Source organism: Pristiophorus japonicus, chromosome 18 (assembly GCF_044704955.1).
Source record: "Pristiophorus japonicus isolate sPriJap1 chromosome 18, sPriJap1.hap1, whole genome shotgun sequence".
NCBI classification, from domain to species: domain Eukaryota; kingdom Metazoa; phylum Chordata; class Chondrichthyes; family Pristiophoridae; genus Pristiophorus; species Pristiophorus japonicus.
In genome coordinates this window covers 78,755,542-78,877,482 of record NC_091994.1, presented here as the reverse complement: position 1 = coordinate 78,877,482, position 121,941 = coordinate 78,755,542, and the positions used below count along the sequence as shown (strand labels likewise).

The 121,941-nt window shown below is 44.9% G+C and overlaps 2 protein-coding genes across 2 annotated transcripts in view; both read left to right on the top strand.

Moving 5' to 3' along the window:
* Positions 1 to 13,461: 13,461 nt before the first annotated feature.
* exosc10 (exosome component 10) lies at positions 13,462 to 92,191 on the top strand. Its single transcript, XM_070860156.1, has 25 exons — positions 13,462 to 13,593; positions 15,544 to 15,680; positions 18,118 to 18,241; positions 18,778 to 18,882; positions 21,437 to 21,599; positions 25,711 to 25,819; positions 28,950 to 29,025; positions 29,638 to 29,748; positions 31,771 to 31,914; positions 35,427 to 35,617; positions 52,129 to 52,285; positions 54,229 to 54,377; positions 55,331 to 55,381; positions 56,435 to 56,546; positions 59,210 to 59,260; positions 60,821 to 60,896; positions 65,308 to 65,405; positions 66,997 to 67,092; positions 75,913 to 75,987; positions 79,067 to 79,169; positions 81,471 to 81,544; positions 86,876 to 87,044; positions 88,372 to 88,439; positions 90,673 to 90,743; positions 92,002 to 92,191. Exons 1-25 carry the CDS (start codon positions 13,486 to 13,488, stop codon positions 92,030 to 92,032), a joined length of 2,649 nt encoding a protein of 882 aa, XP_070716257.1. The 5' UTR covers positions 13,462 to 13,485; the 3' UTR covers positions 92,033 to 92,191.
* Positions 92,192 to 115,105: 22,914 nt separating this feature from the next.
* Positions 115,106 to 121,941, top strand: part of srm (spermidine synthase) — a 22,952-nt gene continuing 16,116 nt past the window's right edge. Inside the window, 1 exon segment of the mRNA XM_070860155.1 lies at positions 115,106 to 115,350. Coding sequence (XP_070716256.1) covers positions 115,220 to 115,350 — 131 coding nt within the window. The 5' untranslated portion in view covers positions 115,106 to 115,219.

Here is a 121,941-nt window from a genome sequence, read left to right as displayed (position 1 = left end):
GTTTATGCAGCACTTTATCCCATTGAAATGCCTCAAAGTGCTTCACATAAAATTAATTACTGTGAAGCAATTACTGTTATTTTGGTCAATATGTCAGTCATTTTGCACACAGCAATATCCTATGAACAGTAATGAGATGAATAAGTAGTCAGACTGTGTTTTGGTGATACAGGGTACTGGTTAAAAGAGCGATTTTGGGCCATGACATCAGGATCATTAACTTCCTGCTCCTCTTCGAATAGGGAAATGGGGATCTTCATCGGTTAACCTTGACAACACCACTTTCCTTAGCATAACTTGCAGCACCTGTGAATGTTTCACTTAGTTCATTTTCCATAGTGCGCTTGCCCTCTGAGCAACTAGCAACATGAACATTCTCTGTTTTAATCATTTTTTTAAGTCATACATGGAATAAAATGATGTGTTACATGGTCCTGAAAAGCAGTAACAAATGAGTATATTGTAGTCATCAGAAGCCCGATCTATTGGTCTATAACCCATTTCCCACATCATTTTTATTAATATCGGGCATTTCTTGTTGGTTTCTTTTTTCCTCTTATCTCCCAAGCCACTGACAGACTGGGCTGTGGACACCTGATAGTTCACTCAAGTGCCGATTCTTTGTGTGCACCCAAACAGTGTGTTGATCAATTTGGCCTCCCTCCACATCCTCACCGATCCCACTTTTCACCATTAGATTTTCCTGACATTCTAAGTGTACAAATGCTGATACATCTGACCACTTTGTTCTCGTTTAGCGAGCTTTATTGCTTAAAGTAATCAATGCCATACTCTGCACAGTGGAATTGAATTACACAGAAGGTTAACACGGATTTAAAAGTTACTTAAAGCTAAGCTTGATTGTAGAGTAACTGTTTCACCAGTAATTTGACACAAGAAAAATCTCTGGCTGCATTTTTCACGTCTGCACCAAACTTTAAAAATAGAGAGGCAGAATTCCCTTAATCGCTCTGTTGGGCACCGCTGCTGATAGAACTGCTCAAGAAAATGTCCCAGATCACCAGGTCTCTACCTTAGTTGGGAAATCTCAGTCCATCTGCCCTTTGCACAGAATATCCAGCACAGAAACAAGCCATTCAGCCCAACTGCTCCATACCGGTGTTTATGCTCCACACTATTAGATGAATGTAAGGAAAAATGGGAAGGCTTCTCCTCCCACGAGCGGGCCCCCTGATATAGAGGGTCGACGCTCACCCCAATCCGCGTAACAGCCCCCGGAGTTAGCAGACAGAGACGAATGGCAAGGTATAACGATCTTTTATTACGAACGTCCGGGAACACTCCTCATCACAGCCGACTGTGAGTGGAGATGCTCCCGGAACAGCACAATCATACAACTTATATACATTTCAAAAACCCCTCCGCTCCCTGGTAAGACCTCCCTAGATCTATAATTGGACTACCTGATCAGTGCTACTTCTCTAATTGGACTACCTTATTAGTGCTACTTTGGATTGACAGGCCAAGACTCTCGTGACCACCTTAGGCCGTGACTAGAATGACTTCACGAGGTCAGAATTTGTTGATTCTTCTTGGTGCTCGTGAGTCTGCCTCGAGCCTCTTCGCAAGGTCTTATCAATGTCTGTTTAGGTTCTCACATCGTATCCTGTCGGAATATTATTGAATTAATAACTTCTGGAGCCTTGGTACTGGAATGTACAAGGCCGAAGAGAGGCCTTTTACCTCCTTATGGGTCGGTGCAGGAACCAGCACTTTAACCCTTGTCCCGCTGGTACCCCTAATGCCAAATTTTTCTCTTACATTTCCCCCCTTGTGGCCCTTGGCTATACGCCAAGCTGGCCATATTTCCCGATAACTATCTCCCTGCAGGCAAGTTCCAGATAGGTCCGTTCACCTGGGTGGCCATCTCGGGACCTCCTGAGACCTTTCCCACAGAGTTATATAAAGTAAGTCCTTCCTGTAGGACTGCTTAAATTTTCATCCCTTATGGCCTTAATCATAGTGTGTGCCCTGATTTATCGTTTGGCCTGTTTAATTTGTGCACAGGTTAGCCCTACCAGTAACATCAGGACCAGGCCTTGTATTACTACAAGTGCATGTGATAATATTCAGATCCACCCATGGATAAGAATTATAAGTCCAATGTTCCACAGTTTTGAGTACCAAGGCTGGTTGGCCAGCATCGCGTTAGTGTCTCTTTGTAGGTTTGTCTATTTCTTCCATCAGCTGGATATTGCACCAATCGTTCCTCACTTAATTCGGGTATCTGTTTTTCTTGCAGTTCCCATACTGCCTCCTTGTACCCTTCTCGGAGGGTATCCGTGACCGTTCCGTGGATGATTTCTGTTGTCTCGGGATGTATGTGGTATCCATTTATGTCTTATTTTTCCCATGGGCCTGAAACAGAAGTTAGGGTTGGTGATGACACAGGGGGTGACTCCTCCCCTGGACTTAATCGTCTTCATTCCCTTGTGGAGCAGCTATTGTTTCGGAATCATGTTCGAGAGGAGTGATACTCAGCATGCATCCATTTGTTTGGTGGAATCTGCAATCATCATTCGTCATTTGTGGCATACCTCGACATAAAATCACCTCAAAACTATGCCCCCTCATTAGAGACCCCTCCACCAATGGAAATAGGCCCTTACTATCGACTATGTCCAGGCCCCTCAATATTTTGTACACCTCAATGAGGTCTCCTCTCAACCTCCTCTGTTCCAATGAGAACAAACCCAGCCTATCCAATCTGTCCTCATAACTAAGATTCTCCATTCCAGGCAGCATCCTCGTAAATCTCCTCTGCACCCTCTCCAGTGCAATCACATCCAACCTATAATACGGCGACCAGAACTGCACACAGTACTCCAGCTGTGGCCTAATCAAAGTATTATACAATTTAATCATAACCTCCCTGCTCTTATATTCTATGCCTCGGCCAATAAAGGCAAGCATTCCGTATGCCTTCTTAACCACCTTAGCCACATGGCCTGCTACTTTCAAGGATCTGTGGACAAAGGTCCCTTTGTTCATCTACACTATTAAGTGGCCTACCACTTAATGTGTATATCCTTTCCTTATTAGCCCTCCCAAAATGCATCACCTCACGCTTCTCAAATAAATTCCATTTACCACTGCTCTGCCCACCTGGTGAGTAGATTGATATCCTCCTGCAGCCCATGACTTTCCTCTTCACTATCAATCACACAGCCAATTTTAGTGTCGTCTGCAAACTTCTTAATCATATTCCCTATATTCAAATCTAAATTATTGATATATACCACAAAAAGCAAGGAACCCAGTACTGAGCCCTGCGGAACCCCACTGGAAACATCCTTCCAGTCACAAAAACATCCATCAATCATTACCCTTTGCTTCCTACCTCCAAGCCAATTTTGGATTCAACTTGCCACTTTGCCCTGTATCCCATGGGCTTTAACCTTCATGACCAGATTACCATGTGGAACCTTATCAAAAGCCTTGCTAAAGTCCATATACACTACATCGTACGCACTACCCTCATCGACCCTCTTGGTTACCTCCTCAAAAAATTCAATCAGGTTAGTCAAACATGATTTTCCCTTAACAAATCTGTGCTGACTGTTCCTAATTAATCCTTGCCTTTCCAAATGCAGTACTATCCTGTCTTTCTGGATTTTTTCCAATAATTTTTCCACCACTGAGGTTAGGCTGACAGGTCTGTAATTAATCGGCCTATCCCTTTCTCCCTTCTTAAACAAGGGTACCACATTAGCAGTCCTCCAGTCCTCCGGCACCATGCCCAGATCCAAGAGGACTGGAAAATGATGGTCAAGGCCTCTGCTATGATAGAGAATTCAAACAGGCTGCATTTAGACAGGCTGTGAAAATTCACAGACAACAAGTCAGAGATGCTACGTGAGTGGTAGCATGTTGCATTAAGCCATCAATCAACTTGACATTTTCGGACCTTGGGTAGTGAGCCAATAATGTCAAAGAAGGCGAGTTCTTTTCTGTAAATTGATCCAGGTATAAATACAGCCATTTTGCCCATGTGGTTTCAGTAAGACAATGGAACTGGCAATCAGCCAGCAGCTTGTTACTCTCTGCCAAGATTAAAAAGTTAAAACTACCATCGGAGTTCGTATTTCATTGGAAATTAAGAGATCTAACAGCTATTTCCTCTTTTACTTCACTCAACAGCCTGGGATGCATTTCATCCGGTCCTGGGGACTTATCTATTTTCAAAGCTGCTAAACCCCTTAATAGTTGCTTTTTCACTATATTTACTTCATCCAGAATATCACACTCCTCCTTGATAGCAGTATCTGCATTGCCCCTTTCCTTTGTGAAAACAGATGCAAAGTATTCGTTAAGAACCTTAAAAACATCTTCCGCCGCCACACAAAGATTATCCCCATGGTCTCTATTAGGCCCTACCCTTTGTTTAATTATCTTCTTAGTCTTAACATATTTATAGAACATCTTAGGGTTTTCCGTAGTTTTACTGGCCAAGAATTTCTCGTGCTCTCTCTTAGCATTCCTAATATCCTTTTTAATTTTGCCTCTTAACTTTCTATATTCCTCTAAAGATTCTATAATATTTAGCCATTGGTATATGACATAAGCGCCCCTGTTTTTCTTAATCCTCCCTTGTAAGTCCCTAGACATCCAAGCGGCTCTAGAATTATTTTCCCCAGCCTTTTTCTTTAAGGGCACATGTTTGGCCTGAGCCTTCCAGATCTCCTGCTTGAATGCCTCCTACTGTTCCAACACTGATTTACCCACAAGTAGCTGTTTCCAGTTCACTATGGTCAAATTACTCCTTAACTTAGCAAAATTAGCTTTATCCCAATTCGGAACTTTTATTCCAGGCCTATTCTTGTTCTTATACATAACTAACTTGAATATGACTGAATTATGGTCACTGGCACCCAAGTGCTCTCCTTCAACCTGCCCAGCTTCATTCCCCAAAACTAAATCCAAGACCGCCCCCTCTCATGTTGGGCTTGCTGCATACCAACTAAAAAAGTTCTCTTGAATGCATTTCAAGAATTCCATACCCTCTATATCCTTCACACTAAATTTGTCCCAATCAATATTTGGATAGTTAAAATCCCGTACTATTACTACCCTATGGTTATTGGACTTCACAGCAATTTGCCTACATATTTGCTCCTCTATCTCCTTCCCACTGTTTGGGGGTCTATAATACACGCCCAGCAGTGTGATTGCCCTTTTTTATTTTTCAATTCGACCCATATGGCCTCATTTGATGATCCCTCTAACATATCATCCCTCCTCACTGCTGTAACAGTTTCTTTAATCAGTACCGCAACACCCCCCCACCCACCTTTTTACCCCCCTCTCTATCTTGTCTAAAAATCCTGTAGCCAGGAATATTGATCTGCCAAACCTGCCCCTCTTTCAGCCATGTTTCTGTAATGGCTATAATGTCATACTCCCACCTGTGCTCTTTGCTCATCCATCTTATTCGCTATACTCCTTGCATTAAAGTATATACCATTCAGCATAGGAAGACCTCCTTGCTTACTATATACTAAGCCCTGTTTCCTCTGTCTTACAGATTCGCTTTCTAGATTCTTACTATCCAATTTCTGCTTTACTTCCTTCCCTATTGAATTAATTCTCAGGTTCCCATCCCCCTGCCAAGCTAGTTTAAATTCTCCCCAACAGCACTAGTTAAACTCCCCGCAAGGATATTGGTCCCGGCGCTATTGAGGTGCAACCAGTCTGGTTTATACAGGTCCCATCTCCCACAGAAGTGGTCCCAATGCCTCAAGAATTTAAAGCCTTCCCTCCTACACCAATTTTCCAGCCACGTGTTCATCTTCTCTATCCTTCTATTCTTATACTCATTAGCACGTGGCACCGGTAGTAACACGGAGATTACTACCTTTGAGGTCCTACCCTTTAATTTTCTTCCTAACTCACTGAATTCTTCCTGTAGGACCTCATCCCTCATTTTACCTATGTCGTTGGTCCTGATGTGGACCAGGACCTCTAGCTGTTTACCCTCCCGCCCCCCCTCTGCTCTGTGACATCCTTGACCCTGGCACCAGAGAGGCACAAAACCATTCGGGAGTCACGTCTACGGCCGCAGAAACGCCTGTCTATAGAATCCCCTATCACTAGGGCTCTTTTGTTCTATGTCCCTCCCCCCTGTGCAGCTGAGCCACCTGTGGTACCTTGGAATTGGCTCTGTCTGCACTCCCCAGAGGCACCATCGTCCTTACCGATACTCAGAAAGTGAGATGGACTCACAGGGGGGGCCCTGCGCTACCTGCCTAGCACATTTACTACATCTGGTGGTCACCCATTTCCCCTCTACCTGCACGCCTTTAAGCTGCGGGGTGACCACCCCCTGAAACATGCTATCCACGTAGCTCTTAGCCTTGCGGATGCACCGTATTGACTCCACCCGCTGCTCCAGCTCCGAAACGTGGAGCTCGAGCAGTTGAAGCTGGAGACACCACCTGCACACATGGTTGTCTAGGCTGCGCGAAGCGTCCAGGACTTCCCACATGTCGCAGGATGTGCACTCCACGGGACTGAGCTGCACTGCCATCCCTCTAGTTAGCCTATCTAGTTTAAAGTCTACTTAAAAAGAAATAGAGTCAAGAGAGCTACTTACCAACTCACCTCAGCGACCTCTGTGGCCTCCCAACCTCTCGGCCTCCAAACTCACGACCGACTTAAAAAGAAATAGAGAAAAGAGAGCTACTTACCAACTCACCTCACTGACCTCCGAGGCCTCTGAACTCCGGGCCTCCGAACTCCCGACTCGCCGATCTCACAGAGTCTACCAACTCGCCGACCTCACAGGGCCTACTCACTCGCCGACCTCCCGACTCACCGACCTCCTAACTCACCGAATCGGCCAGCAGGACATCCGACTCGCCCGCTCTGGGTCCCGACCTCCGACTCTCCCGCTCTGTGCAGACTCCTCGCTGCTCCCTCCAATGGCCCCGGCCTGCTGATGGTCTTGCAGGCCGGGACCTCGCCGCCGCTCGAGGGGCCAAATTACCTACTCCTGATCCTAATTCTTACGTTCTTATGAAACGAAGTGTGTGTTTGCATACAAGATATCTGGTATTGTAACATTGCCCAGGAGTCGAATAGAAATTTTTAATGTCATATTTATACCCAGTTTACTGGATATGTCACAAGCCTTATTATGATCTCTGGACTATAGAAAGTGATAGAATAGTCTGTGAAACTGCGGTTTAGATTATAAATTAGTGAAATTGTTTATTAGAAGTAACAGATAAGTAGTGGCTATAGATACTATGGTTGATTACAATAGTTTATAGAACCTTCTGACTCCTCCTTGCTGCAAAAATAAAAACACAAGTCTTTACAAGGATGAACAGCCTGGGTGTCTTTTTTCTTGAAAAGAAAAGGCTGAGGGGTGACCGAATAGAGGTCTTTAAAATTCTGAAAGGTTTCGATAAAGTGGGCACAGAGTGTTTCCATTTGTGGGGAAGAGACCATCAATATAAAATAGTCACCAAGAAATCAAATAGGGAATTCAGAAGAAACTTCTTTACCTGAAAGTGGTGAGAATATGAAACTCACTACTACAGGGAGTGGTTGAGGTGAATAGGATAGATGCATTTAAGGGGAAGCTAGATAAGTATATGAGGGAAAAGGGAATTGAGGGTTGTGCTGATGGAGTTGGATGAGGGAGGATGGTAGGAGGCTCAAGTGGAGCATAAATGTCGGTATGGACTAGTTGGGCCGAATAGCGTGTTTCTGTGCTGTATATCCTATGTAATTCTAATAGTAGCCTGGCTCAGTGTCTGTTATGTAACATATAAATGGGGTTTTGTTGGGGCTGCTGGAGAGCGAGTCTCGGTGGATCCCAAGGCAGAAGATTTTTTGCCAATCAGAGGCATCCACAAGCTGGAAGCCTCCAACGGCAAATTCAGGCCCATTGTCTTCACAAAGCTGAATTGGGAGTTCGTGAGTTTGGCGAGAGGCCTATAAAAGGCCGCGAGGTCGGGAGGTGCGCCGCTGAGTCGGGAGTCCGTGAGTTCGGCGAGAGGCCTATAAAAGGCCGCGAGGTCGGGAGGTGCGTCGCTGAGTCGGGAGTCCGTGAGTTCGGCGAGAGGCCTATAAAAGGCCGCGAGGTCGGGAGGTGCGCCGCTGAGTCGGGAGTCCGTGAGTTCGGCGAGAGGCCTATAAAAGGCCGCGAGGTCGGGAGGTGCGCCGCTGAGTCGGGAGTCCGTGAGTTCGGAGAGGCCTATAAAAGGTCGGGAGGTGCGTCGCTGAGTCGGGAGTCCGTGAGTTCGGCGAGAGGCCTATAAAAGGTCGGGAGGTGCGTCGCTGAGTCGGGAGTCCGTGAGTTCGGCGAGAGGCCTATAAAAGGCCGCGAGGTCGGGAGGTGCGTCGCTGAGTCGGGAGTCCGTGAGTTCGGCGAGAGGCCTATAAAAGGCCGCGAGGTCGGGAGGTGCGTCGCTGAGTCGGGAGTCCATGAGTTCGGCGAGAGGTGTGAGGCTTGTGCAGCTACAGGGAGAAGGCAAAAAAGAAGTAGAAAGAAATAGAAAGGTGATGTCACAGCCAAGGGGGTAAGTGATTGGCTGGTGATTGGTCAGTAGTTTTTCTTTTTTCTTTTCTATAACAGTGAGTAACTTGTATCACTGTTGTTGCCAATTTAAGTGTACCTAAGGGTGAAGTCATGGCAGGAGAGCTCAGACACGTGTTATGCTCCTCCTGTACTATGTGGAAAATCAGGGACGCCTCCTGACGAACCACATTGTGGAATTGGAGCTGCGGGTGGATTCACTCTGGAGCATGCACGCTGCTGAGAATGACGCAAATAGCATGTTTAGTGAGTTGGTCTTACCGCAGGTAAAGGGTACACAGTCAGATGGGTGACCAACAGGATGAGTAGTGCAAGGAAGTAGTGCAGGGGTCCCCTGCGGTCATCCCCCTGCAAAACAGATACACCGCTTTGAGTACAGTTGAGGGGGATGACTCATCAGGGGAGGGCAGCAGCAGCCAAGTTCATGGCACCGTGGCCGGCTCTGCTGCACAGGAGGGCAGGAAAAAGAGTGGGAGAGCGATAGTGATAGGGGATTCAATTGTAAGGGGAATAGCTAGGCGTTTCTGTGGCCGCAACCGAGACTCCAGGATGGTATGTTGCCTCCCTGGTGCAAGGGTCAAGGATGTCTTGGAGCGGGTGCAGGACATTCTGAAAAGGGAGGGTGAACAGCCAGTTGTCGTGGTGCATATAGGTACCAATGACATAGGTAAAAGATGGGATGAGGTCCTACGAGGCGAATTTAGGGAGATAGGAGCCAAATTAAAAAGTAGGACCTCAAAGGTAGTAATCTCAGGATTGCTACCAGTGCCACGTGCTAGTCAGAGTAGGAATCGCAGGATAGCTCAGATGAATACGTGGCTTGAGGAGTGGTGCAGAAGGGAAGGATTCAAATTCCTGGGACATTGGAACCGGTTCTGGGGGAGGTGGGAGCAATACAAACCGGACGGTCTGCACCTGGGCAGGACCAGAACCAATATCCTCGGGGGAGTGTTTGCTAGTGCTGTTGGGGAGGAGTTAAACTAATATGGCAGGGGGATGGGAACCTATGCAGGGAGACAGAGGGAAAGAAAAAGGAGGCAGAACCAAAATATAGAAAGGAGAATAGTAAAAGTGGAGGGCAGAGAAACCCAAGGCAAAAAACAAAAAGGGCCACATTATAGCAAAATTCTAAAGGGGCAAAGTATGTTAAAAAAAAAACCTGAAGGCTCTGTGCCTCAATACGAGGAATATTCGGAATAAGGTGGATGAATTAACTGCGCAGATAGCAATTGGCATCACGGAGACATGGCTCCAGGGTGACCAAAGCTGGGAACTCAACATCCAAGGGTATTCAGCATTAAGGAAGGATAGACAGAAAGGAAAAGGAGGCGGGGTGGCGTTGCTGGTTAAAAATGAAATCAGTGCAATTGTAAGGAAGGACATTAGCCTGGATGATGTGGAATCAGTATGGGTGGAGCTGCGGAATTCCAAAGGGCAGAAAACGCTAGTCGGTGTTGTGTATAGACCACCAAATAGTAGTAGTGAGGTTGGGGACAGCATCAAACAAGAAATAAAGGATGTGTGCAATAAAGGTACAGCTGTAATCATGGGTGACTTTAATCTACACATTGATTGGGCTAACCTAACTGGTAGCAATGCGTTGGGGGAGGATTTCCTGGAGTGTATTAGGGATGGTTTTCGAGACCAATATGTCAAGGAACCAACCAGGGAGCTGGCCATCCTCGACTGGGTATTGTGTAATGAGAAGGGACTAATTAGCAATCTTGTTGTGCGAGGCCCCTGGAGGAAAAGTGACCATAATATGGTAGAATTCCTTATTAAGATGGAGAGTGACAAAGTTAATTCGGAAACTAGGGTCCTGAACTTAAGGAAAGATAAATTCGACGGTATGAGGCATGAATTGGTTAGAATAGACTGGCAAACGATACTAAAAGGTTTGACGGTAGATAAGCAATGGCAAACATTTAAAGATCACATGGATGAACCTCAGCAAATGTACATCCCTGTCTGAAGTAAAGATAAAACTGGGAAGGTGGCTCAACCATGGCTAACAAAGGAAATTAAGGATAGTGTTAAAGCCAAGGAAGAAGCATATAAATTGGCTAGAAAAAGCAACAAACCTGAGGACTGGGAGCAATTTAGAATTCAACAGAGGAGGACTCAGGGTTTAATTAAGACGGGGAAAATAGAGTACGAGAGGAAGCTTGCGGGGAATATAAAAACTGACTACAAAAGCTTCTATAAATATGTGAAGAGAAAAAGATTAGTAAAGACAAACGTAGGTTCCTTGCAGTCGGATTCAGGTGAAATTATAATGGGGAACAAAGAAATGGCAGACCAATTGAACCAATACTTTGGTTCTGTCTTCACGAAAGAAGATACAAATAATCTTCCGAAGGTACCAGGGGACAGTGGGTCTCGTGAGAAGGAGGAACTGAAGGATATCCTTATTAGGCGGGAAATTGTGTCAGGGAAATTGATGGGATTGAAGGCCGATAAATCCCCGGGGCCTGATAGTCTGCATCCTAGAGTGCTCAAGGAAGTGGCCCTAGAAATAGTGGATGCATTGGTGATCATTTTCCAACAGTCTATCGACTCTGGATCAGTTCCCATGGACTGGAGGGCAGCTAATGTAACACCACTTTTTAAAAAAGGAGGGAGAGAGAAAACGGGTAATTATTGACCGGTTAGCTTGACATCAGTAGTGGGGAAAATGTTGGAATCGATCATGAAGGATGAAATAGCAGCGCATTTGGAAAGCGGTGACAGGATCGGACCAAGTCAGCATGGATTTATGAAAGGGAAATCATGCTTGACGAATCTTCTGGAATTTTTTGAGGATGTAACTAGCAGAGTGGACAAGGGAGAACCAGTGGATGTGGTGTATTTGGACTTCTAGAAGGCTTTTGACAAGGTCCCGCACAAGAGATTGATGTGCAAAATCAAAGCACATGGTATTGGGGGTAATATACTGACGTGGATAGGGAACTGGTTGGCAGACAGGAAGCAGAGAGTCGGGTCCTTTTCAGAATGGCAGGCAGTGACTAGTGAAGTGCTGCAGGGCTCAGTGCTGGGACCCCAGCTCTTTACAATATACATTAACGATTTGGATGAAGGAATAGAGTGTAATATCTCCAAGTTTGCAGATGATACTAAACTGGGTGGTGGTGTGAGCTGTGAGGAGGACGCTAAGAGGCTGCAGAGTGACTTGGACGGGTTAGGTGATTGGGCAAATGCATGGCAGATGCAGTATAATGTGGATAAATGTGAGGTTATCCATTTTGGGGGCAAAAACACGAAGGCAGAATATTATCTGAATGGCGGCAGACTAGGAAAAGGAGAGCTGCAACGAGACCTGGGTGTCATGTTTCATCAGTCATTGAAAGTGGGCACGCAGGTACAGCAGGCGGTAAAGAAGGCAAATGGTATGTTGGCCTTCATAGCTAGGGGATTTGAATATAGAAGCAGGAAGGTCTTACTGCAGCTATACAGGGCCTTGGTGAGGCCTCACCTGGAGTATTGTGTTCAGTTTTGGTCTCCTAGTCTGAGGAAGGACGTTCTTGCTATTGAGGGAGTGCAGCGAAGGTTCACCAGACTGATTCCAGGGATAGCTGGGCTGTCATGAGGAGAGACTGGATCAAGTGGGCCTTTATTCACTGGAGTTTAGAAGAATGAGAGGGGATCTCATAGAAACATATAAGATTCTGACGGGACTGGACAGGTTAGATGCGGGAAGAATGTTCCCGATGTTGGGGAAGTCCAGAACCAGGGGACAGAGTCTTAGGATAAGGGGTAGGCCATTTAGGACTGAGATGAGGAGAAACTTCTTCACTCAGAGAGTTGTTAACCTGTGGAATTCCCTGCCGCAGAGAGTTGTTGATGCCAGTTCACTGGATATATTCAAGAGGGAGTTAGATATGGCCCTTACAGTTAAGGGGATCAAGGGGTATGGAGAGAAATCAGGAAAGGGGTACTAAGGGAATAATCAGCCATGATCTTCTTGAATGGCGGTGCAGGCTCGAAGGGCCGAATGGCCTACTCCTGCACCTATTTTTCTATGTTTCTATATCTATGTTTCAAAGGCTATAAAACAAAAAAGCAGTCTTGCTGACAGTTTTGTTTTTCTCATCCCTCCATGAGATTGCTTTGAGCTTCCACCAACCTGCAGCACAGCAATGTGCTAATGATGTGGAGAAATATCACTGCACCACGCTACTCCATGGCACCCATATGTGCAAGACCATCAGCAGGCCGGGGCCATTGGAGGGAGCAGCGCGTGCTGCTGCAGAAGGGTGACGGCTGCGAAGCCAGGTCGCTGATTGTAGTGCGGGCATGCACAGCAGGAGGGGTGAGGAGTGGCATGAGTTTGTCGATGGAAGTGACTGGGGGCCCAGGAGAGGCGAGGGCCCAGGGGCAGCACGGGCCAGCCCACACTGCGATATGTGTGCGCACCAGGCCCATGCAGCAGAGCTAGTCTCCAGTCGTCTTGGTTAACCCTTGCCACTGGACCAAGACCTAGCTGTCAAGCCTGTGCGGTGGCTGGTGTGCAACGGCCACCACACGTTGAAAAAACCACGCACAGGCCTCTTCCACCTTTCAACATGTAGTTCGGGATCTGGAATATTTGGTCCTTGAACTCATCCCTTTTTGGCGTGGAAGTAAGTCATCCTCGCTTCAAGGGACCGCCTATGATGATGATGATGATGATGGTGATGAGTCTCCCAGCTTGATGGCCTCTGAAAAACTGCAATAAATCTATACAAGATATCTTTTCTGTCATCTGGTAAGTTTGACCACGAACAGAGCTAATCGGATAAAGCTGCCAATTACAGAGATTTGTGCACCTGACTGCGCATGACCAGCCTGCTGCGGGGGCGGAGCTCCCCAACTCTCGCGAGAGCTCCGCAGCTGCCAGCATCCCGCCCCCAAACTCTCGCGAGAGTCTGGCAGCGCGCAAGATGGCGGCCCCGAGCAGCTGTGTGGACGGTGGGGGACCGGGGGAGCGGGCGGCCAGCGGCGCCCCCGGCCCCATTCCCGGCTTCAGCGACGCTGATAGCTTTGTGAAGGTTGGCGGTTTATTGGGCGGGAGGGAAGGGGATGGGAGCGGCTGAGGGCTCAGGCTCAGCGCAGGGCCGCCACCTCCCCCGGGCTGTGGGCCAGAGGGGGAGGATGTGTGAGCGGCAGCGGGCCCGGGGGGCACTGGATGATCGAGCCCCGGCTCGCCCCCTGACCCACAGCACAATGTTTGCCCTTGCTGCTCTCTGGCCTTCCTTCAACATGGCTGCGGGAGGTGCTGCCGGTTAAATCATCTGGAGCCGGCCATTCGGCCCTCCAGCCTGCTCAGACATTCAATAAGATCCTGGCTGATCATTAACCTCAACTCCACTTTCCTGCACTATCCACCTAGTCCTTGATTCCCCGAGAGTCCAAAAATCTACCTATCTCAGCCTTGAATGTATTCAACGATTCGGTGTCTACACCCCTCTGGGGTAGAGAAGTACAAAGATTCACAACCCTTTGAGTGAAGAAATTCCTCCTCATCTCAGCCCTAAATATTCGGCCCCTTATCCTGACACTATGCCCCCTTGTTCTAAATGTTTGAGGCAGCTACCCCTCAGAATCTTATGTTTCAATGAGATCACCTCTCATTCTTCTCAACTCCAGAGATTGAAGGCCCATTCTACACAATGTCTCCTCATAGGACAGCTCTCTCATCCCAGGAATCAGTCTAGTGAACCTTTGTTGTACCGCATCTAAGGCTAGTATATCCTTTAAATAAGGAGACCAAAACTGTGTACAGTTGTAATCAGCAGGAAGTTTCCTTGCCCATGTTTGCCCTGAAGCCATGAGTCAATGTTGAGGACTTCCAGGGCCTCTCCTCCCTGACTGTATCCCACCATGGCCGCCCATTTAAAACAGAGATGAGGAGAAATTTCTTCTCTGAGGGTTGTAAATCTGTGGAACTCGCTGCCTCAGAGAGCTGTGAAAGCTGGGACATTGAATACATTTAAGACAAAAATAGACATTTTCTTAAACAATAAGGGGTTATGGGGAGCGGGTGGGGAAGTGGAGTTGAGTCCATGATCAGATCAGCCCCATTGTGGGATTTGAGCATATAATCTTGCTGACACTCGAGTGCAGTACTGAAGGAGTTCTGCATTGTTGGAGGTGCTGACCTTCAGATGAGATGTTAAACCGACGACCCGTCAGCTGGTTTCTGTATTTGAAATGGACATTAATAATCCAGAGGCACTATTTCATAATGGTAGAGAGTTCTCCCCAATGTCCTAGCCAACATGCCTTCCTTCCTCAACTATTTTAGTTGTGCACTTTAAACAAATGCCCCCTGCAAGGGGGAAGGCAAACGTGTAACAAATTCGCGTGTCATCCTTGTGCAGGAGCCATCAAGCAAACTCTACTCTGTAACACTCATTGGTTTATGAGTAAACGGATTAACAGGTGATTGCTATTTGTGGGGCCTTACTGCATTCAGAATGCCATATTTGTCTATAAAGTTAATCATTGCATTTGAATTTCTTTGGGACATTTCTGCAAGGCGTGATAAGATACTATATGAATGCAAGTTCTTTATTCCTGTGACCATAATAGCCAGAATTTTTTTTTAATATACATTGGCATGAGTATAAAAACAGTTGGTTCTCAAATGATATCACGAGTATTTTAGCCCGCACTAACCTATCCCGTTAAAGTACTTAACAGTTAAAAATTGGTTACAGTTTATAAATATGCGGAACAGTACTATGTGATAGTTTCTAACACTAATTCATTTCCCACTTGATGAGTAAGGCCATTGATTTCTATTGAGTTTACAATCAACTCCTTTGTTACCAGATCATAGTTTAATTGCTAGCTTCTGGCTGAAACCACATTGAATCTATTCCCCTTTATTTTCAACACGCATCATCTTGTTCTTCTCGGGGCAGCCAGACAACAATGTGGCTGAGGAACAAAAATTCTAATCAGGCATTGTATTTTTTCTTTCCTGTTTTGTGCAGCATGTTCTGGGAACAGTGGTTTCAGCCACAAAAGCCTCCAATGGTCTTCCTCAATCAGGTGATGAGTTTGATTTCTACCGGAGTTTCCCTGGATTTCAGGCATTTTGTGACTCACAAGGCGATCAACTCCTGAGCTGGTGAGAAATTATACAACAGCTGTTTTCTTTAACCAGGTGGACATGTAAAAATGTGTACTTGTTGTAAGACATATCTTAATAAATCAAGTTTTAGCCCGTAAGATTTATGTTTTTTTCTCTACACTTTAGAGTGCTGGACTTGAGACAAAAACAACACACACTCAGGGTGTTTCTTTTCTCAGCCCTATCTCTGGGGTTATCTTTACTTGAATAATCGAAAGAAATACAAGCAATCACGATAGCATCAAATGTACAATAATTTCTCATTATTAGCCTGCACCAACCTATCCCGTTAAAGTACTTCTTAACAGTTAAAAATTGCCTCTTCCCTAACTGATTAAAAAGGAAAGACACTCACACGAGAGTTCACTCCAGCCGTGGTCAGTGATTGGAAATTAACCCCCTGATTCTCTTGGTAACTGACCAGGTCACCACTCACTTTGACTGCAGTGCTGACCTCGTGTGTTACAGTCATTATATAGCGTTTTTCTGGATGGTTGCCCACCGTGTACATAATTGTCTGGGTTTAAAACAAAGAGAGAGTCTTTAACGATGAATAGATCTTTCATTTCTTATCTCCTTGTTCACAGTTTCCGTCAATGCCTGTGAGAACTGTCTCTTTGCAGCTGTGAGTCGTTAAAACTCATGAGAAAGTCTTTTGAATTCGCAAAATATTTTGGGTCACTAAAAGTTGGTCAACCCTCGTTTTAGCCATCTTGGAGCAGTTTGCATTAATAGCTATTAGCAGAAAATGAGACGGGAAAAAGTGCTGTAGTCTTGCATTGTATCACCCTAGCTGACTTTGCGGATAATGGCACTGCTTAGCGCGGTAACCAGTATGCAAGGTTCTAAATTTAAGCTCCAGTCTATGTTGAGTTTGCTGAAATCACATAAGATAGCTGTTTGGGTGCTACAATTGGTTTTAGCTCCCTGGACTTGGAAGGAGAAAAATCAGTCAAATGCCACTCCTGATCAATGTTCCCTTTAAGCTGCGTAGTTGCGCAGTGCTCTGGAGCTCCTGCGCATCCGACTCACTGGGAAAAACCACAGATGCGCAGTATTGTGAATGGGCCACCCTTAAAGGGGCCACCCACCCAAAAATAATAAAAGGGAACATTGTTTCTGATGTCTTCCAGTTACCCTCTGCTGGAAAGTTATGTCCGTGGGTACCAGATGAGGACAGGGCTGGGCCTCCCTCTGATGCCTATTGCAGTCCAATAGTCTGCTAATGCTCTTTGTCTCGGCTTGTGCATGAAGAATGACCTTTTGCTGCGATACTGGATGGTTGCTGTTGAGTTCAGCCATGAACTCATTGAATGGTGGTGCAGGCTCGAAGGGCCGAATGTCCTACTCCTGCATCTATTTTCTATGTTTCAATGCTGGGACAATGGGGAAAACGGTATGGGGACAATTTCCCTCTCTTCCCACCCCCCCCCCGGACCACACTTCCACACTTATTTTCGTGCTCTTTTAAGAGCTTACTGCTCCTCACCCTTGGGTGTGCTTACTGTGTGGGTTGTTATAGGCAACATCCAAGATGGGTAAGCCTGCTTACAAACTACTTCTGGGTTGAAGTGAGGTGAGGGATCAATGGAGGCACCTCATTGTTACATAGCTGAGAATACCCTGTGTTTGTAAGCATGTCACAGGACAGCAGCTTACAACCCCAAAGGTGCACTTTGTAGAGTGAGCTACATCTCCCATTACATTTATGAAGCTATTTTGGAGCTGAAAGAGGACCTTAATATAAGCTCCCCCACTCAGCTAATCCTGGATGGGCTACTTTACAGTTGTGTAAAGGTTATAAAAATCACAGTTGTCCATTCAAACTATTATAAGGTGGGTAAAGTAAACACAAGTCGAGAGAATTGGCCAGCATGAAGACACTACTGACATCAATATTACTGTGAATGAATATATTTCATGCCTCGCCCCAATCGTCTCATCTTATAGTTAATGTTTTACAGTGTAACTGTGCTATACTCTTGATACCATTGAGCCCATTCCTTGACCTAATTCCTATGCATTGTTCAAATTAGTTGGTATGTTCTGAAATGTCACTCGGACTTCAGTAAAGTGAGATGGTGTACATGTAAAATGTTCCTACTATGTTAGTCTGAACTGTGCAAAATGCCCAGTCATACAGTTACAGATTTTATCCTTCCAAACTTTCAGGAGAGAATAGAGCTGTGTTATGCTGAGGTAAAGTCTGCTGGTTTAACGTCTCTGACTGGTCGTGGGCTAGTTGGATACAATTCTAGGTGATACATTGTGTATCACACATGAAATATGTTGTCACAATATTAAAGCAGTCTTTTTCCAATGGGGTTTTGGCATCAATACCCTGAATAAGCCTAGTGATTACAATGCTCTGGATGAACTCATTATACAGAATTAACACAACAGCATATTAATTTTCAGAAATTTAATTTTACAGCATGAGTCAGCTTATGCAGTACCACAGCTGTCGGAGTCACATCAAAGGCCGCAGCAAGGTGACAGAACTGGAGGACAAATTTGACTTGCTGGTGGATGCAAACGATGTCATTCTGGAACGAGTAGTACGTATGATAAAGCTGTTATTGTACCTCATATTTATGTTACATTCTCACTGTCACAGACCCGTCAAATGGGAGAAATGTGCAGGACAGACATGGGTTATAATTTAGGAGTGACCGACAAAATGTAGTTGGCTTATACACTACAATTGCTTTCGTTTGATAGGTTTGATTGAGAGTAGAGAATTGATACTGTACGAATTGGCAATCGACACAATGTAATCTTGTAATTTACTCACTAGCTTTTTAATGGTGTGGTTTTCAAAGTGTACCTGTCGAAGCACTTTTATGCGAGTGCAATTTATTATTTCTAATACTGAATTGCAAGATTCTCTGAGTTCAGTATGTATTATACACAGAAAGGAAGAAGAGATCAGAGAAAACAAGACCTGGGATATGGAATAAATTTTGTAAAAGATTTACTTTTTAAGCAAGTCTTAAGGTTTATTTATGATTGCCATGTAGCAGAAGATTTTTATCTTATTGATTTGCACATCACTTGAATATTCCTGACTGCTTGCTGCATTAATTTTTTTTAGGGTATTTTACTGGATGAAGCTTCGGGTGTGAACAAGAATCAGCGGCCAGTTCTCCCAGCAGGACTTCAGGCTCCAAAAACGATAATTTCTAGCTGGAACCGCAGGGTAAGCTCTGATTGATTTCTGAATGGTCTGTGTTGTGCATGGGTCAAAACTCTATAGGCATTAAGTGTATGGTGAATGGATTTGAATTAGCGCAGAGACTCAGTCAGGGACCTGGGCATAATCAAATACGTCGCTTTCATTATTAAATCGTCGCTAACAACCAATTGGGTTGTGCTGTTCAATGGCACTTGCATTCAGTTCTACGTCGAGCACTGTCTGCTCTGGCTGTTGTCACAATATAAACGGACACTTTTTTTTGTGCCTACAAATTCTTTGCATGCAGCTTCAATTTTATAAGCTCGGGGTTAAGTCAATTTGGGTAAAGATCTGTGACAGTAAGGGAAGGTAACCCTGCGGGGGATTTCAACCTCTCTTCCTACCCGGCAGAACCGACCCGGATACAGACAAAATGCCTTGTGCGACTTACCTCCCCTGATCCCACTGCCTTCTCACGAGGCCCAATATTAACAGGCAAATTTAGCAGGCAAGCAGGACACCTGCTGGAAGGCATCAGGTCCCTGCTTTTAAATGTTACGCAGCGATAATTAAAATGGCCTACAGTTTATTTTGGCTCTTAGTGGAATGAACCTTAAATCTCATTAATTAAATTCTATGGGGAGGGCATTGGTGGGTGATTTCTCCTTTATAAAGGTTAAATATTTGAAAATAATTAAAGTATTTGAAAATAATTACCCGAGATAACTCTTTATAAAACCAACACTGGTTCAATTCTTGAAATTTATTCTCAATGGCTGAGCCTGCCTCCTCACAAAGGCCCACAGCTGTCACTCACTTTGCAACGTGCGCTTCCTGGCGTCTCGCCCCTGTGCCATCCTCCTGACACGTGACCAGAGTACTTGCGGGGCACTTGAAACTTGTGCCTGAATGTATTCATGCTAACACGTACAATCCCACAGTGCTGCAACTGTTACAGTGGGACATTGTGGCGGTGAGTCATACTTCCAGTGGCATCCTGGCCAATGTTCCCGTTAGGCTGCGCAGCGGTCTGAAGGTCTCGCACAGCCGGCTCACCGGCTTTTAAATGGAAAAAAACGCGCAGGTGCGGAAATTTGAATAGGCCGCACACCCAAAAAAATGAGGGAACATTGATCCCAGCTTGTGCATGGATGCTTGTGCCCTCACTCACCTTGGCCAATCTGCTGACAGTTTAAGAATCGTCCAGCACTAAGTGGCTAATAGTGATCATCAGTTGCTGCAGAGTACCCAGAATTGGTGTGGGAAGCAGGCACACTGATATCTGTAAGTGAATACCTGTTTTATTAAAAACATTATTAAAACTCTCTTTACATGCAGCACTTTCATATTATGTGTATTATATATTATAGTTTAGATGAGGGTCCGTGATTCATTCAAAACAGGGTCCTTCAACCAAAGAATTTTGAGAACCACTGCATTAAAACAGCAGCAAGTGGAATTTCAGATGAATGTGGGAAGCAAATTCGAGTATACCTCTGTGTAATTTTGTTGTCCTGTGTTTCTGACTGTGTAATACACTCCAGCTATATCATATTCCTACAGATGGAGGACGCTACATTCGAGGAAAATTCACTTTCAAAATCCCAGAACAAACAACCAGCCAGCAAAATTTAGTCAGATTCAGTTGCCATAATAGTACGGGCTGGATTAGTTTCTGATTTGCGTTGTTGGACAATATATCTTTAAAAAAAAAAAAAAAAAATTGTTCACAGGATGTGGGTGTTGCTGGCAAGGCTGGCATTTATTGCCCGTCCCTAATTACCCATGCGAAGGTGGTGGGGAGGCACCCCCTGAACCACAGCAGTCATATGGTGAAGGTACTCCCACAGTGCTGACTCTAGCGGTTTGGTCCAACTTGATAGGCCATTTCAGAGGGCAGTTAAGAGTCAACCACATTGCTGTGGGTTTAGAGTCACACGTAGGCCAGACTGGGTACGGATGGCAGGTTACAGTGACCCAGTTGGGTTTTTAACGACAATCCAGTAGTTTCATGGTCACTATTACAGATGCTAGCTTTTTAATTCCAGGTTTATTTAATTAACTGAATTTAAATTCCTCCCAGCTGCCGTGGTGGGATTTGAACTCATGTCTCTGGATTATCAGTCCAGGCCTCTGGATTACTAGTCCAATAACATGACCACTATGCTGTCGTACCCCTGTGTAATTTTGTTGGCCTGGGATGTGGAATCTGGAGTTGGATTCAATGTAACTACATTAGGCACAATTGGATCCTTTCTGGTCTCTGGACAGTAGAAGCCTGCTATAACCGAGTAGTAGTGTAGTACATTTAACTGCTTCTTTTGGATCAATATATATTTTAACAAATCCTTCAACTGTTGTGCGAGAGCACCCTGTGTTATTTTATGGTTCTCCATTAAGTTGTCTGAGATATGCCAGGTGGGGAGTAGAAAGTGTAGATTGATGCTTAGTCTACACCAAGCTTTACATATTACTCTATTTGTTTTCAACTCTAGTTAAATAAAATACTGGGCCATGTAAAGGTGCATGTCACAAGTGGAAAGCGGTTCCTGATGTTTTGACTGGGTTTCTTTTTCAGAATACCGAAACAAAAAGAACAAAGTCTGAAACGTTCCGCCTGTTTCATGCTAAAAACATCCCGCGTCCCCAGATGAAGTTTAAGGAGAAAATCGACAACTCCAATACTCCTTTTGTACCAAAACTCTTCACCAAACCCAATGCCCTGAAACCACTCCCAGAAGGTATGACCTAGAAAGCTACTAACCTTTGAAGGAACTAGGTGCTGTAAATGAGGCCTAAGACCTGAGGCCTGTTTGACAAAAACCAGGGTAATAGATTGGAGAAAAACTGATTTTGAGAGGCTGAGAACAGAACTTGGGAAAATAAAATGGGCAACAATATTGTCAAACAATGATGTAGAACAGCACTGGGGAACATTTAAAATGGTGTTCAACAGAGAGCAGGAACAATATATTCCGCTAAAAGGAAAGAACAAACTAAACACTAATGAGACTCCAGGGGTGAATAAAACCATAAGGGAACAATTGAGGGCAAGGAGAGAATTCAAAAAAACAATTAGGAAGGCAAAGAGGAACTATGAAATTAAATTATCAAGGAACATAAAACAAAATAGTAAAGTATTTTACAGGCACATCAATAAAGGAAGGTTGGGTTGGGTTGGAAATAGGGCCATTAAGGGATAAGTAAGATAATACCACAGGTATTGATAGATGGCAGAAATATTAAATCATTATTTTGCTTCAGTATTTACCAGGGAGATAGAACAGGTGGACATGACATTGGATGATGAGATTAGTAATGAGATAAGTGCATTTAAAATAAAGAGGGGATATATTAAATAAACCAATCAACCTCAAAGAGGATAAAACCCCGGGTCCGGATGGATTACATCCACGCTTTTTAAAGTAATCTAGAGAAGAAATAGCAGAGGGTATTACTTCACATATTTAATAATTTGTTAGAAAAAGGTGTAGTGACAGAGGACTGGCGGATAACTAACATAATACAAGTACGACGTCTGAAATCTGGCGACCTCTGGACCGAATCCGTGCTGGTTTTTGGATTTTGTCGGATTTCGGTCAAGAAAATCAATAGTCTGAAATCCGGCAACCTCTGGACCGAATCCGTGCTGGTTTTTGGATTTTGCCGGATTTCGGGCCTCGCTGATCCTCCGCTCCTCGCCGCCCGCTGATCCCCTCCACTCCTCGCTGATTCTCGCCGCCCACGCCCCCCCACCCCAGCGCTGCTTTTTTTTTACCAGTTTCCTAGTCCCTCCCTGCTCGACGTCGCCATCTTGGCCACCTCAAAAATGTCTAGTTTTCGGACAATTCTAGTTTTTGGAATTCCGGATTCGGGACGTTGTACCTGTACCTATATTTAAGAAATGGGGGTAGAACATGTCAAGGGTATTATAGACCAGTCAGCTTAACATCGGTGATTGGAAAAATAATGGAATTCCTACTAAAGGGGACAATAGAAGAACATCTAGAAACCAAAAATATAGTAATGAATAGTCAGCATGGATTTCAAAAGGGAAAGTCTTGCTTGACCAACCTAATTGAGTTTTTTGAAGAGATAACACAGAGTGGACAATGGTGATGCAGTAGATATAATTTATTTAGATTTTCAAAAGGCCTTCGATAAGGTACCCCATAATAGACTGATGGACAAGGTCAGAGAGTAACGGAGTTCGGGGACAAGTAGCAGAATGAATAGTTAGCTGGCTTCAAGACAGAAAGCAGAGAGTAGGAGTAAAAGGTAGCTATTCACAGTGGCAGAAGGTGGGTAGTGATGTTCCCCAAGGATCAGTGCTGGGACCACTGTTGATAATTATTATTATTAACGATTTGGACTTTGGAATCAAAAACACAATTTCTAAATTTGCGGATGACACCAAATTGGGGGCTATAGTCAATACCGAGGAGGACTGCAACACATTACAGGAGGACATCAATAAACTTACAGAATGGGCATATAATTGGCAAATAAAAGTTCAACACAGATAAACAGGTATTACATTTTGGTAGGAAGAATAGCGAGGTCACTTATTACGCGAGTCTAGGTGGGAAAGGGATCTCTTGAGTACAAATACACATCACAACGTTGCAACACAGTTTAGCAAGGTCATAAAAAAGAAAACCAAGCACTAGGGGTTATTTCTAGAGGTGTATAGATTTGAAAAGTAGGGAAATTATGCTAAACCTGTATCGAACCTTGGTTAGACCGCACTTTGTGTACTGTGTACCGTTCTGGTTGTCATATTATAAAAAGGATATAGAGGCACTGGAGAGGGTGTGAGAAGGTTTACAAGGATGATACCAAAAATGTGAGGATATACATATCAGGAAAGGATGAACAGGCTGGGTTTCTTTTCTCTTGAAAAATGAAAGCTGAGGGGGGACCTAACAGAGGTCTTTAAAATTATGAAAGGTTTTAATAGAGTGGATACAGAGAGAATGTTTCCACTTGTGGGGAAGAGCATTACAAGAGGCCATCAATATAAGAGAGTCAACCAAGAAATCCAATAGGGAATTCAGAAGAAAAATCTTTACCCAAAGAGTGGTGAGAATGTGGAACTCACTACTACAGGGAGAGGTTGAAGCGAATAGTATAGATGCATTTAAGGGGAGGCTAGACAAGCATATGAGGGAGAAGGGATTAGAGGGTCATGCTGATAGATTTAGATGAGGAAAAACTGGAAGAAGGCTCAAGTGAAGCATAAACGCCAACAAGGTCTGGCTGGGCTGAATGGCCTGTTTCTGTGCTATATATAACCTATGTAATCCTATGAATGCATTTTTCAGTTGCAATTTTTTAAAGTTAATTTATAAGTCATGGCTTATTTGGTGTGGTTAAATTAGTACATACACACTGAGATAGCAGCTGTTTAGAGTTCTAATTCCAGAAGTTATTGAAGCTAAACTTCAGAAGAGAACATAAGAACTAGGAGCAGGCCATATGGCCCTTGAGACTGCCCTGCCATTCAATAAGATCATGCCTGAACTTCGAAATCAGCTCCACTTTCCAGCCCTATTCCCATGTCCCTTGATTCTCTTAGTGTCCAAAACTCTTAAAGATCTCAGCCTTGAATATACTCAATGATGAGCATCTACAGCCCTCTGGGTAGAGAATTCCAAAGATTCCCAACCCTCTGAGTGAAGAAATTTCTCCTCATCTCAGTCCTAAATGGCCTGCTCCTTATCCTGAGACTATGACCCCTCGTTCTAAACTCTACAGCCAGGGGAAACAGCCTCTCAGCAGACACCTTGTCAAGCCCTCTAAGAATTATGCTTCAAGACAAGAATTAGTTTAAAATTTCCTTGAAAGACGCACGAAAAAGGAAAGATTCTTCAAAGTGTAGACATCGTATCAGTATTTTAGTGATTTTACAACCTGTGAAAGACCTACTGAATAAGTTATAGTGTGTTGTATATAGCATCCTGTCTATGATATAATTGTCCCCATTTGCAATTGTTATGTATTGTCAGCTCATTGGTTTGAGGCAGTCTGATTCTGTTTTAATCTTGCTAACTTGTAGGTCCTTGTACCCCCAGCAGTATTAATTAGAGGTAACATATTTCAGATATTTTGTGTTGTTAAGAGTTTGAACTCGGTAACGATGTGGTTGCTCGTATAAGCCCGGTTTTTGAGAGCTAAATCTGGCCAGCAGGCTCCCTTGTTGTGATGAGATCTGCAGGTTTATAACTGATTGATTTGTTGGTCACAGTTAGAGGGCTGTAGTGGCAGACAGTATTGTCTCGCAAAACTCAGCTGTGTTGTCGATCAATAAAGGAGTCATAGTATCAACCCCAGTTTTGAAAATTGGCCAAAAAGTTATAAATGAGAGAACTTGGCTTCCATCTCTCACTAGCAGCCCCTGGGAACTAAGCATAGGTCATATCTGCAAGTGATCTATTCGCTTTAGGTTTTATTTATCAAGCCCCAGGTGCACGCTATTCCTGCATCGTGTTACTGAACTGCTTCCCCTGCCAGCTTCACTTTTGGCAGCACGGCATTGTAAATGAGGTGCTGCTAGAATCTGTTTTCAGCATGATAAGTCACCTCAAGTGGCGATTTCTCCCCATATCACTAGCAACAAGCCAGCAGTCCTGTTCCTTACATTGGTGGCTCACCTGATACATTTGAACATTTGCAGGCAGGAAATCAAGATCACTCGTGCAGTTGCTTCAGTGGGCCCAATGATGCTCCGAATTCTGCCCTGCAGTGTGAAGGGGGTGAATTCAAAGCACCACATCCTAATGCGTCATATACATATATTTGCTGTATGCTGTCAATGAGACCATGTGATCACTCTTGTTTCTGGGTTGATAGTGTTTGTAAACAGGCGGAGTCGAATGGAGCGCCCGGAGGATCTCGATGTGCCGGCTGCATTGGCTGACTTCATTCATCAGCAAAGGACACAGCAAAATGAGCAGAACATGTGAGTGTTGATGCAGAGTGCACTCTTGTGACTCAAGAGTTGAGACAGTGACACCCAGATTAGTATTGGGAAGAAAGATTCTGGAAGTGAATGCGTCTCAGACTTGAAGAATTTCACTCTCTTTCTCCCCCACCAGTGCCTGTCAAGCCATTCCTCGCCTCGATGGCTTGGTGAAATGATTAAAGGCAATGATGGGTGGGAAAACAAATTGTGAGAAGGACACAAGACATCTGCAAAGGGGTATAGACAGGCTAAGTGAGTGGGCAAAAATTTGGCAGATGGCGTACAATGTTGGAAAATGTGAGGTTATCCACTTTGGTAGAAGAAAATAGAAAAGCAAATGATAATTTAAGTGGAGAAAAATTGCAAAGTGCTGCACTACAGAGGGACCTGGTGCATGAAACATAAGAAGTTAGTATGCAGATTCAGCAAGTGATCAGGAAGGCAAATGGAACGTTGGCCTTTATTGCAAGGGGATGGAGTATAAAAGCAGAGAAGTCCTGCTACAACTGTACAGGATATTGGTGAGGCCACAGCTGGAGTACTGCGTAAGTTTTGGCCTCCGTATTTAAGGAAGGATATACTTGCATTGGAGGCTGTTCAGAGAAGGTTCACTAGGTTGATTCCGGAGATGAGGGGGTTGACTTATGAAGGTAGGTTGGGCCTATACTCAATGGTATTCAGAAGAATGAGAGGTGATCGTATTGAAACATAAGATAATGAGGGGGCTCGACAAGGTGGATGCAGAGAGGACATTTCCCCTTGTGGGAGAATCTAGAACTAGGAGGCTTAGTTTCAGAATAAGGGGTCGTCCATTTAAAACTGAGATGAGGAGGAATTTCTTCTCTCAGAGGGTTGTAAATCTGTGGAATTCTCTGTCCCAGAGAGCTGTGGAGGCTGGGTCATTGAATATATTTAAGACGGAGATAGACAGATTTTTGAGCGATAAGAGAATAAAGGGTTATGGGAAGCGGTCAGGGAAGCGGAGCTGAGTCCATGATCAGATCAGCCATGATCTTATTGAATGGCGGAGCAGGCTCGAGGGGCCAAATGAACTACTTATTTCTTATATTCTTATGATCAACCAATAGAAAGCTCTAAACTATATATGTGTCCCCAGAAATAAGGATAAGGATGGCCATGTGTAAGAAAAATGGACCAAATGCAGAAAAGTGGTCAGGAAAAAAAAATTCTGCCCCCCACACACTGGGACTAAGTGAAGTTTCTGCTTTTCTCACGTTTTTTAAAATTTGTTCATGGCATGTCGGTGTTGCTGTCAAGGCCAGCATTTATTGCCTATCCATAATTGCCCTTGGGAAGGTGGTGGTGAGCCACCTTTAACCACTGCAGTCCACATGGTAAATGTACTCCCTATTAGTGGGGGAGTTCCAGGATTTTGAGCCAGCGACGATGAAGGAACGGCGATCTATTTCCAAGTCAGGATGGTCTGTGACTTGGAGATGGTGGTGTTTGCATGCACCTGTTGCCCTTGTCCTTCTAGGTGGTAGGGGTCACAGGTTTGGGAGCTGCTGTTGCAGCTATAGATATGTGAAGAGAAAAAGATTAGTGAAGACAAGGTCCCTTGCAGTCGGATTCAGGTGAATTTATAATGGGGAACAAAGAAATGGCAGACCAATTGAACAAATACTTTGGTTCTGTCTTCACGAAGGAAGACACAAATAACCTTCCGGAAGTACTAGGGGACCCAGAGTCTAGTGAGAGGGAGGAACTGAAGGATATCCTTATTAGGCGGGAAATTGTGTTAGGGAAATTGATGGGATTGAAGGCCGATAAATCCCCGGGGCCTGATAGTCTGCATCCCAGAGTACTTAAGAAAGTGGCCCTAGAAATAGTGGATGCATTGGTGATAAACTGGTCCTTTTCAGAGTTGCGGGCAGTGACTAGTGGAGTGCCGCAGGGCTCAGTGCTGGGACCCCAGCTCTTCACAATATACATCAATGATTTGAATGAAGGAATTGAGTGTAATATCTCCAAGTTTGCAGATGATACTAAACTGGGTGGCGATGTGAGCTGTGAGGGCGATGCTATGAGGCTGCAGGGTGACTTGGACAGGTTAGGTGAATGGGCAAATGCATGGCAGATGCAGTATAATGTGGATAAATGTGAGGTTATCCACTGGGGGCAAAAACGCGAAGACAGAATATTATCTGAATGGCGGCAGATTAGAAAAAGGGGAGGTGCAACGAGACCTGGATGTCATGGTTCATCAGTCACTGAAAGTGGGCACGCAGGTACAGCAGGCGGTAAAGAAGGCAAATGGTATGTTGGCTTTCATAGCTGGGGGATTTGAGTATAGAAGCAGAGAGGTCTGACTGCAGTTGTACAGGGCCTTGGTGAGGCCTCAACTGGAATATTGTGTTCAGTTTTGGTCTCCTAATCTGAGGAAGGACGTTCTTGCCATTGAGGGAGTGCAGCGAAGGTTCACCAGACAGATTCCCGGGATGATAGGACTGACATATGAGGAGAGACTGGATCAACTGGGCCTTTATACTTTGGAGTTTAGAAGGATGAGAGGGGATCTCATAGAAACATATAAGATTCTGACGGGACGGGACAGGTTAGATGCGGGTAGAATGTTCCCAATGTTGGGGAAGTCCAGAACCAGGGGACACAGTCTTAGGATAAGGGGTAGGCCATTTAGGACTGAGATGAGGAGAAACTTGAAGTTGTGGAATTCCCTGCTGCAGAGAGTTGTTGATGCCAGTTCATTGGATATATTCAAGAGGGAGTTAGATATGGCCCTTACGGCTCAGGGGATCAAGGGGTATGGAGAGAAAGCAGGAAAGGGGTACTGAGAGAATGATCAGCCATGATCTTATTGAATGGTGGTGCAGGCTCGAAGGGCCGAATGGCCTACTCCTGCACCTATTTTCTATGTTTCTATGTCTAAGAAGCCTTGGCGAGTTGCTGCAGTGCATCTTGTAGATCGTACACACAGCAGCTGCGGTGCGCCAGTGGTCGAGGGAGTGAATGTTGAAGATGGGAGATGGAGTGCTGATCAAACAGGCTGCTTTGTCCTGGATGGTGTCGAGCTTCTTGAGTGTTGTTGGAGCTCATCCAGAACATCAGGTCTCTGAGTTAATCAGTTTGTGTTCATCCTCTTTTGCAGGTTTGTACATCCCTATCAGTATGAGCTGAATCACTTCGAGCCACCAGAGACTGTACTTGCCAAACCGGAGCCACAGGTCAGTGATGGAAGTGTGGGGGAATCACAATTTGTGGCGAAGCTGAGCGCTGAATGCCTGCTGCATCTTACACTCTAGGGTAGTTTAAGGGGGTTGATGCAAGTGGGGCTTGCTTTCAGAAGTGGCAAGTGCATGGAGGGTCCTTTCCTACAGAGATAGGAAAGTTGACAGACAAAGCCACCCAGGATATTCTTGTCAACCTGAAGCAACTGGTACAGGGAGACCGAGGCAGGGGTCTCGAAGCAGCTCACCAGATTGCTCTCTTAATTGTGCAATGGTGAGATAATAGAGGAGAAAACTTGAGAAGCAGTGGATGTAAAACACAAGTTTAAACAGCATGCCATTATCATTTATATAGTTCTCATAACTCTTGATGCTTGACTAGGGATGGAGCTCTAAGAAGGTCATCATGCTGATCTCTAAGCCACAAAAGGTGCATGGCCTGTTGATACTGGGAAGAACATAGAGGAATATTATACTCTTGTAAATATTTCCTGAATAAATAGTAAATACAAAAATCAGTGGAAACGGCAAACAATTTGTAGTGCAGTGTCCTAGAGCTTCAACATGGTCTGAATGCTGAACTCGAGTTTGCTCTTTTATCCTCTGTAGATGTATAAGCCCCTGTCCGAGACTAACTTTCAGCTAATCACAACCTTTGATGAACTGGTGGAACTGAATGAAAAGCTCTCGAAGTGTAAAGAATTTGCTGTGGATTTGGAGGTAAGCCCATTTACTGAATAAACAATGAGCCGATGAACATTTATTGCAATTGTCAAAACCTGTAGCATTATCTCCAGGACTTTGATGCTCTTATTATTTACCGACTTTAAATTCTGAATGAGAGTTTGGACAACACAGTGAAAATATAATCATGATTTCAAATTTCAGTTTAAGTAAATAATTATTTCTTCAGAGTTGTCCATGTTTCTAATTGAACTTTGTGTCATTGTCACAAAAATGAAACATTTCTATCTACTTATAGCTTGGCAGTGCTCAGAATATATAAGTTTAAAACCAGCTGCATTCAGAATTCTGTCCCCAGCCTAGCTCGGTAAAATATCACAAGGACTGCTGTTTGATTTTGCCCCTGAGATGGCAGCTTTAGAGAAGAGTCAGGCTACACAATTCAAACAAAAATATAATGTGATTTGATCAGTTGTGTCATCATCTTAGGCAGTCCCTCGGAATCGAGGAAGACTTGCTTCCACTCTAAAAATGAGTTCTTAGGTGGCTGAACAGTCGTTGAGGGAAAGGGTGGGTGGAGCAGGTTTGCCGCACGCTCTTTCCGCTGCCTGCATTTGATTTCTGCATGCTCTCGGCGATGAGACTCGAGGTGCTCGGCACCCTCCCAGATGCACTTCCTCCACTTGGGGAGGTCTTTGGCCAGGGACTCCCAGGTGTCGGTGGGAATGTTGCACTTTGTCAGGGAGGCTTCGAGGGTGTCCTTACACCCTCAGTTGTGTGCATGACTGGCAGCTCCTTTTGAATTTCGCTGATAATTATTCAGAGTCATGAAGGCCCAGCTTTGGAGTTGTTAAAATTGGCGAGCCAGGCTGGAACTTCCGAGATCCATTAGAAAATGCAAGCACCTCCCTTAGTGGGTAAGATTATATACACCTACATAAAAGTTAATTATCAATTTAGCAAACCATTTACTATTCTCCTTGTTAGTATAGTCTTAACATCTACTGTAAATATGTACATTATATTACTGTGATTTATTTTTTCATCTAGTGTTGATTATATTCATTTGGGCAGTTAAAGCCTGTCATGAGGTCTGGTGTTGTGATTATCTGATGCTGTCAGAAGACGCTTGCAGATTCCTGTGGAGGCAAATGGTAGATTTTGTAGCTAAGGAAAGATTTTGAGTTCATTATTCTGGGCACACTGTCAAAACTTAGCTAGCTATCAGAGCCAGCGAAGATGCTCTCGAGGCTGTAGCAAGCCAAGACGCCCCTAGGAGAGTAGTCTAAAATATGTAAGTCGAAACATCTGGTTAAGAAGGGGATTGAAGAGTCACAAACATGCAGCCATTTTGCTTTAGAAACTTCCAAAATGTATTTGCTGCAATGTTACACAGAAACTCTCTGCTGTTGGGCAATAGGAAGCATTTTTTAAGCTAAGGAATGGTCTGCTCGTGCTCCATTGATGTGGTACTGAGCTTCACAGACAGGCAGGTTAGATCTGCAATGTTAACTTAATCTGAGTTAACTTAATATCAGCTAGATGGCAGTAAAAGTGGTACTATTGGTTTAAGTGGCCCTGGACTGAGGCAGAAAAAAATCTGGCAGGTTGCCAAGTTGAATAATTATTCAGTGACCATCCCCTTCTGCTTATACAGTGCATAGATATTGATGCTGAGTGAGGTTAGAATTGTTTTCCACTGGGATGCCCCCTCAGCAGAATAACCCGTCAACCCTCCCTGTCTAGGATCTCCCACGAGATTTAAAGCTCTATGTAATTCCTTATATCTATTACTTTTATGCCTCCAAAGATATGGGCACAGGTCTTAATGTCACATATGTTATCCTTATGTGCATTTGAAATATTTGCAATTTAAAACACTTGTCCAAGACAGTAATAATGAAGGACCACGAGCGCGTGAGTTTAATTGGATCATTCCAACTGATAGTATTATATATCCAAACTGTTCTACTTTAATTTAGCTTTGGTATATGTAGGAGGTAAAGCCAGTTACTATGTCGTATTATAGTTTGCAATGTATGGTTGATTTTCTTCCAGCACCATTCGTATCGGAGTTTCCTGGGATTAACCTGTTTAATGCAGCTATCAACAAGGGAAGAGGATTTTGTCATCGATGCACTCGAACTGCGCAGTGAAATGTACATTCTCAATGAAGTCTTCACTGATCCTTCCATTGTTAAGGTCAGCTCAGTAAATTCAGTTCTGGTTGGACATATGCATCTTCCGTCCAGTTACACTCCCTCATTCAGCCACCATGCCCCTGCACACTGAAAATGTTGCCTTAAACCTCTGACTTTACTCGTTCATTACTTCTCCAAAAGCTCGTTGACCGTGCTTTTGGTCATCTCCCCTCACTTTTCTCTGCTGCTTCCTGTGTGGTGTCCACTGCGCCCTCTGTAAGGACCGTGGAAGATTCGGCTGCAGTTTCTCAAAAAACTGACTGTAAGATTGCTGTCATTCCTCCATTTCTGAAGACTAGCAGGAATCTGGTAGCGTAAAACAGAAATCGTGTTCTCAAAGTGGGGAGACACAAAAGGGGAAGAAACAACAGGGGCATGCTTGCTTTAGTGGCGTTCTGTTCAGGTCAATAGCTATAATGAACCAGCAACAGGTTCAGAACACTCATTGCTTGAACTCAAATCCTCCCAAAGGCTGTCATGACAGTCATGAATAGTTTGATTTTGTCAACCCTTTGCATTGTCCATGTTTGAAGGAATCTCCGTTGCTCTTACACCTCTGAAGTCTCTTGGGATGTTTTTCTCTGATAAAGACAGACAGGCTTACATTTATATAGCATCTTTCATGACCACAGGGTGACCCAAAAGGCGATAAGTAAATGCAAGTTCTCCTTGTTGTACATTATATATCTAAATTGAACTGCATTCCAAAAAAGTAGAATCCAGACAGGTTGCAGCGGCAGCACTAGAACTGTTCCCATAAGGACTGATAATATGTTGCAGATCCTGCTTGAATCACCAAACATCACACATTGTCCAGTGGGAAGAAATGCTTTTAATAAGATTATTTAATTAAAGATTCTATTACACACAAACTGTGGCTTGCCCCTGTGTGTTTTCAGTGGATTTTTTCAAATGCCTGACTGAGGTGACTGTTTTGTAGAATACAACACTTTATCTCTTTAGAGCATTTTGTAATCTATTAGTGAGATATTAAACTCACTTGCTCTTGTTTTATTGCAAAAGTAGATAGCACATTTTGAACTCTTGGCCCCCATTTGTTCTGCCCTTTTGTTTCGGCCAGCTCTTTCAAGGGACAGTTCCTGGCAGTGCCATCTCAGATGCTGGTAACATACCGTCCTTTGCTCCCTGGCCAGGCAGCTCCATATTTCCACCATTTTCCATTTTAAATCATAGAGCAGGCACATTTTTAAACCCACTCTTCATTTTGGCCACTCAGCTGGAAAATGTTAGGTTTTTTTTTGTTGAACACTGAGTGACAATAGTTTTCCTCGGCAGGTTTAGAAATCATAGGTTAGGTATTCAGGCGATCCTTCAAAATGTCTGTTGAATGTTTGTAAAAACAGTGACAGCATTGTAAGGCTTCCAATTTACAATCAAAGCGACTACAGTCAACCGCTCCCCCTGCAGTCGTTACTCTGCACAAAGCTTTGTACAGTCTGGCACGGGGACTCTGTATATTTTGTCATGATTATTAACAGATGCATATGGTATATGATAGTCATAAGACACTGATAGTCATAAGACAATTAACTGGTTGCTTGGTACAACAGCTCCAGGCAGCAATTAGCCTGTTAATAGAGGCATGTTTGTTGTAAACGTCAGTATTAGTGATTTACGAACAATAACAAATCTCTTTTATAAACCAGACTATTTTATAGAGGATACAAGGGAGTATGAGGTTATTCACTTCCGTAGGAAAAATAGAAAAATAGAATATTAAAAAAAATGGTGAGAAACTATTAAGTTAGTGTTCAGAGAGATTTAGGTGTCCTCGTACAGGAAACACTGAAAGTTAGCATGCAGGTACAGCAAGCAATTAGGAAGGCAAATGAAATGTTAGCTTTTATTACAAGCGGGTTGGAGTACAAGAGTAAGGGAGTCTTGCTAAAATTGTATAGGGCTTTGGTGAGACGACACCTGGAATACTGTGCAGAGGTCTACTTATCTAAGAAAGGATATACTTGTCTTAGAAGTGGTGCAACGAAGTTTCACTAGATTGATTCCTGGGATGAGAGGGTTGTCCTATGAGGAGAGAATGGGTAGAATGGGACTATACTCTCTGGAGTTTAGAAGAATAAGAGGTGATCTCATTGAAACATACAAGATTCTGAGGGGGATTGACAGGGTAGATGTTGAGAGGTTGTTTACCATGGCTGGAGAGTCTAGAACTCAGGATAAGGGATAGGCCATTTAAGACTGAGGTGAGAAATTTCTTCACTCAGAGGGTAGTGAATCTTTGGAATTCTCTACCCCAGATGGCTGTAGATGCCGAGTCTTTGAACACATTCAAGGCTGAGATAGATAGATTTTTGTACTCCATGGGAATCGAGGGATATGGGGATCGGGCAGGAAAGTGGAGTCGAAGTCGAGATCAGCCATGATCGCATTGAATGGCGGAGCAGGCTCGAGGGACCGTATGGCCTGTTGTGTTCTTGCATGTCAGAAATGGGTGGTCTGTACATCATAAACCACCCAGTGGTATGGGACTTGACATAGTCATGCATAGTGGTTTATTTTGCACATATGGTTTCTGGCCTGTATATTATTTGCACATGGTGTGGTTAATACATTTTAACCGCATTGAATTTAGTCGCTCTTTAGTAGATTTCAGGCCAAATTATCAATGAGATTGAGCGAGAGACAATGGAGTGAGGTTACTGCTGATGTCATGCCCAGCAGCCTGCAGTGAGTGGGGAAAGAGAGTTTAAAAGGAGTATTCAAGGGAAAGCATGATAATGAACAGATGGGAGTGTATGGTGTCCAAAAGAAACAAAATCACTCTTGTTCTGACAGCTTGTGGGTGCAGATATTTTACTGATGGTTCTGTGTAGTCGTCTACTCTTAATTTAAGGTCGCTTCATTCAAAATTTCCGGTAATTCATTATTTGTAAGAAATTCCCACTTGCTGTGTCATTTAGTTTGCTTAATTCAGTTTTTTTGATGCAGCAATGACTGGATTATCAGGAGTAGATTGTAAATGCTGAAACCACTTTGATGTCTGTCCTGTCGATTTGCTAATGATCTTATTAGTGGACTGGGCTACTGAGATGTATCATATTAGGGAACTGAATTAATACGCACTGTCGATAAAACTGTGACTGCTGAAGCACCAAGGTAACGATGATATCTACTTAGTTATCAGGCTCCAGATACTGCTTCTAACCACATTCCCCCCCCCCCCCCGTTTAGGTCATCATAGCTTAATCTTTAATGGAACATTTTAAAAACTGGACAGAAAGGTTAATAGTTATTCCTTGCATTGCTTGATTGTCAAAGATGCGTTGATGGTAAAGCTGCCAGGCAAAATTACTTGTGATGGTAATGTCACTGGAAACATCAATGTAAAATCATCTTGCACTCTTACCACTTTCTTGTCAGCCAGAAATTCCCTCCCAAAGTATTTTGTAGGCAAACTGCAGATAGGTCAGGAGGCACTCCGCTGTATGACTGATTAGGCTACTTGTTTAAGTGTTTACCCCTTTATTTGTGTAGGTTTTCCATGGTGCAGACTCTGATATCGAATGGTTACAGAGAGATCTTGGACTGTATGTCGTCAACATGTTTGACACACATCAAGCCGCACGCACTCTCAACCTGGGCCGACATTCTCTGGATTACCTGTTGAGACATTACTGTGATGTGCAGGCTGATAAACGATACCAGCTGGCTGACTGGAGGCTACGGTAAGAGATTTCATACACACACTCTTCCGAAAATCTGCAAGTCAAGTCGCGATAAAGTGAAATCATCTTTTTAGCGTGAGTTTAGATTTAAAGATTTAGATTTACACATGTGGAATTGACTTTGGAGCACTAATAGTTGTGCTTCACGCTAAAATATCTGTGATTGTGTATGTACATCTTAAGCTATGCCAAACATTGCAATTGTTAGATCTCTTAATTTCCAATGAAATACGAACTCCGATTGTAGTTTTAATGTCACTTTATTTTGGCAGACAGCAACAAGCTCTTGGCTTAAAGCCAAGTCTTTGTCCTTCTGAGACTACATGGTCAAAATGGCTGCACTTATACCTGGATCAATTTACAGAAAAGAACTCGCCTTCTTTGACCTTATTGGCTCAATTAATAGTCTTTTAACCTTTTAATTGGCTCGCTACCCAAAGGTCCTAAAATGTCAAGTTGATTGATGACTTAATGCAACATGCACCCACTCACGTAGCATCTCTGACTTGGTGTCTGTGAATTGTCACAGCCTGTCTAAATGCAGCCTGTTTGAATTCTCTATCAATCCCCCCTTTGATTCTTTCACAAACTGAATCATAAAACATCAGGTATCACTGGTTAAACATTCTACAAAATAATTTCATACATGTTAATAGAGTTTCCTTCGAAAATTTGTTGATGTGTTTCGCCACACGTCCGGACTAGTAGCTTCCACACAAATTTACACCAACCCGAGTTCCATCGTGGCCACAATGGAAGTCTGGTTTTAGTAGGTTAATTAACCTTATTCCAATTTAATCCAAATCAATATCTTAATTCATAGAAACATAGAAAATAGGTGCAGGAGTAGGCCATTCGGCCCTTCTAGCCTGCACCGCCATTCAATGAGTTCATGGCTGAACATGCAACTTCAGTAGCCCATTCCTGCTTTCTCGCCATACCCCTTGATCCCCCTAGTAGTAAGGACTTCATCTAACTCCTTTTTGAATATATTTAGTGAATTGGCCTCAACAACTTTCTGTGGTAGAGAATTCCACAGGTTCACCACTCTCTGGGTGAAGAAGTTTCTCCTCATCTCGGTCCTAAATAGCTTACCCCTTATCCTTAGACTGTGACCCCTGGTTCTGGACTTCCCCAACATTGGGAACATTCTTCCTGCATCTAACCTGTCTGAACCCATCAGAATTTTAAACGTTTCTATGAGGTCCCCTCTCATTCTTCTGAACTCCAGTGAATACAAGCCCAGTTGATCCAGTCTTTCTTGATAGGTCAGTCCCGCCATCCCGGGAATCAGTCTGGTGAACCTTCGCTGCACTCCCTCAATAGCAAGAATGTCCTTCCTCAGGTTAGGAGACCAAAACTGTACACAATACTCCAGATGTGGCCTCACTAAGGCCCTGTACAACTGTAGCAACACCTCCCTGCCCCTGTACTCAAATCCCCTCGCTATGAAGGCCAACATGCCATTTGCTTTCTTAACAGCCTGCTGTACCTGCATGCCAACCTTCAATGACTGATGTACCATGACACCCAGGTCTCGTTGCACCTCCCCTTTTCCTAATCTGTCACCATTCAGATAATAGTCTGTCTCTCTGTTTTTACCACCAAAGTGAATAACCTCACATTTATCCACATCATACTTCATCTGCCATGCATTTGCCCACTCACCTAACCTATCCAAGTCGCTCTGCAGCCTCATAGCATCCTCCTCGCAGCTCACACTGCCACCTAACTTAGTGTCATCCGCAAATTTGGAGATACTACATTTAATCCCCTCGTCTAAATCATTAATGTACAGTGTAAACAGCTGGGGCCCCAGCACAGAACCTTGCGGTACCCCACTAGTCACTGCCTGCCATTCTGAAAAGTACCCATTTACTCCTACTCTTTGCTTCCTGTCTGACAACCAGTTCTCAGTCCATGTCACCACACTACCCCCAATCCCATGTGCTTTAACTTTGCACATTAATCTCTTGTGTGGGACCTTGTTGAAAGCCTTCTGAAAGTCCAAATATACCACATCAACTGGTTCTCCCTTGTCCACTCTACTGGAAACATCCTCAAAAAATTCCAGAAGATTTGTCAAGCATGATTTCCCTTTCACAAATCCATGCTGACTTGGACCCATCATGTCACCTCTTTCCAAATGCGCTGCTATGACATCCTTAATAATTGATTCCATCATTTTACCCACTACTGAGGTCAGGCTGACCGGTCTATAATTCCCTGTTTTCTCTCTCCCTCCTTTTTTAAAAAGTGGGGTTACATTGGCTACCCTCCATTCCATAGGAACTGATCCAGAGTCAATGGAATGTTGGAAAATGACTGTCAATGCATCCGCTATTTCCAAGGCCACTTCCTTAAGTACTCTGGGATGCAGTCCATCAGGCCCTGGGGATTTATCGGCCTTCAATCCCATCAATTTCCCCAACACAATTTCCCGACTAATAAGGATTTCCCTCAGTTCCTCCTCCTTACTAGACCCTCCGACCCCTTTTATATCTGGAAGGTTGTTTGTGTCCTCCTCAGTGAATACCGAACCAAAGTACTTGTTCAATTGGTCCGCCATTTCTTTGTTCCCCGTTATGACTTCCCATTTCTTTGTTCCCCGTTATGACTTCAACCAGTTATGAATTCAACCAGTAAACAATCTTCCCTTAAGCATAACATACCCCTGTGCCATGTACAGACGGTCTGCTGGGACCTGCAAGGTGTCTCGCATGTGGGACAGCAGGTACAGCCGCCTGGTCACAACAACATTTAATCAACATAAACAAACAATATAAAAGTAAAACAATTACAACAAATAGAATTAAACCTTCCACCAATGAAGTTCCTATTGAACCTAGCCATTCAGTGTGGCTCCACTTCACAAAGTGAATGATGGAGGTTGCTTAAGTTTTTCTACCTCCTTTTGGATATGCTCCGCTAAGTGGGTAATTTCTTTGGAGCTATCTGGGATATATGTGCAACACTCAGTTCTGAGTAGGGTGCAAGTACCTCCCTTTTCAGCCAGGATGTAATCAAGGGCCAATTTATTCTGTAGGGCTACTGTGTGAATTGCTACCATTTCTGCATTGATTTTAACTGGGGCCTCTGAGGTATCATTGGCTACCCGTTCCACAACGGATGCCATGTTAATGGATTCCCTTGCCAGTCTGGCGGTCCCATACCTGGGGAACAGAATGACAAAGAACCTTTCTGTTTCTGTGATAGCTCTCTTAGGACGATGTAAATGTTCCGACAGTGACTTTATATGATACATTTTAGGCACAATGTAGGCTAAATAGCAGGATCCTGTCCAATTCTGGGGCAGCCAAGGGTAGGCCTTGTGGCCACACACCCAATAGGTGCCATTATAGGCAATGAATGTTAGCTGTTTCTTTGTCAGCAACACTCCGGGGCCTGTCCAGGCTTTTCCATCTGTTTTATTCAGAACCCCCGTTACGTTAAGAATTCCCACATCGGCCCAGTTTAGACGGTTCCGTGGGGGCCGTTTGGAATTATTTTAGCACGGTTGGTATCCCCCTTCAAAGGTAGTCAGATTGTAACCTGCTGACTTCCATTTACGTGCCCAGTTTTCCGTATCCTGAAATGCATTGCCTGTTTTGTTTTGATTAATTATCCGCTCAGCCATTTCCGAGACATTTAAGGGAACTGGCCTCAAGGGAATCCCTCCCTTTGAGTGAATCGGAATATGCGCACACACCCAACAACTAGAAATGTTACCTTATTTGGCATAAATGTATGACATAGATAAAAAGGTATTTACATGTAATTCCCTTGCTACCCTACTATTTCCCTTTGGTGCAGAGGGTCGGCTAGTAAGAAGTAGGCCTATGCCTAGAATACCTACAGTCAGTAATACAGGCAAAAGCAAAAGACAGAAAGGAGATGAGGAAAAGTGGAGGGCAGAGAAACCCAAGGCAAAGAACAAAAAAGGCCACTGTACAGCAAAATTCTAAAAGGACAAAGGGTGTTAAAAAAAACAAGCCTGAAGGCTTTGTGTCTTAATGCAAGGAGTATCCGCAATAAGGTGGATGAATTAACTGCAAATAGATGTTAACAAATATGATGTGATTGGGATTACGGAGACGTGGCTCCAGGATGATCAGGGCTGGGAACTCAACATCCAGGGGTATTCAACATTCAGGAAAGATAGAATAAAAGGAAAAGGAGGTGGGGTAGAATAAAAGGAAAAGGAGGTGGGGTAGCATTGCTGGTTAAGGAGGAAATTATGGCAATAGTTCAGAAGGACATTAGCTTGGACGATGTGGAATCTATATGGGTAGAGCTGCAGAATACCAAAGGGCAAAAAACGTTAGTGGGAGTTGTGTACAGACCTCCAAACAGTAGTAGTGATGTTGGGGAGGGCATCAAACATGAAATTAGGGGTGCGTGCAATAAAGGTGCAGCAGTTATAATGGGTGACTTTAATATGCACATCGATTGGGTTAACCAAACTGGAAGCAATACGGTGGAGGAGGATTTCCTGGAGTGCATAAGGAATAGTTTTTTAGACCAATATGTCGAGGAACCAACTAGGGGGGAGGCCATCTTAGACTGGGTGTTGTGTAATGAGAGAGGATTAATTGGCAATCTCGTTGTGCGAGGCCCCTTGGGGAAGAGTGACCATAATATGGTGGAATTCTGCATTAGGATGGAGAATGAAACAGTTAATTCAGAGACCATGGTCCAGAACTTAAAGAAGGGTAACTTTGAAGGTATGAGGTGTGAATTGGCTAGGATAGATTGGCGAATGATACTTAAGGGGTTGACTGTGGATGGGCAATGGCAGACATTTAGAGACCGCATGGATGAACTACAACAATTGTACATTCCTGTCTGGCGTAAAAATAAAAAAGGGAAGGTGGCTCAACCGTGGCTATCAAGGGAAATCAGGGATAGTATTAAAGCCAAGGAAGTGGCATACAAATTGGCCAGAAATAGCAGCGAACCTGGGGACTGGGAGAAATTTAGAACTCAGCAGAGGAGGACAAAGGGTTTGATTAGGGCAGGGAAAATGGAGTACGAGAAGAAGCTTGCAGGGAACATTAAGACGGATTGCAAAAGTTTCTATAGATATGTAAAGAGAAAAAGGTTAGTAAAGACAATTGTAGGTCCCCTGCAGTCAGAATCAGGGGAAGTCATAACGGGGAACAAAGAAATGGCGGACCAATTGAACAAGTACTTTGGTTCGGTATTCACTGAGGAGGACACAAACAACCTTCCGGATATAAAAGGGGTCGGAGGGTCTAGTAAGGAGGAGGAACTGAGGGAAATCCTTATTAGTCGAGAAATTGTGTTGGGGAAACTGATGGAATTGAAGGCCGATTAAACCCCCAGGGCCTGATGGACTGCATCCCAGAGTACTTAAGGAAGTGGCCTTGGAAATAGTGGATGCATTGACAGTCATTTTCCAACATTCCATTGACTGGATCAGTTCCTATGGAGTGGAGGGTAGCCAATGTAACCCCACTTTTTAAAAAAGGAGGGAGAGAGAAAACAGGGAATTATAGACCGGTCAGCCTGACATCGGTAGTGGGTAAAATGATGGAATCAATTATTAAGGATGTCATAGCAGTGCATTTGGAAAGAGGTGATATGATAGGTCCAAGTCAGCATGGATTTGTGAAAGGGAAATCATGCTTGACAAATCTTCTGGAATTTTCTGAGGATGTTTCCAGTAGAGTGGACAAGGGAGAACCAGTTGATGTGGTATATTTGGACTTTCAGAAGGCTATCGACAAGGTCCCACACAAGAGATTAATGTGCAAAGTTAAAGCACATGGGATTGGGGGTAGTGTGCTGACATGGATTGAGAACTGGTTGTCAGACAGGAAGCAAAGAGTAGGAGTAAATGGGTACTTTTCAGAATGGCAGGCAGTGACTAGTGGGGTACCGCAAGGTTCTGTGCTGGGGCCCCAGCTGTTTACACTGTACATTAATGATTTAGACGAGGGGATTAAATGTAGTATCTCCAAATTTGCGGATGACACTAAGTTGGGTGGCAGTGTGAGCTGCGAGGAGGATGCTATGAGGCTGCAGAGCGACTTGGATAGGTTAGGTGAGTGGGCAAATGCGTGGCAGATGAAGTATAATGTGGATAAATGTGAGGTTATCCACTTTGGTGGTAAAAACAGAGAAACAGACTATTATCTGAATGGTGACAGATTAGGAAAAGGGGAGGTGCAAAGAGACCTGGGTGTCATGGTACATCAGTCATTGAAGGTTGGCATGCAGGTACAGCAGGCGGTTAAGAAAGCAAATGGCATGTTGGCCTTCATAGCGAGGGGATTTGAGTACAGGGGCAGGGAGGTGTTGCTACAGTTGTACAGGGCCTTGGTGAGGCCACACCTGGAGTATTGTGTACAGTTTTGGTCTCCTAACCTGAGGAAGGACATTCTTGCTATTGAGGGAGTGCAGCGAAGGTTCACCAGACTGATTCCCGGGATGGCGGGACTGACCTATCAAGAAAGACTGGATCAACTGGGCTTGTATTCACTGGAGTTCAGAAGAATGAGAGGGGACCTCATAGAAACGTTTAAAATTCTATGGGGTTAGACAGGTTAGATGCAGGAAGAATGTTCCCAATGTTGGGGAAGTCCAGAACCAGGGGACACAGTCTAAGGATAAGGGGTAAGCCATTTAGGACCGAGATGAGGAGGAATTTCTTCACCCAGAGAGTGGTGAACCTGTGGAATTCTCTACCACAGAAAGTTGTTGAGGCCAGTTCACTGAATATATTCAAAAAGGAGTTAGATGAAGTCCTTACTACTAGGGGAATCAAGGGGTATGGTGAGAAAACAGGAATGGGGTACTGAAGTTGCATGTTCAGCCATGAACTCATTGAATGGCGGTGCAGGCTAGAAGGGCCAAATGGCCTACTCCCGCACCTATTTTCTATGTTTCTATACATTTTGGCAAAAAGTAATTGTCCTTATTAGATTTCAGCTTCAGTTACGGGTGCTCGTTTAACGTGTGAAGCGTGGATCCAGGCTTTCTTTCCTTAGACTTTAACAGCTGCCTGGGTGGTCAATAACACTTGATGAGGTCCCTCCCACTTGGCACCCAAAGCTTCTTTATGCAACTTTTTCATATACACCCAGACTCCCGGGATGATGTCGTGTCCTCCTTTGGGTGGATTACCCCAAGCTGCCCATACCTGTCGGGAAACAGAACTAATAGCATTGGTTAAGTTCTGACAGTATGATAACAAAGTGTCACTCATTAAGTGAACATCAGCTTTCCGTAAATCGATAGTTCCTGGCAGCGACATGGGTCTTCCTGTTATAATTTCAAATGGGCTTAGACCTGTAGTTCTGTTCGGGGTTGCCCTAATGCTACATAGCACTATTGGTAGTGCCTGGGGCTATGGTGTTCCTTCTTGGTGATATTTGGCAAGCCATTGTTTCAGAGTTCGATTCATTCGTTCTACTTATCCTGATGATTGTGGATGATAAGGATAGTGTAAATCCCACGTAATGTTCAGTAACCTACAGACTTCTTGGCAGACAGCACCTGTGAAGTGTGTTCCCTGATCTGAGTCAATGCTACTCGGGACTCCCCATCGGGGAATGTAATCCTTACACAAGACCTTTGCAGTGTGATTGGCTGTGGCTCTTTTAGTTGGGACAGCTTCTACCCATCTAGAGAATCTGTCGACCATGACAAGAATGTTAGTGTATCCTTGTCATGAAGGAAGAGATATATAATCAACCTGCAGATGCTGGAATGGTCCGACAGGGGCAGAGGGCCTCAGTTGGGGCATTACCGTGATGGGTCCAGAATTATGTTACCAGCTGGGCATGTTTTTTAAATCCCCGACCCCACCAGCTTTTCTGGAACCGTGCCGTCATCTGTTGTGAGGCCAAGTGTCCCCACGAGTGGATCTGTTAGGCTAAAAAAGGCATAAGCGCTTGTGGCGCGACTGGCTTGTCGGTAACTCTTTGTCTCCAGACACCATCTTCGCATAGCTTAATTCCTGCCTCAATCCATGTCCATTTTTCCTCTCTGGAGCACTCGCCTTGCATTGTTTGAAGGTCTCGTGTCAGAGTCCTGAGTGCTTTCAATCTGCACATCTGTGTTGGTTCTTCTGGAGGAACGCCCTGTGAGGCGGCATCTTTAGCTGCCTGGTCGGCTGGGGCATTTCCCTGTGCATCTGTGGTATTTTCCTTGGTATGGGCCTTACACTTCAGGATGGACACTTCCTGAGGTAATTGTATGGCCTCTCGTAAGTCTTGGACTTCTTTTCCATTTCGGATAGGTATACCAGCAGCAGTGAGGAATCCTCTTTTCCACCATAACAGACCAAAGTCGTGAGCGACTCCAAAAGCATATCGCGAATCTATGTAGACATTAGCTGTCTGTCTTTCTGCTATTTGACGTGCTTCTGACACGGCCCGTAACTCGGCCTGTTGTGCTGACGTTCCTGAGGGTAAACATCCTTTTGCCACTACCTCATATAAGGTTGTAACTGCCCATCCTGCTTTTCTGGTACCATTGTCAACAAAGGAGGAACCATCTGTAAACGGGATGAGGTCTGGGTTGTGCAGAGGCTCCTCTGGTGCTAAGGCTGCTTCTTCTGTTTCTTTTAAAATCTCCACACAGTCATGCTCTTCACATTCTCCCCCCTCTTGCTCCCTCGATTCTGACATCGGGAGCATAGTTGTGGGATTAACCGGGCTGGCCCGGACGATATGGAGATTAGGAGCTTCCAAAACTGTTGTCCAGTGGGTCCATCTAGCTGCCGTCACCTGAGCCATTCTATTCATAGACAGCAAAGTATGTACGGTGTGGGGACACTTGACAATCAGCTTTTGGTCGAGGACTAGACCCGCAGTGGTCATTACCGCTCGACATGTATCTTCCATGGCCCTTAGGCAACTTCCCCATCCAAGGGCTACCGCATCCAGTTTTGCCGAATAATAGCCAATAGGTCTTTGCCGATCCCCATGTTCTTGTGTCAGTATAGCTGTCATATATCCTTCTTTCTCATGGACAAACAGGGTAAATGGCTTACCACTGTCGGGGATTCCCAGAGCCGGTGCCGAACACAAAGACTTTTTCAAACTCAGGAAAGCCTCTTGCTGTTCTTTAGTGAGGGTGATGGCTTCTTTAGAGGCACGTTTCCCCTATAAAATATCATTCAATGGCTGAGCAAGCTGTGTGAAGGAGTCAATCCAATTTCTGTTAAAGTTACACAATCCCAAAAAAGACCTTAGTTCCTGAATAGTGGTGGGGTTTTTAGCAGCCCGAATGGCTGCAGTTCTATCCTGGGTAAGTTCTCTCTTTCCTTGTGAAATCTTTTGTCCCAGGTATACAACCTCTTCTTGGGATATTTGTGCTTTGTCGATGCTGGCTTTATGTCCTTTCAGCTGAAGGTGGTCCAGCAAAGCTCGTAAATCTTGTTCATGCTGGTCATCCGTGTTTGAAGCTAGCAGGATATCGTCTACATATTGGATGACTGTGGATGACAGGGGAGGTAATTCTCGCAAATGGCTTTGTAAAGCCATGTGGAATACCGTAGGGCTGTTGTGGAAACCCTGCGGTAACCGGGTCCAAGTATACTGTTGTCCTTGGACCGTGAAAGCAAACCACTGTCGAACCTCCGGTGCCAGAGGCACCGACCAAAATCCGTTGGCCATATCTATAACCGAGAAATATTTATGTTACGGTTTGAGGGCATTAAAAATAGTGGAGGGATCTGCGACCAAAGGAGCTTTTTGATCAATACACTGGTTAGCTTTCCTATAATCGACAGTCAAACGCCAAATCTCATTAGATTTCTGTACCGGCCACGTGGGGCTATTGGAGGAGCTATGCGTTTTAATAAGCACCCCTTGTTTCTCCAATTGCTGAATAACCGGTAAGATTCCAGCGATGGCTAGTTGGACTGATGGGATACTGTTTAGTGCATGGAGGCTTGGTCCCTGTAAATGACGCAGACTCCATCTGGGGTAGGCCACAATCGTTCTTATCTTTAGCCCATATCGGGTCTTCCTTCAATTCTTCTTTCTTCAAAGTTCTAATTGACCATGTCACCCGACCATCCTCGAAATGCAACGATGAATCTATTTGGATTAGAACGTCCATTCCCAAAAGGGGTTGATCTACTGGGCCTATCCAGACCAGCGTGGTTAGTTCATGTGGACCCAGCCCTATAAGTACCGGTGTTGTCCTTTTAATTTCCATTTTATGGCCCCCACTCCATGGGCCCAAGTTTCCACACGATAAAAAACGGGCGCCCCTCCGAGCTGGGCGCCCGTTTTTCGCGCCTAAAATGGCGCCGGAAAAAAAACTCGCGATTCTGGAGAGCCCTGCAGCTCCTTGTCTGTTTGGCGCGGCGCCCAGGGGGGCGGAGCCTACACTCGCACCAATTTTGTAAGTGGGAGGGGGCGGGTACTATTTAAATTATTTTTTTTCCTGCCGGTAACGCTGCGCGTGCGCGTTGGAGCATTCGCGCACGCGCAGTGTGATGGAAACATTGGCACTCGGCCATTTTTGTAGTTCTTTGTCGCTGTTTAGTTTTTGAACATTTTTTAATAAAAGCACATTGCCATCAGCACATCAGCACTGAGAAGGCTGCAGGAAGCCTCAGAAAGTTGAGGCAGCCGTTTCCCGACGACCTCCCCCTTTTGCCGTCGGGAAATAGCTCCTCAATTTCTGAGGCTTCCTGCAACCTTCTGTCTCCTTCCCTCCCGCCGTCTGGAATGGCTTTCTTCCTCCCCCAACCCCCCCCCCGGTGCATTCGGTCAGTCGGTCAGGCCCGCACTTCCCCTGTCCCACCGCTCGCCCACCCAGAACGGCCCCCTCCCCTGCGTTCGGTCGCTCGCCTGCTGTCTGGAACGGCTCCCCCCCCCCCCACCCCCCCGCGTTTGGTCGGTCGATTGGGTCCCTCCCCGCCGTCTTGAACGGCTCCTTCCTCCCACCCCCCCGCGTTTGATCGGTCGGTTCCCTCCCCACCGGCCGTCTGGAGCGGCTCCCCCCCCGCGCGGTCAGTTCCCTCCCTCCCACCGTCTGGAATGGCTTCCTTCCTCCCTCCCTCCCCCCCCCCACCCCAGCGTTCGGTCGGTCGGTACCCTCCCGCCCGCCGTCTGGAACCGCTCCCCCCCCTCTGGTGCGGTCGGTTCCCTCCCTCCCACCGTCTGGAACGGCTTCCTTCCTCCATCTCTTCCCCCCCCCACCCCCGCGTTCGGGAACGGCTGCCTCGTTTTGTGAGGCTTGCTGCAGCATTCTTCCTGGCTGAAGCACTTTCACACAGGTAGGAAGATGGTTTATTTAATCTTTTCTTTGCTTATAAATGTTTATTCAGGTTGGATTTATTTGTACAATATTTGTATAAGTATAAATAAGGATTTATTGTAGAATTTAATGACTTCCCTTCCCCCCCCCCCCCCCCACCCCGTTCTGGGCGCCTAATTTGTAACCTGCGCCTGATTTTTTAATGTGTAGAACAGGTTTTTTCAGTTCTACAAAAATCTTCACTTGCTCCATTCTAAGTTAGTTTGGAGTACGTTTTCACTCTGGAAACTTTGAAATCAGGCGTCAGTGGCCAGACACGCCCCCTTTTGAAGAAAAAATTCTGTTCCAAAGTGGAACTGTTCTACCCGACTAGAACTGCAGAAAAAAAAAATGTGGAGAATTGCGATTTCTAAGATAGTCCGTTCTCCACCAGTTGCTACTAAAAATCAGGCGCAAATCATGTGGAAACTTGGGCCCCATAGGCTGTACGTGCCTTACCATCCAACGACAAAAAGTCTCCATATTGTAGGGGTAAGCATGTTAATTCCGCCCCTGTGTCTAAAAGACAGTCCACATCCTTATCGCCCACCCTCACAGTTATATATAGCCCATCTCCCCTCTGTTGTATTAGTACGAGAAGGGGGGCCAGGGTGGGCTCTAATCGTTTTTTGCTATCCCAAATAACTCCTTCTGTTATTGTATTGTCAGTCGCTTAAATGTTTCTATGAGGTCGTTATCTTGTGACAAGCCTGGTTTGTTGGCTGAATTGTATCCCTGGCTGCGTCCTCTTCCCCAGCCACGATCTTTCTGTTTTGCCCTGCACATCTTGGCTGAGTGACCTTCTTTCCCACAATAATGACTTTTTCCGGGTAATTTTCCGAATGACTGTTTATCGGAATCCTGGGATTTCCATCCCATAGCCTGTACAGCTCGGACTTTAGCTCCCATATCCCGATCTAATTGGTTACATCGATCCACCAATGCTGCATAGGTAGTTCCTCTACCTTCCCAGTCCGGTAACACTACCTTAAGCATTTTGGACAGTTCTGGCTTTAGACCTGCCACGAAAGCTGCTTTCAAGGGTCCAAACACTTGTTCATCCATTTCCTCATCCGTATTATTCATACCCGAATGTTCTAGCCACGTGCATCTAAACCGCTCGTCATACTCCAGGACCTCCTCTGTTCCTTTCTGTTGGCAGGCTGCAATTTTTCCCCAGTCTGTCTTAGTTGGACTGAAGGCTTGCAGCCAGTGTTTAATCGCCTCCCATCCTGCGTCTAATTCTTGCTCATCCTGCCCCAAAGCTTCTTCTACCTTGTCGTGCAATTTTCTTCCCTGTGTTTTTGGCACCATTATGGTCAAAATTTGCACTCCGTCCCAGGGATGAAGTTGATATATATTTCTTAAGCGGTCCAATTGGTCCCACGTTTTCACTCCCCCTTTCTTTGGATTGGGCAATTCCTTGGACCATTTATCAATTTTCTCTGGGTCTGCCGGATCATGAACTAAGTATTTTTCGTACACCCTTTTCCTCGTTTTTTTGGTTCCGCCCTCATCCGCAGTCTCTTCTGATTTGACTACAACTCGTCTTTTTTTAATCGTCAGATGGATTCAGAATTCGTATCTATTCCTCGGTCGTGTCTTCGGGTTTGCGCTTTTAATTAATCCAAACATGGGTACCCTGGGAATTGACCGATACATTTTCCTTTTCCTATTACTGTCTCTTGACCTAATGATTTTTTCCATTCTTTAATTTCACCGTTAAGATCTTTAACTTCCGCTTCCAGCTTTTCAAGTTCAAGCTTTTTCTGTTGCAGCTGCGCACAAACAGCTTGCAATTGATCCTTTGTACTGGTCAGTTCTCAATCATGTTGGGAACGCATTATAATTTCATTCCGGTTTCGGATCTTTCCCATAACAAAATTTATTTTTCATACGGATCGTTTTTCCCCAGACCCTTTTAATCTCGTCCAAGGACCATTGTCCTTTGGAGGTTCCGTACTTTTGTTCGATCTCAATACAGGTTTTAGATAAATTGAATTGTTGCTCTATGTATTCTTTCAACTGTTCGAGAATCTCATCTAGCGAAACTTCAGGTGGTGCTTGCCCACCTTTAACAATGGTAGGCAATTTTTTGCTCTTATCTCCTGCTGCCATAATACTGATTTCTTTACTGAGGTCTCGAGTCGTAGGCTTTCTAGCCGATCAATAGGTCGGTGATTAATTAACTAACACACCGCCGAACTTAGACGTCTATGGGACCTCGAGCCGACTACCAACCGGAGGGTTCGCAAACCGGAGGCTTTCGGAATCGCGTAGAAGGAGAGGCGAATTTAGACTTTTGACCGAGGACTTTTATAAAGAGGAGTCCTTACCTCAGTATGTAGGTCCGATGTCCAAAATTCAGTTTCTTTCCTCAGCGATCGTGTTCGTGACGCCAAAATTGTTAGATCTCTTAATTTCCAATGAAATACGAACTCCGATTGTAGTTTTAATGTCACTAGACAGCAACAAGCTCTTGGCTTTAAGCCAGGTCTTTGTCTTTCTGAGACCACATGGTCAAAATGGCTGTACTTATACCTGGATCAATTTACAGAAAAGAACTCACCTTCTTTGACCTTATTGGCTCAATTAATAGTCTTTTAACCTTTTAATTGGCTCGCTACCCAAAGGTCCTAAAATGTCAAGTTGATTGATGACTTAATGCAACATGCTCCCACTCACGTAGCGTCTCTGACTTAGTGTCTGTGAATTTTCACAGCCTGTCTAAATGCAGCCTGTTTGAATTCTCTATCAAATGTATAAAATGTTTTGTGGTCATCAGTAATTTCCAGCACAATTTATTCCAGTGATTTATTTATGTAAACTCTACGTGCATTGCTGATCAGAATAACACAGTAAAAAACCAAGAGGCATTGTAAGAGTGTTTAATTGGGAATAAGGTGTTCTTCATTAGTTCTGTTGCTGTTAGTATGCCCCCTCAGGGCTCTAAGTTTATGTGCACCTTAGGCTCAATTTTCCCCAGTGATTTGCGGCGTTTGTTTGGTGCAGGCCGCTTTTTTTGACCTATGTTTAAAATAAACCCAGTTTCCCCGATCAGTTTGCACCAGCATAGCTCAGTTAGTTACGATTTTTTTAGGTAAGTTTTTTTCAGCCAAAGGGGGCGTAACCTGCCACCCGTGCCAATTCTGGCAGTTCTTCTTAGGCCAGCATATGTGGCCTCTGTCGAAAAACCTTCTGGTGAATTAAGGAAATCGGTGCAGGTAAGGAAATCGGCACAGGTAAGTGCAGCAGATGCCCGGACAGCAGCAGGAGAGCTGGAGAGGGAGGGGGGGGGGGGTGTGAAGCCTATCGGGTATAGTTAGGTGCGGGGACTGGGGTGGGGGGAGGCCATTCGGCCTGGGATAGGTGCGGGGGAGCAGACCGGGAAGCCACTCTGTCAGGGTTAGGTGCGGGGGAGCGTACCGGGAGGCCACCCGGCCAGGGCTAGGTGTGGGACCGGGAGGGAGGAGGACACTCAGCCAGGATTAGGTGCAGGGGAGCGGACTGGGAGGCCATTCGGCCTGGGATAAATGCGGGGGAGCAGACCGGGAGGCCACTCTGCCAGGGTTAGGTGCGGGGGAGCAGACCGGGAGGCCACCCGGCCAGGGCTAGGTGTGGGACCGGGAGGGAGGAGGACACTCGGCCAGGATTAGGTGCAGGGGAGCGGACCGGGAGGCCCTTCGGCCTGGGATAGGAGAGGGGATTGGCAGTGGGGGGGCCTTTAATAATTGGAGGTAAATTGCTATGATGTATTTGTGCTTGTGAAGTTGCTGCACTGTATTGTGCAGGTTGGGAACTGGCTGTATGTTTCACTTTCCAGCTTCAGCCCGCATTGTGTCCCTGGTTACCGTGGCAACCCAATCTTTTATGCGCAGATCAAGGCTCCACCCCCAAAACTAAAGGACAGGCTCGGCTGCGGCAAAATGAAGAAATCAAATGGGGAAACTTGGAACATTTTTTTTTGGCGTACTTGGGCCCCCAAAAAACGGGCGTAACAAGTACGCCAAAAAAAAGCTTTGGGGAAAATTGAGCCCATAGACATCAGAAGCAGGAATAAAACAATACTTTAGGTGGAAGAGATTGAGCTGGTACTTAAAGAGGAATGATCCTGAAAAGAACATGGGATATGTGGGAGTGAAGAAACAGTGAACAAAAAGAACTGATGGAAGAATAATGTAGGAATTGGAAAGAAGCCTCATCAAAGGCTCAGAATTGAGCAAAATCAATTCAACTTGTTTCTTCCCAATCATGTGTCTCTTGGTCAGAGGAGGTGTGGATCCAGTTATCTCGCCGCTATCACTCCAATCCCTTTGCAGTGCAGTAAATAGCACTACAGCATTGAGCTTCCAGTATTAATTATATTATTTCCCCCCCTCCTAATTTTCTCCCTCTCCTGACGACACTCATTGTGTTTCAATATCAGGGACACCGCATTCCCGTCAGTGCAGCTGACTATGTTTGAGCCTAGGCAGTGAGCGTTGCCACACTATTTGATCATTTTGTGAGCATCACATCTGGAACCCATTCCTGTTCACATCTGACGTCATATGCTTACACTTTCCAGGAAGAGACCCTGGCAGATTTCTGCTTGTGCTACTCCAAGGACACGGTGGTGGTGGGTTCCGGTGACCCTACTGCTGTACTAGCTAACATCATTAACTGAATGCATAGAAAAACTCCGGTATTCATCGAACAAAAGCTAGGATTTTTTGTAGTTGCATGCATGTATTTTTCCAGGTTTTCCCTGTAGCTATGTATTTTAATGGAATTCACTAAACATTTTCCTTCAACTAATTTCTGCAGTCTGAATATAGTAATATATTAATTTAGTTTGGCATCAGTTTGGAGTACTTATCTTTTGCTTGAATATGTCTAGTTGCTGTTGAAGGGTTGTACGAGATCTCACCTGGTGCTCACACATGAACTCTTCCAATTGAGATTCCTGGATTGGCATCGGGAGTGGAAACCCAGGCCACTTATTTTATTTTTCCATCTCTTTCCTCCTCCCAATCCCAGCTTGAGCACGCTCAGATCTGTAGTACCCCCTCATTTGCCCCATTGCTATTCTTGGTGAGGTTTGCTGACTCAGCCCAGAGCAGCGATCGAGCACGATGGGATCTTCCTGATCTGTGTGGCCCAGTAAAAAGCACATCGGCCCACTTAGCCATCAGGGTGCTTAGAGATGTTTGTTTTTGTTTTACAGCTTTGTACTTCTCCATTTACAGACCGCTGCCTGATGAGATGCTGCGATACGCCCAGGAAGACACTCACTACTTGCTGTACGTTTATGACAAGATGAGGTATCAATTATGGGAGCAGGGGAATGAGCAGGCGAATCTCGTTCAACTGGTGTGGCAGAAGAGCAAGGATATCTGTCTCAAGGTAGACTCCAACTTGTGGCCGAATAACGGGGGTGTTCCTTGTTGCAATTTAAAAAAACTCAGCGAGTGAAGAAAATCTGAAATAAAAATAAAAAATACTGGGAGTATAAATTGCTGTTTGCAAAATAGCTACATCATATTCCTACAGTGCAACAGTCACTGTACTTCAAAGTGAATCATTATAAATGAAGTATTTTGGAACATTCCTGAGAGTTTTTATGTAAATCTTTCAGTGCATTTCACAAGTAGAACAAATAGGCAGTATATACATCTGAGAGTTCATTCTCCAGTTTAATTTCTTTAGTTAAAATTATGCAGAGTTGAAATATATAATGAGTTGATTGGTGAGATAATTGTTTGGTTGGATTAACCTGAAATTTTATGGCACACGGCCCTTTTTACAAAAATATGAATAACTAATTCAAATTACAGTGTCGGACATTTAAGACTGAGATGAAGAGGAATTTCTTCACTCGGAGGGTTGTGAATCTTTAGAATTCTCTATCCCAGAGGGCTGTGAATGCTGAGTTGCTGAGTATATTCAAGGCTGAGATAGATAGATTTTTGGACTCATGGGGAATCAAGGGATATTTGGATCGGGCGGGAAAGTGAAGTTGAGGTCGGAGATCAGCCATGATCTTATTGAATGGCAGAGCAGGCTCGAGGGACCGTAGGGCCTACTCCTACTCCTAATTCTTATGTTCTTAACATAAATACCCTATTTCATGGAGTAAATGTCATCGTATCCCAGATTGGGGACAGGATCACTCACTTCCAACTTGCTCCAGTATGAATTTGCGCCAAGCTAATGTAAACATTCTGAATTCATGTTGGAGCCATTTGTATCCCATTAAGCTTTGCACATGTTGCTATCCAGCCCAGTAATACATTAGGAGATTTCACGTGTAATTTTCAAGACTGCAATTGACCTGTCAGCCTGTGAGTAATTTTTGAATAGAACCAGTCCCATATAATTTAGGTTCATTTTGTTCTGAATTCACTCTGTCGAAGCCATGCAAAGGGTTTAAATGGTGGACTGATGCCACTGCTCATGGGCTGCTACGCTTGTAATCCTAGGAGGGACTGACATTTCCACACACTTGCTCAACATATCTTTTGTTTTAGGTTAGTGGTGATTTGTTCGTATTTCACCATTGTGAAGTCCTCTGCTCCGTTCTCCCTGTATGCTGATGGGAGGCATTTATAATGGGGTGCAGTCATTGTAACGGTAATCCTCTGATGAATATCTCATGTGGCTATTCCTTGTGTGCGCTGCTGTAGTGAGTGTCGGCAGGTTGTTTGTCCTTTTAGGGGCAGCGCAGGCAAACACAGTCCTGTCCAAGTCCAAGGCCCACACACATCTTCTCAGCAGTGATTAGCTTTCCCTCCCTTCCTGTAAGAAGTATTGGCCTTTGCTCAGCAGTTGCCATGATGGACATAAAAACAGAAAAAGCTGGAAATACTCAGCAGGTCTGGCTGCATCCGTGGAGATGGACATGGTTGATATCAGTGCCTCAGTTTGAGAATTGGTGTGTGCAAACCCTAGCCCACCTCTCCATGTTATAACACACTGTTGCTCCAGTGCACAGAATTCACCACCCCTGGTCCTGCAGGACTAAGGGTGTTGTAGGGGAAAACTTGGATTTTGATCATTTGAATTTATCCTGGACTGAGGATAGGAGCAGTGAATTAAACTAAGCAAATATTTTGTTGCGCCTGAAGCATTTACATTATATAAAACTACAACTTCCTTAAAATTAAAGGGAGTCTTGCACTTAAAACTCTGTGACCAAAAGAGTTGTCAAGGATATTCCCAATTACTGCAAACAGTTGCACACGCGTGTATTTGGGTACCTGGGCTGTATATTGTTCCATGTATGTTCCGCTTTGGAATCTGTAAACAGGATATAAAATGGTATTTTTATTACTTTTTGTTTGATGCAGAGATACTACAAGCCAATTTTTACAGAAGATTCCTACCTGGAGCTGCACAGGAAGCAGAAAAAGCAACTGAACACGCAGCAGCTCACAGCGTTCAGACTGCTTTATGCCTGGCGAGACAAGATTTCACGACTTGAGGATGAAAGCACAGGGTACAGTCTCATTGCTTATAGAGCCTGAGTAAAAATGGCCATTGGGACTATTGGTATAAGTGTGTAAATTGTATGCGCAGTCTTAACCACATTCCATTCCTGAGGGAAGTATGCATCACTTGTAACAGTTAATATTTTGTGGCTTTTGTATATCTCGCGTGTAATGAAAATAATTCAGTTGTATTTTGCAGAACCTGCATGTTGGGTGCAAATAGCTGATGTAAAATCATTAACTGCTCAGCATAACCAGTTTCTTCTCAACAGAGATTACTATAGTTACAACTCACTATGTTCTGTGAACATTTCTTAGCTACCACCTGCATTGCATTTTCTTGAGCGACTTGCCCTTGGTCACGCTGGTGCAAAAAGTATCGGTCAGAATTGTTTGCAAGTGAGACTGGTTCATGCTAGCACTGACCCTCCCACATCTCCCCCCACCCCCCCCCAAAAAACGAAACAAAAAGCTCAGCATAAATATCACTGAGGGCAGTGATCTGATTATGGCTTTGTTGACTGTCACAGCCTGTCTAGTGATGGAACTGTGTGGCATTTCTTGCATATGTTCTTAATATTGTGATTTTTACAACTGTCGTACTACGTAGAGAATCGAAGAGTGTCCTGTGTTCTGTCTTTCAATATATGAGAGCTACAGTAGCATTCCTCAATCGATTTCAAACAAAATAGAAAACTAGAACTGCTCATTGTGTGAATCTTTTACATTCCAAGTGCAGTTTAAACATGCTGCACTTCATTCTCATTACGTTCTGTAATCACTGCAATCAGTTACTCACGTTTCCCCAACTGTTCTTCAGTCCTAGAAATAGCAGAACTGGTTTAAAGCAAACAATCTGATTACTCCACTTGTACTTCACCTAAAAAGTTTTCGGAGAAGCCGGCAGAAATAACCAGTTTAAAAAAAAGATGACTTAAATTGTATATTTTTTTTTAAACAGGTATGTGCTACCCAACCACATGATGATCAAAATAGCAGAGGAGCTGCCGAAGTAAGTTCCCCCACTGTAATAATATGTTAGAGTGTGGCAACAAAAGTCTTGCCCTGTAGTCACATTTCACATAAGAATGAGTTGCACACGTAAGAAGTCTGAGATCAATTACAAGTTGGACACAAGCTACTGTGGGCGATGCTTGTTAAAGATTCAATTCTCTTGTCATCTGACTTAGCAAAATTGCTTTTACATTGCGTTGAGTATCTTCCTGGCGCTGCTGATTCCTGGTGCGTGGAGCTCCTACAGCCAAGAAGCAGGAAGATCAGTTTGTCTTGCCAGGTCTTCCTGGCGGCCTGACAAAATTAGCAAGTATACTTCAGGAATGCTGCCGGCACCCGAAATGCACGTCTCACGCGTCAGGAGCCAGTGGTACTCGCATGGGTCTTGCACAGTATAAAAGCAACATCACGTACCTAGTATTGTGCAATTAAACTTGGACTCTTAGTAAAATTGTAAAAACTACCAGCACAATTTTATGCACACAGTAACTGAACTCAGAAACACCTTTTTCTACTTAACTGTTTGAATTTCTACCATACTCTAATATTGCAGCTTTCCTTGTCAGTGCCAAGTGGTTTCAGATATGTTGTTGTATGTTGTGTGTTCAGATGTATGTTGTGTGAAGGCAGCAGTATAACTTGGGAGTCAGATTGAGAACATGGGTTTTAAACTTGAATTTGAATACTTAATGCTTGTCGCAAGGGACACTCCATTCCTGTCCCTAACATTAAAATATAACCAGCCAGTCAGTGAGAGCTTGTTTTCACTGGGTTACAGATCTGACCATATCACTCTGAGCTGCCAGCTGTGCATTGCACTTGAGTTAGGTTTATGATCGATGAGGGTTGAAGTGGCGTCGTTTTGTACCTAGTGAAAGTTTGATAGATTTCCTGTCACAACATTTTATGTTTGGGGAATGGAGGAGTGTTGATCTACAGCATTAAAAAAATTGTTACGCTTAATTTTTATTAATTTCTGATCATTGTAATGTTCAGCTGAATTCTTCCAGCCCGGGGTAGTTGCTACTTTCTTCCTGTTTTTCCTCCCCAGAGAGCCTCAGGGAATCATAGCTTGCTGCAACCCCATTCCTCCTCTGGTTCGCCAGCAGGTCAATGAGCTGCACCGCCAGGTCCAGGAGGCACGTGATATGCCTCTTCTCAAGGTAATGAGCAGATTCTCTCTCCTCCAAATATATGGAATAATAAATTTTAAATAAAGAACTGATTATAAATGCTGGACAAGTGGCTGGGATGTTGTTGCACGTGGGAACCTGGAACCTGTACCTGGAATTCCCAGTTATACTGGTGAGGCCTGAAGTAGGACATATCGAACTGAGCTGAACTGAGAATAGTTAGCATTACTCTTAACAACTGCTGATTGTCACTATGTTTCATCTTTATGTCTAGAGCACCAGTTACTTCAATCGTGTTTTGAGCACCACATTATTTAGACGATAGTAGGACTTGAAATAATACCCTAACCTGATGTGTGATCTGCCTATATTGGTATGCCACAGATTATGTTGGGTGTGGGGTCAGGGTAGAGAGTGCCTTTTGTTTGTTTTTTGTAACAAAATTGTAAAAGCACATATAAAGAATGGGTTTTTAATCTCACGATAATCAACATACACAGGAAGTCAGCACCCCTTCCCAATGATATCGAAGTCAGTGACTGAATTGGGTCCAGATCTGATGAGAAACAAAAACAGATAAAGCTGGACACATGCAGCAGGTCCATCCGCATCTGTGGGGCAAGCCGTTGACATTTCAGGCTCAGGACCTTCAAGACATATCCAAATCCAGTAATAGAGAGAAGCTTTGAATAACTAAAATACGTTAAGATGCAACCAGCTAAATTAATGGGAGGCCTGGGGAAAATGGCAGAGATGGGAAATATAGAACACATGAGATCAGGTTTGAAATTAAAATGTTAGGAATTTAAACAAAAGGTGCTGGCAAAGTACAGTGTGTCCACTGGCTCCAAAAAGAGAAAACACTGGTCAACAGGGAGGGTGAAGCCACTCCCATCAACCTGTGTTCTGACAAAGGGTCTCCCTCCACCCAACCTATTTCTCTTTCCCCCCCCCCCCCACATATGATTCAAATAGTGGACCTGTTAGTGCCTCCACCTCCCTGGGGTTAGTGACATGCTAGTGCTGTCAGTGTCCTGGGCTTGGTGACCCCCATCTCCAGCCTCCCTTTTCTCTCCAAAGTCCTTAAACATGCTCTGGCCTCCCAAATCCTTGCCCATCTTTCCTGCAACTCCATATTTGAACACTTCCAATCAGGTTTCCGCCCTTGCCACAGCACTGAAATAGCCCTGATCAACGTCACGAATGACATCCTATGTAACTGTGACTGTGGTAAACTATCCCTCCTCATTGTTCTCGACCTGTCTGCAGCTTTTGACACGGTTGACTGCAGTATTCTCCTCCAGCACGTCTCCTCTGACGTCCAGGTGAGTGGGACTGCCCTTCCAATCCAGTCATAGCCAGAGGGACCCCTGCAATTGCTTTTCTTCCCGCTCCCGCATTGTTATCTCTGGAGTTCCCCCAAGGGTCTATCTTTGGCACCCCCCCCCCCTCCACCATCCTATTTCTCATCTACATGCTGCCCTTCAGTGACATCATCGAAAACACATCCGGTTTCACGTGTACAACACATTCGGAACCTTGACATCCTATTTGACCCCAAGATGAGCTTCCGACCACATATCCGCTCTATCACCAAGACCGCCTACTTCCACCTCCATAACATCGCCCGACTCCACCCCTGCATCAGCTCATCTGCTGCTGAAACCCTCATACATGTCTTTGACTTTGACACGACTCGACTAGTCCAATACTCTCCTGGTCGGCCTCCAATCTTGCACCCTCCATAAACATGAGCTCATCCAAAATTTTGCTGCCCGTATCCTAACTCGCACCAAGTCCCGTTTACCCATCACCCCTGTGTCTGCTGACCTACATTGGTTCCCAGCCCAGAAATCCTGAATTTAAAAATGTTCCTCTCTTTTTTGAAATCCCTCCATGGCCTCATCCCTCCCAATTTCTCTTACCTCCTACAGCCTTCCAAGATCTCCGCACTCCTCCAATTCTGGCCTCTTGCGTGCCCCGATTTAAATCATTCTACCATTGGTAGCCATGCCTTCCGCAGCATAGGCCCTAAGCTCTGGAATTCCATCCCTAAACCTCTCTACCTCTTTCCTCCTTTACGACGCTCTTTAATATCTACCTCTGTGACAAAACTCCTGTCCTAATATCTCCTTTATATAGCTGTGTCAAATTTGGTTTGCTAACGCTCCTGTGAAGCACCTTGGGACGTTTGCTACGTTAAAGGCGCTATATAAATGCAAGTTGTTGTGGCGCATGCAGCTAGCTCCCTGGTGTTAGTGACCTGCTAGTGCCGCCCGTGTCCTGGTTTAGCGACCGGCTAATGCTTACCTAGTGCGGGTCTTTCCAAAACAAGTGAATCCAACCGTTTCATTGGGGGTTGACTGACAGATCTGTGTGTTGGGAACTAGCAGCAAAGCGCACCACTAAACTCAACGTAAACCAACATTAAACTGCTTCCATCGGTATCACACCATACAAATCTGTTCACGGGTTGCATAATGCTCTATTAATCATGAGTGCATTTTGTTTTATTTTGTCTTTCCCACTCCTTGTTTTTCTTTGCATCTGGACAGGCATATATTGGAATTATTGCACATTAATAGGCGATAACGTTCTTGAATCTGAGCTCCCTGTGTAATGGAAACTCCTTTGACTTACAATAATGTAAGAAACAGAGAAAAACTCTTAATTGCTAATACTTTCTTCTCCAGACAGAATCAACACCATTGCAACAGAAGAAAGGCCCAGTACTAAAGGCAGAAGTAAGTATTTAACTCTAATTGATTTAGTTGATAGTATTTCACACTGTTCATTATACCATTGCAGTGGTCTGTCTCCCAATCGCTATTTGGAGAACTAGTTCTCCGTGGCTGAGCTGAGCAGTGTTCAGTAGCAGAAATATTGAACAATCCTACATTTGTGTTTCAGTTGCCTTAGAATATAAGAATTAGGAGCAGGAGTGGGCCAAACAGCCCCTCGAACCTACTCCACCATTCAATAAGATCATGGCTGATCTTCGACCTCAACTCCACTTTCCCTCCTGATCTCCATATCCCTTAATTCCTCTAGAGTCCAAAAATCTATCTCTCAGCCTTGAATATACTTAATGGCTGAGCATCCACAGCCCTCTGGGGCAGAGAATTAAAGATTCACAACCCCCTGAGTGAAGAAATTCCTGCTCATCTCAATCTTAAATGGCCGACCCCTTATCCTGAGACTGCTCCCTAGTTCTAGACTCTCCAGCCAGGAGAAACAACCTCTCAGCATCTACCCTGTCAATCCCCCTCAGAATCTTGCATGTTTCAATGAGATCACCTCTCATTCTTCTAAACTCCAGAGACTATAGGCACATTCTACTCAATCTCTCATCACAGGGCAACCCTCTCATTCCAGAGATCACTTTAGTGGACCTTTGTTACATCCCCTCCAATACAAGTATATCCTTCCTTAGATAAGGAGACCAAAACTGTTCACAGTGCTCCAGGTGTGGTCTCACCAAAAACCTGTACAATTGGAGCAAAACCCCTTGCAATAAAGGCCAACATGTCATTTGCCTTCCTAATTGCTTGCTGTACCTGCATGCTAACGCTCTGTGTTTCCTGTACGAGGACACCTAAATCTCTCCGAACACCATTTAAAACATTTTCTGTTTTTCTATTCTTCCTACCAAAGTGAATAATCTCGCATTTCTCCACATTATACTCCATCTGCCACCTGCTTGCCACTCACCTAACCTATCCATATCCATTTTCATCCACGGCAAACGAGCCAAAGGCAGGCAGAGGAAACGTTACAAGGACCCCCTCAAAGCCTCCCTGATAAAGTGCGACATCCCTACTGACACCTGGGAGTCCCTGGCCACAGACCGCCGTACGTGGAGGAAGTGCATCCGGGAGGGCACTGAGCTCCTCGAGTATCGTCGTCGAGAGCATGCAGAAATCAAGTGCAGGCAGCGGAAGGAGCGTGCTGCAAACCAGGCTCCCTGCCCACCCTTTCCCTCAACGACTATCTGTCCCACCTGTGACAGAGACTGTGGTTCTCGTATTAGACTGTACAGCCACCTAAGAACTCATGCTAAGAGTGGAAGCAAGTCTTCCTCGATTCCGAGGGACTGCCTATGATGATATCCCTTTACAGACTCTGTGTGCTCCTCACAGCTTATTGTCCCACTCATCTTAGCAAGATGAAATAAGTTGGTCTTGTATGAGAAGTAGTCGTAATACTTTTTGAGTATAATTTAGTAAGACAATGTGCTGTTTGTTGGTAGATCAGCATTTGTTCCTGATAAATAAGGAGATATTATGGGAATTTTGTTTCTACAGAAAACTGAGAATCCACTCTTTGGACCTCATGATAGCTCCCATTTCTCGGGGGACATGCAGGTTGTTCATGACTCAGGTAGGCTGAGGCTTGTTGGTATTTTTACATTTCCTGCTGCTTCTGCTGACCGTTAGTATGAGGAGGCAGTTTGTCAGGGTGGTTGGATAAACCAGGCAAATCACACCTGCTCAAACCAAATTCATTTACAGTAATTTATGTATTGTTTTGTCCGGACAAACTAATGATATGCCCTCCCCACTCCGGACTTGCCACTGTTCCTCCCTCCGTCTCTGCTCGCCGATCCTCCCTCCGTCTCTGCTTCCCGATCCCTCCCTCCGTCTCTGCTCGCCGATCCTCCCTCCGTCTCTGCTTCCCGATCCCTCCCTCCGTCTCTGCTCGCCGATCCTCCCTCCGTCTCTGCTTCCCGATCCCTCCCTCCGTCTCTGCTCGCCGATCCCTCCCTCCGTCTCTGCTTCCCGATCCCTCCCTCCGTCTCTGCTTCCCGATCCCTCCCTCCCTCCCTCTCTGCTCCCCGATCTCTCCCTCCCTCCCTCTCTGCTCGCCGATCTCTCCCTCTCTCCCTCTCTGCTCGCCGATCTCTCCCTCTCTCCCTCTCTGCTCGCCGATCCCTCCCTCCCTCCCTCTCTGCTCGCCGATCTCTCCCTCCCTCCCTCTCTGCTCGCCGATCCCTCCCTCCCTCCCTCTCTTCTCGCCGATCTCTCCCTCCCTCCCTCTCTGCTCGATGATCTCTCCCTCCCTCCCTCTCTGCTCCCCGATCTCTCCCTCCCTCTCTTCTCGCCGATCTCTCCCTCCCTCCCTCTCTGCTCGCCGATCTCTCCCTTCCTCCCTCTCTGCTCCCCGATCTCTCCCTCCCTCCCTCTCTGCTCCCCAATCCCTCCCTCCCTCCCTCTCTGCTCGCCGATCCCTCCCTCCCTCCCTCTCTGCTCGCCGATCCCTCCCTCCCTCCCTCTCTGCTCGCCGATCCCTCCCTCCCTCCCTCTCTGCTCGCCAATCCCTCCCTCCCTCCCTCTCTGCTCGCCGATCCCTCCCTCCCTCCCTCTCTGCTCGCCGATCCCTCTCTGCTCGCCGATCCCTCTCTGCTCGCCGATCCCTCCCTCCCTCCCTCTCTGCTCGCCGATCCCTCCCTCCCTCTCTGCTCGCCGATCCCTCCCTCCCTCCCTCCTTCCCTCTCTGCTCTCTGAGCAATCCTCCTTGACCCTCTGCTCTCTGATCCTTCGTGTAGCTTCTTGACTTTCGACTCTGTCTGTTCCAGATCCATAAAAACAGGTCCACAGTAGCCAGTCTGGTTTTTACACTTCTAACCAATTCCAGGCATATCAGGTCTGCATGGTTAAGTCCACTGTATACAGTGGCACATTTCTCAAAATGCTTCAAATGTTTTCCTGTATAAAGTTTCTCAGATGGAACCTACTTGCTGAAGTAATTAAAGGTACTGAGAACACGTACTGATGGAATTAAATTACTTTTACTCTGTGCTAGTACAATAGATCATTTGGTCTGAAAGTTGAAGCAATATAGGAAAATTGCAGGATCAATAATTCATTGAGCTATGGCCACTTGGCAAATTAAACTGCACAAAATTAGCTCTTCAGCCTCGGGGTATAGGAGACAGAGTGCATTGGAGCAAAGAGGGTCTTTCGTGGCACTGACTGTAATAGCAGCACAATTGGAATACTCAATGTCCATTTTAAAATCGTGCTGTGACAAAATCAAAATTTGAAGAAATAATTGTTTTCCACAGGATTTATACTTTAATCAGTAATGACTGCAGTGATTCCAGAAAGAAACTGCTTTGTTCGAATAACCCAAAGGAAATAAGAGTTGAGAAGCTGACTTCAGTTCCTGATTTAAATTTTCCCCATTTACTACAGTGAGCTCATGTCACACCATTTCATTGTACTGGATTTTCAGTACCGTCCCCATTAATGGGCTTAACTTCCTCTGGTGGCACACTGGATGTATTTGTGTAAAATGTCTTTGTACTTTGTTTTAATCAGTTTATTTTAAATGGATTATGACTGTGTTACAATAGTGCAAACGGGAATTTTACATAGTATTTACATAGTACAGGTTGAACTTCCCTATTCCAGCACCTTCAGGACCTGGCCTGTGTCGGACAAGAGAATTTGCCGCACCATGGGAGGCCACGCCGACCCCAGACTTACCGGGTACTGCTGACCTGGAGCTGGCTGCTCCTCATCTCTCCGGTGTTCTGAAACCGCTGCACACGCGGCTAATGCAATCATCGGGCCGATCAAAATTATATTAAAATAATCCAGTAACGGGGGATTTTGCTGTTTTGATATAATTGAATTTATGTCTGTTGTCGGGAGCCAGTTATTATTAACCAAGAGACAACAAACACCACAACCAATTGCCATAGAAGCAGTTATTTTCTCCTTATCTCTGAGATAATTTTGATATCCCAGTCAATTAATCATGATCCCTCAGAGCATCAGCAGAAAGGATTTGTTTCCAAAAGACCAGCATTAAAATTAGTCACATTTTAACTTTTTGACTAGATCAAATGTGATGTCCCCATTTGACTCCGGCCATTTCATTTAAAACTGAACATTCAACAGACTGTAAAACAAATTAAGGTTGGTCACCACGCCATTTCATTGCTGAAACTAACCTGAAATTGGCAAGTCCATCGATGGGAAGGAGAAATGACAAGATGTGCCCTAAACTTGCTGAGGCAAAATTGTGCTGTTGCTATCAGAGTCTGACCTCGGAGTAAAGTAAAATCACTCCACACGTACCTTTTAATGCGCGACGACCCGGCTGCGTTCTGCACATGCGCTATGCAGAAGCCTACTGCGGAGCATTTCGGGCCCAGCTTCGGCACCTCGGTCAGCCGCCGCACTCCGAGCGGCAGGGAGGGGGGGAGCGACTGGCTCCAGGACACAGCGCGCCAACCCGGCCTCGGAGGGAGCACCGGAGGCTGCGGGGAGAGGAGGAGCAGCCAGCCCCAGGACACAAAGCGGGTCACAACCCCCCCCCCCCGGCCGGGAATGATGCCGGACCAAAGAGTCCTGAACTAGAGAGGTTCAACCTGTAATTACAGCACATAGGCCATTTGGCTCAATAGGTCCTTGCTGAATTTTACGTGTAAATATTAGCGCACAACCAGAGGAAATTAAACCCTTATCAATGTTCTAATGAAATTGGATCTTACTACTGACTCTTTTCTCATTGCGTTATATGAGAGAGTCATATTAACCAGCAGCACTTTGTAAGTCAATGAATGTGCGCAAGTATAAAGTGTTTAATAGCAGTCATCATACATCAGATGAGGTGAAGTTCTTTATTAGTTGTTGAACTGGTAAAATAACCCTTTTGGAATAATGCTTAAATATTTGTATGGGGTTTTGCTATTCCACAATAATATGTTACCCCATTTACCAACCAATTCTCTTTCATTCCTTTTTGTAGTACCTGTGCTATAAACTTCCTGTATTACAGGGTTGTCCAACTCAGACCCTGAATTTATGCTATGGGATATGAGTGTGTGAACCATTACTATAATTCACCTGACATTTGTTTCCACTGTTGTAGTATAGGAGTTAACCTCATTTAAAGTGTCTCCACTAAAATACAATTTGAGAGACAATGCTATCCAGACAAAGTCTGATCTTGTGTAACACCAGAGCTCCTGTTTGTGGGTATGGAAAACAAGACGGATACCACGTGTTAATGTGAGAGTTAAATTGCTGTTGTTCCTGGTTTTAGAGAGGTGCATACAGCATTAACATGATTGTATTCCAATGTAATTTTATGGTTTTGGTGTCTCTTTGAGCCACTTAGTTGTACACCATAGAATCCTGTGGGACACACATTTAGAAAATACTGAACTCGGGGAACATACACTCTAATTCCTGGCTGAACATTAAGTTAGATTCAAATTTAGGAATTAATTTAATGTAACTAAATGTCCTTCCTCAGTTTAGTTGCAAATGAGCCATTAGAATTTGACATTGCTGTTTGAAATTGCTACTGTATTTCAGGGGCAGACTGCAGGAGGGAGATGCACTGTTGCTTTGCGGCTATGAGCCAAGGCTTGCGGCCTTTGTATGGCCCATTTGTTATTTTTATCTATTCTGCACCATGCTGAAGCGGCTGGGCAGCTGTACTGTTCCCTGACATCAATCACTGCCACTCTGAGCCAGCCTGAAGGAGGGGCTTGGCTCTGGTTTGTGCCTTCCGACAGCGCTATGTCCCATGATTGTGTCATTCAGCAGCATCATTCAGCAGCACTGGTGCAGTAAACTGCACACCCGACACCACTACCTTTTCCCCATCCTCCACCACTAACCCCCATAACACCACTCCCCCCATTTTCAATTTTTAAAAAAACATTGCAGCAAAGTATATCGCTCTTGGATCAAAAAGACGACATGATTTCTCCACAATATGTGCGATACAAATTGAGAAAACAAACAATGTGCCATTTACTTCTTTCTTTTAGTGCCAATGATCCAAACTAGTAAACTGTTTCCGGAATTGAAGGATGACAATATGACCTTGACACTCACCTCCGCCAAAGCGATCATTACCATATTTGAAGTAGGTGCTTCTATTACTCGGTAACTCCACCTATTACTGGTGCATACAGTACAGTGGTTTAAGGTGTTTGTTATACCCTTTAGTGATTCCAGTACCCGATTAAACAGCCAATCAGGTTGTATGTAGGGTTTCGTCAATCGCCGCCAAGCTGCTGAGTGAGGGACCAGTTCCTTTTTTTCAAATCCAGAGAAATGCGCTCCTTTAGTTAGCTTAACCGTAAAACTGTACAGTATTGCTGACCCACAACGGTGAACAGCTTCGGAGATGGTAGAATCAAATGAGGGAAATGCAGTGTCATTGTATCTACAAATTCTTGATATCCAAGTGTTTTTCTTTATATTTTTCCCCAAGTTTCACCCTTGTACTCTTCTGCAGGTGCTGACCTATGCTCGGGTATGGTTTTATCGGCACCAGAAGTCCTTCCGTACCTCACCCACGTGCTATTCTTTACTTGTGAGCATAGACCGTGAATGTTAACGAGGTGGTCAACTACAAGTAGCTTCACAGCTGCGCCCAATCCCGTTGTGGCCCAATATCCGCTTGCACATTCACTTTCCAGCTGGGTAACTGGACAATGTTCAGGAGGCGGAACCTTGACTCCTTTTCCTTGGCCCATCCCTAAAGCAGGGGTGCCAACACCAACTATGGTACATCCATTACTACTACCCCAGCTGAAATGAGCTAGCTTGGCATACCTGCTGTGCGTAGCTCACTTCCACATTGGATGGTGTTTTACAGCTGAGCCAAGAGTGTTTTTCTGAGAGGCGTTGCATTGTTAAAATATTTTCCCCTTTTCTCTCCTCACTCCACCCCAACCCAATTGACAAACCAGAAATTGTTGATCGCTACATAAAAATCATGAATATGTTCGTGACTCTTGTGTATTAGAGATGTATGAACCAGCTCGGACTTAATACTTTGCTTGACTTTATCCAAGGTGAAATTTAGTGACGCCATGCAGTCAGGCAATACAATCATAAGAACATAAGAATTAGGAGCAGGAGTAGGCCATATGGCCCCTCCAGGCTGCTTAGCCATTCAGTAAGATTACGGCTGATCTTTGACCTCAACTCCACTTTCCCCCAATTCCCATATCCCTTGATTCTTTTAGTATCCAAAAATCTATCGATTTCTGCCTTGAATATACTCAACTGCTGAGCATTCACAGCCCTTTGGGGACAAGAATTCCAAAGATTCATAACCCTCTGAATGAAGAAATTTCTCCTCATCTCAGTCTTAAATGGACGACCCTTTATCTTGAGACTATGCCCCCTAATTCTAGACTCTCCAGCCAGGGGAAACAACCTCTCAGTGCCATCCTGTCAATCCTCCTCAGAATCTTGTATGTTTTAGTGAGATTGTGTTGCATCTCATAACCAGGTGGTCCCAGACTCGCTCCCCTCCACATAATTGTAGAGCAGCATTGAACTCAGTCGGCTGGTACAGGGCAGTGTTAAATATTTAGGCAATGGCAGAGATGTCGATAAAAAAACTTATTTTAAAAGAAGCCATCTGGCAACTGACCTGTACAAGGTTTCCTCCATGTGCTACATTAGCGTAGATTAAGTGACCGCTTTTATTTTCACCACAGGATTCTGTTACAAATAAAAAGGAAGATGAAACATTGACAACAGCACAACAGAAAGCAAGAACCATTTTAGAAGCATTTGAAAACCCTTTCAGAATGGTAAGTTGCACTGCAGGATTTTGTCTGTTCAAAAGTGTGTGTATTTATTATGTTATATATGTTAATGATGTCAGAACTTTTAACGGGAAGGTTTTCTGTGTTCAGTATTTCTAATGGTAAATAGAGGTGGATAGAGGTGTACCGATGGATGTGGTGTATTTAGATTTCCAAAAGGCATTCGATAAGGTGCCACACAAAAGGTTACTGCAGAAGATAAAGGTATGCGGAGTCGGAGGCAATGTATTAGCATGGATAGAGAATTGGCTGGCTAACAGAAAGCAGAGAGTTGGGATAAATGGGTCCTTTTCGGGTTGGTGGTTAGTGGTATGCCACAGGGATCGGTGCTGGGACCACAACTGTTTACAATATACATAGAAGACCTGGAAGAGGGGACAGAGTGTAGTGTAACAAAATTTACAGATGACACAAAGATTAGTGGGAAAGCGGGTTGAGTAGAGTACACAGAGAGGCTGCAAAGAGATTTAGATAGGTTAAGCGAATGGGCTAAGGTTTGGCAGATGGAATACAATGTCGGAAAGTGTGAGGTCATCCACCTTGGGGGAAAAAAAACAGTAAAAGGGAATATTATTTGAATGCGGAGAAATTAAAACATGCTGCGGTGCAGAGGGACCTGGGGGTTTTTGTGCATGAATCCCGAAAAGTCAGTTTGCAGGTGCAGCAGGTAATCAGGAAGGCGAATGGAATGTTGGCCTTCATTGCGAGAGGGATGGAGTACAAAAGCAGGGAGGTCCTGCTGCAACTGTATAGGGCATTGGTGAGGCCGCACCTGGAGTACTGCGTGCAGTTTTGGTCACCTTACTTAAGGAAGGATATACTAGCTTTGGAAGGGGTACAGAGACGATTCATTAGGCTGATTCCGGAGATGAGGGGGTTACCTTATGATAGATTGAGTAGACTGGGTCTTTACTCGTTGGAGTTCAGAAGGATGAGGGGTGATCTTATAGAAACATTTAAAATAATGAAAGGGATAGACAAGATAGAGGCAGAGAGGTTGTTTCCACTGGTCGGGGAGACTAGAACTAGGGGGCACAGCCTCAAAATACGGGGGAGCCAATTTAAAACCGACTTGAGAAGAAATTTCTTCTCCCAGGCAGTTGTGGAATTCTCTGCCCAAGGAAGCAGTTGAGGCTTCACAGATAGATAGATTTTTAACCAATAAGGGAATTAAGGGTTATGGGGAGCAGGCGGAGAAGTGGAGCTGAGTCCACGGCCAGATCAGCCATGATCTTGTTGAATGGCGGAGCAGGCTCGAGGGGCTAGATGGCCTACTCCTGTTCCTAATTCTTATGTTCTTATTCAATACATTGTGAAATGTTTATGATTTTCCGAGAAAATCTGATTGGAGGAAATCTTCCAGTTGTTTTTACAATGTTGCTAACACGTAGCTACCAAAATAAATCTTCTGTTAGGGAGAATTTTGACAGCTGCATGAACAAACTTCAATATTAGGGAGGTGGTGGGGTTAGGGGTAAAGAGGTCAGATGACCTCCAGTTTACCCTGCTTGAACCATATATCTACCAGTTGCAATGCCTGTGGTTGTGGAGAGGTGTACAGACCAGACTGAGACGTGATTTTGAAGGTAAATCAGTGTCGGAACACTGATAGTGGGAGGCATTCACAGAGTTGATAGTGAGGGTTCAGAGCAAATATGTTCCCACAAATAAAAAGGGTGGGACTCCCAAATCTAGAGCCCCATCGATGTCAAGAGGCGTACAAGGTTGGATAAGGCAAAAAGGGAAGCTTATGTCAGATACCGAGAGCCTAGAGGAGTATAGGAAGTGCTGCGGTGAAATTTAAAAGGAAATTAGGAAAGCAAAGAGAGGGCATGAAAAATATTGGCAAGAAAAATCAAGGAAAACCCTAAAGATGTTTTATAAATACATAGAGCATGAGGATAACTAAAGAAAGAGTAGGGCCTATTCGAGTCCAAAAAGGAAGCTTATGTGTGGAAGCAGATGTGGGTATGGTTATTAATGAAAACTTTGTGTCTATCCTCACAAAAGAGAGGGATTATGCAGACATTGTAGTTGAGGAGGAGTGTGAAATATTAGATGAGATAAACATAGTGAAAGAGGAAGTATTAAGGGGTTTAACATCTTTGAAAGTATAGAAATCGCCAGACCTGGAAGAAATGTATCCCAGGCTGTGAAGAGAAGCAAGGGAGGAAATAACAGGCTCTGACCATTTTTCAATCCTCTGGCTACAGGTGTGGTGTCGGAGGACTGCTAACATACCGTTGTTCAGAAAGGGATAGATCGAATAATTACAGGCTAGTCAGCCTAAGCTCGGTGGTGGGCAAATTGTTAGTTAAAATTATGAGGGGCAGTATTAATCGTCATTTAGAAAGGCACGGATTAATCAAGGACAGTCAACTTGGATTTGTTACGGGAAGGTCATGTCTGAAGAGGTAACAAGGAGGTTGATGAGGTTAGTGTGCTTGATGTAGTTTACATGGTAAGTCCCACATGACAGACTGGTCAGAAAAGTAAAAGCCCATGGGATCCAAGGGAAAGTTGGATCCAAAATTGGTTCAGAGGCAGGAAGCTAAGGGTAATGGTCGCCGGATGTTTGTGTGACTGGAAAGCTGTTTCCAGTGGGGTTCCGCAGGGCTTTTTGTGGTATACCTCAATGATTTAGACTTCAATGTAGGGGGCATGATTAAGAAGTTTGCAGATGATACAGAAATTGCCCATGTTGATAGTGAGGATGAAAGCTGCAGACTGCAGGAAGCTATCAATGGACTGGTCAGGTGGGCAGAAAAGTGGCAAATGGAATTCAGTCCGGAGAAATGTGAGGTAATGCATTTGGGGACAGCTAACAAGGCATGGGAATAAATGGTAGGATACTGAGAAGTGTAGCGGAACAGAGGGACTTTGGAGTGCATGTCCACAGGTCCCTAAAAGTAGCAGGACAGGTACATAAGGTGGTTAAGAAGGCTTACGGGATACTTTCCTGTTATGTCCTGACTCTAATGTACTGACTTACACGAGACACATGCTGAAGTCAAGGTCACTCAGGACCTGCACCTCTAATTCCAGCTCTCCAGTGCAGCACTTGCCTGAGACCTCTCTTTATATACCTCAGTGGGACAGGTATGGAGTGTCTCCTGCAAGTGCACCCCTGGTGGTAAGGTATGCTTATTGTTACAGGTCCTATCCAGTTACAGTCATGTATAGCATGGTAAGACACAGTTTATATACAGTAGTGTGAGATACATGACATCACCCTCCCCCAAGGTCTTATTGCCTTTATAGATTCAGTCTCTCAGGTGGTCTGCGCTCTCGCATGGGAGCGTCTTAGTTGTGGTTCACTTGTTTGCCTTGGTGCCTGTTTTTCGTTCAGTGTGATTGCTGGTATCTCGCCTGGGCTATCTGTTGAGACTGCCCTTTCCTCAGGTTGTTCCACCTGTCTGTCCACCAGGTGTGGTGTAAGTTCCACATTGTAGTCTGCCTCTGGTTCTTCAGTGTTATCAGTGAATCTACTTTTTACTTGGTCTACATGCCTCCGGCAGATTTGGCCATTGTCCATTTGTACAACCAGTAGCCTGTTTCCCTCTTTGTTACTGTCCCTGCAAGCCATTTGGGACCCCGGCCATTGTTTAGCATAAACACTTTGTCCCCAATCTCATTCCACCTCCCCCTCGAATTTCATTCATGGTACTCAGTTACCTTTTGACGCTTAGCCTCAACAATTTCATGCATGTCTGGGAGGATTAATGAGAGCCTGGTTTTTAAGGTTAGTTTCATCAACAGTTGCGCGGGTGGAACCCCAGTCAACGAATGCGGACGAGATCTGTATGCCAGCAGCGGTCGCGACAGGCGGCTCTGCAGCGTGGGACCTTGGATTCTGAGCATGCCTTGTTTAATCATCAGCACTGCTCGCTCCGCCTGGCCATTGGAGGTTGGCTTGAAAGGTGCCGTCTTAACGTGATTTATACCGTGGTCAACTATAAAATCATGAAATTCTGCGCTGGTGAAGCACGGACCATTATCACTGACCAATATGTCAGGAATGCCGTGCGTTGCAAACATGGTTCTAAGGCTCTCTACAGTGGTGGAGGTGGTGCTCGAGTTTAAAATGGTGCACTCGATCCATTTTGAAAATGCATCAACGACTACGAGGAACATTTTGCCCATGAATGGGCCCGCATAGTCTACATGCACCCGCGACCACGGTTTGGTTGGCCAGGGGCTTAGGGGGCCTCCCTGGGGGCACAAATGGTGCACCGACAGACGCAGAGCTCCAAGTCCGCGTCAATGCCAGGCCACCAGACATGAGATCTGGCTATGTCCTTCATAAGGACGATCCCCAGGTGCTCGCGATGGAGCTCCCGGACAAACGCCTCCCTGCCTCGTAAGGGCGTAACTACTCGGCTGCCCCACATCAGGCAGTCTGCCTGTAGTGAGAGTTCATGCATGTGCCTATGGAAGGGTTTGACCTCCTCGGGGCAGGCATTGCGAGCCTCTGCCCAGTCACCGGTTAAAATGCATCTTTTAACTAGCGATAACGTGGGGTTGCTGGTCGTCCAGGTTCTGATTTGGCGAGCCGTCATAGGCGAACCTGTGGATTCAAAGGCATTGATTGCCATGACCATCTCAGTCCTGTTCGTCGGACCCATCTGTGGTCGCCAGGGGTAGCCTGCTAAGCGTGTCAGCACAGTTGTCTGTGCCTGGTCTGTGCCTTATCGTGTAGTCGTAAGCCGCCAGCATGAATGCCGAGGCGTTGGCGTTGATTGCCTTGCACTCGGATAGTAGTGACGTGAGGGGTTTGTGGTCGGTTTCTAACGCAAACTTGGCCCCGAAAAGGTATTGCATCTTTTTGACACCGTACACGTACGCGAGCGCCTCCTTCTCAACCATACCGTACCCGCGCTCTGCCCGCAAAAGTGACCTGGAGGCATAAGCAACGGGCTGCAATTTACCCGCATCAATGACATGCTGTAAAACGCACCCGACCCCGTACGCTGACGCATCACATGTAAGGACTAACTTTTTACCTGGGTCAAAAAAGGCTAAAACACTCTTGGAACATAGAAGGTTGCGTGCCTTATTGAAGGCGTGTTCTTGGGCGTCCCCCCAAAACCAATCGCACCCTTTTCTGAGTAGCACGTGGAGAGGCTCCAGCAGCGTGCTCAAGTTCTGCATAAAGTAATTGAGTAGCCCGAGAAAGGCGCGCAGTTCCGAGACATTCCAGAGCCTGGGTGCCAGGCGAATCGCTTCGGTTTTGGATTCGGTTGGGCTGATTCCATCAGCGGCAATCCTTCTGCCCAAAAATTCAACCTCAGGCGTGAGAAACAGATACTTGGATTTCTTAACTCTTAGGCCTACCCGATCCAATCGACTTAGTACTTCCTCAAGATTGCGGAGATGGGAGTCGGTGTCCCTGCCTGTGATGAGTATGTCATCTTGAAACACAACTGTCCCCGGGATGGACTTGAGCAGACTCTCCATGTTGTGCTGGAATATAGCAGCTGCCGACCTGATGCCGAATGGGCATCGATTGTACACAAAAAGGCCTCGATGTGTGTTGATGGTGGTGAGTAGCTTAGACTCTTCAGTCAGTTCTTGTGTCATATACGCAGATGTGAGGTCAAGTTTCGAGAAAAGTTTTCCTCTAGCCAATGTGGCAAATAGGTCCTCTGCTCTGGGCAGCGGGTATTGGTCCTGTAGGGAGTCTCTGTTTATGGTAGACTTGTAATCCCCACAGATTCGCACGGATCCATCAGGCTTCATGACTGGGACGATGGGGCTTGCCCAGTCGTTGAATTCCGCGTGAGAAATTATGCCTTCCTGCAGAACCGGGTCCAGTTTGTTTTCAATCTTTTCCCTCATCACATAAGGCACAGTTCTGGCCTTGTGATGGACCGGTCTGGCATTCTGTGTGATGTAGATTCTGACTTTAGCCCCTTTGAAGATGCCCACACCTGGCTGAAAGAGATGTTCAAAGTGCTTAGAACTGTTGAGCAGGAGGTCCGTTTCTCTGACGACATGGCGTGAACATCATCCCATTTCCAATTAAGTTCTGCTAGCCAGCTTCTCCCCAACACGGCTGGGAGATCCCCGGGGACAATCCACAGGGGAAGTCGGTGCACCATCCCTTTGTGTGTGACTGAGAGCATGGCGCTGCCAAGGACTGGGATGATTTCTTCAGTATCGGTCCTTAGTTTGGTGTCGATCTTTGTGAGTTTTGGTCTGTTGCTTTTGTGCGGACACAGCTGTTGAAATTGTTGAACACTCATGAGGGATTGACTGGCCCCCGTGTCCAGTTCCATGTTGACTGGTATCCCTTTGAGTAGAACCCTCATCATAATTGGAGGCGTCTTGTTGTAAGAACAGTGGACATTGATCGTGTTAACCCGCTGTACCTCGGCGTCCCGTGCACTGTTCCAACCGTCTTCTGGTCCGCTTTCCGACCCTTTCGATTCGCATACCAGCCGAGCTGCTGTTTTCTGCACATGCGAGCCAGATGCCCTGTGTAGTTGCAGTTTCTGCAAATGGCATGCTGAAATCGACACACCCTGGTTGGGTGCCTTCCTTCACATCTCCAACACAGACCGTTTCCATTGTTTCCGAAGGATGAGCTGCATCTGCTGATCTCCCTTGAGCTTTTCTCAATCTGTTGTTGATTGCTCGCATTGTGGGTTGATGAGGTGTGATCGGCTGTTCATGTGGCCCTTGATTTTGATGGCTTCTGGCGCCACTGTCTGCTGTTGAAGGCCTGCTCTCCTGCCTTTGTCTGTGTGTGGGGGTAGCGGTTTGTTTCACAATGTGAACCCCTTGTTCCGATGCCTCGTTGGTTGTCGTACCCGAAGTATAGATCAGCCTCGTTTCTTCTTTGCCTGCCAAGAACGTCTGTGCAACCAGTGCTGCTGCCTCTCGAGTCAAGTTCTTAGTCTCTATAAGCTTTCGGAATATGCCTGCGTGGCCTATTCCTTCAATAAAAAAGTCTCTCAGCACTTCTCTCCTTAGTTCATTGGGGAACTCACATGAACTAGCCAGCCTCCGAAGTTCTGCCACGAAGTCGGGTATGCTTTGGCCCACACAGCGTCTGTAGTTGTAGAACCTGTGTCTGGCCATGTGTAGGCTGTTCGCTGGCTTCAGTTGGTCTCTCACCAGTGTGCTCAACTCCTCAAACGACTTGCTTGCTGGTTTCTCGGGTGCCAGCAGGTCTTTCATTAAAGCGTATGTTTTCGAGCCACAGCTGGTCAAGAGATGGGCTCTGCTCTTGTCTGCCTTATCATCGCCCAGCCAGTCTTTGGTCACAAAGCTTTGCTGGAGCCTTTCTATAAAGTCATCCCAATTGTCTCCAGCATTGTATTTCTCATCTGAGCTGTTGGTAGCCATTCTGTGATCCCGTAACTCGTCGCCACTGTTAAGTCCTGACTCTAATGTACTGACTTACACGAGACACATGCTGAAGTTAAGGTCACTCAGGACCTGCATCTTTAATTCCAGCTCTCCAGTGCTGCACTTGCCTGAGACCTCTCTTTATATACCTCAGTGGGACAGGTATGGAGTGTCTCCTGCAAGTGCACCCCTGGTGGTAATGTATGCTTATTGTTACAGGTCATATCCAGTTACAGTCATGTATAGCATGATAAGATACAGTTACATACAGTAATGTGAGATACATGACATTTCCATTAGCCGAGGCATAGAATATAAGAGCAAGGAGTCTATGCTTGAACTGTACAAAACCCTAGTTTGGCCACAGCTAGAGTACTGCGTGCAGTTCTGGTCACCACATTACAGGAAAGATGTGATTGCACTGGAAAGGGTACAGAAGAGATTTACAACGATGTTGCCTGGACTGGAGAATTTTAGCCATGAGGAAAAATTGGAATCGGCTGGGATTTTCTTTGGAACAGAGGAGGCTGGGAGTGGGGAGTTGACTGAGGTATATAAACATAGAAAATAGGTGCAGGCGTAGGCCATTCGGCCCTTCGAGCCTGCACCGCCATTCAATGAGTTCATGGCTGAACATGCAACTTCAGTACCCCATTCCTGCTTTCTCGCCATACCCCTTGATCCCCCTAGTAGTAAGGACTATATCTAACTCCTTTTTGAATATATTTAGTGAATTGGCCTCAACAACTTTCTGTGGCAGAGAATTCCACAGGTTTACCACTCTCTGGGTGAAGAAGTTTCTCCTCATCTCGGTCCTAAATGGCTTACCCCTTACCCTTAGATTGTGACCCCTGGTTCTGGACTTCCCCAACATTGGGAACATTCTTCCTGCATCTAACCTGTCTAAACTCGTCAGAATTTTAAACATTTCTATGAGATCTCCTCTCATTCTTCTGAACTCCAGTGAATACAAAATGATGAAGGGCCTTGATAGAATGAGTAGGAACACTCTTATTTCCCCTCGCATAGAGGTCCATAATGGGTGGAAGGATTAGAGGGAGGTTGAGGAGAATTGTTTTCACGCAGAGGGTGGTAGGGAGTCTAAAACTCACTACCTGAAAGTGTGGTAGAGGCAGAAACATCATCACATTTAAAAAGTACCTGGATATACACTTGAAGTTCCGTAATCTACAAGGCTACGGACCAAGTGCTGGAAAGTGGGATTAGACTGGATGGATATTTTTTGTCTGGCACAGACACGATGGGTCGCAAGACCTCCTATGTCTTAAATATCTATGAATCTATTGACACACTCTCAGTTGAAGGCTGTTAAATGCATGATCACTTTATTTCTTCAGGTTCTAATGAAAAGAAAAGTTTCCATCTTCTTTGAAACATATTTTTGATTTTCAATTTCTTAAACTTCTTAAATGAGTTTCTCTCTATTTTCAGTATTTGCCTTCCAAGGAAAGTAATGTATACATCTCTCAAGCAGCAAAGTTTGATCCTTCCACCAAGATATATGAAGTAAGTACCACGGGCAACTGAAAGCTCATTAGTATTTAATTGATGGAACTCCGTGTGAATTGCTCCCAAGTTCCTATTCACACAGACACCACCAAATGACAAACTGAGCGTGTGGAGATTTGTCTGGAGATGATGCATGTACACAGTTCGGTAAATTTTGGAGATAGCAAGATTGTTTTTAATTTTAACCTAGGAGAGACAAGAAATGTTGCAACGATTTCAGGAATTGGATGGGGGGTAGGGGTTGCAGTAAAGTTCCTTCCTTGCCCTGCTGAGCGTTGCATTTTGGAACCTGCCCTCCAGAAGATTGTGTGTACACTGCGTTCTGAAGCCACCGAGTGCTAGGCATGTGCATTTGGGTTCGTAGATCAAATAGATTACCTTAACTATCGCTGGAAAGCGGTTCCTGCTTCACAGTGACATGAAAGATGGTGTGTGAATGCATCCCAAGAGGTTACAGCTATTTTGGCTATTAAGGCAGTATTATATGGATTAAATACATTTTATGATATAACTAAATCATAAGTTTTCAAACTGGGGTGTTGAGACCTTTGTGGCATGCACGGTCATCATATTTCTGGTTGTATATTTGTTGAGTTACTTGATAGTATCTTTGTTCTTGTACTGCACTGCTTTCCTTTAGGTAACTGGCACTGTCTTTTGGAAGTTTGGAAAAGGGAACATGTTAATATTTACAGCAGGTCCCCTGGGAGTATGTCGGTATTTCCAGGAGGTTCCCTGGGAGTATGTCGGTATTTACAGGAGGTTCCCTGGGAGTATGTTGGTATTTACAGGAGGTTCCCTGGGAGTATATTGTTATTTACAGGATGTTCCCTGGGAGTATGTCAGTATTAACAGTGGGTTCCCTGGGAGTATGTCAGTATTTACAGGGGTTTCCCTGGGAATATGTCGGTATTTACAGGAGGTCCCCTTGGAGTATGTCAGTATTTACAGGAGGTTCCCTGGGAGTATATTGTTATTTACAGGATGTTCCCTGGGAGTATGTCAATATTTACAGGATGTTCCCTGGGAGTATGTCAGTATTAACAGTGGGTTCCCTGGAAGTATGTCAGTATTTACAGGGGTTTCCCTGGGAGTATGTCGGTATTTACAGGAGGTTCCCTGGGAGTATGTCGGTATTTACAGGGGTTCCCTGGGAGTATGTCAGTATTTACAGGATGTTCCCTGGGAGTATGTCAGTATTAGCAGTGGGTTCCCTGGGAGTATGTCAGTATTTACAGGGGTTTCCCTGGGAATATGTCGGTATTTACAGGAGGTCCCCTGGGAGTATGTCGGTATTTACAGGTGGTTCCCTGGGAGTATATTGTTATTTACAGGATGTTCCATGGGAGTATGTCAGTACTAACAGTGGGTTCCCTGGAAGTATGTCAGTATTTACAGGGATTTCCCTGGGAGTATGTCGGTATTTACAGGAGGTTCCCTGAGAGTATGTCGGTATTTACAGGGGTTCCCTGGGAGTATGTCAGTATTTACAGGATGTTCCCTGGGAGTATGTCAGTATTAACAGTGGATTCCCTGGAAGTATGTCAGTATTTACAGGGGTTTCCCTGGGAATATGTCGGTATTTACAGGAGGTCCCCTGGGAGTATGTCGGTATTTACAGAAGGTTCCCTGGGAGTATATTGTTATTTACAGGATGTTCCCTGGGAGTATGTCAGTATTAGCAGTGGGTTCCCTGGGAGTATGTCAGTATTTACAGGGGTTTCCCTGGGAATATGTCGGTATTTACAGGAGGTCCCCTGGGAGTATGTCGGTATTTACAGGTGGTTCCCTGGGAGTATATTGTTATTTACAGGATGTTCCATGGGAGTATGTCAGTACTAACAGTGGGTTCCCTGGAAGTATGTCAGTATTTACAGGGGTTTCCCTGGGAGTATGTCGGTATTTACAGGAGGTTCCCTGAGAGTATGTCGGTATTTACAGGGGTTCCCTGGGAGTATGTCAGTATTTACAGGATGTTCCCTGGGAGTATGTCAGTATTAACAGTGGATTCCCTGGAAGTATGTCAGTATTTACAGGGGTTTCCCTGGGAATATGTCGGTATTTACAGGAGGTCCCCTGGGAGTATGTCGGTATTTACAGAAGGTTCCCTGGGAGTATATTGTTATTTACAGGATGTTCCCTGGGAGTATGTCAGTATTTACAGGATGTTCCCTGGGAGTATGTCAGTATTAACAGTGGGTTCCCTGGAAGTATGTCAGTACTTTGGGAACCTCGCAGTATTTGCAGGGGTTCCACAACACAAATTTTTAAAAACCATTGAACTAAGTGATAATTTGTACTGCAAGTATAACAAAAGCACTGAATGCAGCTACTCTGGGAGTGCTGATATCAAATATCAGTGCAGTGCAGAACTGACAGAGAATAATATATGGTTCTAAGGGTGATGATTTACACAGAAGCAGATTGTAGAGGATAAGTCACGGCCAGCAGTGTAAATGCACCCATCAGTGAAGCTGACTCTGTAGCTCGGGGGTCATTCCCACAGTGTGATATTTGTTAGATCATACGGCTAGTCAGGACCTATAAACATTTGAATTGAGGGCTTGGGGTATTGCATATTTTTGCAGCCTATGGCAGTTGGTTGAGTGCAACACTATCATTGGAATGACATACCAGTGGGAATATAACTTAAGAACATAAGAATTAGGAGCAGGAGTAGGCCATACGGCCCCTCAAGCCTGCTGCACCATTCAATCGTCACTGCTGATCAGCTACCTCAAACCCACCTGACCCCCATATCCCTTGATAGAATCCAAAAATCTATCTATCTCAGCCTTGAATATACTCAACGATTCAGCATCCACAGCCCTCTGGGGTAGAGAATTCCAAAGATTCACAACCCTCTGAGTGAAGAAATTCCTCCTCAGCTCAGTATTTAATACTCTAACTCAATAGTAAAGTAATTGATAGACTGCTGGATGGAGGACAGCATTACCTAATTGAAGGTTGTGTGTCTGTTGTTTAAATAGCAGGCATTGATACTTCATACACTCAGTTTGTTGAAAGGAGCTAGTATATGTCAAACAATCTCAACCTTTCACTCGTGTAATTTCAGGTCAGTAACAGGTGGAAGTTGCTGAGCCAGGAACACTTACAGAAAGAGGCCAACAAACAGCAGGAGCTGATCAAGAAAGCAAGAGAGACCCCAAAGCCTGCAGGTTGTCATAAGCAACTTCATCATTTGTACATTACCAGTGTCCGTATCTGTCAAATCCCTCTGAAATCGGTCAGTGTTTTGACATTTGTTTTCTGATCATGCTTGCATTAGATTGTGGAACCAGATGAACAGAATTGCCTATAATAAGGAGTACTGATCTGAAGAGTTAGTACACCAGTGTACTGTGGGTGATACAGTCTCAGTTTGTGTCCACAACTCACCACATGTTACGTTTGGATTGATTCATTGACACACTTGGGAGCAAGCCATCCATAGACTCCCTTGATAATATGTAGGAACAGGAGTAGGTCATTCAGCCCTTCGAGCTTATTCTGTCATTCAGTTAGATCATGGTTGATCTGTATCTTAACTCCATTTACCCGCCTTGGTTCCATATCCTTTAACGGGGATAATACATGGGACTAAAGAGAGAGGAGAAATTTCACTCTATTGTATTGACCTGGTTTTAGATGAGTGTGTGGACAGGCAGCTGACGCTGTATGTGTGCACGCGTATTCAGCTCGTCTCCAGTTGTCCTGGTTAACCCTTACCACTGGATAAAGGCCTAGCTCTGTCAAGCCTGTGTGGTGGCTGATGTGCAACAGTCACCACACGTTAAAAAAATCCATGCACAGGCATCTTCCGCCCCCTCAATTGGAGTTCAGGACTGGAACATCAGGTCCTTCATTGAAACATCTGTGAACTCTTGTGGAAGCAAGTAATCCTCGTTCGAGGGACCGCCTATGATAATGCACTCGTATTGCAGAAGCATGATTCCATTTTTTCCCAATTTGTTGATTTAAGTTTTCTCCACTTTGCAACCACCCAAGCTGTACACACTTCTTTGAGAGAACAGGTGGTGACTAGATATGTCCACAGTCACCCTCAGCGCTTTCACAAAACCAGCGAGTAGAGCCTGCCAACCCTGGTAAAAGCATTGCCAATGTTCTTTCTCCACCATCAGCGCCCATCCTCCGCCCACGCTCTTTGCTGCTGCCTGCGGCACACTACACATACACTTTAAGTCAGGGACTGCATTCACTTGACTGTCCAAAATTCTGCTTGTATTTTATCATTTGAATTGGGGGTAGTAGATTGTCGCCTTATTTGGCATGGACTGAATGCAATAATTCCATGTATTTATTTGCCAGTCAAAGAGCTGCAACAGAAGCTTATATTCATATTTTCTTGTCTGTGGCGTCACAGTGTAACTTAGCATCAGAAAATAGTTTCATATGTTTGAGGGATGGGCAATAGATACTGGCCTTGCCAGCAGCGCCCATATCCTGTGAATAAATTAAAAATAAAATTGTGTTCCTTGAGTGGCTTCCATGAGTCAAAGACATGATGACATTTCACCATCCTTTTTGTGTACCACTGCTTAAAGTAATGCTTTTTCATAGAGTTGAGAAATGCTGTTTCATGGTACACAAATGTTTACGCATGTCAGAGAATATTCAAGTGAGGGAATCAACCCAATTCAGTTGTAAAAGTCAATTTGGAACATTAAACCTAGTTTCAACATAATTAAAGTAGAACAGTATGGGAGGTATTCCTGCATATAAACATATCTATTGACGTACATTCTATTGAAGCATTTGAACATGTTCCTAAAGCTATACATGTCTGTAAAGTATATAGAGGAACAAGAGGAGACCATTCAATTCACGAATCTTCTGTACCATTTTGCTGGCCACAGCAGCTATATTTTCTCCCTGTCTCTTAATACTGTTACTTCGCAAGGAAGTACCTATCTCCCTTTTAAACACACTTTGACTTTGCAGCTATCTTCCTCTAGTGCAGTGTGTTCCCTATTCTGACAGGAAACTATTTTCTGATGTTTTTCCTGGCTTCACTTATAACTGGTTTAGCTCAACCTCTAGGGTTATGTCCCTTTGTTCTGGATTTCCTGACTGGAGAGAAGAGTTATTCCTTATCTATGCTCTCAATTCTCTTCATTACTTTACACACCTTGATTTGATCACTCTTAACACACTCATCTAGGGAATGTGCCTACAGTTACCCAGTCTGTCATCATAGCTCAGTACCTTAATCCCAGGTATTATCATTGCTGGGCTTTCTCCAAGGCCAATATAACCTTCCTACGGTGAGTGCCCAAAACCCAAGGCTGTCCATTGCTCTGAAGAGCTACAGTCGCACTTCCTTGTTTTTATAGTCATTTGCAACCAAGTCTACTGAAAAGAAGCAGGGAGGGTTTTTAATTGTTACAGCCCTAAGATTGATTCCCAGTGCAGTATATCCTTAGTTGTCGTTGTCTGAGGACCATGCATTTGCCTTTCAGTTGTGCGACAACAGTTGCAAGAGGACTATATTTCTGCGGTACAAGAGATTCCTTCAGTCAGACAGCAGGCTGCGGTAAGTCCAAAGAAACATTTCCACCTCTTGAGTCTAGTTTGTTAGAGTAGGACAAGTTGGATGAACCAAAAGCTGTAACTTGCTATAACAGTTTAATGTGCACGTCGCTAAGGGGTGGTGGGATATGGGTTACCATCCATTATTCTCTTTACCTCCATCACTGCATTGCTGACTTCACCCGAGACCCCATGGGAAAATGATGAGCTGAAGCCAGGCAGTTCTGCAAAGGCAGGTAAATCTGACGAGCTGGGTCTCCCTCGGCTATACTTGTGGACTTCCTGGTGACTGTTTGCAGAGTGACGTTGGCCTTCTCAGCTGTGAACAGTGTTGCACTGTTATGGATTTCCTGCTGAGAAAAGGGAAAATTAACTTTGAGGGATTATTATCCCAACCAGAGTATTTTTTTGAATCATCAATAATCTACATTTTATTGTAAGGAATTGTTGCCGGGCAAGAAAGTTGCTTTTTATTGAGAAAGCTGGGGCCAAGGCTCATTATGCAGCACAAGACCAGGGCGGAAGAGAGTTGAAAAGAAGATAAGATGAGCTTGAGTTTGAAAAGCCCATAGATTGTAAGAGGGAGTCGAGTGTGGGAGAGGTGACACGTTTACAGCATTTGGATGTCTTGGGCGAGAATGAATTCGAGTAGGATATGGTGCAGTGATGGTAACACAGTGAGGATGCAGGGAGCAAGAATGTGTTGGGCAGAGTATGTGGCTTAGGAGAAATACATTTGGTATTATGAATGTATTTAGAAAACTCTTAAATATTGCAGTGCATAGTGAAATGGCAACTCTGACTCTTGTAAAAAATACAGCGAACTTGCCATCCCAGTTCTATGGTTAGTGACCACCATGTAACATTGGTGTCTGCTGATTAATGTCAAAGAGCCGAGAACAATCGTCACCCCTTGGTGTTTGTGTGTTACCTGTTTTCATGTTGTAGTTGATGCCTTTGTTAGTACTGAAAGTGTAGCTGTAAAGAGCTGTTTCTTTATATTTTCATTCAAATTGAAGTAATTTTAGTTCAAATTAAAATCTAATAGTGATATGAATTCTATCATAAAAGCACCATGTAGAAATTTGCCCAAGATTGGTTTTCTGCACTGACGTTTGCAATGTTTTTATATGAAGTACTTAAGCACTGGACTCTCCGTAATAGCTTTATCGATTCCATCAGTAATGCAACAGGAATAATTTGAAACCAATCAGCACTAGAGTTATATCTGTGAGTGTCTTTGGGTAAAGAGAGAAAAAGAAAGTCTTGGATTTATATAGCGCCTTTCATGACCACCACACATTTCAAAGCGCTTTACAACCAATTAAGTACTTTTTGGGGTGTAGTCTCTGTTGTAATGTAGGAAACACGGCAGCCAATTTGCACACAAGTAAGCTCCCACAAACAGCAATGTAATAATGACGAGATAATCTGTTTTTATTTGTTATGTTGATTGAGGGATAAATATTGGCCAGGAGACCGGGGATAACTCCCCTGCTCTTCTTCGGAATAGTGCCACGGGATCTTTTATGTCCACTTGAGAGGGCAGAAGGGGCCTCAGTTTAATGTCTCATCCGAAAGACAGCACTTCCGACAGTGCAGCACTCCCTCAGCACAGCACTGGTCAGCCTAGATTTTTTTTGTGCTTAAAAGGTACTGCTGATGACCAGGGGTGAAGTGAGCTCTCGAGTGGGGGGAAACAAAACACAGACGGCATTTTTGTGAATTTTGTGGTCGTCAATGTGAGGGATTTAATGCTGGGAAGTAGAGCACTTCTTGCTTCAGTCACCCAGCATCCCCGGGTCAGCTTTTGCACTAATAAATGAAGAATAAAGCTGTACCTCTGCTTTGCCCCAACAATGTGCCTCAATCCAAAGAACTGCACCGATCTGTCATTTTCATTTTCCACGCCAGCAATTCTGTGGGTGGGATTGCCAGTTTGGCCTGGTTTTGTGGTGTGGGTCCAACTAGTACCTCAACTGAGATGGCCCAAACCCAGTCACATCAAAAACTTTCAGCTCAGTCATTTGTTTGATTTGCACCTAGGACTGGGAGGTTAAAAGTCACCACAGGACCAAGTCCCTTGACTGCAGTATTGTACACTATTGCGCAACCATTAAATAAGCGATTACTACATTCCTATGATTGTTTTTACCATGAGACTGTTGTGTTTTTTTGAAACCAAAAGCAAAATACTGCAGAGGCTGGAAATCTCGAACATAAACAAAACGCTGGAGATGTTCAGCCGGTCAGGCCACATCTGTTGAAGGAACACCAGTCCGACGACGTCTTGGGTCCAGGGCGCTTCCTCAAAGTTTAGAAGTTCTCTCGGCAGATGCTGCCTGACCGGCTGGGTGTGCATCGCGTTTTCTGTTTTTGTTGTATGTTTGTCACAGTTCCAGTTGCCTTACCTTAGTCTATGAGAATTCATAGTTACACTGTCACGACTTTAGTCCTTGTACAGATTCTCATTGTTGTGTAGCATTGATTGTCCTTTTATAACTGTTTGGTCACCACAGTTTGGGTTGGTCATCTACAATGTAACTTTGCTGCTTCTCCTTGAACTGTTCACTGTTTTTAACATTTTTATTCCCTTCCTTTCTGTTTTGTTTTAATATCCGACCTGTTTTGCTTCTCGAGTGTGGGGGTGTGGTATCAGTGGTGCTTTGTCGTCTCTCCTTCATTCTCTTTCCATCAGCAAAGCTGAGTTCATTCAATCAGAAATTCAACATTTGCAATTCCAATATTAAATTCAAGTGAAAAAAGTAGATGTAGTAAGTGTTATGCCTCTAGATGTCTCGTTCACTGCTTTGTAAATAATTTGTTCCATGTGCCAGTAATAATTTGTTGCAGAAAGTTGCAAGTGTCGAGGTTTAGTTCGCATTTTATGTGGACACTATGGCCAGAATTTCCCGGGCTATCAGTGGGCGGGGTCGGTGGGAAAGTTTTTTTTTGACAGCGGGTCGGGAACCCGTTGTCAACCCCTGCAACGCGCCTTTCCCAATGTTGGGTGTGTCCGCACTGAGCAGACCCGATGGCAGCAACGGGCGACCCAAGAAAACGAATTATAATGTACTTACCAGACCCGTAACAGACTTTTTTTTAAACCTAACTTTTAACTTTAATTTCACGGTCACGGGAACCACGTTAACACATCTGTCAACATAAGGCGGGAGTTGAGTGGCCATTGCTCCAGCTGATTACTTGACAGCTTCAAATGTACTGTAAAAGCACCCACCTGACAGAGATCACTTTCCTCAGCCACAAGCTGTTCCTCACTGCATTCCACAACAGATTCAGCATGCTGCAAATCTTTCCACAAATCTCCGTCCAGTCTCACCTCATTACCTCTCTCACCATTGACAGATCGCTTCTGTCATCTCTACTTCACTTGCCATCTATTCCAACAGCATGGTTACCGTTTATACTGTCTTACCTTGGTCCTCAGAATCGGACTATGATAAGCCTCAAAACCTGCACACTAAGCATCACCAACAACACCAACCTTCTCTACAATCAACTGATGCTGCACAGGGAATCAGCATCCAAACACATTGCTGCCAGGGAGGCCAGATTTACTTTATGCTGTACACCCTGGCTGTCACATGATGTACCAGGTTGGCAACACGCCATACCAACACCATAAAGCATCCCTACAATGTCTAAACCATTCCTTTTTCACACTCATGGGGGGCGAGGGGAGAACCTTTGTGTCTCACCATTCACTGCAACTCACTAAGCCACTCCAACGGTGCACACAAATCTGTCCGACCAGAAAGTGTTGAAATAAAGATTTCAATGTTGATTGCACATTAATAGAAACTTTACATGAACATTGGATAAAAACCAAAGTGGCTACCCTTGTGTGTTGTTAGTTGGAATGATTGCACTAGGATGAGGGTGAGTGTGAAGGGTGGCTAGTGAGATGGGGATAGTGATAATGTAGATGGAGGTACAAGGTGTAAGTTGGTGTGAGTAAGGATGTGCAGGAGTAGGGTAGGGAAGGCAGAGTGATGGGGATGTGATGAGAGGCACAGCAGGATGAGGTTGAGCATGGCTTTGTACTAACGTTTTGTCATTACTGAGATCACTGAAACATTTGTGCCACTGCACCCAGGTCCTCCTGACCACATCCCTGTTTGTGCCCTCCTGTGCAATGTGAAACCAGGCTGTTTTGGTCTGCTGGGGAGGTGTCTTCCGCCTATCGGAAGGGAAGAGAACCTCCGTGCCTACACTGACTCCCTCTACATGCAGGGAGTGTTGGGAGAGCCTGGGTTTAGCCATCTACCTCTGTACAGTCATTGTCAGTGTTTGCAGCACTTCAATGCTGTAGAACACCGACAGCACAAATGTCAATTGGTTATGGGTCCTGTAGGGTGTTTGTTTTTTCATTCTACTCTGATTCTTAGACCTCGGAACTTATAGTGGGAAAAGGACAACACGTGAGACAAAATTTTAGGCTTAACCCAGTGTTCGTTTATTACGCAACAAAAACCAACTAAAAACTACAGGACTGGACTGCCGAGAGAAATTGACTTGACATACAATCACTATTCCTGGCCGTAGCTATTGTAGGTTCGTGGTGGTTCTTCTGGCCGTTAACTGCAGTTTCTTGCTGTTTCTTTTCTTTCCGTGCCTGCTTGCTGTTTCTTTTTGTGTATCTCCTCCTGCTTCTACTTTCGTCCTATGTTCTCTGCTCTTCCTCCTTTAGCTGTTGTTTATTCTGCTCTTCCTCCTGCATCTGTTTAGCTGTGTTCCCTGCTCTAGTTGCCTGTCTGTGTCCATATATTTATATCCAGGTTTTGAATAAGTTTCTCACTGTGACGAGATTCGATTTAATGATCCATTTAACTGGTTGGTCCTTTGTTGTCTGATCTTTTTACAGACTTGGTGTCTCTAGTGAGTTTGTTTTCCCCACCCTGGTCAATCAAGTTCAGGGCCTCATGTAACAACTCCATTGTTGTTATGCATGAAGTCAGTTTTAGTTCCTGAGCACAGGATGTCCTTAATTATCCAGTTTAATTCCAAAGCTTGTATCAATCAATTTTTAGTTCATGGTCTGTTTTTTTTTCCTGAAGATTAGTAACCTTACAGTCCCTTTAAGGAAACCGGCTGATGATGCGTCATGAATGATGTCACTAGATCCGCTTCCTCTAATTGGCCCAGGAAAAGCACTGGGCGGGCTTAACAAGTCCTAGTAGCGTAAACTCATTTTAGACAGCGGGATGTAGCCAGCAGCGGGGCCGTGATCCGCCACCAACATTGCTAACGGGAGGCGCAAAGGAGGCCCATTTCTCCCCTCCCATACTCTTAAACGTGTGTTCTCACCTCACAGATGGCAGCAGACCAGCAATTGATGAAGAGGGAGAGAGCAAAGAGCGGACCAGGAAGTGAGGCAGCACCTCCAGAAAAGAAGAAGCCAAAATCGAATATGGAGGAGCCAAAAAATCCCAAAAGCTTCAAACCGTTCGATTACAGCAAGTCTGATTTCAAAGTGTTTGCAGGTCTGTTGTGGCTTAATCTTTAGATTAATACTTGGATGGAGATTCTGCATCCAAACTGTCCTTCAGCCAGGAGAGCTGTGTTCTCCCCCTCCTCCTGCTGAGAGAAAGCAGATGAAGGCTGTTCAGAAGTAGTCCCATACCCATAGAGCATGAGGAATGGCTCTTTAATCTATAAGTGCTGAGTTTTTAACAGTTTTTTCCCTTTTTTATTGTGTGGGGAATTCAGGAACTGAACAGTGAGGCAAGTTTGAAATTAGGAGTTCACTTGCTGTTGCAGACCCACCGTCACTTATTCTGGAGTGCAACATTTGGGAGCCTTCCTGACATTGGTCCTTGTTGTTGTAGCTCTGGAGAAAGAGTCGGTGCCAAACATTGATCACGTGGTTGAATTCTCCACACTGGCATTGATGCATTTCCTTAATTACTTGACACAAGATGCCCCGCCACTGGATGAGACTTCATCTCGTGTTTCCCTACCATCTTGAGGCAGATTGCTCCACTGAGCCCTGTGCCGAAAGAGCACACTGTCAGCAAAGTTGGAAAACATTCACCCTGTGAATGCATTAACGCAGGTAAACTCTATTGGGCAAACAAGAATCTGCCATCGTGTCTGTCAGCGCTTCAGTGTTAATATGGTTTCAGTTCTTTAAAGGCGGAGCATGTCCCTCTGATGCATCACTGAGTATTGGCATCAGTGTTCCCCCTAATTTTTTATTTTTTATTTTGGGAGTTGCACGGCCCATTCACAGTTTTGTGCAAAATTTAACATTGAAACGCGCAGCTTAGAGGGAACATTGATTTCCGCTGTCTAGCCCAGTACTGAGTGCACAGATTGGGAAGGTCTCGGGTTCAATGCTGGAGTTGTACTGAGTTAGCTTATTTCAGCTGGGATAGCAGTCAGTGGTGGCACCAGGATTGACCTCAGCCCCCTAGGCTGGCAAGAGGGAAAATCATTCAGGGTTTCTGCTCCTGATCACTACCCAAGGATTCTTGTTTGTGTGCACACCCAGGACAGGAGTTTGCTGAGTTGTGATGCCCTCCATAGTGAATAGCAGATGAGCACTCTCTGTCTACACTTAGAACATGGAAGAGTGGCCATTTGAATGAGGTAGAGGAGAGTGACCAGTGCCCTCAAACTATTTCCAAGTATGAATCTGTACCTTCAGGTAATGGGGAAGCAAAGGGGGAGAAGAATTGTGGGGAGCTTCTCTTGTCTATAAACAGAGGTCTGAGTTTGTAGGCAATTTTGAAAAATTCAGCAGATGTGAGGTGCATTCTATGTACAAAATGTGCATTTCTATTCCAATATTTTGATCCTTTCTTTCAGCTGGCAGCAAGTCTAAAGAATCAACCCAGTTTGATCCCAGTCTTGAAGCTGATGTGCCCCATTCTAAGGTAAAACCACTGCTTCAAAATAGCACAATGACTGGCATGTTGCCTCTTAATTTTACAGGGTCAGTGTAATCCTGATAAAGTCCGTAAGGACAAGTGAGCCATGTTAACCATGGCAATAAAGTAAGTAAATATAACATTCATTGTCATCTGTTTTTAAAATAAATATCTTTCTTTTTTAACCATTAATAATGTCAGTTTGGCTTGGTGGTAGCACTTCTAACACTGGAGGCAGAATGTCTGTGGGTTCAAGCCACTCCAGGACTTGAGCATCATCATCATAGGCAGTCCCTCAATCGAGGAGGACTTGCTTCCACTCTAAAAGTGAGTTCTCAGGTGACTCTACAGTCCAATACTGGAATTACAGTCTCTGTCACAGATGGAACAGACTGTCGTTGAAGGAAAGGGTGGGTGGGGTGTCTGGTTTGCCGCACGCTCTTTCCGCTGCCTGCGCTTGGTTTCTGCATGCTTTCGGCGACGAGACTCGAGGTGCTCAGTGCCCTCCCAGATGCTCTTCCTCCACTTAGGGCTGTCTCGGGCCAAGGCCTCCCAGGTGTCTGTGAGGATGTTGCACTTTATCAAGGAACTTGAGCATGTAATCACGCTGACAGTTCAGAGCTGTATTGAGGGAATGCTGCATTGTCAGAAGTGCTGTGTCTCGAATTAGATGTTAAACCAAGGCTCTGCCAGGTGGATTATCAAGGATTCCATGTCATTTTTCTCGAAGAGCAAGAAGTTCTCCCGGTGTCCTGGCCAACATTTATCCTTCAACCCTCACCACCTAAACGGTTTAACTGGGCATTCACCTGCTTGCTGGCCCTTGCCTTGCACAGATCAGTTGCCATCTTGGTCTTGATAACAATTGTAACTTCATTTCAAAAGTAATTGTTGAGAAGCACTTTGGGACATCCTAAGGTTCTGAAAGGCGTTGTATGAGTGCAAACTCTTGCTTTGTAATGTAGAAGACATTGGATATTTGCTCACTCGCTTGATCAGATGTGTGCCAGTACAGTAGCTAGGACTGAATTGACATGGGTGAAATGTTCGATTATGATATTTGCCAGATACTATCTCTTCCCAAAAGTTCTGAAAATTATAACCCTGTAAATGTTATTTTTCTGTGAATTTGCACCTCTGATATCAAGAGCCTATTGTCCTGGGTCTCCTATGATGTTACTTGGCTATTATTCTTCAATATGGAGCATTATTTATAGCTAATTAGTTATCCAGACTTGTACATGGTTTTGCACAACAACAACAATAATTATAGTGCCTGTATTATTCATTAAAAAGATGGGATATATTACAGATTATAGGATTGTTGGTGTATTTATGCTACCAAGTTCATTTCCACATTACAGCTCCATCTGTACTCGACCTGTAATCTGCAGGCATATCAATAGATTGCCACAAACTATGTCATTATTTTGTATTTGAGGATTTTAAAATGACGCTGCATAGATTTTCATTGAAACGTAGAATTTTGCCACACAGAAGGAAGCCATTTAGCTTATCGTGTTTACATCATCTTTCTGAAATCTGTCCCATTCTTCTATCCTTTCCCCATACCTTTTTTAAAGAATTTATTTTTCAAATATTTATCCACTTGCTTTTATTTTTTTCAAACGCTATCCTGCTTCCACCACAGTGTCTAGTAGGGCATTCCGTGTCCCTACAGCACTTTGCATTTCAAACTGAAGACTCGAAGTATCAAAAAGTCCCAGCTGATACTTTTCATTCTTTAAAAAAGAAGCCTGCTCTAATGAACTTTGAGTAACAAGTTACTTGAGTCGTTATAGAACTTTAACTTGTTCTTATCATTATAAACTACACAAAATAATTTGGAGGAGACTAAAGGAATATGGAACCCATTTTTGCAAGCCATGCTGGTCAGGCAGGCAACTATTCAGACGTGTGCCTGGGTGCACTGATGCCTCAGGGCTCTGCTTCAATAAAATTGCACAGTTTTTCTCTCCGGCACTCCCAGGTTACATCAGTTCATCACCATAACTGAACAGGAAAATCAGCTTCCATATGTTTCCAGTCAAAATTACTTTCAATAGTGTTTTGGCAAGCTTTAAAAAAAATCTGATTATAGCTTTTTCTGGATGTTGACCTCATCCCGATGCCACAGCCCGATGAAATGCTATGTACAGTTATTTATTCTGATGAACATTTAAAAATTGAAGGTTTTAAGAATCTTTAAACTGTCCTGACTGAACTTTCCTTGGTTTAGAAAACTGGAAAGAAAAATCGTCAATCTGCAGGAAACAGAAGCATGTCCTTCACCAACAGCAAGTCAGACAGGTAACCATCTTTGTAAACTACAAAGATCACTGCGATCGCTTGATAAACTCTCAGCCGTGCACCAGGATGTGAGGCATGTCCAGATTTGCCGCTCATTAACAACATGCATAAAGAAGTAGCACGATACTACAATGCATAGTCATCATATGCAGCATTGCAGAAAGAGCTGTGGCTGTACTGTGAAAACATTCAGATATTCTTGTTTGCTTTTCTTTTAAAAGCTCCCTGTCTTTTCTAACCATTCCAAGTTTTCAAGCACATACTTCTGATCGAGGGACGAACAGCCCCTTTGTATATTGTAAGTGAAGCCACAGGTTTCTCCTGTTCACAGTAAAAGGGACAGAATCGCCAAGTGTGATTCCCACAATGCCGGTGAAAAGCCTGAAATCTGGTAATAACAGCAGATGTTGACTTGAATCACCCACGATACGCCTGTGGTCCTGCCAGCGACCAAGTACAAATGCACTTACAAACTCAATATGTCAAAATTACAACATTAATCTGAGTTAGTTCTCCAGCCACAGCTAGAACACTATGTACAGGTCTGGTCACCACATTGCAGGAAATGTTGTGATTGCACTTGAGGGTACAGAGGAGATTTATGAGGGTGTTGCCAGGGCTGGAGAATATGAGGGAAGATTAGATCGGCTGGGGTTGTTTACTTTGGAACAGGGGAGGCTGAGGATAGATTTAATTGAGTGTATAAAATTATGAGGGGGATAGGACGGACCTATTTCCCTCAGCAGAGGTGTCTATAAACAGGGGGCATAGATTTAAAGTTATTGGTAGAAGAATTAGAGGGGAGTTGAGAATTTTTTTCACCCAGAGGGTGGTGGGGGTCTGGAACTCACTGCCTGAAAAGGTGGTAGAGGCAAAGACCCTCATCGCATTTAAAAAGTACTTGGATGTGCACTTGAAGTGCCGTAACCTACAGGGCTACAGACTAGGAGCTGGAAAGTGGGATTAGGTTGGCTAGCTCTTTTTCGGCCAGCACAGACATGATGCCGAATGGCCTTCTGTGCCATAACTTTCTATGATTCTCAGGAAAATAGGAACAGGAATAAGACAATTCAGCCCCTCAATCCTGTTCAGCCATTCAATTAGATCATGGCTGATCTGTATCTTAACTCCATCTACCTGCCTTGATTCTGTAATCCTTCATATCTTTTGCCCCGTTGTCCTGGACTGTCAGGAATTTGAATTGTAGGTTATGTTGCATATGACTAATTTTTATATATTTTTTTTCTCCAATATGCAGGGGCTTCAGACACAGTTGGCCAAAGAGATAGAGGACAGAGCGAGCGCTGAGCAGAACCACCTTTGCTGTCATGGCTATTAACTGTTTCACGTCAATATTATGTACTTGATTGGTTTTAATTTCTAGAATTTCTGGGACATTGTTGCACTGTGAAAAGCTTTTTACAATAAACCTTTTACAAAAATGTTAATTTTGGTTTTGAGTGGTTATTAGATTGCAGCATCAAATTGTCACCTTCAGATAACCAGTGCCCTGAAAAGTCATTAACATTTTTGCAGAGGCAAAACTTGTCTTATGAGCTTTGGAAAAAGTTCTCCGATTATATCCCTTCTGAACAGATTTGCTGCCTCACCCGAATGGCCATGAGAGGCTGGTCCATGAGCAGCGTGTTCTAGGGTTACATCATAACTGAGACCAATAGCAGCCCACTTGATTGGCACCCCAGTTACTATCTTAAACATTCCCTCCCTCCACCAGCGGCGCATAGTGGCTGCAGTGTGTACCATCGACCAGATGCACTGCAGCAACTTGCCAAAGCTTCTTTGATAGCATTTCCCAAACCCACGACCTCTCCCACCTAGAAGGACAAGGGCAGCAGGCGCATAGGAACACCATCAGCTCCATGTTCCCCTCCAAGTCACATATCATCCTGACTTGGAAATATATCGCTGTTCCTTCAACGCTGGGTCAAAATCCTGGAACACTCTCCCTAACAGCACTGTGGGAGCACCTTCACCACACGGACTGCAGTGGTTGAAGAAAGCAGCTCACCACCACCTCCTCTAGGGCAATTAGGGATGGGCAATAAATACTGGCCTTGGCAGCGATGCCCACACCCCATGAATGAATAGAAAAAACAAAATCTGGTCTCGCACACTCCAGCAGGGGTCACGATAAAGGTTAGCAGTGGGAATTCTGTTTGTGTTGGGGTATTTTTGCCTCTTAACCTAGGGACACAGAGGCCACATCAAACGCTGTTTCTGCTGAGATCCGTTTACTCAGCTCAGATGGGAATCAAAGCTGGGGTGTGTTGCTTGGTATCACATTACCCACTTTGCCGAAAGGGAGCTTCTCGTAGGCTTTTGAAATGTATTGATGAGAAATATTTACTGGTTTAATCTAACCACTGGGGAGAATGAGTGCATGGAATATTTTCTGGAGTTTTTTCTTAAGTGCCACCAAGTAAACCTTCATTACCATTATTGTGTGGTTTCTAGATTTAAATCCGCACTAGATTTTTAATAGTGAATAAGGCGTGCATTTCCTGTCCACAACCTTACTTCCCATTGTCACGATTTTGGGTTACAGCTTTATCTTCATTTACCATTGTAAATTGTTATGTCGACATTTCCCATTCAGTTTTACTATGTCAATTGTCACGATAGTTTAGAGAGTCTGGACTAAAATATGCAGTCAGATAGGTTCGGGTGCTTTAATTACATTTACAGGGTCATGTGTTACATATCAATGTTTTTTCCTTTGTTGGGTGATTTTGCTCGATGATTTGTACTGCACACTGGGGAGTGATATCCACTGACACTGGCTTGAATCATTCCTTCTTAAAAAGGATCACATAGGTGATTTTGATATGTGCACCACGCTGTTCTAAGCAAGCAGAGGCAGGTGTGCATTGTGATTAGTGGCCTAGAAGGTGCATGGGAGGAGAAACACCTTTTCGGTGTATAGGAGAATGATCTTTCATACAGGATGAAGTTCTCCCTCTACACTACCTGAATATTAAAGGAATCGAGGGATATGCGGATAGTGCAGGAAAGTGGAGTGAACATAAGAAATAGGAGCAGGAGTAGGCCATTTGGCCCCTCGAGCCTGCTCTGTCATTCAATAAGATAATGGCTGATCTGATCTTGTTTTAATCTTGCAACTGCAATTTCCTGATCAGGGCCCCAGTTTACAGGCTCTTGGGAGGGTTTCCCACCTTTGACCAGGTTCTTTATAGGTTGGGCCATCTCGGCATAAAAGTTGAATAGCCCTAGTGCCTGCCTGATCCCTTTCACGGTGCCTGGGCATTGATAGGATTGCTTCTTTTCTGTCCTCAGGCAACTGTCTCTTCCCTTGTGATATTATGCATCCTAGATATGTTACTTCGCTCCTTCCCACCTGCAACTTCCTGGGATTTATTTTTAATCCTGCACTCTGTAGAGCTCCTAGCACTAGTTAAAGCTAGTACGTGTTGTTGTTCTGTGCTGGAGGCAATAAGGATATCATCCACATACTGCAAAAGGGTGCTCCCTTCTTTGCCTGTTGGGGGCCTTGCCTTCCTGCGCCTCCTCCCTTATTCCAGCAATCTTTGAACAAGTGTCCAGGTTTACCACAATTGTAACATTTCCCTCTCGGATTTCCGTAAACTTTCCTCTTCTGCGGGCAATCCCTAATGAAGTGGGCCTTCCTGATTGCAGTTAAAACGTATCGGGAGCTGCACGGGGGTATGTCTCCTCCCCCTTCGTCTCTGCTGCTACCGTCGCTGCTGTTATTTTTGTTATCTTCTCCCTTTGTTCTAACTTTAACTCTTCTACACGTTCTGTCCATTCCAAAATTTCATCGTAGTCATCTCCTACCTTAAATTCTAACTTAATTATCTTTTGATGGGCTTCTCCTAGCCCATCTTTAAACATCTTCAAGAATGCTGCATCATTTTTGTCGGGGTTATTCGCCCCGGAGTGGTCTTTGTATTCAATCCACTTTCATTCCCCGTATTCCCCTACCCTTTCGCCTGCCTTTTGAGTCACATCTTATTCCAATTTGCTCTCATCGGTCCCCAGCACCCTTCCATGTCAGGTTTCGGCACCATACACCTATCTCTTTCACTGGCCATTTTTCTAGACCCCTTTAGGTTGTATTCCTTCTTTGTTTGCGCTGCTGTGCACAACCAATTACCGGGTCACCCATCACGCTTCGGGATATACACTTATCTCCTACCTCGGCTTTCGTCCTTCCGTGGTTCACTATAACTTGTTCGTTATACAGGATTCTTCTCTTTCCCCTTCAATGCTACAGCTCTAACTTGTAGGTGGTGCAAAAGGCAGACTCACCCCAGCAGCTGTTACATCGGCTGGGTCAGAGAGTCTGCCCTGCTCGCAGTGCCAATTGTTGGAGTAGAAAAAAGACTTCTCTCCTGAGAGGTAGACTCCCTGATATACGGGCGGGGGTATTGATTCCTTATAACCACCATGGAATCCATCAAACGAAACCTTCGGTACAACGAGTTTATTTCGAGCACATGCCAGGGAAGTTCAAAGTACAAGAGGTTCCATTACAATTGTACAGTTTTTTGAGGGGTGCTACCCTCCTACAAAACCATCGATTGGTCTACTGCTATCAGCGAAGTTACATTGATTTGTTGGCTCTTATCAGACTAGCTCTGAGTGGTTCGTTCCCACCTGGCCATCTCTCATCACATGTCAATCATGCTGTTCAGTGATGTGAACTTTGCCATAGTCCCTATGACATGTGAAATAACTCTTGTTCCAAAATACTACCTTCCTTATCTCTTCCCGAGAGTCCTGAACTAGTCTAATACAGTTTTTCATGAGAGTCACATCTTGATTACAGTCTATGTTCCAGACTGTTGCCCTTGGTGGATTTGCTTATGTAAATCTATACTAAAGTTCACACCACGGATGGTTCATTACTCATCAGGCTTCGCTATTCTCTTCTTACTAGCCCAATGTAAGCGAGTGTATAAGCGGGCTTTACATACATAAGCAGGTTATACATAACCGGTCACTATTACAATCCATACCGTAAGACAGAAGAATTCCTGATTCCTCAGAACTTCCTAATTCCTTCTTACTCAAGTGTACTTTTTTCCCCTTTACACTCCCTAGTTCTAGATTCCCCCACGAGGGGAAACATCCTCTCTGCATCTACCCTGTCAATCCCCCTCATTATCTTATATGTTTCAATAAGATTACCTTTCATTCTTCTCAACTCCAATGAGTATATACCCAATCTACTCAATCTTCATAAGAAGTGAGGTAGAAGATCAGCGATTATCTTATTGAATGGCGGAGCAGGCTCGAGCAGCCGAAAGGCCTACTGCTCCTAGTTATTATGTACCTGATCCTCAGGAGCAGACCTGCTGTGAATCAGAGTGACATTTCCATTTTCCACACCAGCCATCCTCGTGCTCTCTGAGTGAGATTGTCGAATTATTGCTGAATTAAGAACAGTTTTGTGTCAGTGTTTTGGCTGGATTCAAACTAGATCACACAGGTGAAAGGCCAGAGTTCTAACCCACAGTGCTGCCCTGTGCCTCTCTCTTGATCTTTACAAAAAATGAACCAGATCCCATGAATGACAAAGCTATTTTTCCATTGCCAATGGGAGAAATTGTGACGTTTGTTTCCTCGATACAAGGACCAGCGAGACATCAGAAAGCTGATATGACAGGTCCTCAGTAGTTTTCTTCGAGTTAACAAAATTTCCAGTTCCGAATATGTAGAGGAAGGTTTAACATCAACACAGCTTGGTAGGCAGTGCTACCATGTTTACCATGTAAGCACCAGAAATGCTTGCCTGACCATTCTTCCTGCCATTGGAATCTAGTTCACAGGATAAACAACTGATTTGATACCATGTCCTGTTCAAAGACTAACCACAGGATTGTAAATGGCAAGTGCTTTCAGCATATAAAATCAAGCATAAAAAGGCAACGGAGTATGAAGGGAGATTGTAAATGGAGCTGAAAGGGGAACATTGATAGTGTGCTGTTATGAAAGCAGATTCTGACTGTTTCTATTAGCAGTGTCTAAAATAACAACTGGACCAAGTTAATCAAGTACAATGTGAAATTTTTTCATCCTGAAGGATGTCAGGGTAATGCTATCCTTTTCCGCTTGGCATTGGCGTCAAAACATTCCCAGTTCAGATGTAGCATAGGCTAGATTAAAGGTTCCTCCACCCCAACAATAGGCCATAACCGCAGTCTGAGAAGAGTGTACCTATTACATCTACAAACATATAAAATAACAGGCAGGAAAAGACCAGCTGATCCATCAAGCCTGCCCCACACTCATGATAGCTACAGCATCGTGACTAGACACTTCCTTCCTGCTCCCTGCACCAACCCCAATCCCCCCCTTCTGCACCCATTCCAATCCCATCCTCCCCTGCCGCACCCACCCCAATCCCCCCTGCCCCCCACCCCCCGCAGATATGTAATCTCCTGGGAGAGTCAAAAAATGGGGCTAACATCAAAGTAAAAGTACTCTGAAAATTCCTCTCCGCCTCCCTCAGGCGATCAAAACCAGTCCAGGAGATCACGTGGACCATGTGTTCAAAATCTGTTAATCTACTTGCCTTCTATCTGATGCAATCTCTGCTCCAGCCAAGAACCGGTCCAGCTGCATCTTGAAGGCGTACAGAGAGTGAGGACCCACCGCACCAACCAGCAATGTTATCCAGAGACTCACTACTCTCTGGGGAAAAGAGAACCACCTAACATCTAGCTTATCCCTACCTTTGTGTCGTTTCAACTTATAAAAGTTGGTCCTCCCCAAACTATCAAACTTGAATAATCTATCAGTAGGCATGCAACCGAGCTCTTCCATTATTTTATAAACTTCTGCCAAGTCACCTTTAAATCTACACTGCTCTGGAGTAAGTAGACCCAACTCTTTAGGACTACCTGATTAACTAAGATTCTTTAAGCTAGGAATAATTCTCATCGCTCTACTCTGAACCTTTTCTAAGGCCACCATGTGAGAGGACCAAAGACCAAAACTGGGTGCAGTACTCCAGATGCGGTCTAACCAATGACCTGTATAACAACAGAATGGTGACCTTTGATTTGTACTGTGTGGTCCTATTACAACCCAATACCTTGTTTGCTTTGGCTACAGCTTCTCTGCAATGATCACGAACCTTCACTGATCTTTGCACAGTAACACCTTGAACTTTTTCTCTCACAACTGCTTTCAGTATCATTCCCTGTAAATGATAAATGTATTCTGTGTTGGTCCAACCAATGTGCATGACACTACCTTCATCTAGGTTAAATGCCATTGCATCTTTTAAAGAAAAATTGGATAAACAATTGAAGGAGAGGAAGATACAGGGCTGTGGGGATAGAGCAAGGCAGTGGGATTCATTCTGGAATTTTCGCAAAGAGGAAACACCAACACAGTGGGCTGAAAAGGCCTCCTGTGCTATCAACTTCTGTGATTCAATGCATTTCCCTTTCCCACACAACCTTTCTTTAAAAAACAATTACCAATTTTGGACCAGACTGAAGACAGTTTTGTGCTGTGGATCCATACAACAGCTGCTTGCAGAGATAAATGGAATTTTACAGCACAGGAGGCCACTTGGCCCATCGTTGCCTGTGCCAGCTCTATCCACTTAATCTCATTCCTCTGCCCTGTCTCCATAACATTTTAAGAAATAGGAGCAGGAGTAGGCCACTTGGCCCCTCGAGCCTGCTCCGCCATTTAATAAAATCATGGCTGATCCACTTCCCTGCCCGCTCCCCATAACCCTATATTCCCTTATCGCTCAAAAATCTGTCTATCTCTGCCTTAAATATATTCAATGACCCAGCCTCCATAGCTTTCTGGGGCAGAGAATTCCACAGATTTATAACCCTCAGAGAAAAAATTCCTCCTCATCTCCGTTTTAAATGGGTAGCCCCTTATTCTGAGACTATGTCCCCTAGTTTTAGTTTCCCCTATGAGTGGAAATATCCTCTCTGCATCCCCCTTGTTGAGCCCCCTCATTATCTTATATATTTTGATAAGATCACCTCCCATTCTTCTGAACTCCAAGGGTATAAGCCCAACCTACTCAACCTATCTTCATAAGTCAACCCCCTCATCTCCGGAATCAACTTAATCAAATCAAATTAAATTTTTCCGTCTCATATCTTTATCACTTCCCTTTTAAAAGTTATTATGGATTCTGCTTCTACCCGCTCTTTCCAGTTCTATTAAGGCATTCCATGTCAAGAGCCCTTGGTGTGTAAAAAATTATGTAGGGTTAGAAAGTCATCACGGGTGACAGCACAAACCGAATGGTATTGCACAGGCTGCCTGTTATACACTTCGCCCAATGGTCAGTTCCATTGCCGTCAATGGATTGAATATCAGGTGGTGGACATAATGGGCAGATGGTCCAATACCGTCCCTCGTCAGCTACTGCCCCCAACAAATTTCTAACCCATCTAATTTCCTTAATCTCTCCCATTCTTCTGGTGATTGTCTTAAATTTATGCCCTCTAGTTACTGACCAATGAAAATAAATTTCCCCTAATTTATCCTCCCTTTATAATTTTGAACACATTGTAATGAAAAGAGCCACAGTTGCTCTTGTCTGTGCTCATAACTAAAGTCTTTCATTTCCAGTATATTGAATCCCTTTCTGAACCCTCTCCATGGCCTTAACACAGTTCTTAACGTAATGGCACAAACTTAAGACATAGTATTCCAACTTCATACAGTCATCCTTTACATTTACTAAAATTCATCAACTTATCAGTACTGTACCTGGGATTTTGCTTTTCACTCTTTCATCATTGAACTTTTTGGGGGATTTTATGTAGAGGATTATACAAGTTCATGATGAGATGAATCATTTTGTTCTTTGAAGAGTGCAGGAGTGTAGCTGAATTGTAGGCACAAAGTGCTGGAACGGAGCAGTATACTCATCAGAAAGGCTGAAAACACGCTAGTGCAAAACCGTTTTAATAATATATCTCATCACTGGTGGGCCATTCAAGTTAATTCTTATTTTAAAATTTTCTTGGAGATTGTGCACAGGATACTTTGTGGTGCAAAGAATAAAAGCTCGAAAGAACACTCATGACAGAAAGGAGCCATTCGATCGGACCTATTACTGTAAAGTGGATTACAACCAAAAGAAATAACTTATCAGTAATGCAACAACTGCAATGAATGGAAGAATGGATATCCTTTGAATGTCTCTCAGAAAACAGACATCTGTATAGAAATCAATAGACCAAGTTTATTAGAGAGGAGCTTGCCATTGTTTCCTCTTTCTATCCTTTCCAATTTTCTTCCCCGCCCATCTTGACTCCATGCTGGGTTCGGGTTCCACTGGTGTCCTCACCTAAACAGCCATTATTTATGTGTGCGTCTCAATAATGAATATCAGCAGGACATTCACCAACAACTTGCATTTATATAGCGCCGGTAGCGTAGTAGAACATCCTAATTCTACCCCAGCAGCATCACAACCAAATCCAATCCTGCCCTACCAGAGCTCCACATACACACATACAAACCTCTAGCAGGAGTTCCCAAATAGTGATCTAGAGCGAGAACCCCAGGCCAATTATCCCCTCCACCCCCACTGCTAATTCACCCAGGAGTGCTGAGACCCATTGTAGTTGTTTAATGTCTCTGCCATTTCCTTATTCCCCATTATAATTTCTCCTGGTTCAGCCTCTAAGTGACCTATACTTATTTGTGCTGCTCTCTTCCTTTTTACATACTTTTACATACTCTTGCGATCTGTTTTTATATTTATTGCTAGTTTACTCTCATATTCTATTTTCTCTTATTTGATCAATTTATTGTTCATTCTTTGCTGGTTTCTAAAACTCTCCCAATCATCATGCTTAATACTATTCTTTGCAACATTATAAGCCTCTTCTTTTAATCTAATACTATCCTTAACTTCTTTAGTTAACCACGGATGGATTACTTTTCCCATGTAGTTTTTATTTCTCAATGGAATGTATATTTGTTGAGAATTTTGGAATATTTATTTAAATGTTTGCCACTGCTAATCTACCATCATACCTTTTAATCTAATTTCCCAATTAATTTTATCCAACTCGCCCCTCAGACCTATGTAATTGGTTTTATTTAAGTTTAAGACTCTTGTTTAGAATTTAAGTATTTCACTCTCAAACCCACTATGAAATTCTATCATATTATGATCACACTTCCCCAGGGTACCTTTACTATGAGATTATTCATTAATGCTGTCTCATTACACAATACATGATCTAAAATAGTCTGTTTACTTGTTGGTTCCAAAGCATTTTGTTTTCGGAAACTGTCTCAAATGCATTCCATGAACTCATCCTCCAGGCTACCTTTGCCAATTTGATTTGCCCAGTCTAAATGAAGATTAAAGTCTCCCATTATTATTGCACTCTCTTTGTTACAAATTCCTATTATTTGTTGATTAATATTCTGTCCAGCAGTATAGCTACTGTTTGGATACCTATAAACTACTCCCACCAGAGTTTTCTGCCCCTTGTTATTCCTTATCTCCACCCATACTGATTCTATTTCCTGGTGTTCTGAGCCAAGATCCTTTCTCACTACTGTCCTTATGTCATCCTTTATTATCAGAGCTATACCTCCCACCTCCCCCTTTTCCATTCAGCCTGTCTTTTTGAAATGTCAAGTACCGTGGAATATTTAATTTCCAACCTTGGTCACCGTGCAACCACGTCTCTGTAATGGTTATTAGATCAAAGCCATTTATCTCTATTTGTGCCACTAATTCATCTATTTTGTTCTGAATGTTTCGTGCATCCAGATATTATTACCTTTGAGGTTCTGCCTTTTAATTTGGTCCCTAGCTTCTAAAGTCTCTCAGCAGAAGCTCATTCCTGGTTCTACCTATGTTGTTGGTTCTTACATGGACCACGACAACTGGATCCTTCTCCTCACAGTACAAATTCTTCTCCAGTTGCGAGGAGATATCCTTCACCCTGGTACCAGGCAGGCAACACAGCCTTCAGAACTCCTGGTCGTGGCTGCAGAGAATAGTTTTTATCCCCCTGACCCTAACTCTACCACTACAACATTCCTTTCCACTCCCCCATTTGAATGGCCTCCTGTACCACGGCTACGTTTGCTCATCCACTTTGCAGACTTTGCCCTCATCCACATAGGCAGCAAGAACCTCGTATCTGTTGGATAAAGGAAAAGGCCAATGCCTGTCCAGCCTCCTGTTCCTTACCACTAACCAGACCTGCACCACTACCTAACCTAAAGGGTGTGACTGTCTCCTGGATCAAATGTGTCCAGATAATTCTCCCCCTCCCTGATGCCTCGCAATGTCTGCACCTCAGACTCTAGCTCAACAAATCTGAGCTGAAGTTCCTCAAGATGCAGACACTTACTGGAGACGTGGGTCGTCTGGGATCGCAATGCTCTCAACAAACTCCCACATGCTGCAGTTGTGGCACACCACCTGCATTGTCATCCCTGTACAACCTCGTTTCATTTATTTAATTAAATATATGTATTTAAGTAACTTAGTTTATAGTTTTGTTTTTAACTAATTACTAGATCTAGTTTAAATTCTAGGGGGGAGAAATTGCGTAGCGTCTTGTTTGGGGTGCTAACTTTGCAGTAGCGCAAAAGTATCGGCAGGCGCTACGCAAGCTCCGGTTTAGTGCTCCAGGAAGGAAGTGGAGTTCTAAACCAAGCGCTAACACTTTCCTTGGAGCGCTAAAGCCGGCAAGTGGGGCGGTAGTGGTGCAGCGTTGCCGGGATCGAAGGCTCCTTCCCTCCCGGAAAGAGAAGGGCCATTTCTGCAGGCTCTGCATGAAATCGATGTCCCTCCTCGCTGATTGATGACAGCCACGATCCGCGATGATCAGCCCCAAGCACTCTAACAGAGAGCAGGGCTGATCAATCGTGGCAAAACAAAATGGCGAAAAATTTACCGAAGGGTTCCAAACAAATATTTACCTAATGCAAGCGGTATTACCTTTAATTACCACTCCCCAAGTGGCCGGCCTCCCTTACAATGCCTCCTGCAGCTGCCGGTGTTGACGCCCAGCAATGCTGCAGAGGGCGGAACCGAGGTTCGGACCCGGGGCACTGCGCAGCGAGGTGACGTCACAATCTCTGGGGCACAGGAGATCGTGGCGCTAGGAGTAACCGCTGCCGTAAACCTCCACGGCAAGTTCGCTGGTGTCGGTACTCTCGCCGCTCCCGGTCGCAGACCTTGTAGCGCCCCATTAACGCCCCCGGAGGCGCTAACGAGAGGCGCAAATGAGGCCAATTTCTAGCCCTAAGTAGATGAAATTAAATATTTACTTGTAATACAAAGCACTACAAGTATTGGAGGCAAAAAGCAGTACCTCCTTCCCCCTCCGTGCTGAATTCCCACTCTCTCCAAATTCCCAACTTTGGCACTCTGTTTAGAAGCACTGTGTTTCAAATCACTCTGTCATACTCGATCATCCCTAATTAATTTATTTGAAGAGCATATGGATCACAAGATAATTACAACTGAGAAAGACCATGCAGCCCATTTTAATTCATGCATCTAGAAAGACCCTACACTTGCTACACCTAATTAATCCTTCAATGTTTCCAAGGCTTTCACATCCACTTGTCTATCTGGAAGTTGATTCCAAGTGTTGAACATTCTTTGTATAAAGAACTTTCTAATAGCAATCGTAAATTTACCATTTACTAGATTGAACCTGTGTCCCCTACTCTCAAAACTCAAGAGTAATATTCTAGATTTATTTTTTCTATTTCCTTAACTATCTTACTTACTTTTAAAGACTCATCTCTCAGCCATTTTCTTTCCAGGCTGAGAAATCCCTAACACTGGGCCTCAGCCTTACAATTCCTCTCTGTACTGCCTCCAGTTCTTTGAATGTACAGGGTATCTCCTGTTTCTCAATGACAAGCATTGGTCACAATGTTCAAGGTGACCAAAGCACTGTACAGTTTGATCGTAACTTCCTCTGACTTGTATTCCATTCTTTGGACTGTGTAGTTCAACAATCTATTAGTTTTATTGATTGCTGCTGTGCATTGGTTGGACATGTTAATTTACTTAGAGAGAGTGGGAATTCAGTGCAGAGGGAGGAAAAGGTGCTGCTTTTTGCCTCCAATACTTGTAGTGCTTTGTGCTACAAGTAAATATTTAACTTAATCTACCTAGAACTAGAAATTGCCCCCACATGTGCTCCAACTCCACCTGTACCTGTTCCAATAGCATTCATGGAATGCATGCGCCACCCATTTTTTCCTTTTTATTTACACATTAAATTTCATCTGCCGTTGTTCGTCCCACTGATACAATTTTGTTTAACTCATTCTGTATTTTGAGCTGCTTTCTTCGATTCCACGGCCTCTACTAGTTTGGTATCATCTGCAAATTTGACCAATTTGCATTGAGTTAATAGTAAGTCCTGGAGCAACCCATGCAGTACCTCGTTCCTGTCCCAATGTGACTCCTTTAAACATTGGCAGTTGCTTTCTATCGCTGGTGGACCTGAGCGAGACAGTGGGTGTTGTACATCTACATTTTGGAAAGGCATTTGATTCTGCCCCAATTAATAAACTATTGCTTAACGTTCAGGCTCTTCAGATAGATAGTACTGTACTAAATAGGTTTAGAACTTAGCTGATTTGTAGACAGCGAGTTATGGTATATTAGGGGATGTCTGCATTATAGTCAGTTGTAAGTTGCGTGCCTGAGGGGTCGGTGTTGGAACCTGTACTGTTTATCATTTTTGGAGGCTGGAATCATGCCCAAAGTGTCAGAAATTGCAGATGACACGAACTGGGAGAAGCTGGTTATTAATGTGTACAAATCCAAAGTGATCTAGAGAAACCAAGGCTTGAGGGAAAAGTGGCAGATGCAATTTAATGCGGAGAAATATAAAGCTATAAAATTAAACGAAGGAAAGGATAGTATGGATTATGTACGAAATGGAAAGTGCTGTTTTGCAATAGGACACAGAATCTGGGGTTTGAGTAGACAGACTACTAAAACATTTTGTACAGTGTTTGCAAGCAGTTAGGAAAGCTAACAGAGTGTTGGGGTGTATTGCTAGGCCTTGGTGAAACTGTGTTTGGAGTACTGCAGGCAATTTTGGGCTCCTTATTTTAAAAACGATATTAAGTTATTGAAAGGAGTGTGAAGGTGGACAACTAAGTTCTTTCCAGGACTGAGGGACAGAGCTATGATTTGAGGGTGGCCCATGGTGTTAAGGTGGCTTTTTTTTTATAAAAGAGGGGACTGAATGGTGATTTAGATGGACCAATGGCCTACTCTTGCCTGAAAATTGTTACTATTTTAGGTAAGCCTATTAAAGGCCAGTTAGGCACACTTCAGCAGTAGAAAATTGCCACAGACCATAAGGAATAAAACAGATAGCTCTGAAAGTGGAGCCAACACTGGCACAATGCCCACCGCTTGTCTCTGATTCTGCCTAGATAACTCAGCGGCCTCCCTCGTTATCCTTCCTATGCGGGACAAGTACAAGGGAATATTACATGAATTTCTAGATTTAACCCATGAAGTGCACTTTGCTAGCCGAGTATGTCAATTTTGCATGACAGCGGTTTTTGAAAAATATATAATCACTTACCCCGCTTATTTATTTTTATGACTACATGAGCCCTTTTTACAGAGAAAACCTGTAATCTGAAAATTATAATGACTGTGATTATAATCTTGATTGTTTGCACAAAGACGATCAAAGGTTAGAACTTTTGACCGTTAAAGATCATAGGGCTTGATTTTTTGGTCTTCTGTTGCCCCTGTTAGCGCCACGGAGGGGTGGCAATGGCGGCAGTAAGCACTTCTGGGACATTCGGGGCCGGTTTCGAAGGGGCGTGAAACATTACCGCCCAGAAGTGGCGAGCCGGTGTGCAACGCCCCTGGTTGTGACACCGGCTCGATATTTGGATCGCGTCTGACCCTTAGCGTTCCGTTGAGCGCCCCCTGCTGGGAACGCCTGTGGAAGCTGGCAGTCCGAGCTGTAGTGGCTGCAGTGAAGTAAGTAATGTCAACCTGAGGTAAGTGTGTTTGATTTTTTTTGTGATTTATGTTGTGGTGGCCTGAGTTATTTATTGGGAATGTTTTTGGTGGGTTTTTTTTCAGATTTTTTGTTTCCCCCTCCCCGAGGCCTGTCTTCGGTCGCTCTGAGGCCGGCTGTTTAGCTCGGGCTTTTCACTTGCTCAGCCGGCCTAGCCCTTAGCGCTCCGCTCCAAACTCAGGGCCCAGCTGATAAATTTTGCGGTGGCAGACGCAAACCATTTGCCGGCGCAAAATTTGCCACTCTGTCCGGGACAATATCCCAACAGAGGTGTGCCCGAATTTCTCTTCCATAGCATTTTACGTGCTGCTTATAATTTAATTATGTTGTTAATGCGATTTGCTTCCTGCGAGGATTTGGAAGGGCAGGAGATGTATCCACACACAATTGAATAGCTCCAACAGCACTGTCCAAGTTCTCACGTGGAGGTCATTCACTTTGGTGAGGTATTGGAGGGCTAGCATTACAATGAATCACTGTCTTCAGGAAAGGAGGGGTAAGGACAGAAGAAATTAGGAGGTACTAAGTAAAGTATAGAAAATGTGTATGGTGTCCTGTGATATCTCTCAGAAGCATCCCAAAGCGCTTCATACAATCAATTACTTTGAAGTGTACTATGGATCTTCTGAAGACAAATGCAGCAGCGATTTTGCACATGGCAACATTCCACAAACAGCAAGGTGAGAAGTGACGACTTAGTCTGTTGTTTGTGGTATTGACTGATTGGGTAATGTTAGACAGGACACCTGGAAAACAGCCTGCTGTTCTTTGAAAAGTGCCATAGGATCTTTAAGTTCCACCTGGAAGAGACAGATGGAGTGTTGATTTAACGTTTAACATCTACTTACACATTGTTGCATTCCCTTGGTGTGCATCATCATCATCATAAGCAGTCCCTCGAAATCGAAGAAGACTTGCTTCCACTTTAAAAGTGAGTTCTTTGGTGACTGTACAGTCCAATACGGGAACTAAAGTCTCTGTCACAGGTGGAACAGACAGTGGTTGGAGGAAAGGATGGGTGGGATGTCTGGTTTGCCGCACGCTACTTCCGCTGCCTGCGCTTGCTTTCTGCATGCTCTTGGCGACGAGACTCGAAGTGCTCAGCGCCCTCCCGGACGCTCTTCCTCCACTTAGGGCGGTCTTTGGCCAGGGACTCCCAGGTGTCAGTGGGTTTGTTGCATTTTATGAAGGAGGCTTTGAGGGTGTCCTTGAAACATTCCCTCTACCCACCTGGGGCTCGCTTGCCGAGTAGAGCGCTTGCTTTGGGAGTCTTGTGTCAGGCATGTGAACAATGTGGCCCGCCCAAAGGAGCTGGTCGAGTGTGGTCAGTGCTTCGATGCTGGGGATGTTGGCCTGATCGAGGATGCTAACGTTGGTGCATCTGTCCTCCCAGGGGATTTGCAGGATCTTGCGGAATCATCGTTGGTGGTATTTCTTGGTGTGCACTGGAATGTCAGCCTAGATTATATGGCCAGGTTTTGAAGTGAGATTTCAATTCACAGCCTTCTGAATCCGAGTGCTACTAAACGAGCCAAGGTAACACAGCAGCACATATACCTCAGAGTGGTAGAACGAGAGGTTGAGTTGAGGTTATGATCCTCCACTGTTGTCTCTCTCCATCCCTCCACTGTCTCTGTGTTGTCAGACTCCTTGTCTGAGATTGCATGAGATGCAATTGCCTCCGACTACACATTGGGAAGACCAATGCCACCATCTTCGGCCTCTGCCACAAGCCCCGTACCCTTGCCACTGATTCCAAACCACCCACCCCCACCCTACCACTGTCTTGAACCAGATTGTTCTTAGCCTTGGTATCCTATTTGACCCCAAACTGAGTTTCTAATCCGATATCCTCTCCATCAGAAAGAATTCCTGCTTCCACCTCCATAACATTGCCTGTCTCTGCCCCAGCCTCAGTTCATTTGCTGCTGAAACCCTCATGGATGTTTTCGTTACCACCACTCAACTACTCCAATGCTTCCCTGGCCGGCCTCCTATCCTCCATAAACATCAATTCATTCAAGCTCTGCTGCCCAAATCCTTTCCCGCACCAAGTCCCACTCACATCACCCCTTTGCTCGTTGACCTATATTGGCTCCCGGTCCCTCCATGCCTCAAGTTTAAATTTCACATCCTCATGCTCAAATACCTTCATGGCTGCTCCCCACCCTAGCTCTGTAACATTCTTCTGCCTATAACCTTCCAATAACTCTGTGTTTCTTCAATTCTGACCTCTTGATCCCAAAAATGCATTGCCCTATCTGTTAAGTCTTTAGATGCTCTGATAATTACTCCACGAGGCAATGTGTTGTACTTAAACTGTAGTGATCTTAGTCCTTTATTGATAACTCCAGAGTAAGGATCACACATGGTGGCCTGCCTTTTAAACTAGGCCTGGCACACCTGTACAGGTAACCTACAAGTCTCCCACTGCAGTGCCCTCTGGTGGCACACCTTGTAATAGTACAAACAATAACCATGTAGGATACAAGACATCACTCTCCCCCAAGCCTTTAGTGCAAATTGCCTTTGCATTGACTGTGCTCTGGGCTTAGCTTTATCTAGTTGACCCCAGGCGGGTCGCTTCCAACTTGGGTGAGTAGGTGGTGTTTCGTTGGCAGTAGAGTGCTGGTGGTTTCTGTTTATGTGTCCATGACAACTCCATTCTCTCCGCCCCCCCCCCACCGCCCCGCCCCGCCACCTCCCCACATACAGATGGTGCCGTTGGCTCATTACATTCATGTCCAAAGAAAAAAATAATTTGCATTCACAGTGTTGCACTAGTGGTGCCTGCTTGGAATATTCTTGGTGAGGACAAATTAGTGCCAGGACTGCTGCATGGTGTTCATAGAAACATAGAAAATAGGTGCAGGAGTAGGCCATTCGACCCTTCGAGCCTGCACCACCTTCAATAAGATCATGGCTAATCATTCACCTCAGTACCCCTTTCCTGCTTTCTCTCCCTACCTCTTGATCCCTTTAGCCGGAAGGGCCATATCTAACTCTCTCTTGAATATATCCAATGAATTGGCATCAACAACTCTCTGCGGTAGGGAATTCCACAGGTTAACAACTCTCTGAGTGAAGAAGTTTCTCCTCATCTCAGTCCTAAATGACTTACCCTTTATCCTTAGACTATGTCGCCTGGTTCTGGACTTCCCCAACATCGGGAACATTCTTCCTGCATTTAACCTGTCCAGTCCCGTCAGAATTTTATATGTCTCTATGAGATCCCCTCTCATCCTTCTAAACTCCAGTGAATACAGGCCCAATCGATCCAGTCTCTCCTCATATGTCAGTCCTGCCATCCCGGGAATCAGTCTGGTGAACCTTCGCTGCACTCCCTCAATAGCAAGATAGTCCTTCTTCAGATTAGGAGATCAAAACTGAACACAATATTCCAAGTGAGGCCTCACAAAGGCCCTGTACAACTGCAGTAAGACTTCCCTGCTCCGATACTCAAATCCCCTAGCTATGAAGGCCAACATACCATTTGCCTTCTTCACCGCCTACTGTACCTGCATGCCAACTTTCAATGACTGATGAACCATGACACCCAGGTCTCATTGCACCTCTCCTTTTCCTAATCTGCCGCCATTCAGATAATATTCTGCCTTCGTGTTTTTGCCACCAAAGTGGATAACCTCACATTTATCCACATTATACTGCATCTGCCATGCGTTTGCCCATTCACCTAACTTGTCCAAGTCACCCTGCAGCCTCTTAGCGTCCTCCTCACAGCTCACACCGCCACCCAGCTTAGTGTCATCTGCAAACTTGGAGATATTATACTCAATTCCTTCATCTAAATCATTAATGTATATTGTAAATAGATGGGGTCCCAGCACTGAGCCCTGCGGCACCCCACTAGTCACTGCCTGCCATTCTGAAAAGGACCCGTTTATTCCGACTCTCTGCTTCCTGTCTGCCAACCAGTTCTCTATCCACGTCAGTACATTACCCCCAGTACCATATGCTTTAATTTTGCACACCAATCTCTTGTGTGGGACCTTGTCAAAAGCCTTTTGAAAGTCCAAATGCACCACATCCACTGGTTCGCCCTTGTCCACTCTAGCGGTTACATCCTTAAAAAATTCTAGAAGATTTGTCAAGATTTGTCAAGCATCATTTCCCTTTCATAAATCCATGCTGACTCGGTCCAGGTGGTCTGGTGATGGCGCGGTGTCCAGTGCTGGCAGTGGGAACCCGGTTGGCTCAAGTTCCCTGCTCTCGGGGCTTTTGCCGTTGCTCCTAGTGTTAAGTCCTGACTCTAATGTACTGACTTACACGAAACATATGCTTAAGTCAAGGTCACTCAGGACCTGCACCTTTAATTCACAGCTCTCCAGTGCTGCACTTGCCTGATGACCTCCCTTTATATACCTCAGTGGGGCAGGTATGGACTGTCTCCTGCAAGTGCACACCTGGTGGTAAGGTATGCTTATTGTTACAGGTCATATCCAGTTACAGTCATGTATAGCATGGTAAGATAGAGTTATATACAGTAATGTGAGATACATGACATCACCCTCCCCCAAGGTCTTATTGCCTTTATAGATTCAGTCTCTCAGGTGGTCTGCGCTCTCGCGTGGAGCGTCTTAGTTGTGGTTCAGTTGTTTGCCTTGGTGCCTGTGTTTCGTTCGGTGTGATTGCTGGTATCTCGCCTGGGCTGTCTGTTTCGTTCGGTGTGATTGCTGGTATCTCGCCTGGGCTGTCTGTTGAGACTGCCCTTTCCTCAGGTTGTTCCACCTGTCTGTCCACCAGGTGTGGTGTGAGTTTCACATTGTAGTCTGCCTCTGGTTCTTCAGTGTTATCAGTGAATCTACTTTTTACTTGGTCTACATGCCTCCAGCAGGTTTGGCCATTGTCCATTTGTACAACCAATAGCCTGTTTCCCTCTTTGTCTGTTACTGTCCCTGCAAGCCATTTGGTACCCCGGCCATAGTTTAGCACAAACACTTTGTCCCCTATCTCATTCCACCTCCCCCTCGAATTTCATTCATGGTACTCAGTTAGCTTTTGAAGCTTAGCCTCAACAATTTCATGCATGTCTGGGAGGATTAACGAGAGCCTGGTCTTTAAGGTTCATTTCATCAATAGTTGCGCAGGGGGAACCCCAGTCAATGAATGCGGATGAGATCTGTATGCCAGCAGCAGTTGCGACAGGCGGCTCTGCAGCGTGGGACCTTGGATTCCGAGCATGCCTTGTTTAATGATCTGCACTGCTCGCTCCGGTGATTTATACCGTGGTCAACTATAAAATCGTGAAATTCTGCGCTGGTGAAGCACGGACCATTATCACTGACTAACATGTCAGGAATGCCGTGCATTGAAAACATGGTTCTAAGGCTCTCCACAGTGGTGGAGGTGGTGTTCAAGTTTAAAAAGGTGCACTTGATCCATTTTGAAAATGTATCAATGACTACGAGGAACATTTTGCCCATGAATGGGCCCGCATAGTCTACATGCACCCGCGACCACGGTGTGGTGGGCCAGGGCCAGGGGCTTAGGAGGGCCTCCCTGGGGTCATTACTGAGTTGGGCACAAATGATGCACCGATGGACGCAAAGCTCCAAATCCGCGTCAATGCCAGGCCACCAGACATGAGATCTGGCAATGGCCTTCATAAGGACGATCTTCGCGATGGAGCTCCCGGACAAATGCCTCCCTGCCTCGTAAGGGCATAACTACTCGGCTGCCCCACATCAGACAGTCTGCTTGTAGTTAGAGTTCATGCATGCGCCTATGGAAAGGTTTGATCTCCTCGGGGCAGGCATCGCGAGCCTCTGCCCAGTCACTGGTTAAAACGCATCTTTTAACTAGCGATAATGTGGGGTCGCTGGTCGTCCAGGCTCTGATTTGGCGAGTCGTCATGGGCGAACCTGTGGATTCAAAAGCATTGATTGCCATGGCCATCTCAGCTGCTGCTCCCTGAGGAGCAGTTGTCTAGCAGTGCACAGGGAACTGCTGACTCGCATGCCTGGGCGTTATTTGGTTTTGGACCCCTGGCTGGTCACGGTCCCATTTGGGAGAAGAGTTGCAGGTGACCCTTCGTTCCCGGGTATGGCCTTGGTGGCAATAGGATCTGGGGGCTGTGCCTTAGCGCGGTTTGCTCTTTCAGGCTCGTGGCAGTTGGTGCCATCGGGTGCCGGAGAGGTGGAGCCGATCAGGGGCAGGGTATCGATACTGGTGCCGTTGCCCTCCTGAGATCGCTTGCTCTGCAGCATGTATGTATTGGCTGCTTGTGGTCACACTCCATGGTGCATGACTCTGGTCCCAGAGATGCCATTTATCTCGACTTCCATCCTCAACGGAGAACACTCGGTGGTGAAGATAAACATGCCATATACCTCATCGTGTGGCTGAGCTGCCTCTCTGACTATCATGCATAATCCCTGCTGGATTCATGGCCATCTGCAGACTCTTCATCAACACAGTGAGTTATGTTTCTTTTACACATTTACTGGAGGTGGCCCTTTGTGCTGCAGCCTTTACACACAGTCTTTAAAGCGGCACTGGTGAGCCCTGTGATTCCCTCCGCAACGCCAGCATGGAGCTACTCGGTTAGCCCCCCTTGGCAGACTCTGAGTTGAGGGACTCAGGGCCCTGTTCTCACTTCCCTGAGAAGGATCACGTTCTACAGTCCAGCCTCTAAAAGGCACCACTCTGTGCACAGTACTTGCCGGGTTTGAGTCCTGAGAAAGAGTCATCTGCCAAGAGCCGCAGGTCGAGGTCATGAATGCCTGGCTCACGGAGATGGCCTTCTGCAGTGTGACTGTAGTATCCGCAGACAGTAGCTTATGAAAAAGGCCCTCATGGCCAATTCCAATAACAAAGATATCCTGCAGCGTTTCGGTGAGGTGGTTGCTGAAATCACACGGTGCCGCCAGCCTCCTGAGGTCTGCAGCGTATTTTGCGATCTCCTGGCCTTCGGGTCGTCGTTGTGTATGAAACCGGTGTCTGGCTGTGAAGATGCTCTCTTTGGGCTTGAGTTGTTCTTGGATCAGCATTACAAGCTCCTTGTACTTCTTGGTCATTGTCTTCGCTGGTGCCAGCAAGTCCCTGATGAGGCCATAGACGGTGGGCCCACAACTGTCCTGCGCTTATCAGCCAGTGTGACCAGATTGTCGCTTGCCAGGTCATTTGCTGTGAAGAAATAGTCGAGCCTCTCCACGAAGGCATCCCAATCATCACCATCGGCGAACTGCTGCAACATATCAAGGGTAGCCATTTTCGCATGAAGGTCCGTAATCTCGTCGCCAATTGTTCAGTCTTTAGATGCTCTGATAATGACTCCACGAGGCAATGTGTTGTACTTGAACTGTAGTGACCTTAGTTCTTTATTGATAACTCCAGAGTGAGGATCACACCTGGTGGCCTGCCTTTTATACTAGGCCAGGTACTCCTATACAGGTAACCTACAAGTCTCCCACTGCTGTGCCCTCTGGTGGCACACCTTGTAATAGTACAAGCAGTAACCATGTAGGATACATGACACTATCATTGGCAGCTGTACCTTCAGGCATCTCGGCTCTAAGCTCTGGAATGTCACCCAGGTCGGGTGGCACGGTTTAATGTGTTTTGTTTTGCAGATAAACTCTAAGCTCTGGAATTCCCTTGCTAAGTCTCTCCACCTCCCTCTCCTCCTTTAAGACCCTCCTTAAAACCCATCTCTTTGACTAGCCTTTTAGTCACCCTGTTTAGTTGTTGGCTCGGTGTAGATTTTTGTCTGATTATGCATCCTTGGGATGTTTGTCTATGTTAAAGGCCCTATAACAATGCAAGCTGTTGTTTCAATGCATCATGTAACCAGATTACAGTTGCGTACCATTAATTAACAATACTCATCATGGCAATTTGTCTGCTTTTGGGTCCCTGTTTCATCTAAAACATCTCACGTTGCTAAAAATTCGAAACAGTGGACATTCAAAGAAAACACTGGGAAGCAATTGAATATCCACGAGAAGAAATCCTTTTGGGGTCAATCTTTCCACAAACTTTTGGATTAATCTATTTCCATTTTGGGTACAATTTCTGCATGACTTCATTTGTACTCGCCTGAATGCAAACTTGACTCATGCTGTTTCACTTCTATGCATTCAGATTCTTGCACTTTGGTTTCGTGATTGAACTCCTGCAGGAATCGTCCGAATGATTTTCGAGTGGGCGTATCCAAAAATATGTATGAGTAACAATGAGAAATAACATAGGTATGTATTCTGATATGTTTGTCATCAATATTTGGATTGTTCCTCTTGGCAACACTCCCCCTCCACCCCCGCCACCTCTCCCTCATGCCACACCCCTCCTGGTTATCGCTCCCTCTACAGTGCCTCTCCCTACCTTACCATTCCCTCCCTCCACTGTGCCACTCCCTTTCCTTACGCCACTCTATTTCCCAGAGCTACTCCCACTGCTGGTTGGGCCCCTCACCCCCCCCCCCTCTAATGCCTTTCCCTCCACAGTACTTCTCTCCCATCCCACTCACTCCATTGACCAGTGCCACTCCCTCTCCCATTGCCACTCTCTTTGTCTGGCAATACTCCCTTCCAGGTGCCATTCCCTCCACTGGTACCTCTCTCCTCCTGGTTGTCACTCCCTTCCCCAGTGCCACATCCAACATCTGGTGCCATGCGCGCCATCCCTGGTCCCAATCCCAACCCCCTATTCTGCTACTCCCTCTCCTCCTCTGGTGCCACCCCCTCTCCCTCTCTGGTGTCACTCCTTGTCCTCCTCTCTAGTCCCACTTCTACCGCCTCTGGTGCCACTCCCTTTCCCATTCTCTCTTGTACCACTCTTTCTCCCTCCCTGCTGTTACTCCTGCTCCCACTTTGGTCCCACTCCCACCCTCTCTGGTCCCACTCCCACCCTCTATGATGCCTCTCCCCCTCTATGATGCCACTGCTACCCTCTCTGGTCTCACTCTCTGGCCCAGCCCTACCCTCTCTGCTGCCTGTCCCACCCTCTGCTGCCACCCCCACCCTCTCTAGCCACACCCCCACACTCTCTAGCCCCACCCCCACCCTCCCTGCTGCCACTCCCCACCCTCTCCAGCCCCACTCCCACTAGCCCCACCCCCCTCTCTGGCCCCACCCTCTCTGCTGCCATCCCCACCCTCTCTAGCCCCACCCCCACACTCTCTAGTCCCACCCTCTCTGACCCCACCCTCTCTGATGCCAGCTCACTGCTGCCCATCAGACAACCCTCAGCCGCTAGCCCCGCCCCTCTTCCGGGATTGGCCAGCGCCGCAGCGCGCGGCTGGGAGCGGTGGCCGCGATTGGCGGAGCGCGCTGTCACTCAGCCGGCGGCCGGGTGATAAAGCCGGGCAGCGCGTTGCGCTAGGCCCCTTCAGCTCCTGCTCGCAGCTCACCCAGGCTGAGCGGCCCGGGGACAGAGAGTGAGAGAAAATCCCTCCCGTCAGCGGCCGCCATGGACACCATCAAGAGCGGCTGGTTTACGGAAACCTCCACCCTGTGGCCGGGCCAAGCCATGTCCCTGGAGGTGGAAGAAATCCTCTACCACCAGAAATCCCCCTTCCAGGACGTGGTTGTCTTCAAAAGGTCAGACATTTCCAGCAGCTTCTGGAAAATTCTTCATTTTAAAAAAAACATCAAGTTAGTGAGTAAAGATGAGCCGGTGATGAGTCGAGGCCCATCCTGTGAGGACACTGACAGCTAGCTCCAAAATGGTCCTTTTTGTATCTGCTTAACTGTTTTTTTTATTGTCTTATCAAATTGTTCATCCTTCCTCTCCCCTCCCCCTCCCTCTTTTAAATCTGTATTTTAATATTTATTCCAATGTTTGATTTTTGTTAAATCCAGCTAGCTCTCCTTCCTATTTCTGCATTATTCAATGGATTTTCTTGGCCACCAGACCCTGAAGTCACTTGCAGTCCAGCTGTGGGCTTCCATTCTCTTACTAATTTGTTATAGTGAGAACAACATTTCTTTTTATAACTGGTTTATTTCAGATATAACTGGGGGGAAAAAAATCTGAAGGTTTGCATTTATTTATTGAGTGAGAATCTGTTAAGTTTTGAACTGTTAGTCATTTGAAATATGGATTACATACAATCATAGAATGATACAGCACAGAAAGAGGCCATTTGGCATCTTTGCACCTGTGCTAACTCTTTTAAAAGAACTATCCAATTAGTCCCACTCCTGCTCTTTCCCCACAGCCAATGTTCCTGCTTATTTTTTTTTCTTGGGTTCACCGTTTCATGCTGTGAAACTTCATATTAAAGCCCACCTACCTACCTGTAGAAACACACCACTTGGTCATCTGATTCTCTCGCCTTTTCTGGTCACTCTCTGAATTTGAACCAGCTTGTGTAAAAGGTTCAAACCCCATATCTTATCCACCATGAAGACTTTGTCTACTTGTGCCCTGACCATGCCCTACTACTGCCAAAACCTTTATCCATCATTTGATTGCAGCTGGACAGAATTTCTCCAGCATTCTCCTTCCTGGCCTGTCATCCTCCTCCATACATTCAAACTCTGGTGATATTCATCTGCTTGTATTATGTCCATCATAAAGTCCCACGCACCCATCACTTTGTTTTTGCTGATCTACATGGACTCCCTGTGCATTGAATTTAAAGTCCTTGGGCTGGATTTTTGGTTGTCTATAGCCTCAGTTAGTGGCCAGACAAGGTATTAATGTGACAAAATTCATGAGAAGCTCACCGGGGGTGCAATCTGTTAGCGCCTGGCTGCTGACGATCACTCCCATAATGGTGCAACGTGCATGCTTGCATCCTGGTTGGTAAATTCAGTGCATGTGCCTCATTGAGCACCTGCCAAGAACATCGGCCTTTTGGCTAAGATCATGCGTAACTGACCTGACAGGGGAGTAGCCACCATGACCTCCGGGTGGTTCTCCCTGGATCAGGAAGGTATATGCTTGCTTTTTTGGAAACAGGAGGTGGGTGGGGTGGCTTGACCCATCCACCTCCACGGAGGTGTGTGGGGGACCTGACCCATCCACCTCCATGGCACGAACCTGGTATTGCAGTACTTCCAGGAACGGTGCAGTGGCTCTAGGCCTTTTGGCTAAGAGCATTGGCGCAGAGTGATCCTTGGCGTGTGCAAGGTGACCTCTGGCGTTTGTGATTTGACAAAGAATTGGAATGATTGGCTACGAATTTAAAAAAAAACAGTCAGCACAGGCTTCCAGAGTCGTTAACTGGTGGTTACTTTAAAGGGATGTGGAAGTGCTTCCCTCGGAGGTCACAGTCAATACAACGTTTACACACAGCACGGTGCGTGAGCCTCCGAGTTTGCAGTGGCAGACAGACATAGCCGTACGGGTTGGAAACCAGTGATTTTGAAAACTTTAATGAGTGCATTACTATGCCGCGCCTTTAAGACTCCGCTTTTCCCGGGATCTGTTTCGGATTTCCGTGCATGCGCAATTCGCCTGCAAAATGTATCGACCAATACTATTGTTATTGCCCGCCCCCAAGCTCTGGTGTGCCACGGTTGATTGATTTATTGCCCCGGTCAGCTCTTCTTCGATTCGCATGAATTTCTGGGTGGGAGGCGCAAACTTTTTCAAGACGTTAAAAGTACCGCTCCACCTGGATTAACGCCGCAACAGAGACGCGACCAAATTTTCTCTCTCTCTCTCTCTCTCTCTCTCTCTCTCTCTCTCTCTCTCTCTCTCTCTCTCTCTCTCTCTCTCTCCTTATCATCTTGTTTGTCCACTGCTTTACCCCAGCCTAACATTGCAACTTCATTGTGCCTTATGTGCCCTCCAAAAACATTTGCTCCTCCAGTTTTGCCCTTCTGCACAACATCCCTCTTCTTCCCTACATTGGTGGTGAACCTTCAAGTTCCTCAGCCATGCTCCTGGTAACTCCTTTCTGAAGCCCTGCTTCCCCTCTGTTTTTAAAAGACTTGTTTAAAAACTTGTCTTTCTGGCCAAGCTTTCTGTCACTACTCTGAACTTTCCCACAGTCCCTTAACATCGGCTGCTTTTTATTTTTTTCCCTCCGTATGTAAAGCGCCTCTGGATGTTTTTCTAAGTTGAAAGGAGCTATATAAATACTAGCATTGACATGTAAGTGGTTCCCATCAGCAGTGCTGCATGTCAAAGCCATTTTGCTTTGCTCTCCTCTGACGAACTGGCAGTTTTTGCCACTTTCCACCAGCTCTGAATATAAACCATAATATAAAGAGTGTACTAGAGCAGGCAGAATATTGCAGAATCACTTGCACTTTAAGTGCTTCTGCAGTATAAATGGGTTATGAAAAGCACAATGTCTTTGTTTTAAGACCCAAGAGCTGTAGAGATCAGGATGGGGATTACAATCTGGCCTTTTGGGGCAACTTGCTGCTCTTTAAATAGGATCCTGGGATCTTTTCCATTCACTTGGGTTAACGTCTTGTCCGAAGGATGACACAGAAACATAGAAAATAGGTGCAGGAGTAGGCCATTTGGCCCTTTGAGCCTGCACCACCATTCAATATGATCATGCAACTTCAGTACCCCACTCCTGCCTTCTCTCCATACCCCCTCATCCCTTTAGTTGTAAGGGCCACATCTAACTCTTTTGAATATATCCAATGAACTGGACTTTCTGTGGTAGAGAATTCCATAGGTTCACAATTCTTTGGGTGAAGAAGTTTCTCCTCATCTCGGTCCTATCTGGCTTACCCCTTATCCTTAGACTGTGACCCCTGACAGTACTGCACTGGAATGTCATCAGGTCCTGTAGTGGAGTTTACTTTTGTGACCTCCTCACCCAGTGTTGAGTGTTATCAGATTAAAGCTGCCGCTGCCAATGCAAAGTGTGAGCTGGTCTGGGCATGGTGCCTGGCGGGCCACTGCCAGTTTCCAGGTGCTTCTGTAACAAAGCCTAAAATGGTGGAGCATGACTTATTGGCCCGTTCCCACTGTCGCTGTGGCTGCTGCAGTCTTTTCCCCCAGGCCTTCTGATGTGTGGCTGGAGTGCTTGTCTGAGTCTCACAGCAGACCCACTTAAAATGCAAATCTGGGTTCTATGTATGTACATAGTACCAATGTTCCCATTAATTTTCGATGTAACTATTTGTAGTGTGTTTTTTTTTGCGCATGCGTCTGTCAAGCTCTGCCACCCATTGCTGTCTTCGAGGGAGCTCTGTCCTCTGTCGCTTCAGGAAGTCAAAGTAGATCGATTTACAATTTGCAAAGTCAGTGAGATGCGTGGTTTCAGTTACACATTCCAGTGACACTTCAGGTTGTGGCTTATCCTCCAAGGGGACCAATCATAGACAAAGAGCGGAGCATGGTAGCCATTGTACAAATAAGCGCGTCCTTTAATTTTTTCAGAGTGACTACTGCTAACGAGGGGAAGCTGCGCAGAAGCTGGAACCAGACAGCTTTTATTTTTCCACAGAGCATTTTTGAAGTGGCCCACTCCCTCCTGCCATTTTTCCCTCAGTCCGCTCCCTCCCAGCATTTAATTTTTTTAATACTCCCGTGACAAACCGGCAACAAGCATGCGCTGTCTGCTTCCGGTTAATTTGCAGCAATCACATCCTAATTTTTTTTGGGTGCGCTGCCCTTTTAAGTGGCTGCACTGCCCATTCAAAATACTGTGCAGGCATGTTTTTCCTGTTCAAAAGCTGGTGCACCAGCTGCACGGGAGCTGCAGGGCACTGCAGCTTAAAAGGAACATTGCATAGGACCCCATTTGCCACTTTAGGAGAGTACTGGGCAGAGAGGTGCAGTGCTTTGCTCTGCCCAGTATCAGCTGGTGCCAGCAGGCTGTCACGGGGTGCTTGTTTTGCACCAGGATTATTGGGCGAGTCGCCGCACGGGGCGAGAGCTATCCAAGTGTCTCTGTGCACAAGTTAATCTTTGTAACAAGTTCAGAACTGGATAGTTACGAGGCTACAGCTCCCAGCTATATTGAATTATATATGTCCTAGTAGATTTCATCCTGCGCCTAATTGACTTCTGTGATTTTCCCTGAGCAGAGTAGACAAACTCAATGAACGATCAACAAAAGTTCCACCGAAATAAGAGATGCGCCGAAAGATATCACGGCCAGTTATACTGTTGTAGTTGCATCGATGCACTGCATTTTTCATGTTGTATTGCAAAAATTACTGTTACGCACGTAAATAAATTCATTGATTTTAACATTTAAATTCCTGTGGTATCTGTTAGCTTCCGTTCTTTTATTCCTGTCTCTTTCCTGCTCTGCTCCTACATGTGGCACACTATTTTGTTCACTCTGGCAGATGGGAGCTGAATCAACAGAAAAATTCACGAGAGTTTGCTCATTTGCCAATTCAAACAGTGACCTTTGGGAAAAGTTGGTGTAGTTCCACAGTTCCCATTGCTATAAAGAGTGGGCTTTGCAGATAATGTCTTTTTAGCAGTGAGTTAGCGTGACCACTGCAAACCTGTGTCTTGCTTTCCTGCTTCTGTCCTGTCTGTTGTTCAAGCGATTTGGTCGATGTGGGTCTCACTGGGAGCAGTTTCACAGCCCCTTCTGTGCACTCTGGGGACCTCGCCCCATCTGCACTTGAGCCTAGACAGTGATCACTAACTCTTCTTCTGTGGAGGCATTCCTGTTGCACCTGTTCCTGGTGCTTGCCCTGCATTCATGCAAATGCACTTTCCAGGAGGAGTCTCTAATTCGGGATCCTTCCCCTGTCCAGGAGCACTGCAGACAGTTATAGCACCCAATCACCTTTCTGTTAGAGACCAGCTAATTCAGCAGAACCAAACCTGGGACATTCTGTAATTCACACCGTTTCTTCTTTTTACAGTTTTGCACTAAATTTAAAATAGTTAAAGCTAATCAAATCTTATCTGATAAAATCACTTCTAAAGTTAAAATCTAATTCTAACTAATTTTAACAATGACTTTCATTTTTATAGTGCCTTTAACAGGAAAACATTCCAGGACACTTCACAGAACTGGAAGTTCCTGCTTGTTTGCGCATGGACCTGAGCAGTTGTAGATCATTTCTTGTGACTTTTTGGAATTCCGTAGCCTTCCCTTTGAAAGAACAAGGGGCTCGAATTCCCTAACAACCCGATTGCTGCCCAAAAGCCTGCTAAAATTCCCAAGATTATTGCTGACGAAAACTTCTCCAAAAAAAGAGAAAATATGCCCAGCGGGGAAACAAAATGAGCGTTGCACCCCGATTCTTGCCGAAAAAGTGGAATTTAGGGTCGATTGGGTGGTTCTTAAAGAAAATGGGTGATAAATAAAGAATTCACTAAAAATTTACCCTGAGGCTGCAGGTTGTGCCTAGGAAGAGAAAAACACAAAAATGTTTTTCAAAAAACAGAACATAAAAAAAATCAAACATTCTTAAGACCCTTTTAACCTAAATCACAACAGAATTTTAAAATAATGAGTAGAAAAAAAACAATTACTCGCCTACTGCCCAGCTCTACTGATTCTCGGCACTTTTTTTAATACTTGCCTACAGGTTACCGCTGAGCCAAATATCATGCCATGGTGATCTGAGGACTGTGCACGCGGGCGGTCTGCTCCTCAGCGGTACTTCAACCTTCGGCGTAACTCAGCTGGGCAATTTCTCACCGACCTGGTTAGCACCCACAGTGGCCAATACCACCCAGAAACCAGGCGATAAAGCAATGTAATTTCTAGCCCAAGGTGTCCAGTTTGCGGCAGGTTTATTGAAAAACAGAAGCTTATTAAATATGCACAATACCATAATGTGGTTAATGATTTTTAGTTGTGACATTGGTTTGTGACAATGACTCTATGCCAATTCTCTGCTCCATTTGTGAGGAGGCATCTGGTCTCTGCTCTCTTGCTCTCCACAGCAATGTGCATAAATGCAAGTATGTGGGGCCAAACCAGTGTACTATCCTACTGCTGCAAGACTAAACTAGTAATTCAGGAATTCTAGTTACAGACCTCAGCTATTTGATATTCTTTGTTAATACTGGGCCATATATACAGCAGCTGCTGTCTTGCCAAAGTGGCCATGAGACATCACATCTAAGTCCAATCCAATTCTTGCTCAGTGTCTGATCGTGTGCACTTTCCAGCTGGTGTTACTGGACAGCAGCCAAGAGCGAGAGCCCTAGCTGATTTCAGCCCCTCCCCCAGCCCACTTGGTCAGTTCAGTAGAAACCTTTGTTCGACACACGAGTCTCCAGTCCAAGCTACT

Bases quoted from the DNA above. Each gene is read 5' to 3' on its own strand.
- exosc10 (XM_070860156.1), top strand. From the start codon at position 13,486: ATGGCGGCCCCGAGCAGCTGTGTGGACGGTGGGGGACCGGGGGAGCGG. The intron at 18,242-18,777 runs GTACGTATGATA...AATTTTTTTTAG, and splicing joins ATGTCATTCTGGAACGAGTA to GGTATTTTACTGGATGAAGC. The intron at 90,744-92,001 runs GTAACCATCTTT...TCCAATATGCAG, and splicing joins ACCAACAGCAAGTCAGACAG to GGGCTTCAGACACAGTTGGC.